Genomic DNA, 144179 nt, shown 5'->3' on the forward strand with positions numbered 1-144179 from the left:
GGTTAGCACACTGGACTCGCATTCTGGAGGACGACGGTTCAACCCTGCGTCCGGCCATCCTGATTTAGGTTTTCTGTGATTTCCCTAAATCGCTCCAGGAAAATTCCGGGATGGTTCCTTTGAAATGGCATTGCCGACTTTCTTCCCCATCCTTCCCTAATTCGATGAGCCCGATGATCTCACTGTTTGGTCTCTTCCCCCAAACAACCCAACCCAACATTCTTGCTAATTTGTGTGCTAAAAGCATTGGCTACCCTGACACTATAATATAATAGTAAATAATGTCAAGGAGATGCCAACGAACTGTAACTGTAATGGCCTATGAAACCGAAAAACATTAGATGATATAAAAGATTAAAAGGAGCTCCACCTATAAATATTAAAGGAAAGAAATGCATGGGAAGAAAACACTAGAATCATTCTGAGGTTAAGCAATGTAATAAATGCTAGGGTCGACGAGACTGAACTAGCTTTAGACACACAAAAAGAAGACCCCCTGCATTAACATATATGTTGTGCATTGTCTCAAAGTCAGTCCAGCACACAACAGCATGTTGACAAAACGCAAAGTCATTGAGGTGCAGAAGGCTAATAATCGGAAATTACGATTGCTAAAATAGGACAATTGGATCGAGATCATTCTATCTGAGAGACATTTAGGCCAGTAACTGAAACTCTCAAACAGATCTCATACACGAGGGATGGTGGTAGAAGGAAAGGTGGAGGGGCAGGAGGAGGAGGAGGAGAAGAAGAAGGAGAAGAAGAAGAAGAACTATATACCATTATCAATTCCTGAACTGGTTGACTTACCAGTTATCAGCTCTTTAGCTGGAAGGGGGGCAGTTTTAGCAAAATAGATAAGAAATACAGGGTCAGCAAGGACAACAGTATATGCTGGGATAGCATCCTACATGCTTAACCAAGCAAGTTATACAGGTTAGGAATAAGGAATCTGAACTAATGCCTAGTTTAGTCGACCTAATATTCTTAACCCTCGAATGGGTGTGTCTGTGTATAACGTGTGCCAATAACAAATAACATTGTTTTGTACCATTTCATTAAAGCTTTCCAATTGCAAGCCAGTACCTTCTTCACTATTGCTTCAGCTAACACAGTCATAAGTTGTTTTGTCATACATCCCAGTGAACTGCAGTAATATAAAACAAACAGAAAGCTAGATGAAAAGCTAGGTAAGAAGAAGATGGGTTAAAAGGTCTATGGTTCATGAGGTAGATTTATCCCATTTCTAATTCCAGCATTGGTCGGTTTTGGCAGCTGTCTCTTGAATAGTAAAGAATACACAAAGTGCAGAAGAGTGGTTTCAGGAGGCCAAAAGACATAATAGAATCATGAAATCTGACCTGCCTGTTGCCACACGACAGGGTAAATATAAATCTTATACATTTGAAAATTATGCTTTGATGTAGCAATAAGTATATCAACAATAACAGTTAATTCATCTTCAGTCGTTAAAGAGTGTGTGGTAGCTAACTTGAAGTCAGCATATAAATTATAATAATTAACGTGGTAAAACATAGTAGATGTTGCATCTAACTTACATTCAGTTAACAGTACGCTATGTAAGAACTGGTATGAATGCAATATTGCACTGCTTAAAACATCATTTGAACTATAGCCATTCTTAAATTAACAGCATCAAACGTAGTATCTGATAAACTGTCAGTAATTCTTAACAACAAGTTAGTAGAGAGTGAGAACTACTAGGAAATTCGGCTCTCCTTACAGTCCTTACACCTATGAGCAGGCTTCCTGCATCTGTAACATTCTGCATTTGTGTTGAATACCCAACGCTCTTCTTTTCGCATGTCATTCAGCTGTTTTAATGCTTCCATGAAGCCAACAGCTGCTTTGGTGCTACCTTAAAAGTCATACATCGCACCAGTATGACTGCTTTGCATACTTCCTTTCCATATAAGCCGTGAATAAACGTGTCCAAAGCTCTCTGATCGGTTTTGAACAGGTGAACACGATTCTCACTCTCTGCTTCAACAGCCTAGGAAACTTGAGCATTAATATTCCGAATTCTGTTGGCATACTGCTAAATAGATTCGTCCTGAGGTATCTGCAAACCATGAAGTTGCTCTCTGTAGATTCTGATAGCATTTTTTGATTTTAATCTCTGGACAATTGTCCCTTTGACTTCATTGTAATTTTCTGATTTCATGCAAGTGGGCTCTGCGCTAATGAAAACTTGTTTGGTCCCCTGAATTGTTAATTTAACAACTGCTAATCTGTCTGAATCAGTCCGCGAATGCAACAATACTTGTACGTTTTCCTTGGGTTTCCTGCTAAACACTGGTACTGATGGCAATAATGAGAAATTCTTTATCGGGTCAGCTCTGCAATAGCTATCATTTGGCAAGTAATGAGGAAGTCTGCACTCAATTCTGTTTGTTTTTAATCGCTGAATCTTTTTTATAACCGTTTGGAAATCGACTGTATTACTTAGATTAAATTCTGCTCCATTGATTAATTCAGGTCAACACGATCACTATAATACAGAAAATGTCTCACAAATCCATTACTGCCTTTAGTATTGTAGCCAAATTTGAGTAGACTAACCTGAATTCCAGAGTTGGAAGTCCCCAAGTTGTCGGATGATGTACGCACTGCTGCTGCTGCTGATTCACCATGGAGAGATAGCAGGAACTTCCAGTATTCTGGGAAGTTGACACATCACTAGACCTCATCAGGACTGTCGGATTCTCATAATTGATCCCCATGCTGACCCCACTGTTATAATGGGTTATGGATTTGTGTCATTGGCTGCACTATAAAGTCAAAGTGCTCCCACATTGGTCCTGGTACATAGCACGAAATATGCCTCTATGTAGGCTACTTATTTTTTGTATAACCGCAATCTGATGATTTCCATTATTCGTTATGGACGGTGGTATTATATCATCGCCATCAATGGGGAGCTACTCGCTTGATTTCTGAATCTCTGTCAGGAGGAGGAAGGGGGCAGGGGCAACTGGTTTGGATTTGTAGAACCATCACCATTAATGGAAGAACATTGCACTCGTAAGACCATATCTTTATATGTCTGTGTGTATGTGTGTGTGTGTGTGTGTGTGTGTGGATGAATACTACATTCATCTGATGTAGTTCTTCTTCTTCTTTCTTAGAGAATTTTCCAATAATGTTGTGGAGATGAGTGTGAACACAGCTGAGCCCAGTCCTCATCTGGTTGGGCACTCCCAGTATATGGCCACACTGCAAGTTGAAGCCTGGTCTGTAGCCAGTCTGCTGACTGAGCACCATAGAGAGTGCTAATATTATCTTTCTTCTATATATGCAGTATTTGTTTGCCATATTTATACCATATGATCTCTCTTCTATACAGAAATACCGAGGACTGAGCAAGTATCCTACAGGATGCCTAACCCTCATGTAGGTTATGTTACGAAAGCCATGAGGCTGTTTTGAGCCCTGAGCTCGCAGTGCTGGACTGAAATTGTAGATGATTGCATATGTATGCACTGATATGTATTTCGTCTACTGCAGTTCTTATTACTACTTACATCTGCAAGCATTGCTTAGGAGTTGTTCTTGTTTCTAGATGCTATTGACACTGAGAATGGGCCACCCAGGCCATAACGCCTTTTTCATCCATTTAATCACAGGGTCACAGGTCACAAAAGTCATAGGATACCTCCTAATATTGTCAGACATCCTTTTCTAGATCTACATAGATTTTCCAACAGTAGAACAAACTATGTGTCACCGCACTCTGCATTGTAGCCAAATGTATTCAAGATGGCAGATCCAGGATGGCGGCCATAGATATGGCAACGTCGAAATGATATCATGGCAGGAAGTTCAAATTTTGGCGGGCAAAGAGGTCAATTGGGCTACCTCCACTAACCCAACACCCTCCCCCCTTCCCTCCCCTCCACTAGAAAATGGAGGGAAGTTCTAATTCCATCAGAACAATGCAATACACCACGTCTACCTCCACTAACCTAAGAAAATGGCGGGAAAATAGGTCACTTGGGCTACCTACACTAACCTAAGTCATCCAACTGCCACCTCTTCCTGGGAATTGGCAGGGAAAGGAGTCAGCCCGTGCTGGATAAGATAGACGTAAGTCTTTATTTTCAGTCTCTATTTACACAATTTGAGGCAGTAGCTCTATCCAGTGTGTAGACCATAAGGTCTGGAGTCCAACTGACGTAGTGCACAGTACTGCCACCAGAGACGCGCTGTCGTCCAATGGCGGTCTGAGTGGGGAAATACGTGTGAAAAGGACAGTCTGTGGTTGATAGGATGGGCATAAGTCTTCATTTTGCAGGTAGTTTTTATTTAAACAATTTGAGGCAATACCTACATCCAGTGTATTCCCCACAATGTCCTGAGTCAAACTGACCTACTGCACAGTACCGCCACCAGAGGGCACCATCATCCCTCCTGTGACGTAATCCAAGATAACGGTCTGGGGGGGGGGGGGGGGGGGGGAATGGCGGTAACAAGACTCAGCCTGAACTGGGCTGTTAGAGAGAGGAAGGAGTATACTTCATTTATTTTTGGAACAATTTATTTAGGCACATATTTAACATAGTTTATTTATTACACTGATACAAAACACTCGCCCTGACATACTTGGGGTCACAGTAAACAGTCTGCAGACCTGCAAACTACTCGTAAATAATGCAGTACACTGATGTGCAGAGACGCAAACAACTTGTGAATTACCGACATAATACATTACACAGCATACAGATACGCAAACTACTCGTAAATCTCCGAAATAATGCGATACACTGATGTACGGACAAGCAAATAGCTCGTAAAGTGTCGAAATAATGCAATGTACAGCCTAGAGACATGCAAGCAACTAGTAAATCGTCAAAATAATACATGTAAAACGCTCACAACACTTAAACAACCGAAAATAATGCAGTACACAAACACTCAGTGCATGTAAAAAAAATCTTTCGAACTATCGTCAAACGTGAACTGTTCCAACATGCGCACTTGTCGACGCTGCTGCGAGCCACCGCCGGACGCAAGCCAGCGCCGGAGCGTGAGCCATTGCTGAATGCCTCTGCCACCTACACCAAGCAGGTGAAAGTTGCGCCTACAGTTAGAGTTCTTCGAGTGTTATAATGATGTTACATGTCTATGTAAATGAGAGCCAAGTCACCCTCTGGGCCATGCGCACATGTTTGCTGTTGCTGGTGCGTTCCCTCTCCACCTGTGGATACTGGCGTCACAGGTCGTGTTATAGAAATCTGTTCCAATGCTTCCAAGAACAGCACAGCCTGCACTGTTCCTAGCGATCCTAACAGGGCATGCGAGCTGCGTCTAGACGTGCAGGCCGGCCGCGGTGGTCTAGCGGTTCTGGCGCTGCAGTCTGGAACCGCGGGACTGCTACGGTCGCAGGTTCGAATCCTGCCTCGGGCATGGATGTGTGTGATGTCCTTAGGTTAGTTAGGTTTAAGTAGTTCTGAGTTCTAGGGGACTTATGACCTAAGATGTTGAGTCCCATAGTGCTCAGAGCCATTTTTTTCTAGACGTGCACATGTGCTTACTTGCCCAGTCTGGCTGACACATCGCCGCGAAATGCTCACGTGGCGACTCAACATCTAAAAGGTTCTCATTGTTATACAGACGTCACAGGGCTATGTAAAATAAGAGCCAAGTCGACCTCTCGGAAGTCGTAAAGTGCTGCAGAAATAGTTCACGATGTCGTGACAGAATCTGTTTACGAAAATAGCGCAGAATAGCGCCGAATGCATTCTTCCTGATGGTTCTAACGAGGCATCCCATCCATCACGTGTCACCCTTCCTGGAAATTGTTAAATTCTGCTTTCAACAAACATCTCTGAAACAAATGGTTCAAATGGCTCTGAGCACTATGGGACTTAACATCTGAGGTCATCAGTCCCCTAGACTTAGAACTACTTAAACCTAACTGGCCTAAAGATATCACACACATCCATGCCTGAGGAAGGATTCGAACCTGCGACCGCAGCAGTCGCGCTGTTCCGGACTGAAGCACCTAGAACCGCTCGGCCACTTCGCCAGAGACAGAAATACACATAAAGTAAATATAAGAGTGTGTAGAATAATTTTTGACCAAGTTATTTGTTGTTGTGTAGACCGGTAAAGTAAACCAAATGGGTGATGTTATGTTGTGCGTCCTCATTGAGTGTGAATGAAATGTAACTGATTTCCTTTTCATTCACAACAAACAACGCATTGCTGTTGTGGGGGAGTGGGCAGGGAGCAATACCATCCATCCGAGACTCGAGGTATGCGAGAAGTTCCTTATGTGTGTCGAATCTTAGCCGATTTTGTCACATGGGTGCGGCGGAAAACTGCTAGCCTTATTTTTCGTTGGAATATGGATACGTCGCTGGTTGCTTTGCACCATTTTTTGGAGGAGTTTTTCGTTGGAGTATGAGCACGCCACTGACTACGTTGCACCACTGTTCGATGGAGTTTCGCTGGAGTATGATGATAAGGTGGCCACCGACCCTGCTCACACCACTGTAGTGTTGGGTACATCATCGTGGGAGTAGCGAGTTCCTCGGAATAATGCCATGACGGTGGACTCGACATGAAGCAGTGGACAGCCAGTGCAAGGGTCGTAAGCAGCATCTCCTCGACCAACTCTTGTCGATTAGTAGATGAACACTAACATAATGCATATACAGCCCGCAATAGAAGGTGAAGGAGAATAAGTGGGGTATGATACAAGACAAAGAATTCTTGTCTTACGTTAGAGAGCATCACTCAATTACAGAGAACAACTTGTGGGGGCGGTAGAGAAAAGAGTCAGGGTGGCAACTCGACACCCAGCTGATCACAACAATGTAGCTTGCCTCTTCAGGACGCACCAGTCTGGGAGGAATGGAGTCATGGTAGTGGTAACTGTATCAGTCTGCAAATTGTATAGATATTTTTCAAAACTTTTTTCTTTGTTAGTACTTCAAATTCTACAATATGATCACAAGGATCTTTATCATCCAAGGATGATTACTTATGTTCATTTTGTGGTGTGTATTATGTTCTGACTTCACATGTCGTCTTCAGACGTGACAGGAGTCGTTGTCGAGGATGGTGTCGCTAGCAAGGCATAGTGCTGTGGTTAGTCATGCTGTAGTTAGTATAATAGACAATTAGTCATATGATAATAGGTAGAAAATACGTGGATTTCATTGTGTTATTAGAATAATGCATACTGGGAATAGGGTTAATTATGACATTAGTATTTTTTTTCTGTGTCTTGAGCTTGCATCTATTTATTGTTTTGGATGAATGTTTCGTAGGCCATAAGAGATCTCGTGTCTTGTACCATTACTTTAGATTGGTAATAACATTAATGTTATTACGTAAGAAGGCCAAAGTCTTGTAAATAAGTATAGTTTACTGTAAGCTATTCAGTCACTAAAGTTTTCAGACATGGTAGTGGCAAAATTATAAATTCAATTGAAGACTATTGATTAACATTGTTAGTATGTAATGTATTCGTAAAATTGTATTGTGAAAGTAATGGCGATGATGACCGACATGCAACCCATCGGTATTGTACAGGTGAAGGGAGGCAGGCTGCACGACATAACCTGAACCCAACTCCGGAGTCGTCAGGCCTGGAGGAAAAGCCTGGGACTGTGCCAACGTGCTAACAGGCATCCTGCCGAGCGAACATTGGGGCCCTTCCAAATTCCAAAGCAGCTAACTGGCACATGGTTGAACGAAGCCAGAGACTGGCCCAGGTGCAGTGCTGTTCTTGGGCACGTGCAAGGTGTCAGCCACAGCAGACTGCGTAGTGCCTGACCAGAAGAGGACTTCCCCGCAGCTCCCCTTCACAGCAAGAGAAAACGACTAGAAGCAGATGCACCTGCATGGCGACAATGGTATCGACCAATGAAATCAGTATCTCCAGTGCATAATGATGACTTGCACTTTCGACATTATACTCTTTTCATGCTTCAATCTCCCACGCAATTGGCCAAACAGCAGGTTCAATGCAGTTCGTTCTAAGAAGTGTGGACACTTATATCCTAATCCAATTTCTCCTCCACTAGAGAGACTGAAACATGAGCGATCAATGATGAATGATTCGATCTGAAAACCAGCTTTCAAATCCTTGTCGCTGATTAACAAATCACTGGTAGCACCCTATCCAGGCCATCCTATTCCTTGCTCAGCCCTGAACTAATCATTTTCTTTCCTCTCATCAGACAGCTGTCTCATAATCATGTCAATATCCCATATGAGGTGAGAACCACAGAGGGAATGAGGCACATGCCATGTTTCAGTCACGACTGAGAGACCTATGGAGACTTCCTGCGATGGCTGACGTAATCTCCCATAGAGATGTCTACCTGTGATGAGCTGATGAGCTACCTTGTCATGGTGTGAGCAACCTCTATCGAAGTGGCAGGATGTCTGGTGGTGCTAAATCAGTGGGTAGCTTCCTTCAGATAATTTCATACAATGCTCGCTGTCAATTACTTTTTTACTGCAAACTCAAATCTTTTTTTGTGTTTTATTCTGAGGGTGTAAATTTCTTGTGTATATTTGATGCCACTGGAGCAACATATTTAATTCTGTTGATTTTTTTTATTGTGATGTTGTTTGGATCTTTTGAATTGTCTCATGTAATGTGATATATAAATATGATTGTTTATCACCATCTACTTAATTTCACACCCTATAGATGCCACACAAATACCGATAATGTTCCATCGTGCTGTCAGATGTATGAGTGCTGAATATTTGTTACAAATTTCTTGTATCAAGTACTGAATGTCAGCTGAAAGGACCATCAGTCACCTGCATTCAGCGTACAATCCTCTTTAGGTACAGGATACTGTATGTGTGAGAATCAACAGAACAACTGTGAAAGTTAAACTGTTGTAATAAGAACATTTGCTTTCTTGGAGGATGACTAATGCGTTTGTGTTGGGTAGACAAAAAATAGATTTTTAATTGTTTCAGAGTGTCTATGAAGCTGCTATAATTAACAGCAACTTCCAGCACAGCCTTCTGCCAAGTGTCCAACTTTCATTTGTATGGATGATTTGCTCATTGAGTGTGTGTGGTGTCCAAGAGTATAAGTCAGTGTTGGGTGAAGTGTTGTAGTTAATTGGAAAGAGAGGTTGGCTGCATCGTTAACGCTTCCACCAACTTTGTATCCATGTTGATTTTTTCTGATTTGAGTAAGACGCAATGTAAGTTCCAATTTCTCAGGCTTTTTTTTATATGAATGACACACTGTCCTAATATTAAGTGAGCCAATCACTATAAGACAAAATATTTTGTGAGTGAGGGGCTGTGAAAGACGCCAAGTTCTCATAGCATGTCCCATTCCCTTTTTTTTTTTTTTTTTTTTTTTTGCTTTGATTCAACTTTTTCTTGTTAAGTTCCCAAGTGGTGATGGCCAATTAAGGTCACTGGAGTAATGAAATTTAGAATGAGAGCTTTGATTTTCCTTAGATAGTAACTGGGTGACGGTGCTGGTGCACTTTATTAGGTGTGGGATAACGAGTGATGGCACAGTTACCTGAACGACAAGAGCAGAGTATGGCCCCGCTCATCGCTCTACAGGAGGCTGCCTAGCGTTTTCGCCTTTTGTAGTGAGACGAGCAGGATGGCTGCGAGATGGGCAGCAACGTGGCCGGCGCCTTGCAAATCGTTTTAGTGCACTGGCGCCCACAGCTCGCCTACCAGATGACGCTGGACGGCTGCCTTGTCTGTGTCGGTTCGAAGGACTTAATGTTCGCGTCCATATGGGGGTCGACAGTACGGCGCCCACGTATACGACGGCCATCCAACGGGCAGAGGCAGTTTCAGGCCTACACTTTCCTGAGCGTAGACTGAGAAAGACCATCTGATTGGTGGACCAGCGAGACATGCGCTGACACAAAAGAAAGCGCTCCAAATTTTCCGGGCGACCCATGATAGGAGGAAAATTTGCTGTAATAGTGTGGAGGGGCGGGAGCAGCAGAATCTAGGTGTATGACTGGCAGCTGTTTCTGTGTCCTCTCACGATTGGAGATTTCCTTGTGTGGTGGGAACAAGGCGCCAATCTTTTGGTGTGAAGGCGAAGTGAGGAGTTCAGTGGATTCGTTTCTGGACGGCCAGAGAGATCGGTCATGTTTCGCTTCTCGACCGCCAGAGCTAACGTTAGAATTCTTCACTTGTGGTCGGCCAGAGGTAATCGTAAGAGCCAGAAGTATTATTGTTACGGTAGTCTGGGCAGAGCCTGTCTGTTACCTCTTGGTGACAACGGTTGGTTTTGTCTGTCGTTTCGCGTTCGTACTATTTCGGTCAGGTCTTTATCCACGGGCGCAGACTGCCACTTACAAGGGAACCTCCCCATCGCACCCCCCTCAGATTTAGTTATAAGTTGGCACAGTGGATAGGCCTTGAAAAACTGAACACAGATCAATCGAGAAAACAGGAGGAAGTTGCGTGGAACTATGAAAAAAAATAAGCAAAATATACAAACTGAGTAGTGCATGCGCAGTTTAGGCAACATCTAGGGGAATCCGAGGCCCAGAGCGTGGTGGTCCCGCGGTTAGTGTGAGGAACTGCAGAACAAAAGGTCCTTGGTTCAAGTCTCCCCTCGAGTGAAAAGTTTAATTTCTTATTTTCAGACAATTATTATCTGTGCGTCCGATGCGAGGTAACTGCGCCGTAGTATGGGGACGTTGTATGAAAAACATATGTTTTGACAGAGCACAGGGAAAACTGTGCGACTGTGAAACTGTTGCATTCATTTGTTGCAGTTTATGTGACAAACTCTTATGTTTTCATCACTTTTTTGTGAGTGATTATTACATCCACAAGAAAATCTAAATCGGGCAAGGTAGAAGAATTGTTTTACCCATTCGCCAAGTGTACAAGTTAGGTGGGTCAACAACATATTCCTGTCATGTGACGCACATGCCATCACCAGTGTCGTATAGAATATATCAGACGTGTTTTCCTGTGGAGGAATCGGTTGACTTATGACCTTGCGATCAGATGTTTTCGGTTCCCATTGGAGAGGCACGTCCTTTCGTCTACTAGTCGCACGGTTTTGCGGTGCGGTCGCAAAACACAGACACTAAACTTATTACAGTGAACAGAGACGTCAATGAACGAACGGACAGATCATAACTTTACGAAAACAAAAAAAGTAAATTTTTCAATCGAGGAAGGACTTGAACCCAGGACCTCTCGTTCGCCAGTTCCTCTCGCTAACCACGGGACCACGGCGCTCGTGAGGTCACATTGTCCTTGATGTTGCATATCTTGCGCGTGGACTACTCAGTTTGTATATTTTGCTTATTTTTTTCTAGTTCCACACAACTTCTTCCTGTTTTCTCGATTGATCTGTGTACAGTTTTTCAAGGCCTATCCACTGGGCCAACTTATAACTAAATCTGAGGGGGGTGCGATGGGGAGGTTCCCTTGTTAGAGCAGCTGCAACATCATCCCGTCTGAAAGGGACCAGGTAAAACATAGTGAGGTAGTTGTAGAAACGATGGCTATTGTAGTTGTAAATTGTTGTAGCTGTGTTGGGAAAGAACCACAGTTCCAAGCCCTAATAGAAAGCACTGAAGTTAAAATAGTTATAGGTATGGAAAGCTGGCTAAAGGCGGAAATAGGTTCAGCCGAAATTTTTTCAAATGACCTAACATTATTCAGAAAGGATAGTTTAAATATAGTTGGTGGTGAAGTATTTATTGCAGTCAAAAGTAGTTTACCTTGTAATGAAATCGAATTAGATAGTTCCTGCAAAACACACACTTAAAAAACCTTTGCGTCACCTCGGTTCCGGAACATGTACAGAAAATTTTAATAGAGATCAACATAAACATCACTTCTGCTCTTTTTATTGCTCATGAAAACTATGGTATCGACGTTCGATACCACACTTGTTAGGGGTTGCAGTTACCGACCGCGGTCCGTACTGGTATAGCTGTACCCGCGAGTCGAGACTAGCGCCACTGGCGCACGCTCTAAGCCCCTCGGCAAGCCACTCTAGCTCGGGACGTGAAGTAGGTAAGTAGTATAGCCTACAGCTGATAGGAAGCAACCTCTAACAATGCGCTTAGTTAAAGTAATGCCTCTATAGCTCTCTGTTTGTAATTATATTCCTCCTGACTATGAAGACTCCTGTACCACCAGTTAAGTCCAATATATTATTTTTTACCAACGACTTCTAATTATTTTAGTCGTTGTAGACCCAGACCATGCAGCCAGCTCCTTATCGACTTCTCCTGACAAACCTGCTGTATATGCAAAAAAGAGATTTGTATGTTTCTATTTAGCATTGGCCACCAGTCATTCACATTGGTGACGATTCGTTCGTCGTCATCATAACAAAAACCACACATTGCGTGTTGTACCATACAGCGAGACCTTCAGTGGTCCAGAATGCTGTACACATCGTTACCTCTAATACCCAGCAGCACGTCCTCTTGCATTGATGCATGCCTGTATTTGTCGTGGCATAATATCTGCAAGTTCATCCAGATTGTCCCACGCCTCAACGGTGATTCGACGTAGATCCCTTAGAGTGGTTGGTGGGTTACGTCGTCCAGAAACAGCCCTTTTCAATCTATCTCAGGCATGTTCGATAGGGTTCATCTCTGGAGAATATAATGGCCACTCTAGTTGAGCGATATCATTATCCTGAAGGAAGTCATTCACAAGATGTGCACGATGGAGGCGCGAATTGTATTCCATGAAGACGAATGCCTCGCCAATACGCTGCCAATATGGTTGCACTATTGGTCGGAGGATGGCATTCACGTATTGTACAGCCGTTACAGTGCATTCCATGACTACCAGCAGCATACGTCGGCCCCACATAATGCCACCCCAAAACAGTAGGGAACATCCACCTTGTTGCACTCGCTGGACAGTGTGTCTAAGGCATTCAGCCTGACTGGGTTGCCTCCAAACACGTCTCCGACGATTGTCTGGTTGAAGGCATATGCGACACTCATCGGTGAAGAGAACGTGATGCCAATCCCGAGCGGTCCATTCGGGTTCCTCCGAGCCATAATCTGTAGGTAGCGGTCATGCACTGCAGTAGCAGCCCTTGGGCGGCCTGAGCAAGGCATGTCATCGACATTTCCTGCCTCTCTGTATTTCCTTGATGTCCGAACAACATTGTTTTCGTACACTCCGAGACGCCTGGACACTTCCCTAGTTGAGTGTCCTTCCGCGCACAAAGTAACAATGCGGACGCGATCGAACCGCGGTATTAACAGTCTAGGCATGGCTGAACCACAGACAACACGAGCCATGTACTTCCTTCCTGGTGGAGCGACTGGAACTGATCAGCTGTCGGACCCCATCCGTCTAATAGGCGCTCCTCATGCATGCCCCACATCTTTGGGCGGGTTTAGTGACATCTCTGAACAGTATAAAGGACTGTGTCAGTGATACAGTATCCTCAGTTAACATCTACCTTCAGGAGTCCTGGGAACCGGGGGATGCAAAAACTTATTTTGATGTGTGCAGTATGGGCAGAGGTTATATTTGACAATCGGACTAAACTATTAATTGGACCGAGCGAGGTGGCGCAGTGGTTAGCACACTGGACTCGCATTCGGGAGGACGACGGTTCAATCCCGTCTCCGGCCATCGTGATTTAGGTTTTCCGTGATTTCCCTAAATCATTTCAGGCAAATGCCGGGATGGTTCCTCGGAAAGGGCACGGCCGATTTCCTTCCCAATCCTTCCCTAACCCGAGCTTGCGCTCCGTCTCTGATGACCTAGTTGTCGACGGGACGTTAAACACTAACCACCACCACCTATTAATTGGATCGTTTTACCGACACCCCGACTCAGAAGATATAGTTGCTGAACAGTTCAAAGAAAACTTGAGTCTCATTTCAAATAGGTACCCCACTCATACAACTATAGTCGGCGGCGGCTTCAATCTACCCTCGATATGCTGGAAAAATTCTACGTTTAAAGCCGGCGGCAAGCATAAAACGTCATCCGAAATTGTACTGAATGCTTGCTCAGAAAATTATTTTGAATAACTAGTTCATGAGGTCACACGAAGCATTAATGGTTGCGAAATCACAGTTGACCTCTTAGTAACAAATAATCCTAGACAAATAGGGAGTATCATGACGGATACAGGGATTAGCGACCACAAGGCAGTTGCTGCTAGGCAGAATACCGTAACACCCACAACCATAAAAAAGAATCGCAGAGTACATCAATTTAAAAAAGCTGATAAAAATGCTCTTAACGCCTTTTTAAGAGACAGTCTTCATTCTCTCTACTCCTTCCGATTTGATCACGTAAGTGTAGAAAAGATATGGAATGATTTCAAAGAGATAGTATCGACGGCAATTGAGAGATATGTACCACATAAATTAGTAAGTTATGGTACTGATCACGCGAAATTCCCAAGATTGGCAAAGCTTTGCAGATGTTCGAAATATAGCGCGTACTTCAATTCAAGATGCTTTTAACAAATTCCGCAACGAAACTCTGTCTTGGAATCTGGCAGAAAACCCAAAGAGATTCTTGTCATACATAAAGCATACCAGTGGCAAGACGCAATCAATACGTTCATTGCGCGATAACGGTGAAGTCACTGATGACAGTGCCAATGAAGCAGAGTTATTAAATACGGTTTTCCGAAACTCCTTCACCAAAGAAAACGAAGTAAATATTCCTGAATTCCAATCAAGAACAGCTGCCGAGATGAGGAACATAGAAATAGATATCCTCGGTGTAGCAAAGCAGCTTAAATCACTTAATAAATGCAAGGCCTCCGGTCAATATTATATATCAGTCAGGTTCCTTTCAGATTACGCTGATGCAATAACTCCATATTTAGCAATTATATACAACCGCTCGTTCACAGAAGGTTCTGTACCTAAAGACTGGAAAATTGCTCAAGTCACACCAATACCCAAAAAGGGAAATAGGAGTAATCCGCTGAATTACAGGCCCATATAACTAACGTCGATTTGCAGTAGGGTTTTGGAACATATGCTGTATTCGAACATTCAAATTACCTCGAAGAAAAATGTTCAAATGTGTGTGAAATCTTATGGGACTTAACTGCTAAGGTCATGAGTCCCTAAGCTTACACTACTTAACCTAAATTATCCTAAGGACAAACACACACACCCATGCCCGAGGGAGGGAGGGAGAACTCGAACCTCCGCCGAGAACCGCCGCACAGTCCTGATAAACAAAGTAAGAGCCTACGGAATATCAGACCAGCTGTGTGGCTGGATTGAAAAGTTCTTAGCAAACAGAACACAGCATGTTGTTATCAATGGAGAGACATCTACAGACGTTAAAGTAACCTCTAGCGTGCCACAGGGGAGTGTTATGGGACAATTGCTTTTCACAATATATATAAATGACCTAGTAGATAGTGTCGGAAGTTCCATGCGGCTTTTCGCGGATGATGCTGTAGTATACAGAGAAGTTGCAGCATTAGAAAATTGTAGCGAAATGCAGGAAGATCTGCAGCGGATAGGCACTTGGTGCAGGGAGTGGCAACTGTCCCTTAACATAGACAAATGTAATGTATTGCGAATACATAGAAAGAAGGATCCTTTATTGTATGATTATATGATAGCGGAACAAACACTGGTAGCAGTTAGTTCTGTAAAATATCTGGGAGTATGCGTGCGGAACGATTTGAAGTGGAATGATCATATAAAATTAATTGTTGGTAAGGTGGGTGCCAGGTTGAGATTCATTGGGAGAGTGCTTAGAAAATGTAGTCCATCAACAAAGGAGGTGGCTTACAAAACACTCGTTCGACCTATACTTGAGTATTGCTCATCAGTGTGGGATCCGTACCAGATCGGGTTGACGGAGGAGATAGAGAAGATCCAAAGAAGAGCGGCGCGTTTCGTCACAGGGTTATTTGGTAACCGTGATAGCGTTACGGAGATATTTAACAAACTCAAGTGGCAGACTCTGCAAGAGAGGCGCTCTGCATCGCGGTGTAGCTTGCTCGCCAGGTTTCGAGAGGGTGCGTTTCTGGATGAGGTATCGAGTATATTGCTTCCCCCTACTTATACCTCCCGAGGAGATCACGAATGTAAAATTAGAGAGATTAGAGCGCGCACGGAGGCTTTCAGACAGTCGTTCTTCCCGCGAACCATACGCGACTGGAACAGGAAAGGGAGGTAATGACAGCGGCACGTAAAGTGCCCTCCGCCACACACCGTTGGGTGGCTTGCGGAGTATGAATGTAGATGTAGATGTAGATGTAGACTGCAGCGCCCCAGACCGCTCGGCTAATCCCGCGCGGCTACCTCGAAGAAAACGATTTATTTACACACAGTCAGCATGGATTCAGGAAACATTGTTCTTGAGAAACACAACTAGCTCTTTATACTCAAATAATGAGTGCTATCGACAAGGGATGTCAAATTGGTTCAATATTTTTAGATTTCCAGAAGGGTTTTCACACTATTACTCACAAGCATCTTCTAACCAAACTGCGTTCCTATGGAATATCGCCGCAGTTGTGCGGCTGGGTTTGTGATTTCCTGTCAGAAAGGCCTCCGTTGGTAGTAATACACGGAAAGTCTTCGAGTAAAACAGAAGTAATATCCAGCGTTCCCCAAGGAAGTGTTATAGGCCCTCTATTGTCCCTGATATATTTTAACGACATAGGAGACAATCTGAGTAGCCGTCTTAGATTGTTTGCACATGATGCTGCCATTTACCGTCTTTTAAGGTCATCATATGACCAAAACGAATTGCAGTATGACTTAGATAAGATATCTGTGTGGTGCGAAAAGTGGCAGTTGACCCGGAATAAAGAAAAGTGTGAGGTTATTCACAAGAGTAGTAAAAGAAATCCGCTAAATTTCGATTACGCGATAAGTCACACAAATCTGAAGGCTGTGAATTCAACTAAATACTTAGGGATTAGAGTAACAAAAAACCTAAATTGGGACGATCACATAATGTTGTGGGTTGAGCAAATCAAAGACTGCAATCATTGGCAGAACACTTAGAAGGTGCAACAGACCTACTCAAGAGACTGCTTACACCACACTTGTCCGTCCTATTCTGGAGTATTGCTGTACGGTGTGGGATCCAAATCAGGTGGGACTGACGGGTGACATCGAAAAAGTTCAAAGAAGGGCAGCTCGTTTTGTATTATCTCGAAATAGGGGAGATAGTGCCACAGCATGATACGTGAATTGGAGTGGCAAGTATTAAAACAACGGCGTTTTTCGTTGCGACGGGATCTTCTAGTGAAATTTCAATCACCAGTTTTCTCCACCGATTGCGAAGATATTCTGTTGGCACCCACCTTCATGGGGAGAAATGATCATCAAGATAAAATAAGAGAAATCAGGGCTCGTACAGAAAAATTTAAGTGGGATTCTCGTTCGCTATAGATTTTGTTCGCAATAGTCGGGGGTAACATGTTAAGCCATACTTTCACTCATAAAGTTGGTATGGCTCTGTAACGCGATAGTTAATACCACTCCTGTATGCGGATTCAGCCAACATCTCAGTATCCAAGTCACATTATTCTTATTTATATTCCAGTCAATATTTGTCTCTTTTAATACTTTAGGAATTCTCTCAATAAATCACTTTATGATAGCAAAATTTTTACATCATTTAGCAGTTGAATTTCACCTTTATTATCAGTGCCCTTTGCCAAATACGTGTGATCACCTATTAAATTACAAAATCTTTCTATTATTTAGTAGGAGAATTTCACCTTTGTTATCAGCGCTCTTTGCCAGGTACGAGTGATCAGCTATTAAATTATCATAAATAGAATTATGTGGAAGACACAACTCTTAAACTGACCACAGACAGGGCCATATCACAATTTCCTCCATAAATTGTCTGCTGAATGATAGGAAGTGTGGTAGTTAAAGGGGGGAGGCGGTTGAGTGTAATAGCCTAACTAATACGGATTTGTCTAATGAATTTAGGTGACATGACCATCTCTAAACTCCACAACCTCTGAAAATTCCATCATTGTTTGGGAACATGAAGTCCATGAATGACTACAAATGGTATCCAAGTAGCCAAACATAATGATTTCCAGTCAATGATCGGTTCAGTTGAACCAGAGGACCCAGTCCATCCCATGTAAACACAGCCCACACCATTACAGAGCCACCCCCAGCTTGCACAGTGTCCTGTTGTTAACTTGGGTCCACGGCTTCGTGGGGTCTGCGCTCCACTTGGACCCTACCATCAGCTCTTAAAAACTGAAATCAAGAATCGTCTGATCAGGCTACGGTTTTCCAGTCTTCAAGGGTCCATCTGGTATGGTCACGAGACCAGGAGAAGCGCTGCAGCCAATGTCGTGCTCTTAGCAAAGGCACTCGCATCGGTCGTCTGCTGCCCTAGCCCATTAACGCCAAACCGCGCTTCACTATCCTAATGGATATGTTTGTTGTGCGTCCCTCAACGATTTCTGCGGTTATTTCACGCAGTGTTGTTTGCCTGTTAGCACTGACAACTCTACGCAAACGCTGCTGCTCTCAGTCACTATGTGAGTGCTGTTGGCAACTGTGTTGGGTGTGGTGAGAGGTAATGCCCGAAATTTGGCATTCTCGGTACACACTTGACACTTTGGATCTTGGAATATTCAATTTTCTAGCGAGTTCCGAAATTGAACTTCCCATGCACGCAACTCCAACAACTATTCCGTATTCAAAGTCTGCTAATTCCCGTCATGCGGCCATAATTACGTCGGATACCTTTTCACACCAATCACCTGAGTACAAATGACAGCTCAGCTAATGCACTACTCTTTTATACCCTATGTAAGCGATGCTACCGCCAGGACCGGCAATGGCGTGTTTAACCCTTCCTGACCTTTCAACGACGTCTTTACCTCGTGTGGAACCGTCAGCGGCTAATTTATAGTCACCAGTCGGCTATCAGCAGCTTAGGATTGCACCAGGTCAGTCACATCCCAGCATTTAACTAATCTGTTGTTGCAGGCGCATTTCGGGATCGGATCTTGTATGATCACATAAATAACTCTGCTGGGGGCTACCAAGAACCTACTCATTTCCGCAACCCTGTAAGTCCCAAAAACACTTTTTTTTATTTTCACAAAATTTACCTTTATCATCACAGTAAACAACGAATACAAGAAGAAGTCGGCAAAAATGAAACAATCAGTTGTTTCAAGGAAGGAGTTTCACTTTGCAATCACTGGGACATACATTTTTCAACCAATCATCTTTTCATGACATATATTTGAAGGCTATTTCACATTTTGCCTTGACACAATCCAACATCTCGAAGCTTCCATGAACTCATGATGCTTAAAACAAATTATAGTCCTAAATAACAAGCAAAAATTAGCCTCAAATTTTACAAACTTAAATCAGAAGTACAGACTGCTCCATCAGTAGTACAAAATTCACAATTATGTTGCAGTATCTTTAGATATGATTACTTTCACTGTCAACAATCTCCTCAATATGATCACTATAAAAGAACCACGTCACAATCTCCTACAAACACGTAGCACTATCTCTGCAGTGACTGTTGGTTTGAACACTATGAGCGACTGCTGCGATGCACTACATTCACGGGAGTACCTCAGTGTACCACCAGATGTCGCTGTCTTGCAACAGCGTCAGTGGTTAAATGGGAAAGACGCTGTGGTTTAAAAAAAATTAATAAAAATTGTGGATTTATTCAGAAACAACTGGTATTCAAAGGGTTAACATGTGTCAACTCGTTTTGGAAAGCGAGCTCTTCATAACTGTATATAATACACAGTATCCCAACATTAAGTGTTATACACTATTATACTGTGAACCACTATACCCCTGAGACAAGACAGTAATGGCTTGGAGGAGAAAACTGTGGGAGAAGGGGGGGGGGGCGGGTGGAAGAACTAATGTGACACTGTGGGGTGGCTCAGTTGCAGACTGTTCAGTGACTTCATTTCGAGTGTCTGACCTACTGGGTGAATTTTCCAGTATGCAGTAAAGAGAGTCTAGTAGGGCACTCATCCCTTTTGACATGCACTCGTTAATCATCCATTAAGAAGAGGTACTCCTATATCCCACTTACAGAGGATATAGCTGCTAGATAGGGCTGTATTAGTGTCAAAAATATAGATGGTGAATTCTGTTTTGCATGGTCAGTGCTGGCTTGTGAGAGAAATTACAAGACACATCCTGAGTATCTGAAAAAAATATGGAATTGATGATGTTTGTGTATTTTATAACTACTTTGATGGCATTCATTTAGTTGACTGCACCATCAGGTGTCTGCCACACTGTGAGACAAAAATAATAATAATTGTATATATATATATATATATATATATATATATATATATATATATATATATGTATGTATGTATGTATATATACTCAATGACAACAACAAAGTGACGTGTCATGAAGAAATTATCTGAATGGGACAGAAATTGGTAGATGTGAAGCATATGTACAGACTGGTCGTTGGGGCTCACTTTGAAGTGGGACTCATCACTGAGGACAATTCCACTCCAGTCAATGAGATTCCATGCCAAAGATGCATTTGGAGACCTCACAGACAACAGTGGGATACAAACTAAGCTGTCGCCTGCCATGCAGTGTGACAACTGGAGTGATGATCTGGGGTGAGGTGCCATTTCGTTTCATAGCAGGAACCCTCTGGTCTGCATCCATGTCAAACTTACAGTACAGTGGTATGTCGACGATATTCTATGCCCCATTTTGTTGCCCTTCATGGCAAGCCATCCTGGGCTTACATTCCTGCAAGGTAATGCCTGTCCAAACACAGCGAGAGTTTCTACTGCTTGTCTTCATGTTGGCCAGAAATGTCACCTGATCTCTTCCCAATTGAGACCATTTAGAGGATTATGGGCAGGACCCTCAAATGAGATTGGGATTTTGATTATCTAACACACCAATCGGGCCGAAATTGGCACCATGATCCTCTGGAGAACAGCCAACAACTATTTTTTTACCAAGAAAAATTGCGAAATAGCCCTATGTTTTCAGAAGTTAATTTATTTAGACAACCATTTTCGGTATCTCAATGATGCCATCATCAGGCCCCTATGCACTCCATATACAGATAGCTGGATACATCAGTAGTTGTGTGCTAGTGCCATCAATATCTCGATAACGTGAATTTGTCTTTGGAGAGTTTACTTCGAAGGCTTGACAATAACTTCGAAGTAAACACTACAAAGAGGAATTCATGGTATCCAGGTATTGATGGCTCCAGAATGCAAGTATCGATATATCTGATTGTACATGGCATGCATAGGGAGCCAATGGACAGATAATAAATAATAAAATAAATTTATTTATAAATTTATTGGCGCATGTAAAAACCACATACGTTTGTGGAAAGTTGAAAGTACAGAACGCAGAGGCCGGGATAAGAAGACAGCTGCTTATAATTCCTTGGTCTTTTTAAAAAAGGACCCAACAGCAGAAAGATTAATGGTAATAAAAAATTGGGGTCTGTTTACCACAAAGTCAAGCAAATGAAAGAGATCTCTATTCGATCTGAGATATTTTATTTGCCATCGCGAAATATGTTTTTCAGAACAGTGTGCATAGCTTTGTAACATCATCTCTTGAATAATGCAGTCGAGAAATTCAAATCCTTATTATTTATACCTGTTGTTGTGAATCGTAACGTCTCTGTAAACCTCGTGTCGTATTACGTTAGGAGCTGTGAGCTTCGATGAATAATTATGTGTTATTATCTCCATTCTCAAATAATTCTAGCCGTCTTCCCTTTCGCCGTGCAACTAGCTTAATAAATGAAAGGGGGAAAAGCTGCTATCGTTTAACGTGCTGATGTCTTCACCTTTAAGACCTTTCTTTGCGCCTCTGATTTTTTTTTTTTTTTTTGCAAAGACACGTTGCGAACACTGACCACAGAAGAATTTCGTACACTTAGAATTAGCCTCCAAAACTGAAAATAAAATATTATTTGAAAGAGCTTAGCCACGTAGTTATTTGCTAGGCTGGCAGACAGTAGTTTGATAATTGCACAGTTTTCTGTGCGGATATTTCTTCAAGTAGTTTTATTGACATTTTAACTGTGCGGATATGAGCACAGACAACTTGTAGCTTGTTTGCTGGTCGTATATCTTTGCTATAAGCTCTCATGTGGTAGGGGCGTGATCTTATTGAATTGGGGTGGGTGGTGGTGAAGTGAGGGGGAGGGAGTCGAGGATACATAGGCTACTGACTTTTTTAAGTAGTTGTGTCTTACGCCCTTGGTTTAACCTGAAGTTGTAGGTTAGGTTGCAGACGTTGAGTAATAATGTCAACCAAGATGTTGCTGGTAATTTTTATTTAAGATTTTTTTTGTATCAATGTGTATATCATAAAAGTAAGTATAATATTTCTTATTGCAGCCAGCAGCAAGAATTGCAACGAGAAGGCTATTGTCAACGTCTGCAGCCGCAAGTGCTCAACAAGTAAGTTTCTGCGTTAAAAGTAACATTACATTTATTAGTTAAGGTCTTGCGTGTATAAAATTAATGAAATTTGTGGACCACAAATGTTTAAAGTTATGTTCAAGTTTTGCCACTGGAATAGTACTTCAGGTCACATAATGTAAGGGCCGGGCCCCACGATTTTTTATTATAATTGTCGGAGGGCGCGGTAAGATCCATTGTTAATGACAAGCCTTCAGGTATCACGTTATTACACTGTCTGTAAAATGTTAATGAAGTTACACTTGGATGGAAGGTACCTGTGAGCAGTAAAATGTTTGGTTTTTGATGTCGTCGTCAGTATTCTCTCACGAAAGATGTGTTAAAACAATAAAAACTTTTTATCCCGGAGGCGAACAGGCGTTGAATACAGATGTTCTTGGTGTACAGCGAACGTGTGTTGGGAATGAGATTTTCCCCACAAAGTGTTGTGGTGTTGGCCTACAGTTGTAAATAGAAGAAATGTTAACACTTGGGTAATTGTTGACGTATCAGTTTTTGCAACTATTACTAATTTGCAGATGTTTTCAGTGTTCTCTACGGACTATTAGAAACGTAGTCTAGATTCGGTGATATGTGAACATTGGAGAATGATACTTGCCACCATTGTTGGTCTTGGCAACACCTATATATGGAAAATACAGTGAAGTCAGTTATGTACACCACAGGAAAAGTCTGACGAAAAGTAAGCAAATGCTACTGTCACAGGGATAGATCACGTTAAAATTGTAGTTAAACTAATTTCATTTGCGCGATAAAACAATGAGCATTAGTTATTTGCATAGTGTCTTGTGCATATATTCATTCAATCATTAGGTATGGTACTATTACCCTGGAGTCAAAACCTTAGAAAAATTTTGGTAAAAGTTACTTATTGGATACCCCTTGCTTTCTCAATATGACATGGACGTAAACATTAGGCTGTGTTACCAATGAGTTAGTTACTGCTACATTTATGTGGCTTACACATTTCTTTGCTTCACCAACTCACAACCTTATTGCCACCTTTCAACCTAACTGAAACAGTGGGCTGCACTACAGCTCAGTCTGTCACCACAACCAAAATATCGGGAGGCTCCAATGCCAAACTTTAACCAAAATTTTAGTGTTATGATAGGACACTTAAAGTAATAATTAAACGTCTATCTTTAATTATTCAAAAAACTATTAATCTTAACTACCCCCCTCCCCTCTCTCAAACTAAATTCCGCACCATCAAGACGTCACACACCACAACAGCCTTACATTACGGGTCAAAGCTGACAGGTGGAATCGGACCCTTCAATTGGCCTGTATACACAAGCTAAACATGACAAGACCCAGTAAGTTCTTACACCTGGAAAGTAAACATAAATTACAAACTCAAATTATAGATACCAGGGATTAAAACTGAAAAATAAATTGTCTGAAGTGATTTGAGAAATATTTCAAATGGACACCTTTTCTCACATATTAGAAAATATTATTGCGTGGCTAGGGAATATTGAACTGAAATACAGCAATGTAATAAAAATAACATATATTGCAGGTGCAAAAGTACTGTTGTATAAACAGTAATAGCCATATGTATACTCTGCAAACCACTATGAAGTGCATGGCAGAGGGGTACATCCCATTGTGTCAGTCATTAGGCTTTTTTCCACTCCATTCACCCAGAATGACTGAATGCCTGTGTGCACACTGTACTTAATCTAATCTTGTCTTCATAATCCCTATTTTAGCGATAAGTAGGGGATTGAGATATAGAGGAAAGTTCCATATGAATTGTCGGCTTTGACCAGTGACAGAAAATGTGCGACGAATGCCATAAAGAATAAGGTGACTATAATGTGGTGTTATTGGCAGTTTTATTTCAAACCGACTAAGCTACAGATCAGTCTGTCATTACTACCAGATTTCTTTAGTATTACGTTTGTTAACTTCGTCAGCTCACAACCACGTTGCGCTAAGCTATAGATCAATATGTCATTACACTCAGTTTTTTTCATATAGGCCTATGTTGACTTTGCCATCTAACAACAAAACTTTGAATATATGCATGAGGAGGTGATGTGGCAGCAGCCTTTAACCCCTTAATGTTGGGCATCACAAATTTGCATCATACCAGTGTTGCTCTTATAAGTGTAAGGCTAACTGTTTTTGTGTGGCAGTATTGGTAGGTGCAGATTCTATGCGAAGCTACCAACATCTCTGAAATGTGCTGCCATGTCCTGGGTGTTTCTGGTACCTCTTCCTTGAAGAAATTTTTTCAGGCATTAAGGGATTGACATTATGCCAGTGGCCAAAGCCGAAGACTTGTATTGAACATTCCTTTTGACCCGGGGCTTGTAGTATATTCCTAGAGTCATCATTTAGAGCTAGTTCATGAAATTTTGTAAGTAGGCTTTCTTGGGATAGTTTACATCTATTTTCAAAAGTCTCAGAGTTCAGCTCTTACAACATCTCTGTGTGGGTGAAACAACCTGTGACCATTTGTGCTGCCCCTCTCTGTATACATTCAGTATCACCTATTAGTCCTGTTTGGTACAGGTCCCACACACATGAGCAATATTCTTGAATGGATCACATGAGTTCTTTGTAAGAAATCTTCTTTGTAGACTGATTGCATTTTCCTAGTATTTTACCAATAAAGTGAAGTCGTGCTCTCAGTTGAACCGATGTGATTGTTCCTTTTTATATCCCCACAGATTGGTACACCCAATTATTTGTATGAACTGACATATTCCAGCTGTTATTTGTTGATATTATAATTACAGGATACTATGTTTTTTCGTTTTGTGAGATGCACAGTTTTACTTTTCTGAACACTTAAAGCAAGGTGCCAGTATTTGCACCACTTTGAAATCTTATCAAGATCTGATTGAACATTTATACATCTTTTTCAGACAGTGCTTCATTATAGATGGTTGCATAATCTGCAAAAAGTCTGGGGTTACTATTAATTTTGTCCTTAAGATCATTAATAAATGACGTGAACGGCGAGGTTCCAACAGACTTCCCGGGTGCACTGCTGAAGTTACTTTTACATTTTGTGATGACTCTCCATCCAAGATAACATGTTGTGCCCTCCCTGCCAAAAAATTATCAATCCAGTCACAGATTTCACTTGAGAAGCCATATGACCACACATTTGATAATAAGTTGTTGATGGATAAATGTGAATACATAGTTCCATTTCGTGGTGTTATATTAACAAGGGAAATTAACTATTGATAGAACTTTAGAGAATTGTGTGTGTATGTGTGTGTGTGTGTGTGTGTGTGTGTGTGTGTGTGTGTAGCTAATTTTCATTGTATTAAGATGACAAATCCTGTATTGTTGAAAGATTACGACTGGACTGGTAAATAATTTACTTTTAGTACACTTTGATGTCATAGTTATGATACACCAGTGCAGTGTAACTTGCTGGTATCTACTGAAGTCATGGTAAGTGCTTTGCAAACCTAGTCAAAATTAATCGGGATATTAGTGCACAGTTTTTGAACCAGTAGAATACCTCAAAGTGAGGCAAATCTATAATAATTACTGTGCCCTTACCTCATGTACAGTTGTTGAGGACAGCGATACCCTGCCACATTGTGATGCAGACTGTTGAAAAGTGATTTCCAGACATTTCAAGTTAGATTCAATTCAACAGGACATACTTAGCTGTGGCATGGAGTGATATTCTGGATGTGCAGAACCTCATTTTCCAAAAACTGAGCTGTGTGTAAACAAACAGTGTTTTTCATGTATTGCTGTACAAATATTTAAAGGGGGGAAGCGGAAATAATTTCCCAGTTGCATAACTGTAAATGTCAGAACAAAGTGTTTGAGGTCTTAAATCTGTATATTTGAGCTGTTGACAGATTACGTGGAAATCATACATACAACAGTGCCATCTTGATCATACGTCACCTTGCCAGCACAATGTGCAGGTGTCTGTTTCATATTCATTGTTCTTACCTGGTCTGTATTCTGATTATCCACATTACCAAAACAGTGCACCCCATTTATGTGTATTGAAGTGAACATTATTTAGGAGCCAATTTTAAAAACTGAACAAAAGAAGCTGGTGCATCACAGCCATCTTAGATTGCACAAAAGTGCGAAAATATCGTTTATCTGCATTCTTTGTAAACTTGGATGTGTTTGGTACAAAAGACCGTCCTATTTCCCTTGTTCATAGCACCTACATCACACAGGTAGATCTTACCCCCTTCAGCGCCCAACTACCCTTTCAGTATAGTCGGTGTTTGATTCTTTCCTTCCTCAGAACACTGACCTGATAAAGGGTAAAGAAAAGGTAAGTAGAGTTTAGAAATTGGTACAGAGAAACAATTTAGATTTCTCCCTTGTGAGGTTAAGGAAGGTCATGAATGCATTGTTTCAATGTAGATTACAGTTACAAAAGATCATAGATCGTCTTAGAACGTTAGCCATTAAGTGTGAGTTTTTTTTTTCCTAGACCATTGTTTACCAAGAATGCTGCTTCTTTATGAAAACTGAAAAAATAGGAGTATGTAACCTTGAGGAGGACCCCATTTAACTGCCCCAGGGAGTGCCTGTTTCATGATAGAGTTTTGCTTCCTGATTCATTGAACATGATGGAAACCAACCATATTATTTCCACCCCATTAAAAAATTCTTCACAGTGGTGCCTTATTGCTTAACTTTGGTTGCGGATTTAGTTGTTGCATTTTATTCATCCACTGACTCTTGCTAAATTAATTTACTTTCACAGATGACTGTTCGTGATGCATTGAATTCTGCACTTGACGAAGAGATGGCGAGAGATGAAAGAGTATTTATTCTTGGTGAAGAAGTTGCACTTTATGATGGAGCATACAAAGTGTCTAGAGGTCTTTGGAAAAAGTATGGTGACAAGAGAGTTATTGACACACCAATCACAGAAATGGGCTTTGCTGGACTTGCCGTGGGAGCAGCAATGGTGTGTTTCTGTGCATAGTCTTCGTGATAGATCTATTGGATAATTAGTTTAGAAAACTGCTATATTTACTCCATGTTTCAGGCGGGTTTGCGGCCTATATGTGAATTCATGACATTTAATTTCTCCATGCAAGCAATTGACCAGGTTATAAACTCTGCTGCCAAGACATTTTATATGTCTGCTGGTTCGGTAAGTGTACGCTAACTATTATCTTATGCTTTTCAGTCACCAGTTCATTTTCTATGCTCTGACTGAAAAGTTTCCATTTGATGTAGCAGATGTTTGTGATTAGTAATTCAGTTTTTGAAACTTGCATGTGCACATTTATAACAATCGTAATTTTTCAGGATGTCTTTCAGGAAGCATAATAAAGTTATCTGCAATATTCTATCTAGGCTAATGGTAGGTGGTGCACCTATTAACCTCACAAAAAAGGGAAAAATGTCTGAATGTCTGGTGTAAATAATAGCATTAATAATGAAGATTCATTTGCTAATAGCTGAATTTTTGAGAGATTATGTTGTGATGTTTACTATTCGTACATTAGAAATAAAGAAATGATTTAATTTTTATTGGATTATCCAAGAGGCCAGAGTAGAATTTGTGGCATCTCAAAATGCCATACTTAAAGCTTTAAGGTTCACATTAATCAGCATTAAGAAAGAAAATGAAATGCCTGTTGATCAGCAATAAAATTTCGTGTATTTATCACAGGACGGTGAGTCAGGGTCAAATGAACATATAGATACCAGATGTTAGCTTTGTCCTGTAACAGAATGTGCCATGTGACATTGTACTAGTATAAACAGAAAGGCAGCAAAACAGTGACAATATTTATTTGGCATTAGTATTAGTTTTTGAAATGTAGGCTGCGGTGACACAATTCTGTATCGTAGCCCAAGGTGTAGGTTAGATTGAAAGGTGACTGTTTAGTTGTGGGTTTGTGAAGCAGTCAAGTGCTTCAGTTAATCTGTGAAACATGTGCTTAGTTATGGGGCTCAAACTATAGAAACGTCTACTGCGTTCAGCAGATTTGGTGCCTTCTGCGTTTATAAATATACTTCACAGGCCACTTTGAAGAGCACAGTGGAGGGTATGTGATACCAGTATTAACCACTTTTCACTATTCCATTTTCACCTAGAACAAGTAGAAAAATGACTGTCTTTGGTATGCAACTTACTTTGTCATATATTTTCAGGGTTACTATATGAGTAATACTATGAGGCAGCAAATCTGTTACACAGTCTTCCTCGAATACCAGTTCTTTAAATTTATGAATAATGTTTTGCAAAATAGATGCTGCCTTTCTTCGGACGATTTCCACTTAAGTTTATCATTAATCTAAAAACACTTTTGTATGAGCTATACTGACCTGTTGTGATCTTAGTCCTAAAATTCTGTGTGTTTCCTCATACAAAGTAATTTGTGGCTGGATGTGATCCGTATTGTAATAGAGAGATTGATAGACTTGCATATAGATATTTAGCAGAACTCCTGGAACCTCATTTCAGTGATGCTGTTTACATTGACTCAAAAGGGAACTAAACTAAATAATATTACTGCAAAGCTGGTAAAATTGATCTTTGCTGTTTTGTAGATACATTGCATTGAAATAAAATAGTTATCAATGTGCAACTGCTGAGGTACCTGTGATACAACAGTTCTATTATGCACAGATCGGCATGCAGCTGGTATTAGGATGGACCCTCTAACTTGGGGGGTTTATCCATCTCATTTCCAATTGGCAAGCTTACAGTTCCAAAGCATTGAATAGCCGTATTCACTCAGTCTGCAGGATCATCTTGGCAGTATTAGTATTTTGTGGGTATAAAGTAAATGTAAAACAAAGAAACTGGATACAACAAATAAGTTACAATGTGTTTGTAATTGCTGAAAGAGAAGTAGCAACATTTTGGTTGCTATGAGCCATACATAGCTTCACCATTATTGCTCCACTAGCTGTGTCTCAGCTAACTATTCCTATCCTTTCTTTTTATTCCAAACTTGGACATACACTGAGATGGTTAGAAGTATTTATTTACATTCATAATAATGTGGGTGGTAGTTGCATACATACTCATGTAGCTTAAAACTAGTTTGAGACAGGTAAATGAGACAGATCCATATCACAATAGGTCACATTAATGACCATTGGTCTGGTACACTGGCCAGCTGAGTGTAGTTTTTATGTGGGTTTTTACTCTTGTTTAGGCAAATGCTGGACTGGTTCCTAGTATATGCCTCAGAAAATACGATGCAATTAAAATATAAAACACAGAATCAAGTTCTCACAATTCACAGCGAAGTGATGCACTAGACTTCAATCACTTAGACGAACTTATCACTGTGGCAACAAGCAGTGCTACTGTGTACAAAGTTCAGATAAAAATGAATTTGCTAAATCACAAAAAAAGTCCCCCCCCCCCCCCCCCCCCCCAAAGTGGCAACACAGTGTGAAGAGCGTCCACGAGAAGTTCTTCAGTCAATACAGATGTGCAGCTGAGCTATAATGTGTGAATCTCACCTTCTACAATGATTGAGTGGCATATTGAGACTGAAACTGTCTATCACAGACAAGTAGCTTACCTTTTGTAATTTGACTCTATACTTTTATGAATAAAGGATTTAAGTATGCCAGCATAATCAAATCTGAAAAAAATCCAGAATGTAACTCTTCTTCTAAATAAGAACTTTATCCAACCAGTCTCTAAAGAAAACAACATGGCAGCTATTCAGCAACAGTTGAACTGCACACAACCTTGAGACTAGTAATGGTGCTATAACAGAGAGAGAGATGATGTATACTGCTGACTCAGGAGTTCAGAATTCATGTGACGTGGAAATTGAAGTACATAAGTGATGAGTTGGCATCTACCACCTTTTGTCTGTTTAAAATTCTGTTTTCAGTAGACTATGTAGATCGGTGTTGAATAGACCTCAGAGTTCACCTTAAATATCTGGTGGTGACAATTATTACTAACAAATGAGGACACCATTATACCACAGGTGCTGAGTGAGATGGTGAAGTGGTTAAGGTATTGAATTTGTTCTCAAGGCAAGTTGGGTCCATACTCATTTCTAGCTATCCCAATTTCTGTTTTCTCCAATTTCCCTGTATTGGTTAAGGCAAATTTTAGCCTAGTTTCTTAAACAGGCCACTGCGACTTTCTTCTTCCATCCTCCTCCAACTGAAATGGTGCTCTGTCATTGAGGAAAGACTAATTTTGGTTTACTCTCTGCAGGCTTGATACTTTCTTCATCGGGAACCTTCTAGTTTGGAATCGGTTTCTGATATTACACAAAGGAAAAAAAGAGGTTAAAGCTGAAAATGTGGGTGCCTCCCCACTTAAAACTTGGTTGTGAGCACGTACTCTCAAAACAAATGCTCCTGTCAAAATAAGTTTATTTCATATACATTCTTCATTGTCACCATTGAGCAAGAGGTTCTGTCAGATATTGTGACATTAACACCATTTTCCCTCACTAATTGGAGTACAGTCTGTAATGTTCCTGGGCCTCATCTATGAGGTGAACAGTGCCCTAGCTACAGCACCAGAAGGATGTAGAAATAAGCTCTGAAGCTTCTCAGCATTCTTAAATTTATGAGATAGGTAGATCACCTGTGTTTTCATCCCTGGCTATATTTTCTACACGCTAGAGATGGGCACAATTTTTGTTCATGGCGATCTTAGATGCAGTGCACTTTTTGTGTATTTGGCTTGCTTGTAGAGCATACACAAAAGCTCTAACCTGATGAACTTTCAGTGAGTCTTGAAACTGTAGCTGCTGCTTATAGTGTGGCATGCATAGAAATTACAGTCAGTCTCACAGTGAACATAGACACAAGTGTAGTTGTCTATCAGCCTAAAAAGTGCTCCTATCAAATTATCCTAAAAGTGTCCAGTTCATCTGGGATTTGTATGAAGAGTTAAGAGGGAGACAAGTATGAAATAGTTTTTGGGGTTGGATTGAATTGGTGTGACTTTCAAAGGCTTAGAATATCTTAAGAATTGATTAATCAAATACAGCAGAATTAGAGCCTCCATATTATGTGTTTCAGAACATTACTTCAAATGTGCACAGCATTTTTCAGTTTATATATACTGATATTGTCATGGAGGATAAGTTGCTATATTTTTAGTTTGTTTTTCTGGGACACATCTTCAGGATTTTTCTTCATAATAATTACAATTTTTTATTATGAGCTTCATGCAAGCCTGGAGTTTTCTGTGTAAACGAGACATAAGCAGAATGTGAAAGTCATCTGTCAAGATTTCTATTCTTCCATAAAATACCATACATATGATAATCGTAAAAACTGTTCTGGACACTCGGAGAACCTGTATAGAACTGCAAAGACAAGGGAAGGTGTAAGTATGAAGGTGTAAGGCACCTAAAAATATTGAAATTTGGGAGGAAATAAGATTATGCTTGTTTTTGACCAAGGGAGTATGTAGGCCTAGTGGAAAGAGTGTGCTATCGTTGAAGTAAAAACTATGCATCAGGGGGGTATAGCTCTGAGATGGAGTAGTAACTGTATAGAACCAATTGAGCTAACAGTCACTTATGTTGTTTAGTTTTACTGATATCTCTATTAGGTTAGGAGAACAATGCGTTGCTTTGAACTGGGAGTGCAGAGATTTATATGCCTTGTGGATTTCCAAGTCTGCTTTTCGATTTGTGGGTCACTTATTTCCATTATTAAAAAATAATTTTCATGAAACAGTGAAATTTTAAAGTCTTACAGATTTATTTTTATATAAGAAATTCTGATTATTAGCAAAATTCAAATTTAGGTTTTAAATAACTGTAAAATATTATCAACATGAATTAACAGAACTATAGTATTGTGCAACATTAGCTTATACATTGGGTTTCTTGAGCATTCCAGTGCAACCACCTGTAAAAATAGTAGAAATACTAGGATTTTTTGCACAGAGTTCAGAAATACTGATCTTGTTTTTTAGGAAAAATATATTTCACATTTTGGAAAAGGATATATATAAAATTTGGAAAGCTTGAACCTAAGTGTGTTAACCAGAGCATAACTCACTTAAAATTCTCTTACCAGTCCAACTTGCCAACTGTTTTTTCTGAGTGATGAAGATCGATGTGAGATTTAGTCCAGATTAGTGACCCACAATACCCACGTTCAGTATATCAAATTTTCAGAAAATTAATATTATCTGTTGACACATTGTTGCTCATGGCCTATCTTGCAATATAGGACTGAAGTATTTCAGAAAATCCTCATTGTGTAAAATATTCTTGATGTCCTTGCTGTGTTCTGTATGAATAACATAGTATAAGCCATCTACATCATACTGTTATCATAATGGGAAAACTGCATGTTGTAACTGCTCCTCTAAGCTGATATAACGTGTAGTGAGTTGAAATATCATTTTGATGTCACACAGATGCAGAGGAATGAATATATTTGTAATCAAAGATTAAGTTATGCAAACATCTGTGCATATTTCTCTTTAACCTCCAGGAATCGTGTAGTAATTTGTGGTAACTACTAAGGTCCTGGTTAAATTTGTTTCTGAAATTTATCATTTTTTCTTGACAGTGAGCAGATGCATAGGAGATCAACATCACAATTTTATTTGTATGTGCAAGGCTGTGCTCTCTCCCAGATTGCTACATTGTTCTGCATTTTTGAATTAGTATTTAAAAGTCGTGCATAATTAAGGAAATGAATAAACAGGAAGAGAGAATGTCACCAATCACTAGAAACTGCTGTCAAGGTTTCTCAGCAAACAAAAATGGTTGACTTTTGCGTAGTGTACCATATGTAGTCTGTTGATGAAATTTACAGTGGAATGTCCCAAATTCAACATTTAGACATTGTTTTAAAGGGTAGAATCCCCAGGTACCACAAAACAGCTCCAGACACAAGAGCAACAGCTCAAAGACTTGAGAAATGTTGGTCATCAGATAAAAGTAACCACTCACATCCAGTATTGTATTGATGCACTCCAATGCATATACAATTTTTCATAGGAGCATTTGATCGAATACTTCTCTATACTCATTGTTATATCGCTGAGATGGGTCTCTCTCTCTCTCTCTCTCTCTCTCTCTCTCTCTCTCTCTCTCTCTCTCTCTCTCTCTGTGTGTGTGTGTGTGTGTGTGTGTGTGTGTGTGTGTGTGTGTGTGTGTGTGTGTGTGTGTGTGTGTGTGTCAGACCACACACTAGCACTTGGACATCTGCAGTTACCAAACACTTTCGGTTCACTGTTGTTCATGATCCTCCATATAGACTCAACTTTTCCCAATCCTATTTTCATCTATTTCCAAAACTTAAGGAACAGCTTCGAGAACTTCACTTTGATGGTGATGAAACTGTGCAAGTGGACATGCGGTTGTGGCTTTATTGACAAAGTCAAAAATTCTACAATGACAGTATCAACAAACTGGTCTCTCGGTGGGAGAAGTGGGTTTGTTGCCAGAGTGTATACATTGAGAAATAAATGTGTAAGCATGAAGAGTAAAGAAGTAGAATGTAAATAAAGTTTTAACCCTGCAGTAGTTGCACCATGTTTTGTATTGTTAGTAGTCACTGCAGGCAGTCAACATGGAGAAAAATCAATGAAGTAATTGTGAATATGTAATTTGTTATGTTTAAATTGTAGTGGGAGCTTGGATTTGGTCTGAAACAAGCTGATAAAACAACAGGTATGGAAAATCTCTTTAGGCCATTAGCAGTATGAATTAGTAAAGAATTGATACCTTCAACATTCAGTAGGAATAAAATGTGACCATAGGCCATCTGCGAGTGTTTCGTGAAATTGTAGACAGCACAAAACTTGTCACGCGTCTGCACCGTTCGTCTTGTTGTACATAACTATCATTTCTGATTTGTCCGTCTTATTATCTACACTGTCAGGTTACCTTCCATTCGGAAAGCGGTTGCTCTCAGCGACTGTTATATTGACTTGTAAATTATAGGTTGCAGCAATCAGTCGTCCTTTTAAAATTTTATTATGCACATCTAGATTTCAGCCAGAAGCTAGCCATTTTCACTGCTAAGAATACAGAAGTACACAGTCAGATGATGTCATAAAAAGTTACAAGTAATGGCTTAGCTCATATGGTTTGTATATTACGTACCATTATTATTTTTGCTCAAAGCATGTAAGTCCCTGTTGATCGGGCTTCACCCAAAGTTCATTGAATACTACTGTTTGCAGAAGGCAGGCTGTATGGAGAACACAACTTAGGGTGTATTTTGCAACACTCTGTAGACGTAAAAAACATATTTCATGCTTCTAGAGTTCATAAAATTGATTGCTAAGACTGTAGGGCCTGTTACGTTGGCCAAACAGGAAGGAGGCTGGAAATCAGGTTTGGGGAACACGTCGCGTTGAGGAGAAAAGATACCATGGAGAAATAGAGTATGGCTGCACATTTACTTACAACAAAACATAAGGTGCTGACTTTGACATACAGTGTGAGGTTTCTGTACAAGTGCAAGAAGGGCAGGTTCCTCGATCTCCTAGAAGATGTTGAGATCTTCTGCCATCACAAAAATATCGACAGCAACCTGATTAATGAATAGGTTGTTATGAAAAATGCACGGTTCTGGCAATTGTTCGAAGATTTGTTGCTGGGAATCAGTTTATGGTTTGACCCAGGGGAATGAGGTAACACCTGCTGTCTTGCCAATATGTAGCAGCCATTTGCATAATACTGTAAGAGTACGATGATTATAATTCTGAACCAACAGAACTTCTTCCATGATACGTTAGCTCAGATTCATATACAGTATTATTAACAGCAATTCAGTATATATTGGTTGTTTTGCATTTACAAGGAAAATCGGTTTTAAGGGATGATGTGGTTAAATAGCCAAATTGCACCAACCATGCATCTGACTGACATTTGGTGCCATCTATGAACTATTTAGTAAATATGATGAACAATATACGTATTATGTTTTAATAAAGGGAGGTATAATATAAAGATAAAAATATTTAAGCCATATCAACTAATAGCTGTATACAGCACTCTTGTGTCTTATAAATTTTTAAAAAATTTTACCCATTGATGTAATTTAGATGTTTTAATAATAATAACGGACTTACAAGGAGTGAATATGGAAATTTTATTACTTACAGGCAAATATGAAATAAGTTGGACTACGGTGTAAAGAATTTCACTTATGTTTCATCTTATGTAATTCTCATGCAAATTTGAAGTGGTTTACTTCCCTTGAATTTTATATACGTAGTTCATGTAGATGGCGCCATGTAACCAACCGATGTGTTCTCTATACAGCCTGCCTTCTGCAAACAGTTGTATTCAATGAACTGTGGGTGAAGCGCGATCAACAGGGACTTACATGCTTCGAGTGAAAATAATAGTGGTATGTAATATACAAACCATATGAGTTAAGCCATTACTTTTAACTTTTTATGACATCATCTGACTATGTACTTCTTGTATTCTTAGCATTGAGAATGGCTAGCTTCTGGCCGACGTCTAGATCTGCATAATAAAATTTTAAAAGGACGACTGATTGCTGCAATCTATAATTTACTGATCTGCACTGTCATTATGGTGGAGACTGGATACAAGTAAAACATTTTTGCCTCTGTACAAGAGTACAAGATTTCCTGAAGGCCAATGTATTTGAACCCTCTGGATGCATATGTGGCTCCATGAACTGAAATGGAAATTCCATTCTGCAAACATATATAGCTAAAATGATGAACAAACCTATAACTAACAAAATGATGCAACTAATAGAAAGTAACACTCCAGTCATAAGAAAACATTTGAGAATAAAGTATAAAATGGCTTCTGTTTCACTATTTCTCCTAAAGAAAACAAAACAAATTATACCCATTGCTGCTACTCATGTGGGACTGTCAGTCTGTAGCTGTTAACCATTCCACAACTCCTGCTGTAGTCCAGATGAAACAAAGGAGCACCACTGATTGCAGGAAGGTACTCAGATCATTTGATTCATGGCTCCAAAGTGTTTATAGAACAGAAAAATACATTCGCATGGTCTGTCAGTCTATGTGCGACTTCTGCAGGTTTAGAAAGCTTTCAGAGTTTTCACATAAAAAAATTGAAGGCATTACTTTTTGACACTGCCTCATATGCATTTATTTTCTGATAATGTTTGACTTCTGGGCACTACTGTTTATGTAATGTGATAAGAGTTGTCTGTGCAATGAGTGCACATGGTACACACAGACAGTGCAGTATAGCTTCTGCAGCATTTACAAGGAATATTATAAAGTCCAGACTTTCTGCGACATTTTTTTATTCTTCCTGAACGGTTAGCTAAGATGTACACTCTCAAGTGCACATAGAATTGAATCTGTTTTGTTAATTTAAGTGTGGAGAAGGGAAGTGAGTATAGTCTCTGGTGTTAGTGTAATTCTACAATTTTTTTTACCTGTTTCAACATTTACCATAGACAATTGTATGATAATAGTGGAGGGCTGGATATTGATAATTTTTAGGTTAATTTAATTTTGAATTATTAGAGATTGACAGAATAGGTGAAGCTCTCAATTATGACCAGCATGTGATGTCCACTTGTTGCTTGGCGTGCTGGAAGGTGTCTTCAGCATCCTGGTTGCAAAGGATCAGACACAGAAAAATCTCTATCACCGTAACTGACTCCTACGTTATTGGTGATAGCTTATTATAGAGACTGATGACCAGTACAACAAGTAAAGATAATCCTGTAATAGCAATTTAATTTTCCCTTGAATGCACTCCCATTGAATGTTCAGCATATTTAATGAAGTATTTCCTTCAATCGAAACAGTTACTACCTATACATAGAGAGAACAATGCAAGTTGTCTTAAACTTGATAATCACTATACTTGAGAGTACTATTTAAGAACAGGTCTGAAAACTACTAATGCAACAGGCACATCATAACTCAACAATGAATCTAATAAAAAAAACTAGTCGTTCAATTTAAAACTGAAATAATTACTTTACCAACCAAATTTTGAAAAGAATAACTTAACTGCTAGTGATGATTAGATAACCTTAAAAATAACCGAACCTGTCTTGGCAAACTGGTAGTGAAATTTCGAGGAAAGCCCCAGAGAAGCCAGTAAATTAAGCTGCTGTACTAAAATACTATTCCAATATGGGTGCTAGGTCTGTTTAAAATATAATAAAACGTCAATATGATAATGACAACTTAAGAAGCTGATGACCTTAAAACTGGACGGCACAGGATTACTCAGTTTACACTACACACCGTCAGTGGAATGCGGCAGCACAACAGACCCACAGGCTGGTTTGTTTAACAGTTTGGCCTTGCTGTATAGATTAAATACATTGTGCAGCAATAAGTTTTCATGTGTATGGCAAAACTTACTCAAATAATCAATTGCAGAAAATGATGAGATAAAGGAAGTCAAACACGTAAAGCCATAATAGCTTTTAGGTGTTCACAAATGCAGTAACACTTGGCTCCAATGCTAAACAACATGAACTAAGTGATAATTGGCAATCTGCCCCAAGCAAAACCAGTCTGACACCAACGACCCTGTTGTTACAGCCAGTCATTACTGTAATACACAGCAGCAACATAAGGCAAAGTTATCCTTCGTGGTGGTGTACCATCTGGTGCTTATCTTTGTGTAAATGGATGTGCAAAGTGATGGAGTTATAACTCGGTAAATTAAAACATCACTAACAACTTCAGACAACAGTGTAATTATCTGCAACCGCACCAGCAAACACTCGGGACCAACAGCACCATTCAACAACTGATTACACTGCTCTGCACCTCCACTGTACTATGAACTACGGAATCAAACCAAATACCAGGACTATAGCAATTGCCACCATAGAGTCCCTTGTCAATTCTGTTATCATAATCACTGACAGCATGCCACTGAGAGCCTCCCAGAAAGCACTCCATGCCTCATGACCAGTCTGGACATCAGCAGCGCCACTCTGTAGCAGCACGCAGATCACCGCTGATGAATGGTCAGGAAAACAGGCTGAGGAACTATTCAATTGGTGACTTGGAGTGAATTCGAAAGTGCCAGAGAGAAAACAAACCGGCACCAGGGTTCTGGATGGTCCTTCTCAGAAATTGCTTCCACTCTGTGTATCAGAGCATTTAGAATGACTTTTTTTTGGAGTCAGGTGATAGATCTGCATGATGAATTTAAAGTACGAATGTGTAACTTGCAACATACAAAATGACCCAGACATGCATCTGATTTGCATAAAACCAAAACATTTGCAAATGTAATTTTTCTCTACTATCAACAAACCTAATCTTGTACCTATTTTCAATGAACTGCCAAAGAGACAAACTGATGGATAAATTTGTGATGCTTCCATAATGGAATCACATTGTATCTTGATTGATTATAAACTTACTGCTTTCTATAAACAGCAGTTATCCTGTCAATTGCTACAGATGATGATTGTGATTGTTAAATGCTCGAGATAATTACTCAAATTTTACATGACAAGAATGCTGAGAAAATCTCCCAAACTTACCTCGATTTTAGCTGCCAATATCTGCACCTATTCCCAAACTGATGAAAGATGGTTTACAGGCCACATAAATCTGGTGAGTAGATTCCAGATTTTGGCAACCTGCTGTCCCAGTCTACATCTGTACCCTGCAATCAAGTGTGAAGTGCATGGCAGAAGGTACTTCCATTGTACCACATATCTCACACAAATGTGATATTTTGATCAGTGATATTTGAAAATGAAATGGAATGATATGATGGTTGGGGGGGGGGGGGGGAGGTGATACGTTGCAGAAGAGGCTCAGTGCATAGATGTGAAGCGTAAAGAAGTGAACTATTTTCAGTTGAAATTCATTTGAGAGAGACAAAATGTTAATGAGCCCTAGTTTGATTCACATGTGGAGTGTGACACTTAAGACTGCTTTAGTCTGGTTGGAGTGCAGGCAGCAAGTACATATAAAAACATGGCTCTGAGGATGATAAGCAGGTTGGTTGTTAAAATATTGTGCATAAAATGGAATAGACAACTCAGCTGTACCCCGAAAGGAATATCATCCATTAATGATTGAAATGTGGGAACAGGAAGATCAGAAGATTCTAAAAAAATGTTGCATTTCCAGTGGGAGATTTGATTCTTCTGCGACATTATAATAAATGTTGTACTTATGTCCTGTAGAAGATGATGATTTAATAGATGCTAGTAACCTATGTATTCTCTACTGATACTGCAAAAATTGGCAAATATTTAACAGACGTTAACTCGTAGGGGTCAATAATAATTAGATGCAGCTATTAAGATATCAGTCCAGGATTGTGGCAGGAGGCTGAGAGAGGGAGCAGTAAGAGAGAGTGAGTGAGTGACATTTTTAGAGAAAATATTTGGCTATGGTGTAGAATTATTTGGTAAAAAAGTTAGGGCATACTGCTTCTAAACTACTTTGTAAGATATAGGGCATTCACTGCCATAATACAGTTAGTAATAGTAGCAGCAGCAGTTGTGTGTTGCAGAAAATAAAAAAAGTGTTAATTGCAGACTAAATAAATATCAAGGTATCTTCATATATTCAGTGTTCAAGGATGAATGGTCTCAGCAGTATGAGCATGTCATCTTCAATACTGTGAAACAAATCTCTTCTACAGCAAGCTCTTTGCTTTCCGTGTTTTGAGACGTGGTAGTACGGACCAAAACACGAAACAAGTCCAGTAAATGTGGGCTCTAAACGGCATACCTTAAGAGCTATGAGCACTTGTTCATCTTCGCTACTTTTGAAGACATATCTTTTAATGCACAAGCGCTCATAGCTCTTAAGGTGTGCATGTTAGAGCTCGTGTTTGCTAGGCGTTTTTGCTTTGAATGACCTTTCCTGTCACATCATGAAATATTGACCATTTCTACTGGGACACACTGAATAATTGCATTTTTAACTGTAGTTAGATAAACAATGTTACTTTTGGCTGTACAAATTGGTACATTATTGATGTGACCTGTGTTTGGGTGTATTTATGTGGAAACAATTTCTGTGCAGGTGAACGTACCAATAGTTTTCCGAGGACCTAATGGTGCTGCAGCTGGAGTAGCAGCTCAACATTCCCAATGTTTTGGTGCGTGGTACAGCCACTGTCCAGGACTGAAGGTATTTCTCGAAATTATAATTTACACTGATTTTCTCAAGTAATGTAATGAATAAACAAGATAGGAAAGAAGTGATACTACACCGTGTGGTTGAGTTCGGTAGTTTATTGTCTAGTGCGTGTGAAATGTTTTTCACATTTATATGAGAAGATGCCTGCGTGAGCTCACTTTGCTTCAACTATTTACTAGTAAGTATCTCTGAACACAAGCTCAGACATGTCACACTGCACTACTCCCGTGTGTATATTAAGTTATGTTATGCCAAAGGGTAACATTGAGCATTTTTTGTGCCCTTAATGCCACTTGTTTATGTGACTACTTATGTGTTCAAAATGGTTCAAATGGCTCTGAGCACTATGGGACTCAACTGCTGTGGTCATCAGTCCCCCAGAACTTAGAACTACTTAAACCTAACTAACCTTAGGACATCACACACATCCATGCCCGAGGCAGGATTCGAACCTGCGACCGTAGCAGTCGCACGGTTCCGGACTGCGCACCTAGAACCGCGAGACCACCGCGGGCGGCACTTGTGTGTTCAGCCCAGTATTACATGTATATAGTTTAGTATTCATATATTAGGTAAAAGCAATTTGTAAATAATTTAAGAGGAAAGGTAACCAGTGTTCTCCCCCCCCCCCCCCCCCACACACACACACAGTCTCTCTCTCTCTCTCTCTCTCTCTCTCTCTCTCTCTCTCTCTCTCTCTCTCTCTCTGTGTGTGTGTGTGTGTGTGTGTGTGTGTGTGTGTGTGTGTGTGTGTGTGTGTGTGTGTGTGGACCAAAAAATGTTGACTAGGGGAAAAATTTGTGTAGTTGCAAATTTTTGTACAGTTGCGGGATGTTTCACAACAACATACTAAAAATTCTGACTGGTGGGGTGTTAGTGCATGGGGCATGTAAAGGTCACTTTTTCTTGAATATTTTGAAAACTGCACCTTATCACAAAAATGTTTCCCAATATAAAACTAAATTAAGTTATATTTCGTACAAAAAAGATCCTATTCATTTTTTCTCTAGGGCAGTGGTTCTCAACCTTTCTGAGACCATTACCCCTGAGTGTAACCAGAAATTAGCTGGTAATTAGCCTGTACCACCTCCCCTCTCTCCCCCTGCACCATCAACAACATCAGTGCCTAACTACAAATTGGAGTCAAAAACAATATTCTTTAAGCACTTTCACTCCTAAAATTCAAGATAAATTTTGTATATTTGTTGTAGATTATTAACCCACAAACAAATAAGTCAATGAGACAATTAGTACTGCGTGTTTCTAACAACCTTGCTACAAAACATGCTTCCTCTGCAATACTCCTCTCCCTAATGACACCTGCTTCACCCATAATCTGCACCCACATTTAAAAATCAACCAAGTTAAGATATATGCACTATACATATTACTTGCAATTTAGTTGATGGCTGGACTCCTTACCTCTTAAATGACAGAAACGGAAAGACTGCCACTGTGAATGCATAATCAGGGTGTATACGACACGAGACAACCGGGAGATCAGGGAAAAACCCGGGAATTTTTACATCCGGGAGAAAACCGGGATAAACCCGGGAAGTTTTTAGAATTCCAGGAATTTTTCATTGTTTTAGTTTTCAGGTATATTTTTGTAACTTTGACTGGTAAGAACCAATACTCTAACAAAGAATATTACTGTATCTTGCTACTGCAGAATAATGCTACAACAATAAAACACGAATGAAAGGAAAAAATGAAAATAAAACTGAAGTTACAAAGGAAATGCACCATATACAACAACAAAACACAGTGGTCATAAAAGCGTCTGCCAACAGCAAAATGTGTCAAACGCTTTAGGAAGACTATGCAATGTTTCATAACAATAAATTGCCTCCAATGAGCTTGACGTCACAACTGTTTATATTAGATTTGTTTGAGCGGTTGCGAGTAAGCTCATGCGCAGTTGAGTCGCGTATGAGTAGTACCTTATCTCGCTTCTGGCTACAGAAGTGTGGCAGTTAGCTGTATACAACAGCAAGTAGCCAGATGCTATCCGGAAAAATTTTATTGGTGCTACTAGTCTGCCAGATTCACATATGTGCAACAAGCTCGGAGCTATGATTTTGAACGCATCCCTGTTGATTTTTGAACATTTTTGAACAAATTCTAAGTTGATTTCTGAATTTATCATAAGTTGATTTTTGAATGTGTACATAGTGTATGTGATATCCCTGCCAGGGGAATCCCCATCGCATCCAGAAATAAACTTTCCTGCAGACAAAAGGGGACAGGGCTATATGAGCTGATCGGAATAAAGCTGAACGGGTGAATGCCAATCGCTGTTTATGTGGTTGACTGGGTTTTCAAATGATCAGCATTATAATTACTAGCGAAATCCATAGATTCAGACTACCAGAGTGGAAATAAAGGAATAACAGGCAACAAAGATTATGTATTGTCTTCTCCGTGTATCCAAGAAAAAGAAATTTTGACAGAAAATTTTTTGGCCAGACCGCTGCACTATTAAGGACCAGTTATACAGTCCCTGGCTAACGGCCGCTAAAGTCCTATTCTGGGAGTAGCATGGAAAACGCGTTGTACGAACACGTAATAATGCCTAACTGGGGAATAAATGCGATAACTAAACCGGTGATTGTGGCAGGGTTAGTGAAGTTAACCAGAGGATAAGTTTTGACACTGTCAGGAATAGTTACAGAATTAGTGACAACAAGATTGTTTGTTAGAACGAAGAAGGAGAATAAACGGGGCCTCACACAAATTACAGAAGAATATGACAATTCCAAATTTATATAAAAATTTTGTACTACTGCTTTTCGATATCTTGCTTCAGAAACTAGAGTGTATGAATGAAATGTGAAACTATTTCCTAACATAAAACTTTTTGTTTGTAGTTGGCCTAATAGGCATTTGATATTGGTACTTCGTGAATTATATTCTATTGTGTTATGAGAATGACCATTTGTGCCAAAACAGTCTCATTTATTTGGTGTGTGTAGCAATTGCTGCAATATTAGGCAGGCCTATTTTGTTTTATCTAGCAGACGGTGACAAAATACATGTAATCAGATCGAGAAACCACACTAGTCTTGGGTACTATTTTAATAACAGCTTTTCTAGTATTGGACAATGACATTTCGTTTTCCCGTGTAGCAAAATCTTTATGAACTTTGGTGAGGTAATAGATTCTTTGCCAGAAAGGAAAGTATGCCATATAAAGCTGTGGCAAGATTAGAGAGGGAAAAAAGTTAGGGATTAAGGATTGAAGAAATGTGTACTGTCCTGCTTGTCTCTTGTCTTTACTCATTTTATGTATCCTGTGTTTAATTTTATGTCACACAAAACAGCAAGTTATTTGCTAATAGGCAGTAAAGACTACAAATTTTCTGAAGAGTTCTTGTTCTGTCAGTTACAAATAATCCCATCCAGTATTAATGGCGAGGTTTTTTTTTTAAAAAGAGGGGCAGGGTGTCAAACTGGCAGACTGCGAGCAGGAGAGGCACCACAGGACATTTTAATTTCCACTGGCCTGAATATAATTTGATGGCACCCATTACAAAATATTACACGTTTGAATTCCACGGAGCGAAATACAGCGACGTGCGATGGAAGAATGCTGTGTGAAGAGGTGTGGCACTGCACTTTGTCACACTTAAGACCAAATAACATGTCTTACGTTCCCTCGAACATATATGTTTTATGTAGCAGACTCTTCAGTAAGATGTGCGCTGCAAAATGAAGATATTTTTGAAAAGTCGATTTTTTAAATTTTTGGCGTCCTACCTTAAACGCTCGAGGGAGGGGGAGTGCCGCTATCTAATATTGCACAGGTTTGGAAATATCGTAGATCCGGAACATGCACAGAGCAGTCTGAGGTGGTAGTCTCGATGTGACCCGTGTTGCCAGTAAGTGTTTTTGCTGTTTCCTCTTCGTTTATTGCTCTCACGTCAAATGAAAACAAAAAAGATTTGTGTGCTCGGAAGCTATCAAGTGAATTAAAATACATTCACATAATTATAGAATTCTAAAATATGTTATTAATTTCAGATTTTATTTTGATTCCACCTTTCTGTAAGTCGAGCGTTAATCACCTTGCAGAACAATGAAGTTATTTTTGTCGGTTTGCTAAAGAAATTTTGCTTTTATTAATCTTTTCTGCTGAGGCAGTCGATTTATTTGAAATGAAGTGTTTAATTCCACACTATTGGCTAGTTTCAACTGTTCACTTCATTTGAAGTTCATGTTTTCATATTCTAGCACATATGACATTATGCCATAATAAAGAACCAAACATGAGATAATACAGTACTGGTACTGCAAGAAAATTTACATCTGAATCTGGACATACGAATGTGCACTTTAAGCCGAATTATGCATTTTAGTATGGTTCACAAAATTCCCATGCTGTTGGAATATCCTCTAATGTCTTGTTCCTTTTATGACATAATGTAAGATCTTGTATTGTTTTACACGTACGAATGTACCAGATTCCTGCGTCATCGTAGCTGCGTAAGCAAGGCGACACCTGTTATCTGGCAACTGCTGAAACGAATCTATTTCTAAGAGGTCGCAGGAAAATATTCCGAATGGTTGTTTGAAAAGTGTTACTTTCAAAGTAAATTTCCTTTTAAGCAAAAAGAACTCTGTTCACAAATGTCTGATGAATTTCTTAAATCACAGAGCGGTTTGAGGATGACCATTTACAATATTTTCGAGCCCAGAAGACAGACATTTACGTCGTTGTTAAAAAATTTTAGAGGCACATTTGTGTGATGTGTCTTAAAGTGTAACATGTGCAAAAAGATAAACATTATGTGTGAAAGCTTAGCTTCTCTTGCAGCCTATTAACCTTAAAGACAAATATTATACGTGAAAGCTTTTATTTTCTTGCAGCAACACTGTGTATATTAATTTAAACCATTACCTTTACCTATTTGTGTGTTCACACTTTTTAACAGTGATGTTGGTATTGGCTGATTGTCACATGTCCTATGCTGTGAATATCCGCAGTCATCGGCTGGCGCGATCGCTTGACATGAGCTATGACTGGCTTACAAAACCGCATCGCAAACTCGATAAGTTTTATGGTTCTGAGGAAGTATACTGTTACTTAACATGGAAAAAGTGTATTTTCATCCAGGAGAAAGCATATTTCTAAGCGGGAAATCAGGGAATTTTTTTTCCTCGTCTACGTATACACCCTGATAATGTCTGACGACAGCCAGTAGTAGTAGCAATAATAATAATAATAATAATAATAATAATAATAATAATGGAGTAACACGGACCTGGAAGCACTCAATACACTTACACAATCACAATGTCACAAATATAGAATACATCACATACATTCAGCAACAGAAAGATTCACATTAAGCAGAAAGGAAGGAGGAAGGGGATTTATCGACATAAAAAACCTACAGTATGGACAGGTAGACAATTTAAGAAAATTCTTTATAGAACGAGCAGAAACTAGCAAAAATACACTAAGCAATTACTCATATAAATACGTTGGCTACACCACTGCAATTTCATAACCACTTCTACAACTCTATAGATCACATAACATCAACAGATACAAAGAAAGTAAATTGGAAAAAGAAAACACTACATGGCAAGCACCCGTATCATCTAACACAGCCACACATCGATCAAGACGCATCCAACACATGGCTAAGAAAAGGCAATATATTCAGTGAGATGGAAGGATTCATGATTGCAATACAGGATCAAACAATAAACACCAGATATTACAGCAAGCATATTATTAAAGATCCCAATACCACAACAGATAAATGCAGACTATGCAAACAACAAATAGAAACAGTAGATCACATCACAAGCGGATGTACAATACTAACAAATACAGAATACACCAGAAGACATGACAATGTAGCAAAAATAATACATCAACAACTTGCCATACAACATAAACTAATAAAACAACATGTTTCCACATACAAGTATGCACCACAAAATGTACTGGAGAATGATGAATACAAATTACACTGGAACAGAACCAATATAACAGATAAAACACCACCACATAACAAACCTTACATCATACTCACCAGTAAAAAGAAGAAATTAACACAACTAATAGAAATATCCATACCCAATACGACAAATATACAGAAGATAACAGGAGAAAAAATTGAAAAATACATCCAACTGGCTGAGGAAGTCGAGGACATGTGGCATCAGGATAAAGTTGACATTATACCAATTATACTGTCAACTACGGGAGTCATACAACACAATATCCACCAGTACATCAACACAATACAGCTACATCCAAACGTATATATAAAACTACAGAAATCTGTAATTGTTGATACATGTTCAATTACCTGAAAGTTCCTAAATGCAATGTAACATATACCGTACAGTTAAAAGGAAGTCACGCTTGATCAAGGTCCGTGTCACTTTCAATTTTTAACCAGACATAACGTCTGAGGAAGGAAAGAAATAATAATAATAATAATAATAATAATAATAATAATATATCCCGTGGAGGCCCGGGAAAAGAATAGGCCTCCGGTATGTTCTGCCAGTCGTAAAAGGCGACGAAAAGAACAAACCACTAATAGGGCTAACCCCCCTTTTAGTGTGATTACTTGGTTCAGGACAGAACTAAAGAAGCCTCGGACAAGCGCCGTCATGGTCGGGGACGGCGCTTGAACCCTATGCCCGCCCACAATGGTAATGACACTGCTAGCCAACTGGAAAATGATTTAAATCCAAATAGAGGTGTTTTGCAGGATATGCTTCCTGCAACCACCCTAGAAGGAAAACAAAGACAGAGGATGAGATGGTCAGATGAAGTTAATCGACACCTCATGTTCTGTTATTACCAAGCAACAAACCTAGGAACCAACACAACTGGATACAGATCACAAGTATACACAACATTTATTACCAGATACCCAGAATTAAAATTTTTAACAGAACAACGTCTAGCTGATCAGATTCGTGTAATAATAAAAAATAACAGGATACCCCAGTCAGAATTAGAAAACATCAAACAACAAGTACAACAAATGCTGGAACAAAATAATGTGCAATTAGAAGAAGAAGAAAATACAGTAATGGACTCAAACATCTCAGAGCAAACAAACAAAGAACAACACGCATCAATTAAACAATCAGAGGAAAATGAAATTTTAAGACAGCCACCAGCACAAGCACAAATAGAACACGAAGTGACACACATGTTAGATATAGAAGAAAAATTTCAGTTGACATATATAGAATACAAAGACACAAATACAGACATTAGACCATTCTTGCATAGACCACCAAATAGCCCACAAGTCGAAACAACAATAAAAACTATCAACACAATCATACACAACAAAATAAATGAATACACAACTATGGAAGAGTTACAACTACTGGTTTATGTAGGAGCACTCACTACACTAAATATACACACTAGGCAGATATCAGAACCAACCAACACACAGAAGAAACCCACAAAACCAGCATGGCAACACAGGCTACAGATCAGAATAGAAAAACTGAGAAAAGACATCGGACAGTTAACACAATTTATAAGAAATGAAATATCAGACAAAAAACGAAAAAGGTTAGGTAAAATCTCACAACAAGAAGCAATAGAGCAATTAGATGAAAAGAAGCAAAAATTACAAGCTTTGGCGAAACGACTTAGAAGATACAAAAAAAGTGAAAATAGAAGGAAACAAAACCAAACATTCAACACAAACCAAAAGAAATTTTACCAGACAATAGATAACACACACATAAAAATAGACAATCCACCAAACATAAGAGACATGGAACACTTCTGGAGCAGCATATGGTCAAACCCGGTACAACATAACAGGCATGCACGGTGGATACAAGCAGAAACAGATACATACAAGATGATACCACAAATGCCTGAAGTGATAATTTTGCAACATGAAGTCACCCGAGCAATTAATTCTACGCACAATTGGAAAGCCCCTGGAAATGATAAAATAGCAAATTTCTGGCTAAAGAAGTTCACCTCAACACATTCACATCTAACTAAATTATTTAACAGTTACATTGCAGACCCATACATATTCCCTGATACACTTACACATGGAATAACTTATCTGAAACCTAAAGATCAAGCAGACACAGCAAACCCAGCTAAATATCGCCCCATAACATGCCTACCAACAATCTACAAAATATTAACTTCAGTCATTACACAGAAATTAATGACACATACAACACAGAACAAAATTATAAATGAAGAACAAAAAGGCTGCTGCAAAGGAGCGCGAGGATGTAAAGAGCAACTGATAATAGATGCAGAGGTGACATATCAAGCTAAAACTAAACAAAGGTCTCTACACTACGCATACATTGATTACCAAAAAGCTTTTGATAGTGTACCCCACTCATGGTTACTACAAATATTGGAAATATACAAAGTAGATCCTAAATTGATACAGTTCCTAAACATAGTAATGAAAAACTGGAAAACCACACTTAATATCCAAACAAATTCAGATAATATCACATCACAGCCAATACAGATTAAGCGTGGAATATACCAAGGAGACTCATTAAGTCCTTTCTGGTTCTGCCTTGCTCTGAACCCACTATCCAACATGCTAAATAATACAAATTATGGATACAATATTACTGGAACATACCCACACAAAATCACACATTTGCTATACATGGATGATCTAAAACTACTGGCAGCAACAAATCAACAACTCAACCAATTACTAAAGATAACAGAAGTATTCAGCAATGATATAAGTATGGCGTTTGGAACAGACAAATGTAAGAAAAATAGCATAGTCAAGGGAAAACACACTAAACAAGAAGATTACATATTGGATAACCACAGCGACTGCATAGAAGCGATGGAAAAAACGGATGCCTATAAATATCTAGGATACAGACAAAAAATAGGAATAGATAATACAAATATTAAAGAAGAACTAAAAGAAAAATATAGACAAAGACTAACAAAAATACTGAAAACAGAATTGACAGCAAGAAACAAGACAAAAGCTATAAATACTTATGCCATACCAATATTGACCTACTCATTTGGAGTAGTGAAATGGAGTAACACAGACCTAGAAGCACTCAATACACTTACACGATCACAATGCCATAAATATAGAATACATCACATACATTCAGCAACAGAAAGATTCACATTAAGCAGAAAGGAAGGAGGAAGGGGATTTATCGATATAAAAAACCTACATTATGGACAGGTAGACAATTTAAGAAAATTCTTTATAGAACGAGCAGAAACTAGCAAAATACACAAAGCAATCACTCATATAAATACATCGGCTACACCACTACAATTTCATAACCACCTCTACAACCCGTTAGACCACATAACATCAACAGATACGAAGAAAGTAAATTGGAAAAAGAAAACACTTCATGGCAAGCACCCGTATCATCTAACACAGCCACACATCGATCAAGATGCATCCAACACATGGCTAAGAAAAGGCAATATATACAGTGAGACGGAAGGATTCATGATTGCAATACAGGATCAAACAATAAACACCAGGTATTACAGCAAGCATATTATTAAAGATCCCAATACCACAACAGATAAATGCAGACTTTGTAAACAACAAATAGAAACAGTAGATCACATCACAAGCGGATGTACAATACTAGCAAATACAGAATACCCAAGAAGACATGACAATGTCGCAAAAATAATACATCAACAGCTTGCCTTACAACATAAACTTTTAAAACAACAAGTTCCTACATACAAGTATGCACCACAAAACGTACTGGAGAATGATGAATACAAATTATACTGGAACAGAACCATTATAACAGATAAAACAACGCCACATAACAAACCTGACATCATACTCACCAATAAAAAGAAGAAATTAACACAACTAATCGAAATATCCATACCCAATACAACAAATATACAAAAGAAAACAGGAGAAAAAATTGAAAAATACATCCAACTGGCTGAGGAAGTCAAAGACATGTGGCATCAGGATAAAGTTGACATCATACCAATTATACTATCAACTACAGGAGTCATACCACACAATATCCACCAGTACATCAATGCAATAGAGCTACATCCAAACGTATATATACAACTACAGAAATCAGTAATTATTGATACATGTTCAATTACCCGAAAGTTCCTAAATGCAATATAACACATACCATACAGTTAAAAGGAAGTGACGCCTGATCAAGGTCCGCGTCACTTTTCATTTTTAACCAGACTTAACGTCTGAGAAAGTAAAGAATAATAATAATATTATGTAGGCCCTACCATACTACAGTAACCATTACACAGTTACAGTTGTGTTGTGCTATCAATTAGTTCGTTTATCTGTTGCAGAGTGAATAATGAAGCAATTTCTTGCCCATTGTGGGAACTACCTAAAATTTGGAGAAGGCATTTGCAAGAGATATGTAAGCATATGTGATCAACAAGCCTCAATTTTACCGTTGTTGGTGCGTGGTACAAAGTTCAAAATATGCTTACAGTGGGTGGATTATGCGAGGAAGATGTCCGTATCTTTGTTTCATAATCTGTAATCGCCACCTCATAGTGACACATGCTAATGGTAGTATTTGAGAAAATACAGTTACCGGTAAGTTGTTGTAATCAGTATTACAATATACAGAAGATAACAGGAGAAAAAATTGAAAAATACATCCAACTGGCTGAGGAAGTCTGGGACATGAGGCATCAGGATAAAGTTGACATTATACCAATTATACTACCAACTACAGTAATGATGATAACTTTTTAAAAATAATTTACTTTCATGACCAAAACACAGTAGAACCTTTTTATGTTTACCCCTCAGAAAATTTCGTTGTACTCTTCAGAGGTTAATTACCCCAGGTTGGGAACCACTGCTGTAGGGCTAATACTTTCCACATTGCACATTTGCATTCTTAAAAATATTGTTATGGTGGTATAAAATTTATGTTTATTGTTAAATCAAGTGGGTTAAGAATAAACATTAAATTTATGCACCACATCTAAGCACAGTAGAACTGCATTACAGAAAAATTGTGTTCTGGGGGTGTAACAGGGTAGAAGCGTGGGGTGGAGGGTAGAAGCACGAGGGAAGGTGTGTCTCCAGATTGTGGTTATGTGGGGAATTGCCTGCTCACTCTTAATTTTGCTGGTCAGTGAAGGAGGGAAATGCATGACCACAATCCAGTGACCTATCTCCCGTCATGCTTCTAACCTACCCCCTGGCCCTCCACTGTATTACACCCCCAAAACAAAGTTTATTCCTTGATATGCTTCTACTGCACCTAGATGTGATACAAACATTTAATATTTGTCCATAACCCACATTATTTAACAATATGCATTGATTTTTATTCCATTGAAACTCTGTTTCTAGTAATCTGGGAGTTTTCTCTCCCCTGCATTGTGGAAACTATTACTCCCAGAGAAAACATGAATAGGATGTTTTTTGTAAGAAATTTGATGTAGTTTATTGTTGTTTCTTGTTAGATTGTGCAGTTTTCGACATATTCAATAAAAAGCTAAAAAAGTAACTTATACATGCCCCATACACTCAAACCCTACCAGGTGGAATTTTTAGCATGCTGTTTGTGACACACACCCCTACCAATGTACAAAAATTTATGGCTACATTAATTTTACCCCTAATTTTTCTTCAGTCACTAGACTATAATGTAGCCATACAGAGGTGACGGGGAGGGGGGGGGGGTCACCAGCAGGTGGGTGCACACACAAATGCTAGCTCGAAAAAGGATTCGTCTGCAAACTGGTGAATTGTGTGCTCGTAGACAACTTGATGCGTCCACTATCTGGTGAATTGTTACCTGTACTCTTAAATTATTTATACTCTGCCAAGACTTTCCACACCATTTTAACAGTTCATTATTTTGTGTATGTGTCTTTAAAAGGGTAAATTTAGTTAAGCTGTTAAACTTTCCTGTCATTGCTAACAGAACTCCCTTAGCATGTTTTTGTGTTGTAGACCCATAGTGTTCATGTTTCCTGACTGTTTTCCTAACTAAAGTCACTGGATTTATTGATATTTTATAGACCAAGCCTCCTGAGTATTTTGTAATATTTAATGTGTGGAATGGTCGGTACATAGTCGATGAAGTAAGGATATTTTAATGTGTGTTCATTGTGTAATTACAGAATAGTTAATACACATTTTAATAAAGTGTTTTGGATTCTTAAATGGGTCAAAACACTTTAGGATTCTTGTAAATAAAATGCCATATTTGCAGATACTCAGACTTATTTACTGCTAAACGTAGCTGAACAGGAGAGTTTGTCTGTAAGACTTTGGTGGTTATATTTCACACGTAATAACTGACAGCAAAATTGGAACCTGTTAGTTTCATAATGAACTGAGAGTTCTCACATGCAGTGCTTTAGAAGATACAGTCAACATGAACTGAAATTAGTCAGTGACTAACAGGAAAAGCCAGCAGTAATATGAAGTTGTACTGCTGAACTGAAAATAGTCTGTTTTACAGTTCTGGTTGACTAATGAGAGATTCTCTTTACTATGTATACAATGCTGAAATACTTACCTGAAAGTGGTAATCTTAATTTTATATTTGAGTTTGAAGCAATTACCTAAAACACCATTTTAATTGAATTACAAATAAACTACACTGCTAAACATGTAAGGTATGTAGTAGTGTTCTGTGAATTTGTAGTTTCTCAGTGTAATGAGGTTTTGTGCTTGTTTCATGTCAATTATTTGGTGGCTTGGGGAAGAAGTAGATTAATAATCCAACAAAACAATGACATGTGTAGTCATTTTTTGGTCCAGTAATGTCAGTCAATGCGCTAAAAGTTGATTTTTGCCACAGCATGGACTGGCATATGTGGAAACTTATTATAATAAGTCCTAAATGTTGAATGCCATAGTAATTTGGAAACAGGTACAGAAAAGTTTAATGTTGTGACTGTACCTGAAAGGTTTATCTAATACAAAATTTGCCAGTCATGTTATGTGAAAATTATTTTTGTAGTAGTGCTTAGGTATTTAAGTACTGATCCCCTAGGTTTTCAGGCATGGCTTGAGAATCTTGCAAACAAAATAAGACTGCCATAAAGAAGTTAGTTTCATTCTAACATAGCTTCATTTTAATTTAATTTTTCTCCCCTTTTCCTCGGAAAGGAGAGGAGTGTCTCGTGTATTTTGACTTCATATTGCATTAAAATGATGTCTACATTCACTTTTACAACAAACTACAGAAAGAACTGTCCTCATTTAGAAAGAAGTTAGTCAGAATTATTTCTTTCCTTATGGTACTGAATTTTAGAATTAAATTAAACACACAGTCACTAAATTGTATAGAAATAAACGGTATAACCCCCAACACTCCAGTGACTGCATTGCACAATTCATTTCTAGCTGGGGGGGGGGGGGGTATTGCTATTGGGAGCCTAAAATAAAACAAGTAATTACTTTGAACTATTAAAAATTTTTCACTGATATTTTTAATCATAGTTCTGACATCACTTTAACATCAGCTTTGAAATGGCAACATATATGGAAAAATCATAAGATATTACCATCATTTACACCTGTATCAAAAAGCAGTGATCTGATTTTTGATACATGTGTAAATGAGGGTAATATCTCATGATTTTTCCACATATGTTGCCATTTCAAATTGCTGATGGTCTTCCAGTGAAACATTGATAGTGGTAGGTGGAGCATTATGGTTGAGGATTACCTTGGTGGAGACACCTGTTGAGGACTGTAATGCAGTTCACTGTGAACTTCACACTCTAAACATAGCATAAACTGTAGGTTTTGAAGCTGGACTCTCAGGGCCAAAATGGTTTTAAAAACTAAATTTGCTACTGAGAAAGTCAAATATTGAATAGTTCATAATGTGTTTTCTCTTCAAAAATGGAAACCACCTTCCTTATCACAGCAAATGTTGCAGCCACTTTGTATGCTTAACATCCCTCTTCTTCCCCCTCCTCCAAAATTTTCAGACTGTGGAATTTTTATTCTGGTATGTGATATTTTAGGTAAAATACTGACACTTTCTGGATAGATATTCAAAGTGACTCATTTAAATTATATAAACACAAATCTATATGTCACAGTGTAATGTGTTGCAGTTGGTGCAGTGTTATCAATTTTAAAAATTATTTTTATGCTTTTGGTAGGTTAATGGAATTTATCTTACAATATTGACAGTGTGAAGTGCTGTTCCCAAAACAAATACAGTATATAATAGTCAGTTATTAGAAGAATTAATGGCAAATGAAAATACCTCCTACTGATTAATGCACAGTTTTACTTCAAGCCCAAAAGCATCTTATTAGTAAAATTGCCTGACTAATGTGGTTGCCCATTTCTTAAATATTTTCTTTTGAACATGATTCAGCAGTTACATGATTTTCATGTTGAGTTAAATAAATTCTTCCTCATAAACTACATTTTTATCTTGTTCAATGTTCACTATTTATTTACATCCATGTGGAAGGTGAGTATTGATTGTAGGGCCTGGTTTCTGCTTTTCTGGCACCTGTCACTTTTTCAGTCATACTGTTGAAAGAATATGTGGTTCGTTGAAGCCGAAAGAATACAAACTGCCATATATTGTGTGTGTGTGTGTGTGTGTGTGTGTGTGTGTGTGTGTGTGTGTGTGTTTTGGGGGGTGGGGTGGGCAGAAAGTGCAGCAGAATTTGTTGACTACATCTTCTCATCTTCTTGTGCTATTTCTCATGGAGAACCTAGTTCAGCTAATAAATGTCGTAGACAGGTGGAGGTATGTTAACTCGAAAAATACTAATTGGCGACTGATGGAGCTCCTTAGGGAAACAGCGAGCAAGGAAGGGAAGTCAGTGCCCACCTATCTACTTGCCAGGGATCATGTCAGATACGTGGCAGTAACTGAGTGCACTGGGTGCACATGGTTGCAGATTGTCTCTCATGTCAGCACATATGATGCCTGTTGCATGGGTTCAGAGGCAATCCTCAGTTCCTACAGGCAGTTGGCTGCTTAGGTGAAGACAGTTCGCTTCAGGCATGAGGTGGAAGCAGAGCAAACATTTTGTAGCATCATTCCCTAAACTGATCATGGTTCCCTGGTTTGAAGCAGAGTGTGGAAGGCTGGAACAAGAGGTTCAGACAATTCTGTGATCATCTTGGATGTCTATTTCTCAGCCTCCGCTATTGGGTAGATAATTGTGGCAAACCTTCAATACGTTAGGTATGGGTTAGGTGTGAAACACACACACACACACACACACACACACACACACACACACACACACACACCTGCACATGCTACTAGGGTAGTGGAGTGTGTGAACATTTGGATGTTTTAGGATAGAGAAATCATGTTGTGTCCCAAGCGTGGATTTTGCAAGGGATTGAGTGACATGGTTCATGAAAGGGGTTTAGCCGGTTGACCTTAGTGAGAGGGAGACTTTGATCTGGCCAAGATGTTGCAATCCCTGGTGTGAAAGTACAAGGCTAGGAAGTGGGTGGAATTAAACTCTTGCGATCGTTACACAAGTTCTAGTTTATTAAGAAAGAAATACAGATCACCGTAAATGCTTAGTGATTGTACCTGCGGAATGGCCAAGTCTATTACAGAGACGGTGACTAACTTCACCGTTCAGACTGCCTGACAGACGCTCTGCAGTAACTGCTGCCCACACTAGCACCCTTTGTCAGAGTACCACGGCTACTGCCTAAACACTCATCGGAAACTATCTCCGGCTGCCTGCCTACAGCCCGCTCCTCAGCTCAAGTCGGCTGTTGCTATCCACACTGACTACTGTCGCTACCGGGAGCCTAACCTCTAGAGCGTGAAAAGACCGCGGAGTGGCATACTCCTGAGTTTTGTTACCATTCCCCTTCGACCCCACCAGCGCTTGACATGACGTAGTGTCGAAGGCAACTTGTCCTTATTTGGTATTGGTAAGTATTAATTTCATTATTTTTCTTAAGAAGCTGGGTGGAGGGACAGAGGTGCCTCTCCCTATATGGTCACGCACTGTGTCCTGAGCCCTTCATTGGCTCCTCATGACGTAGTGCTGTCCCCACCAAGAGCCCTCTTTCTTTCTCCGCTCCCAGACTTCTCTCTCTAACCAGAAGTGCTTTCTGTTGATACTCTTAATTGGCTGCTTATCACGGGTCCCTGCACAGAGCTTCTTTTGTATCTTTAGAACTTGGTGGCTGTTTGCTTTCTTATCAAGCGCAGCTGCCCGACAGTTTGAACTTCCGCCCTGACTGACCCCTCTGCCACGCCTGGCGTCCAGCGCTACAATTTTAACTCTTTCGTACGTACTATTCTTGGTGTACTGCTTGAAAATGATTGTAATTAGTTTTGGATTTTCCTGCAGTTACAACAATCCCTCCACATATCTGATAAGATAAATTCTGATTTAGGACAAGGAAGAATACTGTACCAGTAAAGAGTAATATTACTCAATTGCAGGAGTGTCTATGGAAAGGTATCAGAACTGGTGTCACTTATAAATGGTAACAATGCCCACTTAGTATAAGGGCAGAAATCTTGCAGAAATTTAATGTTAATAGCAGTTAATTTCTAAATTCCAATTTGAATTTACAGTGCAAAGATAGATTGAATGTTGGCAGTGGATGTGTGTTTATAGCTGAAAAAGAAGAAAGAAATCTAGTGAGGTTAGTGCAGATTCCAAAAGTGAAATATTTGGATGAAGATAAAGTGTTAAAAGATGGATTCCTCCCTGCGGGTCCAGGGGTTAGAACAGGTCAGAGGTATTCCTGCCTGTTGTACGAGGCGGCTAAAAGGAGTCGCACACATTTTGGCTTTCATGTAATGGTCCCCTGTAGGCTTTGACCTCCGTATTTCCAAATTTTCCTGAGGAGTGAGCCAGTTGGGGAAGAGTGCCTTACATTGTGCATCGTGTCCATAGTGCGTCGAGATCTCTAGCCCCCTTTCTTGTTGTCCCATTGCAGTCCCGCTCATTCTCTATCTCTTGGGTGAGGATACATTCCTGGGTGCGGTTTCCCCCATGCACTTTGCAGAGTCGCTTTCTGTGCTGACAGCGACCATGGACTTATTTGCACCTGATATCCAGCACAGTAGCCAGTCCATTGTGGTGGGGCCGCCTTGTACCCTGTTGGTTGTAGCCCCCTGACAACACAGGGATCGCTCAGCTGATGCCTGTGCCATTAACTGCCCACGTATGCCAAGGGGTAAATACCTATCTCTCTGGGGCATCAGGACTACCGGCAATCGCCATCCTGCCAGGTGGCCCTTGCTGCGGCTGGGTGGCACCCGTGGGGAGGGCCCTGGGTCAGAGTGGGTGGCATCAGGGCGGATGACTTGCAATGAAGCATGGTACATAATCTCTTGCTGGTGGCCAGCCACCAGCAGTCTCTAAGCATTCCAGGACTCAATTCAACACACAGAATTATGACCCCAAGTCGTTCCCCTCCCTGGCCACATCATGGGAGGAGTGCAAGGCTAAGGATGGGAGCAGATCTTATTCTCCCTGGTACCTAGTTTGTACGTGAGCTGATAGGGAATCCTTTGTGGCCATGAAGCCTCAGTTCTTTTTAGCGCATTTAGAGGACAAGTTTGGGGAGGTGGAGGGCTTGTCCAAAATGCGATCTGGGTCAGTCTTGATCAAAACAGCATCCTCTGCCCAGTCACGGGCATTACTCACTTGTGACAAGCTGGGGAATGTTTTTGTTACTATCATGCCCCATAAGACCTTAAATATGGTCCAGGGTATTATCTTCCACAGGGATCTTCTTTTACAGTCCGATGACGAGCTGTGCACCAATTAGAGCGACGACATGTCCATTTCGTCCAGCATGTCCGCCTGTGTTAGAGGGATTATCAGGTTGCCACCAGTGCCTTCATCTTGGCCTTGCGGGTGTTACATTACCTGAGAAGGTCAAGGTGATGGTCTACTGCTGTGATGTCAGGCCGTATATCCCTCCCCCGATGCAGTGCTTTAAGTGCTGGAAGTTCGGCCATATGTCTTCCCGCTGTACTTCCAGCCTCATATGTCAAGATTGTGGTCGTCCATCCCATCCCAATAGCCCATGTGCCCCACCTCCCATGTGTTTCAACTGCGGGGAGCACCATTCTCCTTGCTCGCCGGATTGTAGGATTCTACAGAAGGAGAGGAAAATAATGGAATACAAGACCCTGGACAGACTGACCTACACTGAGGCAAAAAGAAACTTTGAAAGGCCCCATCCAATGCGCATGATAACCTCTTACGCTGCCGCTATAACTGCAGTTCCAGCCCCATCCGTTTCACCAATTCCAGTCAGCCCTCAGAGCCGTAAGGCTACACCTGCCCCCTTGATGGGAGGGGGGGGTGGGGGGGGGCGTTTCCCTCCTTGTTGCTCCTGCATCACCTCATTCGGGAGCAACACCCCCCCCCCCCAAACCATTGGGGACGTCCATCCCCACTTCTGAGCTGGAGAAACGTACCACTTCTTAAGCTCCTCTCAATCGGAAGGGGTCCCTTGGGTCCCTTCCTCCCCAGGTTTCTCCTGGTGGGAAGGATGACTCCTGCCAGTGACTGAAGTGTTCAGAAACAGCTGGTCATAGGGCTTCACTATCCTCCTCAGTTTTGGAGACTGAATCCGTGAAGCCCTCTCAGCCAGAGAAACCAAAGGAGCAGTGAGACAAGTCAAAAATGAAGGCCCCTAAGACCAGGAAAATGTGGTGGCATCCCCACCGTCACCGCTACCTACCATCTCTGTAACTGAGGATGAGGTGGAGATTCTGGCATCCCCCGACGAACTCGATCACGCCTCTACCTGAGATGCAATGGTTCTAGATCCTGGCTCTTCTTCGGTGGTGGTAGATGACCCAGAAGTGTAATCTGCCTCCTAAGTCCCTTCACACCTTTTTCGGCTGCGGACAATGTCATTCTCCAGTGGAATTGCTGCGGTTTTTTTCCGCCACCTTGCTGAGCTCAAACAACTTCTCAGCCTTCACCTTTTATTCTGCATTGCTCTCTAGGAAACTTGGGTTTCCAGGGATGCAAACCCCCACCCTCCGTGGCTATCGGGGTTGTTATAAGAATTGAGCAGCTTATGAGAGGGTATCTGGTGGAGTCTGCGTCTAAGTCCTTAACTCTCTTTACAGCGAGTTTGTCCCTCTTCAAACATCTTTAGAGGCTGTCGCTGTGTGGGTGTGTACGCCTCAGGCTGTTACTGTGTGCAGTATCTATCTTGCACCGGATGGTGATGTCCCACAGCATGTATTGACTGCGCTGATAGCCCAAATGCTGCCACCTTTCCTTTCACTGGGCGACTTTAATGTCTATAACCCTTTGTGGGGTGGATTAGTGGCAACAGGCCGAGGCACTGTCGTTGAGCAAGTGTTGCCAGAGCTCGACCTTTCTCCCTTAAATAATGGTGCCTCCACACATTTCAGTGTGGCACATGGCACATACTCGCCCATTGACCTTTCGTTGGTCTGCAGCCGTGGCCTTCTACCATCCATTCTCTGGCATGTGCGTGACGACTTGTGCGGTAATGACCACTTTCTGATCTTTCTGTCACTGTCACAGCGTCACTCTTCTAGGTGTCTCCCCAGATGGGCTTTGAATAAGGCTGATTGAGACTCGTTCACCTCCATTGCCACTATTGAGCCTCTTTCTCATGACACCATTGATGTGATGGTTCATACGATCGCCATATGCATTATTTCTGCAGTGGAATCTGCAATTCCGTGTTCTTCTGGGTCCCCTCGGTGGAGGACTGTGCTTTGGTGATCACCAGAGATCACTGAGGCAATTTGCGATCGCAGGCGGGCCCTCCAACGTCATAAGTGGCACCCGTCACTGGACCACCTTATTGCCTTTAAGTGGCTCCATGCCTGAACTCGATGCCTTATTCACTGCTGGAAGCAGGGTGCTGGGAAAGGTATGTCTCCACCATTGGCATTCATACCTCTCCATCGCAGGTTTGGGCCAATATTAGGCGCCTATGGATATCGGACCCCTGTCAGCATACCTGGGCGTTCCCTGAATGGATGCGTCTGTACTGACTCAGATGTGATTGCAGAACTCTTAGCAGAGCATTATGCTCTCAGTTCCACTTCTACGAATTACCCACTGGCCTTCTGCTCCTTAAAAGAGTGGTTGGAACATCGGAGCCTTTCATTCCGTACGCGCCACCCCAAATCGTACAATGCTCCATTCAGTGAGTGGGAATTCCAAAGTGCCCTTGCCGCTTGCCCTGATATGGCTCCTGGGCCGGATCACATCCACTATCAGATGCTCAAACGCCTCTCAGTGAACTGCCAGCAATGCCTCCTAGACCTTTTCAACCATCTGGGTTGAGGGTGAGTTCCCATCACAGTGGCAGGAAAGCATTGTCATCCCAGTGTTGAAACCTGGCAAGAACCCACTGGAGGTGGACAGCTATCGCCCCATTAGCCTCACCAACATTGCGTGCATTGATGGTGATGGAGTTGCTCGAACGTGTGGTGAGCTGGAGGGTGAGTTGGCTACTTGAGTCTTGGGGCCTTCTCGTTCTGTCCCAGGGTGGGTTCCGTAATCCATTAATCTGGTCTGCCTGGAGTCTGCCATCCGCATGGCATTTGCCCACCATCAGCATTTGGTTGCTGTCTTTTTTTGACATGCGGAAGGCTTATGATACAACATGGCTACATCACATCCTCACCACGCTTCGTGGGTGGGGTCTCAGCGGCCCGTTCCTGATTTTTATTCAAAATTTTCTGCCACTTCGTTCCTTCCACGTGCAAGTTGGTCCCTCCTGTAGTTCCTCCCTAGTCCAGGAGAATGGGGTCCCGCAAGGCTCTGTCTTGAATGTCTGCCTCTTTTTAGTTGCTATCAGTGGGCTAGCTGCAGCTGTGGGAACGTCTGTAACGGCTTCTTTGTATGCTGATGACTTTTGCCTGTACTATAGCTCCACTGGCATTGTGGTTGCTGAACAGCAGCTACAGGGTGCTATCCACAGGGCGCAGTCTTGGGCTGTCATGCACAGCTTCCAGTTCTCGGCCACCAAGACCTACGTCATGCATTTCTGCCAGCATCGCACTGTTCATCCTGAGCCACGGCTTTATGTTGACGGCGAACCACTGGCTGTGGTGGTGATGCATTGGTTTTTGGGCTTGCTTTTTGATGCCCTGTTGACTTTTCTTCCCCATATTCGGCAGCTTAAACAAATGTGCTGGCACCATCTTAACGCTCTTCGTTGCTTGAGTCACACCTGCTGGGATGCCATTGGTCTACCCTTCTCCGACTGTATCACGCATAAATTGAGTCTCGTCTCGATTATGGGAGCCTGGTTTATGGTTCGGCATTGCCTTCAGCCTTGCGGTTGCTTGACCTCATCCTTCACTGCGGGATCCGGCTCGCAACTGGAGCTTACCGCACGAGCCCTGTCGACAACCTACTTGTGGAGGCTGGTGTCCCTCTGTTGCGGATCCGGCGCCAATGACTGCTGGCCACTTATGCTATGCATGTTTTTAGCTTGCCCGGGCATCCCAATTACCGTCTCCTGTTCCCCAACTCGGTCGTCCATCTTCCCGAACGGCGGTCCCGGTCAGGGTGTCCGATAGCGGTTTGCATCTGGTCTCTTCTCTCTGGGCTTGAGTTTTTCCCTCTCCCACCTCTTTTCCAGGCCCATATGCATATACCCCTGTGGTGTGCGCCCTACTCATGCTTTCAGTTGGATTTAGCTCAAGGCCCGAAAGACTCAGTCTCTCCTGAGGCCCTCTGCTGGCGCTTTCTTTCCATCCTCGCCGCATTTCCCAGCTCTGCCATAGTCTATACCGATGGTTCGATGGATGCTGGTCAAGTTGGTTATGCCTTTACACTTGGGGAACAATCTGAGCAATGCTCATTGCTGGATGGCTGCAGTGTTTTCACTGCAGAGCTTGTAGCCATCTCTCATGCCCTAGAGTATATCTGGTCCTGCTCAGGTGAGGCCTTCGTTATCTGTAGTGACTCCGTGAGCGACTTAAGAACTATCGACCAGTGTTTTCCTCGCTCTTGTCTGGTAATGGCTATCCAAGAGTCCATCCACACTGTTGCCCATTGCGACCGCTCCGTGGTTTTTGTGTGGACCTCGGTTCATGTCGGCATCCCGGGTAACAAACGTTTTGACAGGGTGGCCAAACGGGATACCAGTGAACCAGCCCTGGAGATTGGCCTTTCGGAATGTGATCTCCAGTCTGTGTTGTGGCAGAAAGTCCTTGGTACCTAGAGTGATGAATGGTACACCCTGCCTTCACCCAACAAACTTCGGGTCATCAAGGAGACCACAGGTGTGTGTGGAACTCCTTCATGCGAACCTCCCGCAAGGACTCTGTTGTTCTCTGCCAGCCACGCATTGGCAACACCTGGCTGACACACGGTCATTTATTGCGCCGTGAGAACCCACCTCTATGTCGCTGCTGGTCAGTATTGACAGTGGTCCACATCTTGTTGGACTGTCCGCTTTTAACTGCGCTCAGACATACATTTGCGCTGTCTGATACGCTCCCTGCTCTTTTAACGGATGACGCTGCAACGGCAGGCTTAGTTTCGAGTTTTATTCGAGCAGGGGGCTTTTATCACTCAATCTGAGGGTTTGTCCCTTTTGTGTGTTGCGTCTGGTCTTTGGCCTGCAGTTTTAGATTGGGGTTTTTAGTGTGTCTCTTGGTGGTTGGCTTTTCCTCCTTTGTTTACATGCTTGGCCAACCACTGTACAACTCTGTGCGCTTTTAATTCCTTGTTTTCTGGTCTTTGTGTCTTTCTTGTTCTGTGTCGTCCCTTGTTACCTCCGTTGCTTGTTTCTATTCCGTGTGGGTTTTCATGGTTGTGGAAAAAGGGACAGGTGGCCTTTGTAGTCTGGTCCCTTCAACTCCCATAAACCAACAAACCAAAAGTTGGATTAAACATGATCATTTGTTGCTTTTACAGATCTTCTGCCTCGGGAGTAGTAGAGCCAGAACATTAGAGGTGAAACTTAGAAAAGATTGCACATGTATTTCCTTGCTGTGTTATTATATTAAATGGAGATTTCAACTTACCACCTATAGACTTGAAGACTCAAGTGATTAAGCCAGGTAGTAGAGATGGGGAATCACATGAAATTGTCCTAAATGCCTTATCAGAAAATTATATCGCATAGCTAATCAAAGAACAGACTCATGAAAATAATGTATTAGATCTCCTGGCCAACAAGAAGCCAAAAATGTTTGACTCTGTGTCGAACAGGAAATTGGCAATCATGAGGGTGTTTCAGAATAATAGGGTAAGGCTTAGTGAGAGTGATAAGAAATAGATTTCAGATTACCTGAGCAGTTAACATGAAAAATTCATCCTAAGGACCAAAAATGTTGAGCATCAATTAACATAGTATTGTACAATATGCCTCATACAGGTATTTGCTGAGCAAAGTTGTGAGGGGTGGAACAGATCTGATGTGGCTAGACAACTGTGATAGCAAGCTGCTTCAAAAGCAAATAGAGCTTCACTGCAAATTTAAATGTAGCCCAAGCCTCACAAACAAAAACTGAAGTGAAAATTAGTGTAAGGGTAGCCATGGGTGAAGGGTCAATGGATTTAAAGTAAAATTCTGTCTACGAACTTGACAGAAAATCCAAAGAAACTTTAGTGTTACATTAAATCAGTAGATAGATCGAAGCCCTCTATCCAGACACTGTGACCCCAATAGCATCAAAGCCGAAGATGACGGAGAGAAGGCCGAAAAACTAAACGTCTTTTACCGAAACTGGTTCATTCTAAATGATGACTGGATTCACAAGGAATTGAAATCACTTAACAGAGGAAAGGTCACTGGACACAACAGGATACCTGCACAGTTCTACACAGAGTATGTAAAAGAACTTGCTCCTCTTCTAGCGGTAGTGTACCATAGGTTTTTGGAGGAGTGAAGCATTAGATACAGATACTATTGCAGCATTAGATACAGATACTATTGCAGCATTAGATACAGATACTATTGCAGCATTAGATACAGATACTATTGCAGCATTAGATACAGATACTATTGCAGCATTAGATACAGATACTATTGCAGCATTAGATACAGATACTATTGCAGCATTCGATACAGATATTATTATTTACATTGAATAGTTGCAGTGGTGATTGGGCTTGTCTACCTTAATTCCACAGTGTCTTTAAGTAGTGGGAATAAGTCTACAAAAGTACTTCAAAGTGTCGCTCATTGTTTACATTCAGATTTAATTAAGAGGAAGCTCTTCTGTATGTAATTTTAATCAGAGATAGGAGTCAGTGACGACCCTGACAACTAACAAGTGGGACTGGTCAAGGACTCTCAGATTAAGTTTAAAGACGAAGAGACCCAACTGAAAGAGGAAGGAAGAAACAATTTGAGACATGACAAGAGTGTGCACGTTTTATTACAGTGTTGATGTCGCTGGGTGGGGGAGGATAGGTGGGTGAGGTATCGTTGGAACGTTTAACTTGGTTATTTGAGATTAGCTTTAGCCCTTCTGTCACAAACAAAGTTATAAAACCATTAAACAGAATACATTAAATAAGTTGACTGACTTCTCATTAATGTTTGTAAATTTACCTTTCAACTGTCAAATTCTTCCAGCTCTTAGCTAAAGGTTGTGACTTCTATTGGTATAATAATTTGGCACTCGTGAACAACTTGAAGGCCACACAGAACACTGAATGACCAAAGCTATAGTCATCCCACAGGAAGAAACTGAAAGAACCGATCACTTTCCCAAGACAATTAGTTGCAAAACAGTGGCAGGTAACGTGATACTGCACAAGTAGTTTGGGTATGTCATTCAAACCCCAACACCATGAAAGTTTCTAGTAGGGAACCTATTATTGAGCATATGCCTCTCTTCTCCATTTTTTTACCATTTAAATGTTTTCCCATGTTCCATTTTTTGTTATAATAATTTCTATTATTCTAGTTTGGAGCACCTCTTGTCTTTTATTACACTCTCAGCTTTTCACAACATGTTTATACCTCTTTTTCTGATGAGGACCTTAGGGACAATCTAGGATGGCGGGGTGTTCACTTTGTTCGACGTGTTCAGAAGGGCCTGAAGGACAATTGCATTGATACTGGTGCCTTTATCCTGGCTTCTGAAGGGGGATACCCTCCATGAGAAGGTCAAGATTATGGTTTATCAATGTGACGTGAAGCCGTACATCCCACCACCTATGAGATGTTTTAAGTGGTCGCGTTTTGGACGCATCTTCCCACTGTTCGCAGACCCCTCTCTGTGGTGGCTGTGGACATCCACCCCTTGAGGGGAGTTCCTGTGTTCCCCCTCCTGTGTGTGTTAATTGTTATGGTAATCATTCTTCACGGTCACTGGAATGCCTGGCTTACAAGAAGGAAAAGAAGATAGAGAAGTATAACTCCCTTGATCGTCTAACCTACGCTGAGGCTTGTAAGAAGTATGCACGTCTTCATCCTGTGTCAATGACGTCTAGCTATGCTTCAGTTACATCTTCACCCCTTCCTCCCGAACACCTCTCCTCCCCCCCTCCCCTGCGGTTCCCACCCCCTCCGGGTGCTGTTCCCAACTCCCAGGTGGAGAAGTGTCCCACTTCTTCGGTGTCTGCCGGTCAAGGGCACCCCTCCCGGGACCCCCCCTTCTCGGCACCTTACAGGCCAAAGGTCTGCTGCCACACCACGACCACAAGAACCACGGTCTGTGGGCCCCCGGGTTGCCCGCTTTCTTTCTGATCCAGATCTTGCTGCAGCTGGCTCCCTTTTGCAGCACAGCCCTCCTCGATCTCAAACAGAAAAGAAGAAGAAACATAAGTCCCAGGACAAGGAGCCTCTGGTGTCGCCAGAGGTCCCGTCCCCACCTTCACAACCTGACTCTGACCTGTTGTTCATGAACGTTGCCCCCTCCTTGTCAGTGATGGATGGTGACCCAGCGGCATGACTGGCTTTAGCCTGTTCACCCCCCATTTGAATCATCGTTCTGTGATTATCCAATGGAATTGTAATGGATATTACCGTCACCTTCTGGAGTTGAAATCCCTTATTTAGTTTTACTGTGCAGCTTGTGTGTTTCTACAGGAATCTCATTTTACTGATGATCACTCACCGACCCTCCATGGGTTCCGTGCTTTCTGCCAAAATCGAGTCGGCCCCTGGTAGTGTTTGTACGTTGGTCCGTACAGACGTTACTAGCGTGTGGATTCCTCTTCAAACTACATTGGAAGTGGTTGCTGTTAGGGTCCACCTGGACTCTGGGGTCACAGTTTGCAATCTTTATCTCCCTCCTGACAGGACTCTTACACCTGCTGCCTTAACTGCCATTCTTCAGCAACTTCCTCCTCCCTTCCTCTTTCTCGGGGATTTTAATTCTCATTCTCCCTTGTGGGGCAGTGCATTTCTATCTAGTCGGGGTCTTCTCATAGACCAGTTTCTTGCAGACCACAATTTGTGCCTTCTTAATGATGGCTTCCCTACCTATTTCAGTGCCAGTCATGGTACCTTTTCTGCCATTGATCTTTCTCTTTCTCCTCCCTCCCTCCCTCCTCCCTTCATTACATTGGTTGCCACATGATGACCTTTGCGATAGTGGCCATTTCCTGTTGATTGTCTTGCTACCTTCCCACTCCCCGATGGACAGGATACCTTGTTGGTCTTTCCAAAACACCGATTGGCCTCTATATACTTCATAGGTCTTTTTTTTCTCCCTCTTTGTTGGGTTGTATTGATGTCGTCCTGTGTGACGTGTCTGATGCAATTGTTCATGCTGCTAGCCTAGCTATCCCAGGCTCATCTGGACCATTTCACCGCCAGTAAGTCCCGTGGTGGAGTACAGCCATTGCCATTGCTATTGTAGCAAATGGGTGTGTTGGGAATGCTTTGTTTCTTCCCTCGGTTCTACTGTCCCTCTGTCACGGGTATGGGCTACACTTCTCTCTCTCCAAGGTTGCCATCGGCAGTCTACCCTCCTGGGCCTTGCCCTCCCAGATGGCCTTGGCATGGATCTTCTGATTCTCGCAGAACATCTTGTGACTCATTTTGCAACAGCATCTGCATCGACCTCCTATACGACTGATTTCCTTCACCAGAAACAGCAGGCCTTAGTTTCCACCTTATGTTTTACCCCTTGTCAGTGAGAATCTTACAACAAACCTTTTACTGACTGGGAACTTCCTTCCACACTTCTCATGATACAGCCACTGGCCCAGACTCCATTCATAACTAATTGCTTCAACATCTCAGTGCTCCACAACGACAACAACTTCTCCGGGCGTTTAACTGTATTTGACTCCAGGATGACTTCCCGTCACAATGGAGGGATAGCATCATGGTTCCCGTCCTTAAGCCTGGTAAGAACCCCCTGTTTGTCGAAAGCTATTGGCCAATTAGTCTGACAAATGTTGGTTGCAAGTTACTTGAGATGGTAGCCCGTTGGCTCAATTGGGTCCTCGAATCTCGGGATCTATTGTCCCCTTATCAATGTGGCTGCCGAGAGGGACGATCTCCAATCGATCATTTACTTTCTGATTTTTATCTGCCAGGTTTCTAATACTCCACAGACCCAAGTGAATGCCATCCCACAGGGTTCTGTACTGAGTGTACTTCTTTTCCTCATTGCTATAGATGGACTTGTGACCTCTGTCAGTCATTTGGTCACCCCTGCTTTGTATGTGGATGATTTCTGCATTTGGGTTAGTTTCTCTTCAATGGCCTCTGCAGAGCGGTAGCTCGAGGGTTCTATATGACGTGACTCTACATGGACCCTCTCACATGGGTTTCAGTCCTCTCCTTTAAAATCGCGGATGGTCCACTTCTGTTGCCGTACTACAGTCCACCCCAATCCGGAGCTCTACCATGATGCACAAAGATTACCTGTGGCCCCACAGTTTCATTTCCTGGGTCTTCTTTTTGACAAAAAGCTCACTTGGCTGCCTCATATCAGACTTCTGAAGATAGGATGTTTCCATAAATTCAGTGTCCTTCCCTTTCTTGCCCACACCTCTTGGGGTGTGGATCATTCCACTTTTCTTCACCTTTATTGGGCTTTAGTGCTGTCTCACTTGGACTACGGTTGTCAAGTTTATGGTTCGGCTGTTCCTTCCACACCGCACCTCCTGGATCTGATCCACCATTGTGGTATCCGTTTGGCCACCGGTGCCTTCCCTGTTGATAGTCTCCTGATTGAAGCTGGGATCCCCCCACCCCCTTCTGTTGGGCAGTCCCAGCTTCTGGTTTCTTATGCAATTGCTGTCCGTTCCTCTCCCACTCATCCTTCCTATTCTATCTTGTTCCCAGTCCAAGGACGTCGCCCGAGGGCGGGTTTACCAGTTGGGCTCCACCTTGTGTCTCTTTGCCGTGATTTTCAGCTCCCTTGTTTGTCCTGTCTCCCACATTCCCTCCCCAATAACCTCCCCTTGGCTAGTTCCTCGGCCCCAGATTCGGATGTATCTCCGCCGAGGTCCAAAAGATTTTGTTCCCCCAATGGTGTTCCATTGTTTTTGTTTTTGTTTTTTTCCCTGCCAATTTTATGAGAGTTTCGGGATGCTGTTGTTTTTTACACCAATGGCTCTAAATCTGCTGATCATGTGGGGTATGCCTTCACATCCTCTGTTGGTATTGAAAATCATCTCCTGCCAACTGCTTCTGGGATGTTTATAGCGGAATTGATGGCAACTTCCCAGGCCCTTACATTTATTAAGCAGTCCCAACTCAACCGTGTTTTGTTATGTATGGACTCAATGAGTGGCCTTTAGACTATTGATGGGTGTTTTTCCCACCATCTCATGGTCTTGGCCATCCATGACTGCCTCGCTGATCTTCACCATGCTGCTTGTTCCGTTGACTTCCTTTGGGTCCGTGGCCATGTGGATATCCCAGGTAATGAGCTTGCTGATCGTTTAGCTGGGGGAGCAGTCACTTATCCCCCCCTTCTCTGTAACCCCTCCTGTGGTGGATTTATGGCTTCATGTCAAATCCCACTTCGCACAATCATGGGCCAACTCGTGGGAGGCTACCTCCCTGTCTAATAAACTTCGTGCAATTAAGGTGACACCTGTCCCGTGGCGTTCTTCTTCCCGCCTCTCCCGGAAGGGCTCTGCCACACTGTGTCATCTCCGCATCGGCCATACCAGGCTGACCCATGGTTTTCTTTTGCGTGATGAGCCACTCCCACTTTGTGGTTGTGGAGGCTTCCAGTCGGTAGCCCACGTTTTGGTGGAATGCCCCCTTCTTTTGGCTCTGCGTACTAAGTACAGACTTCCCCGCACTGTACCTTTAATATTAGCCGACGTTTCCTAGGTGGTTGAACTGGTTCTCCGTTTCCTCTGTGAAAGTGGTTATTATTTTCAGTTCTAAGGTTTTTAATCTCCCTCTGGAGTAGGGTCAGGGAAGTGAGGGTTGGGGTGTCTCCCACTGTATGATGTGTTTGGAGATTCTTGACTCCCCTCCTGGCCAAGATCCTCTTCTCTCTCCCTGTTACTCTGTTTCTATCGCTTTTTAGATTTGGTTAGTCTCCTTATACAATACGCACTTTTACATTCTGGCGGTTGAATGCTTTTGAATAGCAGGTGGTCTTACGTGTACTACATCAGAGGTGGGATATTTCCTGCCTCTAGCATAGCCTTGCTGACTTCCGTCCTTTTGTTTTTACCATTGACAACATGATTGCACTTTTGTTTTTTTAGCCTTTTACCTTTTATCATTATGACTCTTCTGAGATGTACATCCATCCGAATGGACCACCTTTGAAACAAGGGACTGATGACCTTACTATTTGGTCTCTTCAACCCCAATCAACCAACAAACCCTTTTTTCTGTAGTTATTCATTTTTGCATTACATATTTTGAGCCTGTCCTTCACTTATCTTTCTTCCTATCATACCGCCCCTTCCCTAGTCATTTTAATGTACTCTTAACAAACATGATTGCTCACACAATACTTATCATTGAGTGAAATAATGAAAATAAGGTTTCCATATTACATTAGGAAGTTATATCTTACCTGTATAACTTCTAGATGTAAAATGAGATTTTATCTCCCCCCATTTCCCCTTGGCTTTAACATTTCTATCATTCATTCAGCCATCCATTTCATGTCTTACATACAGTTGAAATAGTGGCACTGTAAATTTGTGTTCTACCTAGATGCAATTTTAAAAAATAGTTAAAATAATTATTTCTTCCACCATATAACAGCATAAGTTGTTGTTTTTTTTTTCTTTTACTCCATCAGTAAAACCTCAGTCTAAGGCTCTCTCTACTATAATATGAATTTTATATTTTGCTTTTGATAGTTGTCTTTTATGTAGTCTTCTCTTGTGACATGGGACTGGAAAATACTTTATAGCAAACAAATTCCTTCTTGCAAAATAGTTAGCTGTAGTGAAATAAAGTGCACTTCATTTATGGATACCTCATATTTCCACTCCCTAATATGCCTGTGTCTTCATACAGATTTTATTCACTTGATTATTGTTCTCTAATGGTAATGTCCTTCCCAAACACAAAGAGAATATGTAATTCTAAATTTTCATTGTTGGCCATATATTAGAGCTGTTTTGTGATTCATACTACTGTTAATATAGTTTCATCTGATCCTTTCACTTGAACAAACAGAAAAGGAATGGGCTGTATTGTTGAAAAGCGGAAAATGAACAACTATGGTCTTATAAAATATTGCACCAGTGGGATGAAAAATAAAAAAGTGTATCATATTTACCAAACTATGAGGTTTTCTCCTCAAATTTGCCATTCAAAGAATACTTAGTTAACTTACATTCGCAAGTTAAATTATTGCTGTTGTGGTAAACAGTTTTACATTGTGTAATAGATTAATATAGGGCCATCTCTTATTTACAGATGATGCTTTGGCAATTAAGGTCACATCCAAATATAATTTGAAGAATTGTGAGAAGTTAGAGGAAGAACAGTGACAGCAGTTTGCTTGAGCCAACTAGTACAAATTTTGGGAGGAAGTGGAAAGTAGGCAGCAAATTTAACTGCGTTGCCAACCGGAGGCACGTCTTATGCACTTCGGCTTTTTATGAACATTTGCCACATTTAAACTGCAGTTCACATGAATCCACTATTGGCTGGAATTGAATTGACTTCAAAATTGGACAAATATTTTACAATAGTATATATTTCTACAGTAGACAAATTAACGATACCCAAAAGCTTCAACAATGCTGTACTGCTCTGCATAACTGTTGATTTTTGGGGTTGGCTAATAACTGTTGATTTTTGGGGTTGGCTACAGTTAATCTGAAGTGGTAAAATTTCTGCTGATTCAACTGTAGGGGCCAAGAGGACAAAGTTTGTTGTTATTCAGTTTGCTTATATTGACAGTAAGAACTGTATCCTGTAGCAATTGGTAATGGATGCAGAGTAAAGCCATGACTATGTTGACAAAAATGGATCTAGGAGAGTGCAGTTCACCATTGGTTCTTGCAGACATTATAGTGCTAATTTTAAGTTAATTTGTGATTCATGAAGCAGAGGCTACAAACAAAGGAGCAGCAGGAATAAAATTTTGTCACACACAAGCACATGTTCTTAAGTGGCAGTAGACAAAGAGTAAATTTAAAAATGTGAATTCTAGATGCCGAACTATCAGGGGAATGAAGCAGAATTGTTGCAGCAGGTTGTTCAGTATGTGCAGGACAAATACAGTGAAGACATCTCAATTACTCAAGAAATTATCCAAATTAAGACACTGGAGGTAGAGGAATTTTCCAGTTGCACACATCACAGATTTCAAAGCAAGTATTGGCTGTCGCATGATAAGAGGATGGAGCTTACAATGTGGAACAGTGTTAGCTCAGTGAATTCCTGCAATGTTTGATAAAAAAATTCTTGCATGTCAGCATCATATAACCAAGAAAATATTTCTAGACCATATGCGCAACATCGGTCTGACATCTGTTTACTTTGATATGCTGTGGTGGTGGTCGTGGTGGTACTGCCACCACAGATGGCTGCTTTGATAGTAAGCAGAGAAAGTTAGTGAAGATAAAAATTAATGTAAACCATTTCTTTTGTTTGTTTTATTTCTCCTTGTATTATGAAAATGTAGACAATAAATGTCATAAGTCTTCTATAACATTAACTCTTTAGGCAGATACTTTATATCAATAAAACAATTGATAATATGATTAGTCAAAATATGTTAAATGATAAAAATCTCTCAAAGAGCCTGTTAAGAAATGGGTGAGGAGGGGGGAGTGGTGGTTGTCTGATATTCAGAGTTGTCTTATAGTCTGGTAAATATGATATTTTACTGCTTTTGTGGAGTTGATACACAACTCTTTGAAATTAATGCACCAAATCTAAAAAAAAGTTGTATCACTTGTAACAAACAAATATTTTAGTATTTTAAGTATCCTCACCAGCTGTTGGAGGCAGATGAGCTGGCCTGGATAGCACTGTGAAATAATGTGGAAACCTGCCATAGAGAGCTTACATGGTGCATAGTATGGGCATACCCGCCGACAGAGATGTGGCTGCAGGGCGAGCAGGCTGGTGCTTGTGCTAGGTTCTACTACCACAGATCTCACCTTGCACATTCTGCCAAGTATTGTTGCCTAGTGCTAAGTCAGCAGACGCCTGCACCAGCCACGGGCAGAGCTATCCCCGTGCACATATCTATGAGGGCACAGACTTTCTACTTCTCCTAGATTGGGTCGGATGGCGAGTATTTGTTTACTCTTGTGGGGTTCTGTTCCCCAGTCATTATTGAGCCACTGTCTGCCCCTGAAGTGCCTGCACAGACAGTGTAGTTTAGCCGTATTGTTATGCCATTGCAGGTACTAAAGTGGCAATGAAGGACATTCTTACATGTGCAACACCCCTGTTTTTGTGTCCCGTTCCCTTGGGGTAATTTTGTGCCACTGTGGACCTGACATTTCTACAGTGTTGGCAAGAAGAATTGGGTCTACAAAAGGAACAGCAGTAGCAGGAGCAGATGCCGGCGCAGATGGCCAGAATGCTGAGTTACTTTGCACCCTTGCCCTGCTGGCAATGGATCAGATGCCCATTGTGCTGTTTCTTTCTCCACTCCTGATGCTGTTTGGTGGTTTCAGTGACTCACCTGTTCTAGTTTTTGCTGCTCTGCCGGTAAGGTGTGTCGTCAATCCCATTGATAGTGGTGCCGTATTGTTGTTCGGCAGTGTGGCTTTATACCCAGTTGCCAAAAACTGTAAGTCCTCCACTGAACTCCGTCTTGGCACACAATATGGATATTGAATAGCAACTTATATTTTCATGGTCAAATTTTTGGGCTAGGTGCCCTTTCTGCATTCAGCTTCCAGATAGTTGATGAATTACATTTGGTGTCTCAATCTGTTCTTTTTCATGTGGGCTCCTTTCTCTGGTCATATAGCTCGCTGTTTGAGAATACATAGGGCCGGGCTGCAAATTTCGAGGCATATGTCTCTCTTAAGCCGTTGGAGGTAACTAAATTTGTCCCCCCCCCCCCCCCCCCCCAACTTTCACCATGTGCATCTGTCATCCTCTAAACTGACTCCACCAGAAGAGTGATAAGTTTGTGTAGTCTTTGGATTGTCAGTGGGCTTTCCAATCCCTCAAGCTCTGTTTGTGGTCTGCTCCCTGACTAGTTTCTTTTATGCTGGGTAAACCTTAAAACTCTGGCCTGTGGCACATCCCAATATGGTGTTGGCGAATTCGTGTCCTATATGAACTCAGATGGCACTGGAAAGCCCTTCACCTACACGACGAAGACACTTTTGCCGTGCTTCTATCCAGCTGATAAAGTAATCCAGGATATCTAAGATGCTCTCCTCCGGCTACAAAGGCTCAGGAAGGTGGTGTCCTCCTGCTGGGTGCCAGGGCACATGGGTATTGCAGGGAATAAAGGCCAAGTGTAATAGCCAAGGAGACGTGTCATGTTCTTCAGTTAGTTCAGTATGCCATCCCCATGTGTGCTATCATCTTATGTTCGATGTAGTACGGGCAGACGCACAGACAGAGATGTTTATCTGCAGGTGGCTGTAAGCCAAGCAGATCAGTGCTTACACAGAGTTCAACTACCGTGGACCTCACCTTGCACATCAAGCCAAGTGGTGTTGCCTAGTGCTCAGTTGAAAGCCGCCCGTACCGGCCACGTGCTGACTTATACCCATGCTCTTCTCTATGAGGATTCAGACTTTTGGTACCATAGGTTGACTCGTACGACGAGTATTAGTTTCCTCTGATGGTGTTCTGTTTCTCAGTTATTATTGAGCTACTGTCGGCAAGTGAAGAGCCCACACTGAAAGTTTAGTGTAGCGGTGTTACCCAGTGCAGATGCTTAAATATTAATTTGTGAAGTGGTGAGTAAGGAAATTATCTGCATGTGTACATATACCAGAAAGATAGATCAGACTCTCCAGGAGGAGGAGCAGCAGCCTCCTAATTATTTGCGGGTGTCAACAGTGAGAGGGGGATTAGTGACCATGATGCTGATACAGGAACAAGGATCACTAAAGGGAAAATGTCATCAAGAAATAAGTGAGAATATTTGTGCTTGGACAAACTGATAATCATTAACTCATTTATGGGGCCAAATGAGAACATTTAGTTAAGATCTGACAAACACAACAGTTAGTTATAACTAAAAGACATTATAAACTGTGGACTGGAGAAATATGCTTCAAGTAAAGCAATAAAATACAGCAAAGACTCATACTGTTTAATAATGTGACTCAAAAAATTTTGCAAGAAAGACTGTTGCACTCTGTCTACAAAATGACACTTTGGGGAATCAGACAGAATAAAGTTCATAGCAGCTGTACATACATAAAAAGTGCTATGTGTAAAGTCAACACTAAATTTCACATTCAGATACTGGCTATCAGAAAATCTTAAGTTCTGGTAATGTGTATAAAGTCAATGAGTGAGTGGATTTAAACCTTTCATATAATCTCTCATGGATCTGCCCGATGTTGAAACTGAATACAGAAGATGGAAAACATATATTTTAAATTCCACATTTAAAACTGTATTCACACAAGAGGGGATACTATCTTACCATTATTAGACTGCTGCACAGACTCACAAATGAGATGTATTAATAATAGCACACATTATATTGAGGAAGAGTGAAGACTACGTAAATCAGGGACTGATTTTATAGTGAATACACCGTGGAATTAGTTCATTTCCTACCTCATATTTTTTTAGGATCAACTGTTACATGTAGCTGAAAATCTGTAGAAAATTGGATGCACTGAATTAAAGATCAATATTGTTAATTTCTGTCTGTCTGCAGGATCCTAGAGCATATTCAAAGCTCAGACATTAATACATTCTGGGAGAGAAAGAAGCTTCTTTCAAAGAATTGGGATAGATTAAGGAAAAACCACTCGTGCTGAAACATATTACTTTATTCAGCACAAATTCCTAGCCAAGATATCCTGTGCAGTCTCTTTGCAAATATGTGTTTAGCTCGAGTAGTATTTTTCTAATTGAGCCTAGCATATAACACTGGATGGTGAGTGTTACACACACACACACACACACACACACACAGTGTGCTCAAAGGAATCATAACAGACCTCTAATGTATTCAATATACATACACTGTGTGTCAGATCAGATAAACAGTACTTTAAGATTGTTTGCTGATGATACATTTTTATACAGGAAAGTATTGCTGTTGGACCATTGTAAGGAACTGCAGAATGACTTGGACCAAATTTCCACTTGACAGCAGTCTTTAATGTGGATAAATGTAAGAAAATGTGTGTAACAAAGAGAAAGAACCCAATAGTATCTGATTACAAGATTAGTGGTGAACATGTCGAGCACATATCACATAACCATTTAGGGGTAATACTAAGAAGCAATATGAAATCGGACAATAATGTGTTATGGGCATTAGGGAAGGTGAATCGAAGAAGTAGATTTGTTGAAAGGGTTCTGAGAAAATGCAATTTACTTGTAAAGAAACACTAGTGTGACTAATTTTAGTATATTGTTCCATACTTTAAAGTTCTTATCAAGTAGGCACAACACACATCCAATAAAATCAGACTGCTAGGACCATAACATGTCAGTATAGCCCACACAAAAATGTAACAGAAGTGCTCTGAGAAAGTAGTGGTAATCCTTGGAAGAAAGATAAAATAGTTTTCGTGAAATCCTATTGGGTAAATATAAAGAAACTGTATTCAAAGAAGGCTGTGCTAGCTTTATGCTGCCACCATTGTATATCTCACATAGAACTAGTGAGAATAAGAGAGATTGGGGCAAGTATAAAGGCATATAAAAAGTCATTTTTCTCTTGCTCAGTGAATAGAATAGAAAAGGCTATTCATAATATTGGTAAGATGTACCCTCCACCATGCACTGTACAGTGCATTGTGGGGAAAGTATATGTAGATGGAAACACATTAAAAATTTTTATACCTGAGTGGCCAGTTATTTAAATGTTTTAAATTAAATTTTTATTTTTAGTTGCCTTAAGGAATATCTAAAATTTAGGTGATAAAATCAGTATTTTAACATAGCTGTGTAATTTGCAGTGCTGTTTTTCTGGGGGAACGCTGGGGGATGCGTACCCCTAAACTTTTTTGTCAACAAAGTAATTTTTTTATGATGTTGAGAACTTGAAAGAGTGCCAAAGATTTATTTCATGGACGTAAATTTTTTATTTCATTTTTTCGTGTTGGTAATTGCAATACGAAATGTACCAGTGCAGTTTTTGGTGGGAAAAGCGATGTCATTGACACTTTCAAGCATATCGAAGCTGCGGTAACTATTCTCGACAACTGAATCGCTGGCAGCCAGTTAGACAAACATGTAGTGCTCTAGCCTGGGCCGATGGTAGTGTTAAACCGGGCCGATGGTAGTGCTAAACGATGTGTGTACGCTCAAACGCCAAGCTATCGATAGATGTCTGTACGGTCCCGTTACCATCACCCTTCGCAATTCATTGCCATCTTTGTTTTGTTATTCTTTATTCATTTGCGTTTGCTGTTCCATTCTTGTCGGTTGTGCAAAGTTTTAGAGTGTGTCCTGTCTTGCAACTTGTAAGTTAAGTTGGAGGTGAGAGATGAGCAGAAAACTAGGGGTTGATGGGAATCACATGCTTCATTTGAGGTGATGTAAACTAAAGTGTTCGATACCACATTCTCTTGTATGCTTGGGTGTTTCTTGGTATAATCTGCTTCATTTGAGCAGCATTTCAACTGAAGAGTCCGATACCTTTTTTACATGTTGATGACGTTATGGCTAAAAGCAGACAGATGGTATCCCATGCTTCAGTTGTAAGTAATTTTCGCTGCATTATATCCAGTGTCAGAGTACCCTCAAACTGCTTTTTTTTTTTTTTTAGAAAAAAAGCACTGGTTATTTGTAAATTTTCCTTCATTTTGTGTAATTGCTTTTGGCACTGACTGTCTTTGATATAATGATTTTCACCCTCACCCCACGTTTCCACTCTCTCCTTAAAAAATCTTTTTCCTTTAAAAGTGATATTGTCATAGTAGTAATGCAAAAATTATGTCCTCCATGTGCAGAGAAGGATCACAAAGAGTGAATGATGAGAGAGCTTGAAGAGGACTGCCACAGAAATGAAACATATACTGTATTCAATATTCAAAAAAGAAATGCAAGACAATGCACCCCAAACTTTAGACTTTTGAAATTAACTTTTGCTTTTAATATTTTGTTTTGTAACTAGTCAATACACGCCAACTGTAAGTCAAGTGTTTGTTTAGGTATTCAGGGATTTATTTTATTTTTATTTCTTTTTTTCCATCCTGAAATACTTCCTTTATGCTCCTACCAAGTTTCTGCAGATTATGTTGGGTGCAATTGCTATAGACACAATCGACAGTGTGATAGCCAGTGCTTGGAGAGTACCTTACAAAGGTCAGTCAACCTATGACACAGTCAATAACTAAGAATATTTATTGTAAGCAGGACATTGGTATGTGGTCTCCTTTTAAATTATATGTGAAGTGAGTCATGGAATGTGGGAAAATCAGAAAAGAATGGAATTAAAGCATTTCAGAGGTAGTGTCACAGGAGAATGCTGAAAATTAAGTGGACTGACAAGAAATCAGGAAATCCTCTGCAGAATTGACAATACAAGGAATATGTGGAAAAGACTGACTAGAAGAGGGACTGAGTGATAGAACATGTATTAAAACATCAAGGAATAACTTCTATGATACTATAGGGAACTGCAGAAAGCAAAAACTGTAGAGATTGGAATATATGCAATAAACAAGAGATTGTTGGGTGTAGGTGTTGCAGTGATATGAAGTGATTGAGTCAGGACAGCATGTTATGGATGGGCTGTGTAAGACCAGTCAGAAGGCTGATGAGCTTTCACAACCCCACCCTAAAAAAAAAGAGTGTGTGTGTGTGTGTGTGTGTGTGTGTGTGTGTGTGTGTGTGTGTGTGTGTGAGAGAGAGAGAAAGAGAGAGAGAGAGAGAGAGAGAGAGAGAGAGAGAGAGAGAGAGAGAGTGTGTGTTTTGATTCATCAGGGTCAAGGAATTTAAAGTTGTTGTGACAGCCACTAAGCCACTGTAGCCGGCTGCATAGCAGACAGTTATTTTATTGAACTGAACAAAAAACTTAATCTACAACAGTCATGTCCCGCTGTATACCTGGCTTTTATCTGCTTTTTGTACTTTCCATTTCTCCCTCCCCCCCCCCCCCCACTCCCCTCATTCTTTGTGTATGCTATTCCTCGATCTCCCCCTACCCTTCTTCTTTTCACTGCCTATATGCATCTCAACTGTACTGTTTAATCCCCAGGCTCTTTTTCACTTCCCTGACTTGTCAACTGCACTAAATCATTTTTAATTTTTTTCAAAGCTGATCTCCTGCTGCCTTTCACTGATGATTTCTGTCTAAAGCTGCCCTGCTGTCGTCAGTATTGTAGTTTCCTTACCAGTGAATTTTTTATTTTGTCTCCTATAATTTCCTCTGTCTTAGCAGAAAAACTCCTGGTTCCAGAAACTAATTTTATTAACTTTGCTTGTGTTACTTTGCCTGTGCTTCAGAAGTTTTTAATTCTGTGCAGTGTAATTGTGGAGATTATTTTCTCTGTAGATGTTGTTCCAGTGATAGCATAACATAATTTGTATCTGTTGCAACAGGTGCTCTCGCCCTACTCGTCAGAAGATGCAAAAGGACTCCTTAAGGCTGCTATCAGGGATCCAGATCCTGTAGTTTGTTTAGAAAATGAAATATTATATGGTGTTCAGTTTCCTATGAGTGATGAAGCTCTTTCAAATGACTTCCTTATTCCAATTGGCAAAGCAAAAATAGAGCGACAAGGTGAGCAATTTTTGTGTTTAAAAAATTAAAATTGTCAATGCACACTTTTGTTACCTGTTCTATGACAATATTTATTATACATGCAACATGAAACAAATGTGGGGTACCAGATCCCTCCCCTCTTGAATCGGCACATGGGGCTGAACTGTCCAGGCAGGGTGACAAGGTGGCAGTGGACTGTTACTTATGGAAGTCCTTGCAGTCAGTACAGGGTTGACACTGTGATCCCTGTACAGTAGTGTTGGAATCAAAGTTAAAGGCTCCAGTGGTGTGGGAATTTCAGAAGCAGGTTGTACTGGTGCTGGTAGCTGCAGCCCTGGCAGTTCTGCAATTGCAGTAGCACTCCAGACAGTGGAGACGTCTGGCTGGGGTGCTGTAAATGAAGCTGGTTGTGATTTCCGTACAGCTGCAGGTGGTTGTTTCCTATGAACATGAAATTCTTCAAAGCTTTTACAAGTTGGATAAAAAGGCAAGGTCATTAAATGCTTCATGCCATAGCAAGTGCAGAATTACTAGAACTCTGATGATGCTGTGAACTGAAGTCAATTGTCCATAAAGAAGGTGCAGAGAAGATGCCAAAAAATTTTGAGTACCCTCACTATCACAAATGTTGTCTGCTGCAACCTGAGAACATAAGGAAAATGAGAAAAGGACTTCAGTACAAGATAAACTGCATCTTTCCAAGGGGCCAGCAAAAACAGGATCGACATGGTTGCTTGGGTGTGTTGATCTTGGCCATGGAGAATAAGATTTGGGAGGGGGGGGGGGGGAGAGAGACTTATGTGCTTGGCGGGCTGTATAGCGATGGACTACCTGTGTGTTGCTATCCCGTTATCCATCCGTGGCCAGCAGCTTCATCTGGGGGTAGTTCCCAATGTGATTGGCCGAGTAGCTGCAACACTTATTGCTGCAACACTTATTGCTGCAGGTGTGTTGCCACCCCAAAACACCATTTGTCAGTTATCGTTTACTTGTGTTAGTAGCAATAAGCTTCTGTAAGATCAATTTTTGAAAAATGTTGACCCCACAATTTAGAAAAGAGCTGCTTGGTGGCATGGTTAGAGGTATATACAACTGCTTTTGCATTGCACATAAGTTTAGAATCACCACACAGTTGGAGGGAACCCCCTGGCTTTCGTACTACCACCAGAGGGGAGGCCCATTGGCTAAGAGAAATGGTGGAAAAGCACATGTTACTGTTCCAAACAGTCCAGTTAAAGGTTAACTTCATCTTGGAGTGCTAGCTGAATTTGATATGCCTTAAAGAACTGCGGCCCCATTGTACTCGTCCATAGTATGTGGGCATGAAAATTCAAAGACTAAGCTAAACCTAGCTCAAATAACTACAAAGTAGATAGTCTCTCTGGGTTCATATGGCACTGAAGGTTGAATAAAAGGCACAGAATGTTGAATAGAAAACTGGTATGGTAGGAGCTATGAAGGAGTGGTAAGGGGCTGGGCTAAGATTAATTCAGACATCCTTTAAAACAAATTTCATAACACACAGTTATTAAAAAAACATATCGTCCTACCTCTTTTAATTTTTTCCTTATTTAAAGAGTAACCATTTCAAGGCTTATTCTTAATTGATGATACTGACACTGATTCAATATCAGGAGTAAAATACTGGCAATACAGTAGTGTCAAATTTGAGCCCACAGCAATTGTAACATTAATTAAAAGTTTCAACTCAAGCTTGATAACTACTTGCGATAAAAAATTAAAAATCCCCAATGGTATCATAAAAATGCATGTAGTAACCCTTAAACAAATTTATAACAACAAACTGACAGCAATTCTTACCTAAAAACAAAATTCACATAAATCCAATTTAGCAAAAGCACTTGAAATACACAACAAAAAATTACAGTGGGACCACCTTATCACAAGTTTTGCACACACTAGTTTTTCTCATGCCACAATATAAAATTTGCTCATTTGATGTACAGGTTTAGGTTCAAAACTCCTTCAGATGAGCGCCAAATTGAGACACATGAACTATTCAATTACAAAAGGTAATTACTTAACTCAGGAACAGATTTGGCATTATAATTCATCCACTGCTACCACAGTGAGTTTACAGAGCTGTAATCTTATTTTATTTCACATGTCAGTATTGGGCACACTTCCTGGCAATACATTACACACATTATTAAATTGGCATAGTAAGACCTGAAAAATAAATCAGTTGCCACACATGTATACAAAATAATGGCCCCCACCAGGGCACACTTAATGAGAACCTTGTAACATGAACAGTTAACACAAACAAATGACCAGTCACAAAATATTGGAACTAATGGCACCCCACAAGAAGAGACTCAATTACAAATTTGCAAGATGAGCAACTAAAACACACAGATGGGCAAGAACTCAATAATAAAGTTACTCAGATTCATGTGGAGTTATCCAGTACTCATGTGGAAATGCGACCAGGGCACAGTGTGACAGTATAGTGACTGCCATGCAGACCTCCAACCATGGCTTTAACTGCCCATCTCCTTCAGGCAACACCAGTATTGTACGACAGAAGCACTCTTGCATGTAAAAGGGAGTTCCTTTCCAAATTACAATTTTCCAAACAACGGCTCTCAACAACAAATAGGCCACACTATCACTCCAGGTGTGGCCACATCGTTTTCCAGCACACACGTGGGCTGCTCCCAGCACAGAGGCCTGCTCGCCACCTGCTAACTCAAGACTCCCACCGCTGCCAATCGCACACCACCTTGCAGATCACATTCGCACCACAAGCCTCTCTGGCAGAGAGATTCCACCAAAGAGGCACAAGTTGAAAAATACCAAAACTTTACGGAAGGTTTCGACGTGCAGCACAAATATGAAAATAACCGACTTGTTGCCAGTTTTGTAACGTGTGCTTCTGTGGCAACAGTTATTTATTACTCATGCATAAGTCCACTGCAATGTGAAACAAAAGTCACTAAGTTCAAAAGAAAAGAAAATAATAGTCCTCAGCCACAAGAAAATTAAAGAACTTGCACAAATAATTATTGTGCACACAGAACATAGGCCAGATGCATTATAGTAACACAGATGTGGCAATACTGATAGTGGTGGGAACCACCATAATGGTTAATTAGTTCCCTAGACTGGATAATTATACCAGACCATAGGTGCTGAAGTGTAACTTCACTCTAGTAATACAGCAGACAGGTGTAGTACAGTTCTAAAAGTGTAGAATAGCCCACTTCACAGCCCAGTAGTGTGTGTTAACATTGCATTGGTTCAGTTGGAACAGCGTCAGCTGACTCGCAGAGAATGAAGGCGAGCTTGTGACCACTCGGGCTGAAATCACCTGGCTTGCTGCTCATCGGCTAGTAAGCCAGAGGTGATGTTTTCTTGTCAGCAGCATCATCACCAAACATAGAAGTAATGACACTTGTCAATAATTCCATGTCTTACATCAATACATGTAGTGGGGTTCCAAGACGTGCAATTTGCAAATTTAATTTTTCATTAATAAAGTATACAAATAAAGTAAGGAAGTAAACAAACAAACAAACAAACTTGCATTATAAAGAGCAGCTTTTACTTATGAACTCAATTATTTGTCAACTCATAGCAAAAAGCTCTCGTCTAAATTTAAGCACTTAAAATTTAGACCGCTGAAACCGATGATATACACTTTTCGGTATTTTATACATTTTGCTTGTTTATGAATATAAGTCAAACAACAATGGTTTTACTCATTAAGAGGAGCAGTGTTCGTGGTAATAGAAAAGTCCTGAAAGTGTCTGGAATACTTACCAACATTATGTACTGCTGTCATTAGGATGAAACTTCCAGTAAAAGAAAATGGGTATAGACAGAAGAGATTATGTGTTAGTAACAAACTGTAAATTTTCAAGGCATCTGGCAAAACGTGCTGTCATCTTTTTACCTTAACAATTGTTGTTAGGTTTCTGCACATTTTGCAGCTGTGAACTCTTTGTTAGTCCACGATTTTACACTATTGTCAGCTTCCCTTTACCATTTCCTGTGCCTGCTATATCAGTTGATCTGCTCATTTCCATTTTACATATTTTGCCACCATCTTTCTCTTTCTTCCCCTTTCTTGTTCACCTTTTACTGATGATAATATCTGAACTGTTTACACTGGCTCATATCCAGGAGAAACGGGTTTCAAATTCAGATTGGTCCATCCTTATTCAGGGTTTTTTTTATGATTCCCATAATTTATGCTGAGGTGATCCTTCCATGAGACATCACCAGATTCATAATTTGAAACAATGGTCAATCTGTAATGAATTCTTCCATTTATCGGCTTCTCGTATTTTATTCTTTGTTTCATCTCCCCAGAGTCACTGAGTACAGCGACACATCACTCTCAACGAGGAAAGTGATAATTGAAATGCTGGTAGTCATATCGAAAGAATAGCCAAATAGTTTCTGTTGAAACTGTGGTCGATGTGCCATTACAGTTTAACAAATTTAATAACTCAGTTTGTTGTACCAGGTTTACTGTGTTGCCACAGTCTGTTTTTTAGAGGTTTATATTTTATGTTATTTTTCATCTGTCTTACTTGGGAAAGCTAATTTTTGGTGAATCTAACTGTATTTTCTATTTCAGGAAAGCATGTGACTATAGTTGCACACTCTAGGGCAGTAGAGTTGTGCCTGCATGCAGCATCGCAACTTGCTGGTGAAGGAATAGAAGCAGAAGTAATAAATCTGCGGTCATTGCGCCCTCTCGATGAAGAAACCATTGTCAAATCGGTAGTTAAAACTAACCATCTTATTAGTGTTGAACAAGGATGGCCCCAATGTGGAATTGGTTCTGAAATCTCTGCCAGGATTATGGAAAGTAAGTTTTACTCCCTTCACTTTCTGATTCTCAAACCTGCCTCACTTACACAATTTATATAAATACAAAAAGGTAGCAAAGCAAGTTTTAGAGCAAAGTGGTGTGTACAAGTTTCTAAAGGAAAGACCCATTAAGCCCTTATTACACTATGCGCATAAACCGTATGCCTGCGCACCAGTGCCCTAAGCATGCACATCTGTAACTACAAGGTGGTTCATGTAGGCCTATTACACCATCCACGCAGGATATACCTGGTCCACATGCGCAGTAGACGATAATAAAGTGCAAAACTCAAATAGAACTGTCTGATCTCTTGTAAAGTCGTTCATTCTACCATGCGAAATACAAGGGCGACCGTATGGCTTAATGGAACGTCATTCATTCAAATTATTTATGTGAGATCAAGGTTCTTATGTAATAAGAAATTGTTTTTATCATTATTTATTAAGTAATTGTTATTCTATTATCTAGGCTACAACTGTTCTGAATTGCAGACTCAACAGTTAGTTCCATATTATGACACTTGGTTGCAAAGGTATATGTATATCTAAATTTACATTTTACACATGGAGGACCCACTTGTTTTTGGAGCTATTGCCCTAACAGTGACAGTAAATCTTCGGATTAGGGCAGAACGACGACAAAAACGAAAAGCCAGATGTTGTTGAGTTCGACCCTGGCTGAAAAGAAGGAACGAAGGCAGGGGATTATATTGCTTTTGAAAGAACTGAGGCCCGAAGACCTGCCACAATTTCGGAACTTTGTGAGGATGGATATGACCTTTTTCGAGAAGCTGCTGTCTATGGTACAGGATGGAAGTAGCAAGTGTGACAGTCATGAGGGAGGCTATCTCACCTTCTCGAAAGTAAGAATGAAATCATATAAATACATGTTTTGTTATCTTACCGACCTAGATCACTGATAATATACCAGTACATGTCCTGTTATGTTTCGGGCTGGTTGTAACATTCCGTTTCCTGGGGACTAAGAAATCTTTTGAAGAGTCCGGCTTTTAGCCACAGAGTAGCACAGCCCACCATTTCAAAACTTGTTGTGGATCTATGTACTGTGCAATTTGCAACACTTTAAAGGTCCAGTACTTAAAGGTGCGCGTGTATTATTTTTCCAAGTTTGGAAAATGGAATGCTACTCAGAGTTTTGCAGTCCTCGTCTGTTGCACTGGGCGAAACTACATGGACTTTCTCACTGTCACTGCCAGTTTTTCCTTTCTGGCATGCTGAAATAAAGCAAGAGATGCAATCAGATCAAACGTGAACTTTCGTAAGCTGAGGCATTACGATAAGAATCGAAAATCGCCCTGTAATGTTGTACGCATATTACTCAGAAAGAAACTATTGCCAACATACCGTAATATGGTACAGTGGGTCATAAAGACACCTTTCCTTACTGTATGCCTGAATTAGACGCTTAACGCCTCTTTGCTCCATTTCACCTCTATAATACGAAGTAATCAAACGCCAAATAATAAGCAAATAACAAGCAGAAATCACTGAGGTACCCCCTTCTGTACATGTGCGAATTATCACTACCTAGTGCGCATGCGTGGATAGACGGCAGTTTAGAACTGCTGTCTGTTCTGGCGCGCGGATAATTTGTCTGCTAATTTTCATAGTTTCACCCATTCTACTGTTAGCTGGCTGTCACACTAGACCAGTACCGTTCGTGGTGGATTGTCGTGTAATACCCGCTTTAGAGGCTGCAACATCTCATTTCTGCTGGGTTGCAAGTTGAATTTCTCACTATTTTTCACTATGACAAAATTTAGTTTCAGCATAATTGCCATAGAAGACATATTGTATGAGCAGTCTGTAGAATTCTTGTATGTTTATAAACCTTATATGTTTATAGTATAGAGGTCTCATCAATATACAGTGGTGTACCATAAATTATGTTTTGAAAGTCAATTATTAAATATAATAATAGCAAATAAGATCTAAAACCACATTCTCAGAAGGAAAATCCAAAATTTTGTTTGACAGTGTGGGATATTATGTGACAGGATTAAAATAAGTAGGGAGCTAGAGGGTTGGAAGGAGTGGCTAATGGCCTCTGAGATACGAAGTCCACTTGAATGCAGTTTTGGGGGAAGGAACCTTGTGGCTCTAGTGAAAAGGTACCTGCTGTGAATGCTGATTGAATGCTGTGGTTTCACACATAGTTAAGTAATATGCCTTCGCTGAATAAATACAATTTTTGAAGTCAGAATATGCAACTCTGAGTATCGCATCACATCCTGTGATTTGTCCCTTCATAAAGCATCTGTCCACATGCTCCGATGTGCCTACCAGAGCAGAGTACTGATTAGGCTGATGTGATTTGACGTTTGTATAAAGTGCAATTGATACCACTGTGTCGAACAGTTTTTCGACTGCCTATCAAGTGTTGGGTCATGCCTTCGAGAAGAGGAAGCAGCTTTAGTCTGAACAAAGTACTAACTCATCAGTCTAGGTATAACAAATAAAATGTCTTCCATTAACAAGACTGAGAGGAGTCTTGAATAGTTTTTTCCTCTGTTGTAAGTGATAACTGTGAGTTTAATACACTGACAAGTCTAAAAATGGAATGTGTCTTCTGGATATTCACTCATTTTTCTCAGTAGAGCCTTTGAGTTGTGTTGCTTAACTGAATTTACAGTTCTTGATGGTGACATGTGATCTTTAGGGCACTGAAACCAATTAGGATGAATTGTGGAACTAAGTACCTTGTCCTCTCAGGTTTCCTGAATGGCTTACGTAAATGTGAACCAGCCAGAAAAATTTATCTACAGCATTTGGGACACCCTTCTCCATTTAGAATTACTTGCGAAGGCAGGCTCATTCTGCTGAATACCAGGGCACCATGAAGCTGACACAGTGACCAAAGAGGCATGTGAAGGATTCACTGGTCAAAAAAATGGCACATTTTGCACACACTGTCACAGAAGGAAGGTCATCTATATCCACAAACATACTCTACAAGCCACCATATGGTGTGTGGCGGAGGGTACTCTGTACCACTAGTCAAGTCCTTTCTTGTTCCAGTTGCAAATAGAACAAGGGAAAAATGACTGTCTGTCTGCCTCTGTATGAGTCCTAATTCCCCTTATCTTTGCAGTCCTTATGTGAAATGTACATTGACAGCAGTGGAATCATTCTGCTGTCAGCTCAAGATGCCAGCACGTTAAATTTTCTCAGTGGTAATCCCCCTCATCTGCAAAAAAAAATCACCTTCCCTCTAGGTTTTCCCATTTGAGTTCTCGAAGCATCTCTGTAATTGAACGTACTGGTAACAAATCTAGCAGCCTGCATCAAAATTGCTTCAATGTCTTCCTTCAATCCAGTCTCGTGTGAATTCCACACACTCTAGCAGTACTCAAGGATGGGTCCCACTAGTGTCCTTAATGATGAACCACACTTTCCTAAAATTCTCCCAATAAAACGAATTTCACCATTCGACATCCCTACTACTATCGTTACATGCTCATTCCATTTCATATTGCTTTGCAATGACATGCCTAGACATTTAATTGATGTGACTGTGTCAAGCAGCACGTTACTAATTTACTAATGCTGTATTCACAGATTATGGGTTTGTTTTTTCTACTCATCTGCATTAACTTAGTTTTTTTTCTACAGTTAGGGCTAGTTGCCATTCATCACATCAATTAGAAATTTTGTCTATCAATCGTGTATCATCTTACAGTCACTCAATAACTGAATGACTGACACCTTTCTGTACACCACAGCATCATCAGCAAACAGCCACAGATCATTGCCCACCCTGTCCGCCAGATCATTTATGTGTATATAGAATAACAGCGGTCCTATCAAACTTCTCTGGGGGACTCCCGATGATATCCTTGCTTCTGATGAATACTCCCCTTCAAGGACAACATACTGGGTTCTATTACTTCAGAAGCCTTCGAGCCACTCATATATCTCGGAACCTATCCTGTAAGCTCATACCATTTTTAAGTCTGCAATGGGGCACAGAGTCAAATGCTTTTTGGAAATCTAGGAATATGGACTCTACCTGTTGCTCTCCATCCATGTTTTTCAGGATGTCATGTCAGAAAAGGGCAACCTGAGTTTAGCATGTAGGATGCTTTCTAAATCTGTGCTGATATGTGGACAGAAGCTTTTCCGTCTCAAGGAAATTTATTGCATTCAGGCTGAGAATATGTTCAGCAGTTCTGCAGCAAACTAATGTTAAGGATATTGGTCTGTAATTTTGCGGGTCCATTCTTTTACCCTTCTTATATACAGGATTCACAGGCACTTTTTCCGAGTCACTTGGAACTTTGCGCTGGGCAAGAAAATTGCGATAAATGTAAGCTAAGCAAGGGGCCAGTCTTCTACAGCCACACCAGACTGGTCAGTGAGTGACTGGATAGAAGTCTTAGACCTGCTTAGCGATTTTGTGTAGAACCAAAATTTTCTCAAGTTCTTGGTTAGATGCAACTACCATAGTTGTACCTTAGAAAAATGCTAAGGTGTGACTGTGGTAGTTGTATGCTTTGTGCAGCTATCTTTTTACACTTGCACGAATTTCTGCTAAATTTTTCCTGTCTTCATTTGCGCGATCTGTTTTGAACTGAGTGTGCAACAGCCTTTGCTTCCTCAGAATTTTCTGAATTTCATTGTTAAACCACAGTGGGTATTTTCCATCTGTAGTCCACTTACTCAGCACATACTTCTCCAGAGCATGATTTACGATCCATTTAAACTTTGCCCATAATCCCTCTGTGTCCTTTGTACTGTAACTAATTGATGTCAATTTATTTTATAAGTGGAATGCTAAAAACTGCTAATGTGCTCTTTCTAGCAGAAATACTCTCCTAGCCTTCTTGATTGATGTATTAACTTTCATAACCATAGTTTCTGTGATAACCTCTGTCTCTGTACTGGTGCTGTCTATAAGGTTAGGCCTGTTTGTAGCTACGAGGCTGCTGAACTAGATGCTCAGTAAAGTTTTCAGAAATTGTGTTCAAAAGTACCATGCAAGGCTGGCTGTCTGTACCCTTGCAAGGAATCCAGAGCTGTCCCAATCTGTACTCGGTAAGTGAGTCACCTCCAACTAATATTGCATGAGCTGGGTATTTCTGTGCTGCTGTCAACAGACTTTCTTTGAATGACTCTTAAAACTGTCACAGTGTAATCAATCATGTGGATGGTAAAAAAATTCGCAATTAACTTTATTTCGCCTAGGTCTGTTATAGGCAACCAGATAACTTCTGTCTCTCTCGAAATTTAACCTCAGTAGGGGCGATATTTTTGCCAGCAGCAACATGCCCTCTCTTCAATATACATTCCATGAATCACTAAATATCTGGGAGCTTTCTACTTCGGGCTTCAACCAGCTCTTGGTTTTGAGAATAGTTTTTGAGTGCGAGAAATATCGTAGAGGGCAGTACGTTCAGGAACTTTGTTATGAACACTTCGACAATTGACTGATAAAATTTTGACAGTCAAAGTGTCATTATTCTGAACGTAGACTACGTGTCATACAGGGAGTGTTCGTCAGAGTATGTCATACTACCACCTAGCTAAAAAATGCCCATGTGTAGTGCACATCTGACCTGTCAAGGGAAGCCCTATAATTCCCCAATCAATAATGCAGGTACAGAAACCTGCAGCCAATAGGGCCACAGAGTTGATAAAGCCTTTGGTTGAGATCCTTCACTTGGCTTGAAACAAAAAGGACCCCAATCAACTCTGGGAACTGTATTGCAAATTACTGCTCTGCTTGCACCCTGCACATTGGCCAGCAGCCTTTGCCACTTCTGCCAGCCATCTATACGAATTGAGGATGGCTTCGGAACCCAAGTGACAGGAATCGTTCGTTGTCAATGTGAGCCACAACTTGCAGATGACTGCATAGAGCAGGCTCTATAACAGTAGGCAAGGACTTCTCCACATTTCGTATGAGGTCCCCCAGAAGACACACTGACTTCATATTGACTTTCTATCTGGCTGTGAATGCTATTTCTCTAAAGGTCTTCATAACATGTGAACATAGGAGTTCCCAAGTAGCAAACCCCTGCCCTGGTGCACCTGCTCACACCCTTCTGAAGAAATGGCTACCTGTCCACTCATATGGCAAACATATGACTCCAGACTGCCAGTATCCACATTGGCCCTTCGCGTCGAGTGACATGATCTCTTTAACCCGCCACACGTCTGGTTATGAGGGCAGATCATCTGTATCGGGTACGCTAGGAGATGACTCGGCAGCTAAGCTCATGAGCAAAACAAGTGACGCCTGGGAGGTGCTCCAAGTGACGTGCCAAGATGCTTGCTTTGCCAGTGGTACATCTAAGGCAGCAGCCTGAAGACACCTGACCATAGCCAAAAGCCCATTCAGTTGTTCATGAACTGTGGCCACCTCCTCCTACGTCTGCACACAGTATGCACACATTCTACCAATTCTAGTAACACTAACTTAAAAATTGACTATAAAAGCACAGTCAGTAACCTAGATATACAACTTGCTACCTTGCTGACATGTAACCAGTGGATGCTGATGCCTTATAAGCTGTGTAGCTGGCCGTTCAGAAAAAATGGCAACTGTGCTACTGATTGCTTGAGTCTACACTTTAAAGTTGCAAAAATACAAGGTTACACCTCTAAACAAGAAAATGCACATAGAATTTAAGAAATACAGTACTAAGAAAATACAGTAAAGGCTAAGTACGTAACTTGCCACTCTCCAGGTGTGTGCTAGGTGATATTTTGGACCTGACTGGGGAAAGACTGGCACTGCAGGCGCAAAATAACAAATTAAGGATCATAGAACCAACTATCTTGTCCTGAAGATGATCATTCTAGCCACTCGGGTGGAAAGAACTCAACAGAGGAAAGTCCACTGGACCTGACAGGATACCAATTCGATTCTACACAGAGTACGCGAAAGAACTTGCCCCCCTTCTAACAGCCGTGTACCGCAAGTCTCTAGAGGAACGGAAGGTTCCAAATGATTGGAAAAGAGCACAGGTAGTCCCAGTCTTCAAGAAGGGTCGTCGAGCAGATGCGCAAAACTAGAGACCTATATCTCTGACGTCGGATCTGTTGTAGAATTTTAGAACATGTTTTTTGCTAGAGTATCAAGTCGTTTTTGGAAACCCAGAATCTACTATGTAGGAATCAACATGGATTCCGGAAACAGCGATCGTGTGAGACCCAACTCTCTTTATTTGTTCATGAGACCCAGAAAATATTAGATACAGGCTCCCAGGTAGATGCTATTTTTCTTGACTTCCGGAAGGCGTTCGATACAGTTCCGCACTGTCGCCTGATAAACAAAGTAAGAGCCTACGGAATATCAGACCAGCTGTGTGGCTGGATTGAAGAGTTTTTAGCAAACAGAACACAGCATGTTGTTATCAATGGAGAGACGTCTACAGACGTTAAAGTAACCTCTGGCGTGCCACAGGGGAGTGTTATGGGACCATTGCTTTTCACAATATATATAAATGACCTAGTAGATAGTGTCGGAAGTTCCATGCGGCTTTTCGCGGATGATGCTGTAGTATACAGAGAAGTTGCAGCATTAGAAAATTGTAGCGAAATGCAGGAAGATCTGCAGCGGATAGGCACTTGGTGCAGGGAGTGGCAACTGACCCTTAACATAGACAAATGTAATGTATTGCGAATACATAGAAAGAAGGATCCTTTATTGTATGATTATATGATAGCGGAACAAACACTGGTAGCAGTTACTTCTGTAAAATATCTGGGAGTATGCGTGCGGAACGATTTGAAGTGGAATGATCATATAAAATTAATTATTGGTAAGGTGGGTACCAGGTTGAGATTCATTGGGAGAGTGCTTAGAAAATGTAGTCCATCAACAAAGGAGGTGGCTTACAAAACACTCGTTCGACCTATACTTGAGTATTGCTCATCAGTGTGGGATCCGTACCAGATCGGGTTGACGGAGGAGATAGAGAAGATCCAAAGAAGAGCGGCGCGTTTCGTCACAGGGTTATTTGGTAACCGTGATAGCGTTACGGAGATGTTTAATAAACTCAAGTGGCAGACTCTGCAAGAGAGGCGCTCTGCATCGCGGTGTAGCTTGCTCGCCAGGTTTCGAGAGGGTGCGTTTCTGGATGAGGTATCGAGTATATTGCTTCCCCCTACTTACACCTCCCAAGGAGATCACGAATGTAAAATTAGAGAGATTAGAGCGCGCACGGGGGCTTTCAGACAGTCGTTCTTCCCGCGAACCATACGCGACTGGAACAGGAAAGGGAGGTAATGACAGTGGCACGTAAAGTGCCCTCCGCCACACACCGTTGGGTGGCTTGCGGAGTATAAATGTAGTTGTAGATGTAGAGTGGGAATAGAAAAATTCTGGCCTATAGTGGATGGCCATTTTCTGCAGCCAGAGCGTGCACTTATTTGTGGTCCTTTTTGTTTTCCTGTTTCACTTTGCCACATTTTGAACAACTCCATGTTGTAGACTGATATGAGGGCATACATAGGTTTGACCAAGGCTATTCTGTAAAGGTTGGGCCTGAAGTGAAACAGATTGCTGTTGGAATTACATCAGCAGGGAAGCGGAATTGCAAGGGAAGGGCATAAAGCTGTACTGCGCTTGTCACAAACAAGGCTACTTCACACACAAAATTTACCATATGTGCATCGTTTATGGTGGTTACCTCGTTAGATTGCTCTGACTGCTGAACAGTTCTACTGACGAGGTTTCCATCTCTTTAATACTACTGCTTCCTCTGTCTTCAGTTTCATATTGAGGTAGTGTGCTCTTAATAAAAATTAGGATCCATAAGACTGTTTTAATTACCTCCTGCACCACATGAGTATATTTCTGCGAAATCATGTTGGCTAATCTCTTAGACTTTCTTTTACTACATGTCAATTCCATTGGCCTCGTAGAACGTGACCTCAAATTCTGAGATTGGTCACAGCCACTTGTCAGGCAGCACTAGTAAACCACCTCATGATAGAAATTCTATCCGTACGCATTCTGAGAGGAACTTTGGAGGGCAACAAAGTAATTCTTTTGATGATGATGTTCACAGTGTATTGTGCAGCATGATGTGCTATGTAACTTGCTAGATATCTGAATCCTTCTGCAGAGCATCCAAGATATGTCACTGCAGACAGTGCAGCAGGCTGACAACTGAAATTTATATCGTGTATCTCTGCTTCCTCATCTAGAATGGCCATTGCTTCAGACATACCAGGCAATATTCCACGAAGCAAACTCAGTAAGAGGAACTGTTGTTGGTCATCTTCCAGTCCCACAGAGAAAGTCCTCAACAATGGAATGTCATGGGCGTTCTTTCTCATGAGGCAAAACATATAGGTGATTTTTCACTTCTTTTGGAGGATGATGTTGATAAAAAAAACCAATGCTTCTGATATGTGAGAACACATTTTGGAGGCAATCTTGATTCAGCTGTCCTGTGAAAATATACTTAATGCCAAGAGACAGGAGGCCAGAATGAAGGCCAAATAAAGAATTAATTGCTGTTAACTGTACTTTCTGGAATTACAATAGTTGCTTTCTGTTATGAACCTGCAATTTTTTTTCAAGGATCCTTTCTTGGAGTTGCTCATTATTTCCATAAGCGCTCATTAATACCTTTTTGTCGACCATTGTATGAGAATTTAGGATGTCAAATGAGTCACTAACAAACTGAAAGAATATATATATATATATATATATATATATATATATATATATATATATATATATATATATATAACAGAGGGAAACATTCCACGTGGAAAAAATATATCTAAAAAGAAAGATGATGAGACTTACCAAACAAAAGCGCTGGCAGGTCGATAGACACACAAAAAAACACAAACACACACACAAAATTCTAGCTTTCGCAACCAACGGTTGCTTCGTCAGGAAAGAGGGAAGGAGAGGGAAAGATGAAAGGATGTGGGTTTTAAGGGAGAGGGTAAGGAGTCATTCCAATCCCGGGAGCGGAAAGACTTACCTTAGGGGGAAAAAAGGACAGGTATACACTCGCACACACACACATATCCATCCACACATACAGACACAAGCAGTCAGTGGTCTGCTTGTGTCTGTATGTGTGGATGGATATGTGTGTGTGTGCGCGAGTGTATACCTGTCCTTTTTTCCCCCTAAGGTAAGTCTTTCCGCTCCCGGGATTGGAATGACTCCTTACCCTCTCCCTTAAAACCCACATCCTTTCATCTTTCCCTCTCCTTCCCTCTTTCCTGACGAAGCAACCGTTGGTTGCGAAAGCTAGAATTTTGTGTGTGTGTTTGTGTTTTTTTGTGTGTCTATCGACATGCCAGCGCTTTTGTTTGGTGTATATATATATATATATATATATATATATATATATATATATATATATATATATATATTTTTTTTTTTTGCTGCAGATATTGAATTACCTGAGTAGTTGTACTTGAAAAAAGTTGCAAGGCTAGATATACTCTTTGGCGGTCCTTACCTTTAACACTGACATGAAATAGTGACAGTTTTGGGTACATTTTAATTTCTTTGTTATCTAATGATTGCAATTCATTGATTGGTGCTTCGGTAATTACTTTCCCATCAGAAAGCTTTATGCTTTTGTCAAGGAAGTGGTTGTGGAGTACTTTGTTAAAATGTGAAGGCGAAAGGCCTTCAATTTCTCTCAAAAGTGTCATTCTTTCTTTTACATCACTGCTCACAGTTCAGAGATCTTTTTAAATGCTCCATTTCTTTCACGCAATTCCTGACACAATTCTTCATTTTCTAGGTTGGTTACATCAGTGAATGTGGACTGATGGACCTTCAGTTTCCATGTACAGCATCTGGTTTCAGAACTTTTCTGGCAGGTATATTCAGCATCTTGGCTCACAAATCCCAGATGTAATGGTCTGATTTAAAATGCCATGAACAAAAACTAGCATTTGAGACATAAATATGGCCTTCTTGGTAACACTTTCCTGCCCACACTCATTGAAGCTGTATGTCCCTGGGGAACTGAAGGTAATTCCAGTTTGTTTTTTCTTCCTGTTGTAAGACAGGCAACTAGTGACAGCACGCACATGAAGAAATGAAACAGAACTCCTACCCCCCTCACCCCCCCCCCCCCAAACGTGCTCTCTCTCTCTCTCTCTCTCTCTCTCTCTCTCTCACACACACACACACACACACACACACACACGCACGCATGCACACCTCACACACAATAACAGTAGCTTCCTTGCTGCTACAGCCACATGCTTCATTGGTGATGTCATGTGCAGAACACTAATTTTCAAACTTTCTGGCAGATTAAAACTGTGTGCCGGACCGAGACTTGAACTCGTAGTTGTGCCACTCCAGTTCTACTCCTGGAGAATTTCATTAGGCAGACTTGTATTCTAATTTTATCCCTTTCTGGGCACTGCCAGTGTTTCTGCACCATAAATTAAAATTGGAACATGGTCTTGTACACATTTCTCTCTCATTTTGGTACAATTTTTTGTTTTAAATTAGGCTTCTTGTGTCCTGAAAAGTTCTTCCTATCTATGTACTTCAAGCACTCTGCTTTTCGCAGCATCTCCTTCTCTGAACAAAAATTGTTACTCAAGTCTGTTCTTGCTTTACACTATTTCCACTTAAATCTGTTTTCCCAAGAATCTCATTCTATAATGGGCAACTATTTATTATTATGCAACTAGCTGTTCTTGGATCTGTCTCACTGTTTCATCATGTCTCACTGTTTCATCATGAATGTTATTGCAAATTACAGTGTCTTATTTTTTTATTTTTTACCAACTTTTATGTCGCACTCTGAGCTACACTATGCATGGCTACAATAAGGAGCAGTGAGATGGCACATTATTGTCTCGGATCAGTTTTCAGTTCAAACCATGTAGTTATGACCGTTCTTACTTTCACCCAGCTAAGGCAGCTTTGTACATAATTCTAACTTTGCAAATTGTTTTCATACTCTCTCTTCTTGCTCCCAGATTTTGCACGTGCATATGCTGTTGCACGCTTTCTTTGTGTCTGAGGAAGCCTTTGATCTGAATCACTTTCACATTCATAATGGCATCACTATAATTTCCTAACTGCAAATTTTAGATCCACAGTTGATCTTCTTAACCTTAAACAGTATTGGTCTCCTCTCAAGTCAGGCTTACTATTTGGAACAGACTGTGGAAGAACCAACAAAAAGAAGAAGCCACAGGAGATAAAACTTTAGATGCAAAGAAGCAGTTAGTCAATTAAATGAATAGTGACATTTTCATTACATTCTTAAAAACTGGATAAAAGTTGACTCTTTCCTATGCTTTTCTCATATTGCAAAAATCTACATTACAGGGAAACCAAAAATTGGCACAGGAATGAATATTTAATTATAACAAAACAATACATCAGTTATAGGAAGTAATTGCCAAACAGTAAATTCACAGATGATTAAGCTCTGAACATAATGTAAAAAAAATCTTTATATACCATTGAGTATGAAATCTTTGATATTGTCTGCAACATACTTTTATTGTTCCAGGTCATCTTTATATAGTGAGTAGCACTGCCTGTAGTATAAACAGTCCCTTTCTTTAGCTGATTGTTTCCAAGCTTTCTCTCGCTTGAAGAAAAATAAATTGTAAGTTTGTAGACATTCCAGAAATTACTTTGTATGAATATGTTGATTGAATAAAAAAGGACGTGTAATTCCAGAATAAAATATTCACCCTTTAAATTACAATATTATTTGCTGAACCATTAAGAGTGTTACTTAAGTGAAATCTGTAAGTTTGTTGGTTGTTCATATAAGTGGCAACAAAGTGTACAGCCACAATGAGATCTCTGTGCTGATTATGATACCTCTTCGAGAGTAACAACCCTGCATTGCTGTATTTTTTGATGGTACAGTAGTGTATTTGAGGCAGCAGCCAAGCCTGCCATTAGTTTTACACTAATTGCTGTAACCATTGTTCTGTGCAGTATTGCTGCCAGCATTGTGTTCCATGAGATTACATTTCATGTACTGCTCATTCCACAGATTCATTGTGAGGAGACCCTTGATGTTGTTCAACAAGTCAGAAAACATGAATATGCAGTACATATTTACACAAAAACTGTTGTTAAAGTAGTTGTATGGGACACCTCAGTGTTGAGGAAGTGGTCTGTACCCTATCAGGGCTTACTCCTATGTACTTTGCAGAATTACCATACTGACTTCATTATATAGCTTACAGAGTTTGTGGTTACATCAGTCTTGGCGTGAACCTGATCATGTGAATCATGATGTATAGGATGTGGTGTAATAAGGCACTCAAATTACTCATTGTATCTCAGATTCACAATAGTGTAATACAACAGTTTAATGATTTTTGCTCCAGGTGAAGCCTTTTATCATCTGGATTCTCCAGTAATCCGTGTAACTGGAGTTGATACACCTATGCCATACTGTAAGACGTTAGAAGAACATGCTCTACCACAGTCGAAAGATGTTGTCGATGCAGTAAAAAAAGTTTTGGGTGTAAAGTAACTGGTAAGTTAAAAATGTATACTTAATTTTGTTAGCATGATGGTACACTCATTACCTTGCCCTAAAGCTGAAGGGTTAAAACTGTCATTCAGTTTAACATTAAATTGGAGATACTGTAAAATTTGAAATATAATTTGAGCTATTAAGTTTAGGGACACTTTCTTCAACTGCAACTACTCCGGAGATCTTTCCTAGATAGAAACATTAAAATTTTGATGTGAGTTTATAAATTGACATATATTTAATGTGCATATTTTAAATTAATAAACTATATACTGTGCTTAATAGAAATGACAGATTTTAATCAGCTACCATGTAATTTTTTAAATATGATATCTGGAAATAACCACAGGAAAAATATGCAACAAATAAGTGTAGCTCTTGTGATTACACATCCTAAATGTTAGAAACTGAGATCAAAAAAGCATTCACAGGACATGTGGATAGCATAACAAAATTAAGTAGTTAGTGGCCCTTTTCATAAACTTTGTGACTAATTGGTCATATTTGACACCAAAAGGACTAAGTGTTAATAAGTAAGCTTGTTATTTGGCATATTTCACATAAATAGCCCCCAGTATCCTATTTCTGTGTCTGCTTTAGAGGTAATTCACAAAATTAGTCCCTGCAATTCCTTATGTGCTGTATTTGTGTATCCAGAAGGTGAAATTGAACACCTTAAAGCAGACCAGTAGCGGCTGCTATGTTAATGATAAGTGGATGCTTCCTGTGTCACCTGAGAGTGCCCTTCGACTGTTATTACATATCTTTACTGAGATTGTTGCATCTTCTGTAATGCTTTGTTGAGTGAAATTCTCAACCAGAATATTAGAAGACACACACACACACACACACACACACACACACATTGTCAGAAAAAAACTGAGCAAATCATGATAAAACTGCTCTTCTTAAAGAGGCTAGAGGCAGAAATTAAGTTCATTTCATTTGTGCATGAAGGCAAGGAAAGTCTGTAATAATACAATCATTGGTAAACAAAATTAATACTATAATGTGGAAACATAGTCAGAATATACACTATTTAATGTTGTTCATACCCTTAATAAATGGTTGATATTTCATCACATCTTCACTGGCTTACATGAGGAACATAAATGAACATCATTGAATGTAAACCCAGACTAGGAACTGAAAACTTGTGCTCACAGGCATACCAACAAAAGCAAACTACCAAAAATCAGCACATTATGATTGTAGTGATAGCAGTGAAACAGTTAATTTAAATTCACTGACTTGCAGTGAATTTGCTGAAAGAGAGGCTGGAATGACTGAATTGATAAGAGTGAAATACAATGAATATGCTGTGCTAGGTTTTTCATATATGCCCTCAGGTCACTTAAACAACTGCCACTATTTCACTGGGTGAACTTATCATTTTTTATGCACAGATGAAATTAGAGTATGCTGTTCATTGTTGTTTAATCCTTCAAACCAGTAACTAAAGACAGATAACTGGAAGACACATTTGAATAAATAATGTTAGTGATTTTAATAGAGGGAAACATTCCACGTGGGAAAAATATATCTAAAAACAAAGATGATGTGACTTACCAAACGAAAGCGCTGGCAGGTTGATAGACACACAAACAAACACACAAAATTCAAGCTTTCACAACCAATGGTTGCTTCATCAGGAAAGAGGGAAGGAGAGGGAAAGACGAAAGGATGTGGGTTTTAAGGGAGAGGGTAAGGAGTCATTCCAATCCCGGGAGCTGAAAGACTTACCTTGGGGGGGGGGGGGGGGGGGGGGGGAAGAAAGGATGTGCACACACACACACACACACACACACACATACATATCCATCCGCACATAGACACAAGCAGACATTTGTAAAGGCCAAAATGTGTGTGTGTGTGTGTGTGTGTGTGTGTGTGTGTGTGTGTGTGTGTGTGCGGCGCGCGCGCGTATACCTGTCCTTTTTTTCCTCCTAAGGTAAGTCTTTCCGCTCCCGGGATTGGAATGATTCCTTACCCTCTCCCTTAAAACCCACATCCTTTCATCTTTCGCTCTCCTTCCCTCTTTCCTGATGAAGCAACCGTTGGTTGCGAAAGCTCGAATTTTGTGTGTTTGTTTGTGTGTCTATCAACCTGCCCGCGCTTTCGTTTAGTAAGTCACATCATTTTTGTTTTTAGATATAATGTTAGTGATTTGTTAGAAGTGCATTTCATATTCTATGCATCACTACTATGATTTCTATTGAATTTATGTGGAATGAGCTAATTTTCAGGATACACAAATAGAATTGGTTTTTGTGTATGGCTACATGCTTTCTTATTTTCATAGAACAAATCTCATTTTACTGGCTGTAAGACACACCTTAATTTTTAAGCAATTTTTTAAAAATGTAACTTTATCATTTTTATTATTAGATTGTAAAGCCAGCCTAAAAAAATTTTCAGTTTATAAAATTGAACTGACCTTCAAAATCCTTGGAAATCATCGCCTGAATTTTCTCCTTCTCGTTCTTCGTCACCCTCTTCATTGTCATCTTCATATATAAGGTGGTCTTCACTGCCATTGAGAGCATTACGTATGTTGCACTTCTTGAAAGATTTAACAATAATATTTCCTCTCACTCTAGACCACTGTTGTTTTATCCACTGACACACTTGTTTGATTGTAGATCATTTTAAATTTCCCTTAGACGTGAATTCGTGCTGGATTTCATCAGTTTGTTCCATTCCTCTCTCATATACACCTTAAATGGTTTATTAATCGTGACATCGAGAGGTTGAAATTGTGAACTAAGTCCTCCTGGGATAACAGCAAGATCTGTGTTTACCTGTCTCAATTTTTCTTTCACAGAATTTTCAAATGACTACTAAACTGATCCAGCAAAAGATGATTTCTTCTTCAATAAAGCACTTTTCCTTTTCTCCCACACTCTCTTAATCCATAATTTCATACCAGCCTCATCTGTCCAACCCTTGGCATTTACATGAATGACAACAGTTGGCAGTATTTAAGAAGGTTTTGGCATGTTTTGCACTTGATAATGATCATTGGATTAAGTTTAGTACTGCCAGTACAACATGAAATGACAACAGTGTAGTGCATTTTTTCGTGTCCACTTGGTTTTATAGTTGTTCTTTTCGCATCTTTCGTGGCAAAATTTCTGTTACTCGGCACATCAAATGTCAGGGGAGTTTTGTCCTTACTCGCTGTTTGGCTCAGTACCACACAGGTTTTCTTTCGGTGTTAAATAATAAAACGATTGACAGATAATATTTCCTGTTCGTACTCTTGTAGCATTTTCAGAGATGTTTTGGGTTTGGTTTTGACACTTCATAAACCAACAAACTCCACCCTTAAAATCTGTTAAGTTCCACTGTAGCACTAGCTTACAAGCACGTATTCGAATCATTTTTGTATTCAAGTGCAATTTTGACGGTGTCCTTGAATCCCTTTCAGTACTTCATCTTCTAGTTTTGGCCATTTTGTATTCAGTCCTGTATTTGCACATTTAGTCTTCATTTTTTTCAGTTCTTCTTTACTAGTCCTTCAATCATGAATGGCTTTTTCTGTTGGTTGAGGGCCAAAATGCTACTCAGCTACTCTGTTTCCATGTTCTTCTGCACATGCTATTACTTTCAATTTATCGTCCGCATCATATGAATACCTTTTATTTATTAAATTACAAAACTAGGTAGTAACAAAAATATTGTACTGTTACCAACACAAATCGCGTTCAAGTCCAGTTCATTGGCACTATAGACCGTAATGATGTGTTATAGGCTAGTGTGTGTTCTGGGTTTGTGATGGCAGGGTGGGAGGGAGAAAATGTTAGCAAGTTTGTGAATCCCTGCAACTCATGTTTGTCGTATCGGTGCATTGCTGCTGCCAGTTGACTCCAGTATTGTCAGATAAGGATAGGTTTTCTGTGTCATAAAATATAAGGCCATTCTTAAGACTGGAGCGAATTTTAAATCAAACACTGGACATTTTTATATTAATTAAGAGTATAAGATGCACCTGAATTTTGGAGGCAATTATTCGAAGGAAAAAAAGTGTGTCATATAGTCCGTAAAATATGGTACATGACAAAGAATGTAGATGTGGCTCAGTCCAGATTTAAGTGATTTGTTTTGAATGTAGAAAACGTAAAATTAGGCTGGCTCAGACAGTTTCTCACTAATAACATAAATATTGCAACTATCCATCTACACCCTCTGAGAAGTACTGGTAACACTCTGATTTTCATATACCTGTAGACAATATCAATACTACTATTTTGCCAATAATGATGTTCTCTAATAACTTAGTTTTCAAGTATGTTCATTTTTATATTATTTCATTGTTTTTCAGTTTGATGTTTGCAAAGTTATTGTCAAGACCCTAGTGAATGAGACGGGAACAGAAATTGAGGGTTTAAAGTAGAAGCCAGTGCTTGACTCTATATTCAAATATTCCTTTAAAAAGAAAAAAACCCAGCAGAATTGCGTCAATTTAATGCTTGTCCCACTGAAAAGATGAGTGAAATCAGTATTAGTGATGTTGAGAAACAGCTGAAATTATTAAAATTGAACGAAGCTCCAGAGCCCAATTGAATCCCTATCAAACTCTGTACTGAGTTGGCCTCTCTTCTAACTATAATCTGTCATAGATCCCTCGAACAAAAAAATGTGCCCAGTAGTGGGAAGAAAGCACAGGTTACACCCGTCTACAAGAAAGGTATTAGATGTGATACACAAAACTACTGTTCAATATTATTTACATTGTCAAATCTGAACAGAATGACCTGCTCCATGCCAACCAGCATTAATTCTGAAAACATCAATAATGTGAACCCCAAATCTCAGTTTTTGCACATGACATACTGAAAGCTTTGGATCAAGGCAGTCAGGTAGATGCAGTATTTCTTGATTTCCAAAAGGCATTTGACTCAGTATCCACCTACGCCTGTTATCAAAAGTTCAGTGATATGGTGTGTCAAGTGAAATTTGTGACTGGGTTGAGGACATCTTGTTAGGGAGGATACAGCATGTTATCTTGGATGGTGTGTCATCATCAGATGTAGAAGTGACTTCGAGCGTGCTTTAGGAAGTGTGTTGGGACCCTTGCAGTTTATGTTGTATAATAATGACCTTGCTTGTCCCAGGGGGCTCCCCGCACTTTGGCGGGTTCGTTCTTGGCTACCATGGGGCCCCAGCCTTTGCAGTGTCTTTCCCCTTCCATGCTGCATGTATATATCATCTTGCTGATCGTTTTCCCCTCCCTTGGGGAACATATCAGGAATGTTTTTTAGAAATGTGTTCTACATATTCAGTAGCCAACATCAGAACACTCTCTCCACTGCTTTTCGTTCCTTTTTCCTTTCTTTGTTCCCCTTCTCCTATCCTTCCTCCACTTCAGCATTTGAGGTTCCTATTCTTCTTCTTCTTCTCCTTCTCCCCCCCCTTCCCCCCCCCCCTCCCCGTGTGCTTCTGAAGGTGACAGGGTAATGCTTAATTCCCAGCCCTGGGTCAACAGGTAAGGTTTGCATGTATCCCCTGGTCCCCTGGTACAGGCCAGGTGCAGGGAGGTGTGATCCCCTGAGCTGTTGGCTTCCCAGACTGCCAATTGATCCTCAGTCAGGTGTTCGGGAGATGTGACCTGAGATGTGAGAAATCATGTAACGCGCGTGCAGCCCCCTCCGAGTGGGGACCCCCAGTTGGAAGGAGTGCTCATTGGAGGCACTTTCAATCATGGGGGTTTTCTCGCAATGAGCAATCATGATGTAATTGCCAACCCTGTGAAATGCTGCTCTTATTTCTGCAATGGCAGTTTGATTTTGAGACTACTTCTGATTCAAGCCAAACTGCTTGCAGTTTTGCTGAGGCCCATCCAATGCTGAATTCATCATCTGGTTGTATTTACACTAGGCTGCTCGATGGTCTGACCGAGGCAGAAATCCAAGCATACCGCTCTGATTAGGGTATCATTACAGTCCATCGGGTCTCTCTCTCTCTCTCTCTCTCTCTCTCTCTCTCTCTCTCTCTCTCTCTCTCCCCCCCCCTCTCCCTCCCCCCCCCTCGTCTCACTTTTGATAGAGTGGTGCTTCTGTCCAAGATCAAAATAGGTAATGAAGTTATCACAGTCCAAATGTACATTCCAAACCCTATGTGCTGTTACCAGTTTCAGCGTTACAACCACACTCGAATGTCCTGTTGACACCCGGCCAGATGTATAACATCTGGTACGGATGCTCACAAGGGCATTGTCCACCTCCTCGTCCCCACCGTATCAGTTGGCAATGGTGACCATGCAGCCTCCTTGTCCATTGTATCTCGATGAGCGGGCCTTCCAGGAGATCCGGGTGAAGAAAAAGTGCCTTACCCTGTCACTTGCAAGTTGTTGGCTAGTCAGAAACACTGTGTTCTACCATTTGGCACTTACAGTACTGTCTTGCTACATCTCACTCCACAAAGGACATGGCCACGGAGACGTGTGACCTCAAATACAGCAGCACAGTTTAAAAATCGTCCGGTGTCACGGTAACATCCCCGTCTCCTCCTCCTCCTCCTCCTCCTCCTCCTGTGCAACAAGCCATCAAACATCTGCCTCACAATGTAAAGTCACCTGCTACACAACCGGCAGGCCAGAAGGAATACGCCCATGGAGACTTTATACGTCCCTCCAGCCAACAGACATCTGACTATTGCCCTGCCAACCAGAAAGGCTCCAAGAAGTCAATCAAAGGCAAACAGTCTTCTTATTCACTAACTCGGAGATCCTGTTCAATGGTGTCACCACGTGATACCCTCACCCGGCTGACCTCCATGTCGCCAGTGTGCACAGCCAGCCGTTTTTCTGCCCTGGACTCCACAGACTGGCAGAGAGAGAATCCTGATGCCTCTGTAGATCTCATGGAGCAGGATCCTCGAACCTCTGCAGCCTGTGGAAGTGAGTCTTTGAAGGCTGTTACTTGGCAGCTGCCGAGTGACACCACCTTGATTTTTTTCCCTCCTCCACTTTCCTCGTCATGGCTCTCCTTGAATGGAATGTCCATGGTCTTCAATCCAACAAGGAGGAATTACAGCTGCTCTTGGAATCGCAGCGTCCATTTGTTTTCTGCCTCCAGGAAACAAAATTGCATCCTTACGACCGCTTCGACCTTTTGCATTTCTTCCCGGTCTCCTTTGATCCTTTGACCTTCTACATCTACATCTACATACATACTCTGCAATCCACCATACAGTGCGTGGCGGAGGGTACCTCGTACCACAACTCGCATCTTCTTTCCCTGTTCCACCCCCAAACAGAACGAGGGAAAAATGACTGCCTACATGCCTCTGTACGAGCCCTAATCTCTCTTATCTTATCTTTGTGGTCTTTCTGCAAAATGTAAGTTGGCTGCAGTAAAATTGTACTGCAGTCAGCCTAAAATGCTGGTTCTCTAAATTTCCTCAGTAGCGATTCACGAAAAGAATGCCTCCTTTTCTCTAGAGACTGAAGCATTTCCGTAACACTCGTGTGATGATCAAACCTACCAGTAACAAATCTAACAGCCCGCCTCTGAATTGCTTCTAAGTCCTCCCTCAATCTGACCTGATAAGGATCCCAAACGCTCGAGCAGTACTCAATAATAGGTCGTATTAGTGTTTAATAAGCAGCCTCCTTTACAGATGAACCACATCTTCCCAAAATTCTGCCAATGAACTGAAGACGACTATCAGCCTTCCCCACAACTGCCATTACATGCTTGTCCCACTTCATATCGCTCTGCAATGTTACACCCAAATATTTAATCTACGTGACTGTGTCAAGCGCTACACTACTAATGCAGTATTCAAACATTACGGGATTCTTTTTCCTATTCATCTGCATTAATTTACAGTTATCTATATTTAGAGTTAGCTGCCATTCTTTACACAAATCCTGTCCAAGTCATCTTGTATCCTCCTACAGTCACTCAATGACGACACCTTCCCGTACGCCACAGCATCATCAGCAAACAGCCGCACAGGGCTATCCACCCTATCCAAAAGATCATTTATGTAGATAGAAAACAACAGCGGACCTACCACACTTCCCTGGAGCACTCCAGATGATACCCTCATCTCCGATGAACACTCACCATCGAGGACAACATACTGGGTTCTATTACTTAAGAAGTCTTCAAGCCACTCACATATTTGGGAACCACATATGCTCGTACCTTAGTTAGAAGTCTGCAGTGGAGCACTGAGTCAAATGCTTTCCGGAAGTCAAGGAATATGGAATCCGTCTGATACCCTTCATCCATGGTTCGCAAGATATCATGTGGAAAAGGGTGAGTTGCGTTTCACAGGAGCGATGCTTTCTAAAGCTGTGCTGATGCATGGACAGCAACTTCTCTGTCTCAAGGAAATTCATTATATTCGAACTGAGAATATGTTCGAGAATCCTGCAACAAACCGATGTTAAGGATATTGGTCTGTAATTTTGAGGATCCGTCCTTCTACCCTTCTTATATACATGTGTCACCTGCACTTTTTTCCAGTCGCTCGGGACTTTACGTTTGGCAAGAGATTCGCGATAAATGCTTGCTAAGTAAGGAGCCAATGCAGTAGAGTACTCTCTGTAATACCGAATTGGAATCCCATGAGACCTGGCGATTTATTTATTTTCTACCCATTCAGCTGCTTCACAACCACGGGGATCTCTATCACTATGTCCTCCATACGGGAATCTGTAAGAGACTCAAACGGCGGTATGTTTGTACGATCCTCCTGCGTGAAAGATTTCTCAAATGCTAAATTTAAAATTTCAGCTTTCGTTTTGCTGTCTTCCGTTGCCACGCCAGACTGATCAGTGAGTGACTGGATGGAAGCCTTCAACCCGCTTACCGATTTTACGTAAGACCAGAATTTCCTTGGGTTTTCAGCAAGATCTTTTTACAGCAGCACGAATCTCTACTAACTTTTGCCTGTCCTCATTCTCCCAATCTTTCTTGTACCATGAGTGCAACTGTCTTTGCTTCCTGAGCATTCTCCGAATTGTGCTGTTAACTCACGGTGGGTCTTTTCCATCCGTAACCCACTTTTTCGGCACATACTTCTCCAATGCGTGATTTACAATGTGTTTAAAATTTGCCCATAATTCTTCCACATCCTTCGTACCAGAAGTAAATTCATTTACTAAGTGGGATGCTAACAACTGCTTATGTGCTCTTTCGAGTAAGAATACTCTCCTAGCCTTCTTGACTGACTTTTTAACTTTTATAACCATAGTCGTAATGACAACATCATGATCACTAATCCCGGTCTCAACACTGACACCGTCGATGAGGTCTGGTCTGTTCGTGGCTACCAGATCTAAAATATTTCCATTACACATTGGCTGTCAATTTAGCTGCTCAAGACAGTTTTCAGATAATGTGTTCAAAAGTAATTCACACGATGGCTTGTCTGTACCACCTGTAATGAATCCATAGACATCCCAGCCTATACTAGGTAGGTTGAAGTTGCCTCCGACTAATATAGCATGATCCGGGTACTTCTGCGATACAGAGTGTAGACTACCTTTGAATGATTCTAGAACTGTCACGGTGGAACCTGGTGGTTGGTAATAACACACAACTATTAACTTTATTTCTCCTAGCCCTGTTAAACGTGTCCAGATAACTTCACAATCACACTCTACTTCGACCTCAGTAGACACAATATTTTTGTCAACTGCAATGAAGACACCACCTCCTACGGTGTCTAATCTGTCTTTCCGATACACGTTCCAACCCTCACTAAATATTTCAGAACTTTCTATCTCAGGGTTCCCCCCCCCCCACCCCCCCCCCCCACCCCACCCCCAATACACACCACCTTTACATCTTGGTCCTGTTTCTCTTCTGTTCGTTGAAACTATGAATTTCCTGAGGCTCATGATTGATAGGAAACTTTCTTGGTCCTCCCAAGTGTCTTACTTGGCTGCCCACTGTACTCAGTCCCTCAGTATCCTACGTGTCCTCAGCGGTACTTCCTCCATTTGTACCAGTCCCTTGTCTGTTAGAAACCAGACAATGGGTGCTTTGTTTATGCATCTGCATGTCCATCCGTCTTACGCTGTCACAATACTGTCCACCATCGAGTATCTGTTTGGCCACTGGTGCCTTTTATAGTAGCCTGGTTGAGTGTATGTAGAATCTGTCAAACTACTGCTGCCATACCGCCGTGATTTTCTCCTCAAGAGTTATGCGTGCCATTTGTCATCCCTGGCCACACATCCTATGCCGCCTCCTTCAGTGACTCCTTTGATCACCTGTATGGGGCATGCCCCTCTTCTCTGTTACCTCCTGGAGTTCTTTTGGCTATTGCTCGGGTAGCTTAAATTCACGCTACCTGCCACTTTCCCAGTGGGTGTGAACTCTTCGTCACCTTGGCTTCGTGCGGTGGCCTGTGTTTGCCCTGGCCTTCATTTGCTTCCTAAGGACACTACTCCATACTTGTCCTATCGCCTTCGGTTACACGACTATTTTGTGTACACTGATGACTTCAGACTGACCATGGTATCGGGTGTGCCTTTGTCATTGGTACTGACAATTTTCTCTTCGGCTTCCGAAACACTGCTCAGTATTTACAGTGGAGCTCTTCGCACTGTATCAGGCCACACAGTACGTCCGGCGACACAGGCTTTTCAATTGTCATCTGCTCTGACTCTCTATGCTCTTCAGAGCCTGTGTGTGCTGACACTGTCCATCCTTTAGTGCAATGGATCCAGGAAAGATTTCACTTGCTCACTCTTGATGGAGCCATTGTGATCTTTATGTGGCTCCCTGGTTATGTCGGTCTGACGGGAAACAAAGATGCTGATGCTGCAGTCCTCGTACCTCGGCCCACTAGTTCTTCCATTCCCTCAAATGAGCCCTCTTGTCATGAGATCATTTTAGCTAGGTTGCATACTGGGCACTGTCTTTTTAGCCATTGCCATTTGTTAAGTGGTGATCCCCCACCACTTTGTGCTCATTGTCCTCCATCTTTGATGGTTTGTCATTTCCTGACAGAGTGCCCTTTTTTTAACCACTTACCTGCTGTTTTATGTTTGTCGTCTGAGTTACCAGCCATTTTAGTGAATGATGCGCAGGCTGTCTGGACCTTTCTCCAAGTCCTTGCTGTTAGCTGTCTTTCCTTCTATTGATTGGGCTTAACATGTAATCGCCTTTAACTCCTTTGTTGCCTTTGTGTTCTATGTTCCTGACATGGGCGTGTATGACCCCAGTTGTTTATGCATGCTGCAACAAAACAAAAACAATAATGACCATGACATTATTAATACTAACCTCAGTCTTTTTTCGGATGATGCAGTTACCTATAATGTGTAGTAGTCTGAAAGAAGTTGCTAAATATTCAATCAGATCTTGATAAGATTTCAAAGTGGTGCAAAGATTGGTAACTTGCTTCAAATGTCCATAAATGTAAAGTTGTTCCCTTCACACAATGAAAGAAACGTAGTATCCTATGACAATAATATCAATGAGTCTCAGTTAGAAAAGGCCAAGTCATACTACACTTTGTAGGGATATGAAATTGAACGACGAAATAGGCTCAGTTGTGGGTAAAGCAGGTGGTAGACTTCGGTTTATTGGTAGAATACTGGGGAAGAGGAGATTGCTTCCCAATTACTCGTCCAACCCATTCTTGATTATTCCTCAAGTGTGTGGGACCTGGGGACTAGATTAGAATAATTACAGCATGCACAGTGGCATTTAAACACTCATTCTTGCCTCACTGTTTATATGAATGGAACAAGAAGAAACCCTAATAACTTGTACAATGGGATGCACCCTCTACCATGCACTTTGCAGTGGTTTACATAGTATGGACATGGATGTAGACAGTGTTAGCTTGTATTTATTGATATCACACGTCATATTTATTGGTATCACATGATATTTATTGACATCACACATCATGCTTACTTAACTTATTTGAAAAAAAAAAGTTAAATTTAATAAATTAAAGAACAATAACTGTGCAGCCAAACACTGAAAGTTTCTCGAAAGAAATCATTGTCATAACTGTAGAGCTTTCTACTGAGAGATTATGCCACTTATAAACCCTCCCCTATCTATTTCTTATTGTAGTGTTCACTATAGTTTACAGCAATCAGACGAGTGAATGGGGTTCATTACATCAGTTGCACAGGCAGTTATTAAATCGAACTGTGGGCCTAAACCAGTGGTCAGCAATGTCATTTGTCAAAAAGAGCATAATTCCAGTAGTAAGTGATTAAAAAAATTTTCTTAGAGCCACACTTATTTTCTAAAACTGTGCTTTTAGGAGTCCGCTAATAGTACTAACAGCAAATAAATATAGAGATCACAATTAATGATGATGCTATTTATTGTCAAATAAAATGCAATAGACAATATATGACAATGCATATTTCACGCAAACAGTGGCCTTTCATTTCTGTGGAAATTTTAACTTGGTCCGCTTTGTTTGTTAACTTCAGGAAGGATTCTAGGGTCTTGTCAATAAGGCTTTCTCAGTTTACTTTTTATGAGGTTCGTGCTTGAAAAAGGTTGTTAACATGTATATGTGGAACCGAAAAATGAGAGAACAGCAAATGCTAGTTGCTTCTAACTGATGCAATGAGTCTGGAATAGGTGTTAGAAATTACCATGTCTGCCTTCTCTGGGTCTTTCAAACCAGACCGTTTGTGCTGTGAACTAAGGTCACAATTTTTTTTTCTCTCTAATTGTTCCAAAACAGCATTAAGCAGCTCAGATTTGGAGCTCCATAATTCCTCGTTTTTTTGCTGTAGCAATTGCATTTCAAAAGTGCCAGTTTCAATATAAACGGGGGGAATTTTGTTTTGTTGTTTTAGCACTGAGTGGCTAATGACACTTTGCTATTCCTGAACTCCTGAAACCTCTGCAGGAAAGCTTTTCTCGTGTTTAAAATTGTTCTTGTGTAAAAGGAAATGTCAGTTAGCAAGTTATTTTCCTGCCAATATTTCAGCAGATTTGGGAAATGAATCAACATTCCTCTTTCCAAATCTTGTGCCAAAAGAAACAATATATTTTCAAATAAAGTTATGTCTTCTAACATTGAAAAGACTGTTTTTCCATTCCCTTGTAGTTTACAATTCAGCTCATGTAGATGGGCTGTAACATCTACCATAAAACAGAGTTTTTGGATCCAATGACCTTATATTAATTCAGGATATTCATTTCCCTTTTGTAGGAGAAATGCTTTAATTTCTGATAAGAAGGAAGTGAAAAGCTTTAGAATGTATCCTCTTGTAAGCCAATGTAACTCGTTATAAAGCAGAAGATCCGCCTATTCACTCTCCATTTTAATCAAACATTCCTTAAATTGCCGATGATAGAGTTTTAGCCATTATTGTGTAGACCATCTTAATGACTAGGTCCATCACACTTTCAGTTTCTTCTGGGAATGTGCGGGCACAGAGTGCTTCTTGATGACTGATGCAACAATAAACAAGTACATTTTGGCTATTTTTTTTCCATGAAAAGAGAAGCAAATCCCTTTCTCAGTCCTGTCATACTTTTTGCCCAGTCTGTTGCAGCTGAAAAAATTTTATCAATTGGAATATGGTGTGTGTTCAAGCATTCAGTGACACTATTTGGTCCCTTGCTTACTGGTACTTGGCACGTGAATATAAAATGTGGAGTGCTGACCACTGAACTCCCTACCACGTAGTAACTGACTCACCGCAATCTTACACTAGTTGCACACGACAGGTAGAGTGTCATTATAATTTTGTTTTGCTTGTCAAGATATATTATCCAGCTTGCAAACACATGCATTGTTAATGCGCAGCTGGAGAGTTTATCATGCTCTGTAGTAGGGAAGACAGTGGCTGCATGAATCTTTGACAAAAAGTTGTTACATGGGAGACTGTCATCTTTTGTGTTTATTACAGTATGAGAGATTTTTATGAAAAAAGTGGTCATTGTGCTTGGATAAATTTGAATATCGTAAAAGAGAGCTAGCTTTCTGGAACATCTTAGAAGCCTTTCCTCAATTAAAAACATTAAATAATTTAATGTATCCAAAAGTCACAAAATGACCCCAGAGCAGTCAATGTCAAGAGATAAGAAGTAAATTTTATGTACTACTACTGAGGATGCATATCTTTGATACTGCAGTAGTTAAAAATAAATAAAAAAACAAATAAAAAAATAAAAACAGGGTCCAGTGGGTAATTCTAATTCGAATCACGTGAGATTTTACCTACACGTAGCACCTAAAATATGAGTCGTATTCAAAAACAAAAATAAAAACTCACAAAGTTATATAGCTTACTAAATTGATAGCAGATATACCTTTTAGATTCATAGCTAGTTGGAAGATACAAGAAGTTTAATACACTGTGTAGATATTTTCGTCAATCACACTCTTTTTCTCTGACCCGTCTGGCTCCTACCACTACACTCTTTGATAATCTTCTGTCAAATAGACACTTAAAATGACTGCAGTGCAAAAGTAACCAACACTCTGCATAAGCACATCTATAACATCAGTTTGAACCTCATCATGGTCATAAAGTTTGGCAGGAGCTGTAGTCGGAGATGATTCGTCAAAGAACCACATTGAAGTCGCCAAAGAGCTGCGTGTGGCTCATGAGCCATGGTTTGCCAACTACTGGCCTCAACCAACCTTTGCACTGCATTTTTTTGTGTATAGGGAAACTATACTTAATGAAAAAGTGTTTTGAAATAACTCACTCAAATACAATTTTGTTTCCCACTTGCAACAAGTTTGTGTTCACTCATCAGTCTCAATCCAACACTCAATCTGCTTAGTCATGGAAGTCACCTCCTGCACTCCCCCCCCCCCCCCGCCCCACCTCCGCTTTACCCAACTATTTCACAGTACACATTTTTCAGCAGTTTAGTTATTTCACCCAAAATTGTTCAAGAATTCTTCCAAATTTCAACACAACTGCCATGTACTTCTAATGGCTCCATGATCTTCAGACAGCTCAGAACTTGCAATTATACACATTTGCTTCACAAAATTTCTTTCCATGAATATTCAGTCATAAACACTACTTAGATACTTCCCTTTACCACACTGCCCCTTGTATTTCAAAATTAACTTTTGTCCACATTTCTGGGCTGCAGCCTGACTGTCATCCTCAACCACTAACCACCGACTGACTCACTACGATGCCTCAGAAGCACGTGCAGCCCATCTAGGATTTCCTGACCATTGGCATGTAACTAGCTTCCAGAACCTTCTAGATAATTAGCGATATCACAGCCATTGTAAATGAGCTGCTAATATCGACCTTTAGTAATGGTGTAGACAACATTTACACAATGGTTCGTTTGCCCGTGTCAACTGTTACGCTGACACCACTGTTGTTGGATGGCCACTTCTGCCCCTAGAATTGTGTATGCAGGAGGCTGTGGGGTTGATACTTCCAGTACCAAATCCAGTCAAGAACACTGACTCAACAAAACATTATTTATTATTCACTGTTTCACTGTGACATTGGAATGAAGTTAGAGTGCGTGCAAAATAATGTGGGTGGCAGATGTGCAATTGGCAGGGCACACATGGAGAGAGCAATACTGCTGGGTTGCAGGCAGGCAGGCAGGCAGGCAGGCAGGCAGGCAGGCAGGCAGGCAGGTGGTGCTGTAGGGGAAATAGCAAGCACTGGAGGGGAAGTGTCCTTCTAAACCTTATGCTATTTTTTTTAATTTATTTATATTTTTTATTTTATATTTTATTTATTTATTGGAAATATTAAAAAGAATGCCACTGAAAATGCAGCAAAATCAGCAATTTATTTTCACCTGGCTTTTGTCTTAAAATTTGCTTCTTTTGCCAAAACATAGTGGAGGTTATGCAATGTCAGCTCATTAAATGTTGTGGAGACACAGTTGCAAGATAATTCTGAAATAGCAGTTTATTAAGTGAGGAACTGAGGAAAAGTAAGATCAATAGCTTATCAAAAAGCACATCCTCAGTACAAAAATACACATGAAATATCTTAACTTATGTTGTTCCAAAACCCACAGCATTTTTTTTCACCAGTTATTGATGGTCCTTAAAAATTACATTCTTTCATCGAAAAAGTCTGTAGTTAGTGGAATAGCGCAGTAGATAATGAAGTGTTGCATAATGACCATATGGCAAAATACTCCCCTCTTTGTGTGCTATCATTTGCCAAAATCTCACTTCGATATCTCAAATCTTTAATGAAAAATGTGAAATGTCGTGGATATTTCATTCTGTCTTTATTGCTGGCGCACGTGATTGCAAATGAGCGTGCTACATCAAATAGATTTTCTTGAGATTCGTGGCAGATAGAGACCTCCACCCAAGTCAAAAGAAAACTTCAGTATGTTAGTTGAATTTTATATGCAGCAACATATTATGTAATATGCACCAAATGCAAAATCGTAAAGATCTGTATTTTCCATTGCAAACATTTTCAAAATTCTCGCAGTGTCTTACTTAAATGCAAAAACTCCACTAACCATGACCATTTATGAAGTGAAGAGCACATCATCATGAAGCTGACATATAATGCTATAAGTAATGCAAATTTTTTTACCCAGTAGTGTCTGTGAAGCTGTTCGAGAAAGATTCAGGGCAGGTGCCTTCATTCTTTCATCGCAGCACGTCGCCAACCAGTTGAAAGCAGGTATATGGTGTCAGCCTTCCCTTCTGAACAAACGAATGAATTGACTCAGTGCCTTGGATGAAAATTAGTCGCTGCACATCTGGCACCATACCCTGCTTGAACTTTACTGTTAGAATTGGCCAGTGGGTGGAGGGTGGTGGCAGCAGCATGTACGAGGTCTGTTCAAAAAAATTCCAGAGCTTTGTCCACAAAATTATTCTACATCTACCTTTTACTTATTATGAATGTTCTTCTTCAAAATGCTCTCCTCCACAATTGATACTCTGCTCCCAATGCCATTTCCACTTCTGGAAGCAGTCTTGGTATGCCTCTTTTTGGATCATGCAAAGTGCCGTCTGCAAATTTTCTTTTATCTTGTCTATTGTCGCAAATTTTCATCCTTTCAAGGGGGTTTTCAACTTTGGTAATAATAAAGTGTCTGCAGTGGCCAAGTCTGGAGAGTACAGAGGATGAGGCAGCACAGTGATAGCAATAGTCACACACCAACAGGAATGAATGTGTGGGTGCATTATTGTATGCAAGAGCCATGAATTGTCTGGCCACATTTCAAGCCGTTTCCTTCTCATATTTTCTCACAGGTGTCGCAACATGTCCCGGTAGTACCATTGAGTAACAGTTTGTCCCTGTGAGACAAATTCATAATCCTTCAAAGTCAAAGAAAACTATCAACATGACTTTGACATTTGATCTGACCTGACAAGCTTTCCTTGGTCTTGAAAACCTTTCATGACCCATTGTGAAAACTGAACCTTGGTCTCAACATCATAACCAAGGGTCCACGTCTTATCGCCTCTCATTCTCATTTACGTAATCCGAAAGCTCCTACAGATTGTGAAGTGAAGGTCTTTCTGGTCTTGACTCCTGAGCCATGGGACGAACTTGGCTGCAATGTGATGCATTTCAAGATGCTTTGTCAGGATTTCATGAAATGATCCAACTGAAATGTTACATTCTTCTACAATCTCTTGGACAGTCAGTCTTCAATTGGTGTGCACAGTTTCATTGATGTTCCTGACATCAATGTTGTTGGTAGATGTTGAAGGGCAGCATTGTCGGTAGATGTTGAAGGGCGCCCAGAACAAGGGTCATCTTTAACTTCCCATCAAGCCATTTGCAAAATGTGATGAACCATTCACAACACTAAGTATGGCTTAAGCACTCATCACTATAGGTTTCCTGCATCATTTTGTCTCTCTCTGTAAAGGTTCTCTTGAGTTTCAAGCAAAATTTAATGCAGACATGTTACTGCTCTAACTCCGCCATCTCGAAATTCGCAAACTGTGCAACACAATGTTCTATCCTACAGTACTGAACAATAAGTAACAGACATACAACAATGAAACTTTCAGCAGTTACACATTAAACACAGGTGTTTGCAGGGATGCAAACCACATTTCAGTCCAACACACCATTAACATGAAATTAGGGATGTTCCAGAATTTTTTTAACAGACCTCATATACTTGCCATGGCTGGGTGTCTGGGTGTGTTAGTAGGATCTTGTTTCCAGTCATGTAGCCAACAGTGTAAACTTGATTTATAATACAGCATGTAGCAACACAGCCCACCGGTATGGTAGACCATTGCATTGCAGAATGCTATACCATCATGCTGGCACTGTCTGACTGCAAAGTTACACAAGTGACTGCTGTGGTCTCCCTGAGACTGATACCACAACACTGTAGTGTGGAAATAGCTGTTCAGACTCTGTATTGTAACATGCGACCAAAACTGCCTTCAGTGCAAAGGCAGAAAATTGTTGGTTATCAGTTTTTGACGAAGCCCATTTTTCTTGCTGGCATGGAAAGTTGATTTTCTACCAAATTCGGAAAGGATTTATTTGTATCCCTTCAGAATATGCACACTGCAGAGATATGCCGTTTGAGGTTTACATACAATATTTTCACATGCCACCTTTGACAGAGACTGTCGTCATTGTCAGGTTGAAACAAGTACCTTGGCCTGTGAACATAGACTTGCAGTAATCTGTCGCCATAATAGTTGGCAGCATATTTCGAAGGTGCAAGTATCTGTCTTTTTAATTTTTCTCACCTTTGCTTGACAGATTTGCCTCATCACGTTTTTTTGGGTTTGCCATTTTAATCACTGAAAATTCTTTTTCCCCCTTACAATAAATGTCATCAAGCCCTTTTAAGTGGACATCACATTTCCCAACACTTTCGCACAACCATTTTTACCAAAAATGATCCAATGTGGGAGATCTCTGGTTTGGTGCACCAGTCAAACATCATATTTTTGTTGTACACAAATACAAATATGAAAACCTTCAAATACGACACTTTAGTGTTACGAACATGTAAATAACAATATATAATGCAATTGCAACACACGGTGTGTGATGCTACGCAAATCTATTTCTGGGAACATGACAGAACACTGAGACTGGTTATTTCCATATTTGTTAAATATTTGTATTCACTGTTATGTGAAAAGTGGTTTATGGCAACAGCTTTATCAGAAGCGTGGCCAGAGGTCTATGTTTGGTTGAGAGTTGGTGAAGCCACACAGTTTTATCTGCCCAAAAATTTGTAAAGCATGCTTAGTCAAAATATTAAGTAAATTTCCCTTCCTGTTGTTTTGCTTAACTGTCCCTACTTGTATATGTATGTCATGCTATTATTTACAGTGTAATTTATCTGTGCAGTCAGTTATCATTGATTTCTGTGTGAGGATCGGATTTCTTCAAACTGTTTCACTGTAGCTACTACTGTATTGGATCTATCTGCCATAGAAGATGTGAATTAATTGCTTATGAAACCATGATTTGTTGTGTTTTTTTAACAAGTACTTACAATTTTTTTTTCTTTCTTTTTTAGGTGAAGCTGGGGACATAAGCAGTGTGACGTGCATAAATTATTGAATTCCGTGTGAAATGATGAACATTTGTTATATAGTTTGTTAAAAATTTTATTGTTTGTTGTCTCGTTTGTTGTAAATGTGAAGTGATTCTCACAGTGTGGCTGCAATTACAGAGGAATTTGTTATGTCGCTTAAATTAAGTCTACCTCATAGGCAGCAAATGAACACTTGATATTATGTAGACCAATTTTTCACATGATTCCTGTGTAATTTTTTTTTTTTACTCGGATGAGCAAAACAGCTGCAGAACAAGAGTTACACGTGTTAGTGTACTGTCACTGCGATTTCAGGTGCGGCTTGAAAATTGTAATGTTCTGGATGGAAAGACATGCATAGTAGTTGGTGAGAATAGGTATCATTAGAGATAAATTTTATGATATTATTTTGAATCTTCACTGGCTACTGATGTGATTAAAAAGTGTTTTTTGCTCATCAATAAATACATAAAACTGGACTATATCATGGTGTAGTTGTGTGGGATTTAGGTTGTGTATTAAATGAAAACCTTACCAAACAAAAATACTATAGTGCTTACAATCTTAAAATAAATGCCATTCCGTTCTCAGTGCCAGCACAGATGACAAAGTTTAAAAAATTTTCATTTGAAGCATGCAAACCAGCTGCACTCATAACAACTTCATCCCTTTTAATACATGCTGGAGAGAATTTTATGCATTGGTTATTACTCAAAAGAGGAAGTTCCATTGTGTGAAAAAGAAATGTGCTACATTTCACCATTGATGAATAACTCAGTTTATTGTGACCCATCACTACTAGCATGTAGAGTGTAAGGAAAAAGGGAGCAGAAGTAGCGCATGCATGTAAAAGTAAATCAATATGCAAGTTTGTCCTGGCGCATATACTGTCTTATATAACTACATAAATATACAACTTGATGCAAACAAGCATAAGCTGTTCTGTTGCTTTAAGAAAAGTTTCCTCTGATGTGACAGATTCACAAATTGCTTCTTCAGTAGTCTGGCAAGGTGTGAGGCACCTTCAGACAGTAATAAATGAACACTAAGCAATACCCTTTTGTATTTAATTTATATACTATTGCTGTAACAGCACAAGATAAACGTTTCTCCCTTTGTGTAATATTGGATCTACATATTTGTAGTATGTATATTATAGTTTTGCTTTTTAGTATATTTATCCCATCAAAATTTGAGAATTTAAATCTCTCGTCATTTAGCAGCAGTCTCTCAACTGAGTGGAGCAGAAATCGTGAATTCTTATGTGTTGCATTCAGAAATATTCACTAAGCTGAAACGCACTTGTGTTTTGTAACATTTGTGGTGTAATAAAGGTTGGTCGGAAGGGGAGGGGGGGGGGGTAATCAATGGAGAGAAATGACCTGTAAAAGTGCAAGCAACAGTGACTTAGCTTATCATAAATTAATATTCTCTTGTACCAAACAATAGCACACAATAAAAGTAAGTTAAATCTCATAAATTGATAAAGTATGATTAGATTCAATCATATTGTGGCAAACTTAGTTTTAAGATCAGACAGTTTTCAAAATATCTTCTTTTAGCTGGTATTTCAGCTGCTCTTCCTTGCTTCGTGTGTTACAACTAGTACATAGCAGCACTTTGAAATTAGTGGGACCAACTGAACTTTTTGTGGAGACGGTCAGAGTTAACTGAGATGAATACACATGACATATTTTGTGGACATTCAGTGTTCAGTATTTGCTGGGCTGGGGCTGGGGCTGGCGGAAGCTACCTTGGGAGAGGGTAAGGAGGGTGGAGAGATGGAGACCGGGTGGGACGTGGGAATACAGGTGCGGCAGCGGGCGGGGGTGGGAGAGGATGGGCGAGATAAGCGGGTGAGGAGGATCGAGTTAGCGGGAGGTATACAGGATCCATATCCTTTCAAGGAAAAGGAGGAGGTGGGGGAACGGAATCAGATCGTACAGGAACCGCGTGGGGGAGGGGAGACGGATGCGATAGGCGAGGCGGAGAGCATGGCGTTCAAGGATTTGAAAGGATTTATAAAAGGTAGGGGGGCAGAGATCCAGGCCGGATGGGCGTAACAAAGGATAGGGCGGATGAGGGATTTATAGGTGTGGAGGATGGTGGAGGGGTCCAGACCCCACGTACGGCTGGAAAGGAGCTTGAGGAGATGGAGTTGGGAGCATGCCTTGGCTTGGATTGTCCGGAGATGGGGGGTCCAGGAGAGGCGACGTTCGAGGGTGATGCAAGGTACACTTGTGGAAATTGAAATAAGAACACCGTGAATTCATTGTCCCAGGAAGGGGAAACTTTATTGACACATTCCTGGGGTCAGATACATCACATGATCACACTGACAGAACCACAGGCACATAGACACATGCAACAGAGCATGCACAATGTCGGCACTAGTACAGTGTATATCCACCTTTCGCAGCAATGCAGGCTGCTATTCTCCCATGGAGACGATCGTAGAGATGCTGGATGTAGTCCTGCGGAACGGCTTGCCATGCCATTTCCACCTGGCGCCTCAGTTGGACCAGCGTTCGTGCTGGACGTGCAGACCGCGTGAGACGACGCTTCATCCAGTCCCAAACATGCTCAATGGGGGACAGATCCGGAGATCTTGCTGGCCAGGGTAGTTGACTTACACCTTCTAGAGCACGTTGGGTGGCACGGGATACATGCGGACGTGCATTGTCCTGTTGGAACAGCAAGTTCCCTTGCCGGTCTAGGAATGGTAGAACGATGGGTTCGATGACGGTTTGGATGTACCGTGCACTATTCAGTGTCCCCTCGACGATCACCAGTGGTGTACGGCCAGTGTAGGAGATCGCTCCCCACACCATGATGCCGGGTGTTGGCCCTGTGTGCCTCGGTCGTATGCAGTCCTGATTGTGGCGCTCACCCGCACGGCGCCAAACGTGCATACGACCATCATTGGCACCAAGGCAGAAGCGACTCTCATCGCTGAAGACAACACGTCTCCATTCGTCCCTCCATTCACGCCTGTCGCGACACCACTGGAGGCGGGCTGCACGATGTTGGAGCGTGAGCGGAAGACGGCGTAACGGTGTGCGGGACCGTAGCCCAGCTTCATGGAGACGGTTGCGAATGGTCCTCGCCGATACCCCAGGAGCAACAGTGTCCCTAATTTGCTGGGAAGTGGCGGTGCGGTCCCCTACGGCACTGCGTAGGATCCTACGGTCTTGGCGTGCATCCGTGCGTCGCTGTGGTCCGGTCCCAGGTCGACAGGCACGTGCACCTTCCGCCGACCACTGGCGACAACATCGATGTACTGTGGAGACCTCACTCCCCACGTGTTGAGCAATTCGGCGGTACGTCCACCCGGCCTCCCGCATGCCCACTATACGCCCTCGCTCAAAGTCCGTCAACTGCACATACGGTTCACGTCCACGCTGTCGCGGCATGCTACCAGTGTTAAAGACTGCGATGGAGCTCCGTATGCCACGGCAAACTGGCTGACACTGACGGCGGCGGTGCACAAATGCTGCGCAGCTAGCGCCATTCGACGGCCAACACCGCGGTTCCTGGTGTGTCCGCTGTGCCGTGCGTGTGATCATTGCTTGTACAGCCCTCTCGCAGTGTCCGGAGCAAGTATGGTGGGTCTGACACACCGGTGTCAATGTGTTCTTTTTTCCATTTCCAGGAGTGTACTTGAGGGTGGGGGTGATGGCGATAGGACGGCCATAGACGGTGAGATAGAAATCAAGGAGGCGGAAGGAAGGGGTGGTTTTGCCTACAGTGATCGCCTGGGATTTGGAGAGATTGACCTTGAGCAACCAGTGGTTGCACCAAGCGGTGAACCGGTCAAGATGGGATTGGAGGAGGTGTTGGGAGCGCTGCAGGGTGGGGACAAGGGCAAGGAAGGCGGTGTCTTCGCCAAACTGGAGAAGGTGAATGGGGGGTGACGGCGGCGGCATGTCCGCCGTATACAAAAGGTACAGAAGGGGGGAGAGGACGGAGCCTTGGGGCACACAGGCAGAGGGAAAAAAGGTGTAGGAATCCGTGTTATGGATGGTGACGTAGGAAGGATGGTGGGAGAGAAAGGAGCCGATCAGACGGACATAGTTAATGGGAAGGGCAAAGGTTTGGAGCTTGAAGAGGAGACCGGAATGCCATACACGGCCATAAGCACGTTCGAGGTCCAGGGAGAGGAAGATTGTGGGGCGACGGGAATTAAGCTGTTCGGAAAGGAGATGTGTGAGGTGAAGGAGAAGGTCGTCGGAAGAGAAGGACGGCCGACAGCCACACTGGGTAACGGGAAGGAGGCGGTGCTGGTGGAGATGCTGGTAGATGCGTCGGGTGAGGATAGATTCCAGGACCTTGCTGAAGACCGAGGTAAGGCTGATGGGACGGTAGGAGGAGATGGCAGACGGCGGTTTGCCAGGTTTAAGGAACATCAAGAAACGGGAGGTTTTCCACAGGTCGGGGTAGTAACCGGTGGACAGGACTACATTGTAGGGCATGGCCAGGGTGGAGAGGAAAGAGACAGGAGCTTCACGAAGGTGACACAATCGTGACCAGGAGCGGTGTTGCGTTTTGTGCGGAGTGTAGCAATGAGATCCTGTGTAGTGATAGGGGCATTGAGTTCTGTGTGTGCAATGTTGTCCAAGTACTGGAAACCAGGTGCGAGGGGTGGGACAGAGGTGTCAGTTCGATCGTGGACATCCGGGAAGAGGGAGTAATCGAACTGGTGATCATCGGGGATGGAAAACACATCGGAGAGGTAGGAGGCAAAGTGTTTGGCCTTACTAAGGGTGTCAGGGAAGGGGTGATCATCATGGAGAAGAGGATAGTAGGGGGAGGGTTTAGTTCCGGTAAGGCGATGGAAGGCTGACCAGAACTTGGACGAGTTTATAGGTAGGGTAGCATTTAAACAGGTGCATGTCTGTCGCCAGTCCCGGCGTTTCTTAGCCGCGAGCAAATTACGAATGTGTCGCTGTAGTTGCCGGTGGAGTCGTAGTGTGTCCGGGTCACACGTGTGGAGAAAAGCACGGTAGAGACGACGGGATTCACGGAGGAGGAGGACGGCCTGTGGGGGTAGGGTAGGACGGTGGGGGTGGATGGCGACACTAGGGACGTGGGCCTCGACGGCCTCAGACAAGGTCTGCTGGAGAAAGGAGGTGTCATGGGTTACATCGTCAGGGTGGTGGTAGGTGAAAGGGTGGCTATCGACCTGGGTGGAGAGGGTATCCCGGTAGGCATTCCAGTTGGCACGGGAATAGTCATGGACGTACTTTGGGGGAGGGTCAGTACGAGGGTCGGGGTGGGGGTGACGACCGTCTGAAACAGTGAGGAGGACAGGGAGATGGTCGCTACCAATAGGCTCCAGGACATCCACCGTTATGTGGCCAAGGAGGTTAGGGGAGGAAAGGATAACATCGGGAGTGGAGATGGATTCGGGACGGGTGTGCTGGGGGATGGGGATGAGGTCGCCTTGTAGGGAGGAGAGGAACTGATGCCACCGCCATAACTGGGTGGCGGAACGACTATGGATGTTGAGGTCGGCGGCGATCACGTAGGAGGAGAAGGTACGGTCAATGTGGGAGAGGAAGTCGAAGGGAATAGGGGCGTTAGGGTGGACATAGATGGTGGCGCAGGTGACGGTAAGGCCGGGGAAGCAGAGACTAAGGATCAGGTGTTCGGTGGGGTCGGGAAGGAGAGGTTGGAGCCGAACGGGGATCTGGCAGTGGTGACCAATGACAACTCCGCCACGCGAAATCGGGAGGGGATTATCGGAGCGGTGAAGGGGAGGTAGGGCGAAGTGTGGACGGTGTGGTGGGGTTGGAGGAAGGTTTCATTGAGGAGGAAGGCATCCACGCGGTGGGTGGCCAGGGTGTGCAGGAAGAGCACCTCAGGCAGCGGAGGGATTGAGGAGGGGAACGGGAAGGGTCAACTTGGTAGTGTTGGTGAAAAAGAAGGGCACCCTCCTTCAGGAGATGGTCTATGGAGGGGGCATGTTCGGAAAAGACCCGCATAAGGCGGGTAGGGCCGGCTAAGTTGTGGATGCGGCGAACCGCACGCACCTCCAGATGGGGCTGCGTCTAGAGCTCCGCCAACACCTCCTCCTTTGTGATCGTCAGACTAAGCCGAGTGATGACAGCGGTGAGGGTCGGCGGGCGACGCGGGGGTTGGGGCTGGCGGGAGGGAGGTGGGGAAGGGGCAGGGGTGAGGGAGACATGAGGGCCAAAGTGGGTGACAGGGATGCGGGAAAGGAGATCTGTGTGAAGGGTGGGGCTGGTGGAGGAGATGAGTACCGAATTACGGCGAGGAGTGGGGAGGGAGATGGAGGCACCGGGAAAATGTTGGCGAAGGAAAAATGTGAGGTTCTGGGCCTCAAGAAGGGAAGGATCAGGACGGGAGAGGATGTAGCGGTAGGAGGAGGGGGAGGATGAGGAGGAGCAGGAGGGGGCTGGGACAGGCGGCGAGACATCCATGGCACCTTGGACAGGTGAAGGGCGACAAGGCGGAGCCTTTTTGGATGCAGAAGAGGCATGGGTGGCGCTAGGGCGTTTGACGGCGGCGGAGGAGGTGTGGGGGACGGGAGCAACTGGAAGGTGGCGTGGAGGGGCAGGTCCCGGTGCTGGAGTCGGCGCCGGAGATGGTGAGGGCGATGGCGACGGTGACGATGATGAGGGCGAAGGGGAAAGTTGAGCGTGGGCCGTGGCCCTCCGGGCCACCACCCTAGCGGAGGCCGCGGAAATGGATGGAGCAGAGGGGGGGAGTGGAGGGAAGGGATCAGAGGAGGCGAGGAATGGGAGGAGCCGGGGATGGAGCAACAAAGAGTGAGGGAGATGGGAGAGAGGAGTGGGGGGATGGATTGAGGGGGGGGGGATTGGGCACACCACGTTATGGTGGTGGTGGCGGCGGCGGCGGCGGAGGGAGATGTATATACTATGGCAGTGGTGGTGGCTGTAGTGGTGGTGGTGGGGGTTGACATGGTGACAGGACAAAGAAGCTAACGAGGGACGGACAAGGCGACGAGAAACACAGAGTAAAACGGACAGAGAAACGATGAAGGAGACTGGGGCCGAAGCCCCACTCTGCTGCTGCTGGCGGGGGTGGGTGGCTGGCTGGCCGGCCGGTGGGGACGCCGCCGCTGCTGCTGCTGCTGCTGGCTGGGACCGCTGCTGGACGCTGGCTGGGACCGCTGCAAAGTGGCTGGAACCTGCAATATACCTAACGCTTCGATTAGAACTGAAAGGCCAATCGAAGGGCGGTATCATTCCGGATTACCGCCGGAGATTTGCGTTCTAGCCATGAAGTGTCCCTTATATTTTGTTGTTACTGTTCACTGTGCATGCCATTACATCATCATTTTAAAAAGATAGTTCGTTTCATTGGCCACTTAAGGAAGAAGGAGAGGGAACTTTATTTTAATAGGTTATTGTGGTGGAGGGAGAACGTAACCTCTGTTGTCTATTGGCTCTTGTGTTATGTCCCATGATTAGTGGTCTCCAACGAATGAGAAGTTGGCTGCTGTTTACCAAATGCTGGACGTCGGCCGCGCGGTGGCAGTTACTCGCCGGTAGTACTTGTGCCTTGTGTTGACAGTGCAGGCTGTTGGGCTCTGATTGCTGGCAGCCAAGATGGGGCAAGCCTGAGTCCATCCTCCATATTCGTGTTATTAGGGTGTTTAAGTACTTCGATGGCCTCTTTGATTTTGTCATAACCGGCTGCTTGGCTGACACACAGCCTTTGCTGAATTTTATTTATTTTCTGCAATTTTGCTGATGTCCTGTCACTACAGATTTGTTGTGCCCTAGACAAATATAGCGCTTGTGTTCCCGAATGCACGTTGCTATTGGCCTGCCATTCTCGCTGATGTATGCCTTTTCTTATTCGCATTCCACCTTGTACACACGTGCAGTGTGTAATGCGTCCACCTTGTCCTTAGTGGAGCCTAGCACGTCCTGGATCCTGCTACCACTATAGAAGACAGGCTGCACCCCAACCCAGCGAAGGTGTTTGCCTGTTCGGTCAGTAACATTATCCACATAAAGTAAGTGCACTGTTGGCTGCAGTTTGCCTGTTTCTTGCTTATCTTTCTTACTTGTGTTCGTCAAGGCTGTGTGGATCGACTTATGGCTGTAGCCATTGGCTAGAAACGTTGTGCGTAGCCTTTTAAGCTCAGGTGTTACGTTTTGAGCCTAACTTAGATGCTGCGAACAGATTGCCAAAGAACAGATGTGTAGGCTTGCGATATACTCTGTGGCCCAGTGTGCCCTCCAGTTGTCCTGTATACTTCGATGTCTAGAAATGGAATTGCACCATTCTTCTCCACTTCGAGCGTGAACTGTATCTTCCCTTGCACGTTGTTCAAATATTCGCGAAACTTGTGTAGCTCTGCTTCACCATGAGGCCACATAGCGAACGTGTTGTCCACGTATCTGAACCAACAACATGGGCATAAAGGAGCTGTACCAAGGCCCGTTGCTTCAAAGGCCTCCATGAATGTCTGCTGCCAGCAGAGATAGGGGAGACCCCATTGCTACGCCGTCTGTCTGCTCGTAGTATTTTCCTTGTCATTTGAAGTACGTTGAAGTCAGGTACAGCTCAACCAGGTCGCATATGTCTGGCGAGACATGCTCCTGAAGGATGCAGATAGTTCCATCTACTGGCACGTTCGTAAATAGTGATTTCACGTCAAAGCTGACCATGATGTCGGTAGGTAAAATTGTTTCTCCCTTTAGGCGTTCTATAAAGTGCTGAAAGTTCTTCACATAAGAGTCAGTCTTGTCTACTAGACGTCTTAATTTTCAGGCTAGATACTTTGCCAAATCCAGAAGCAGTAGTTTTATACATTACAACGTTGTACCATACCCACAAAACTTTTATGTCGATTGACTCTGGCCGCGGTAGCCTAGGCAATTATACACTCCTGGAAATTGAAATAAGAACACCGTGAATTCATTGTCCCAGGAAGGGGAAACTTTGACACATTCCTGGGGTCAGATACATCACATGATCACACTGACAGAACCACAGACACATAGACACAGGCAACAGAGCATGCACAATGTCGGCACTAGTACAGTGTATATCCACCTTTCGCAGCAATGCAGGCTGCTATTCTCCCATGGAGACGATCGTAGAGATGCTGGATGTAGTCCTGTGGAACGGCTTGCCATGCCATTTCCACCTGGCGCCTCAGTTGGACCAGCGTTCGTGCTGGACGTGCAGACCGCGTGAGACGACGCTTCATCCAGTCCCAAACATGCTCAATGGGGGACAGATCCGGAGATCTTGCTGGCCAGGGTAGTTGACTTACACCTTCTAGAGCACGTTGGGTGGCACGGGATACATGCGGACGTGCATTGTCCTGTTGGAACAGCAAGTTCCCTTGCCGGTCTAGGAATGGTAGAACGATGGGTTCGATGACGGTTTGGATGTACCGTGCACTATTCAGTGTCCCCTCGACGATCACCAGTGGTGTACGGCCAGTGTAGGAGATCGCTCCCCACACCATGATGCCGGGTGTTGGCCCTGTGTGCCTCGGTCGTATGCAGTCCTGATTGTGGCGCTCACCTGCACGGCGCCAAACAAGCATACGACCATCATTGGCACCAAGGCAGAAGCGACTCTCATCGCTGAAGACGACACGTCTCCATTCGTCCCTCCATTCACGCCTGTCGCGACACCACTGGAGGCGGGCTGCACGATGTTGGGGCGTGAGCGGAAGACGGCGTAACGGTGTGCGGGACCGTAGCCCAGCTTCATGGAGACGGTTGCGAATGGTCCTCGCCGATACCCCAGGAGCAACAGTGTCCCTAATTTGCTGGGAAGTGGCGGTGCGGTCCCCTACGGCACTGCGTAGGATCCTACGGTGTTGGCGTGCATCCGTGCGTCGCTGCGGTCCGGTCCCAGGTCGACGGGCACGTGCACCTTCCGCCGACCACTGGCGACAACATCGATGTACTGTGGAGACCTCACGCCCCACGTGTTGAGCAATTCGGCGGTACGTCCACCCGGCCTCCCGCATGCCCACTATACGCCCTCGCTCAAAGTCCGTCAACTGCACATACGGTTCACGTCCACGCTGTCGCGGCATGCTACCAGTGTTAAAGACTGCGATGGAGCTCCGTATGCCACGGCAAACTGGCTGACACTGACGGCGGCGGTGCACAAATGCTGCGCAGCTAGCGCCATTCGACGGCCAACACCGCGGTTCCTGGTGTGTCCGCTGTGCCGTGCGTGTGATCATTGCTTGTACAGCCCTCTCGCAGTGTCCGGAGCAAGTATGGTGGGTCTGACACACCGGTGTCAATGTGTTCTTTTTTCCATTTCCAGGAGTGTATTAGCAACCTGTATGGGCAGAAAAAACACAGAAACATTCGCAAACTGGAAACGTTCAGGAAGAAGAAAGGGAAACTTATCAACGATCTTATCTACTTGAAGAGGTGTTGGGATCATGACATTGTACCTAAATTTCTTCAGCTTAAATTTAACATCGACACTCACAAAACATGAAGCATCTACAGGTGAGCCAGTAAATCTCTTCTGAAGGAACGTATTCAGCAGATATGAAGAGAACTTGACTTCAACAACAAACAGTTGTTGCAAATACATCTTCTACTATCAGCTACGTTATCGCCTTCCTACTGGAGTAACGTCGACAGAATCACTCAACTGCATGCACATGCAACTAGTGAAACCACCGCCACTCACCAGAAGAAGAAATTTGAGCAGCTAGCAAAGATGAGTTAATAAAGAAGCATAATAATGTTCAAGATAAACTGGGTATCAAACTGTTACAGGGTGTATACGTGGACAAGGAAAAAATTCCCGGATTTGCCGGTTACAAATTCACTTTCTCCTTGATGAAAACACACTTTTTCCGTGTTATTAAGTGACACTATGTTTTCCCTCGGAACTGTAAAACTTATCAACCCTTTGAATGGTTATGTTTTCATACACGGAATAGAATTTCCCAGCACTTTAGAAAACGAAGCCCAGGGAAGAAAACCCCTTTTGGAAAGATTTTTGTTGTGCAACAACATGTACGCTGTATATTTTCGTATTTCGAAAGTATAAATACGAATTCCACGGAATACCACATGTTACTTCCCGAACCATGTAATCGAGATTGCGATGCGCTTTTGAAAGCCACTCATAGCTCATGTCATGTGATCCCGCCAGCCGATGACAGCGGATATTCAGACCACAGGACAGGTGATGTAGTCAGCTAATAGCAACATCATTATTAAGTAGCGGGGATACACAAACAGGAAAAGTTAATGTTTTAAATTAATATACATAGTGTTGCTACAAGAAAAGCAAAGCTTCACATATAATGTTGATATTTTTTGCGCGTGTTAAACTTTAAGGTATATCACACAAATGTTCCAGTAAAAATTTTAGACGAGTCGAGTGACTTGTCCTCAAAGTTTTCCACAAATAAATTAGCTACCGCAGAGGAGAGCGAGTTTCCCGTAGCACTACATCAATTTGCTCATAATGACGACATGAATGTCTGATCTTCTGGGCTGGAAATACTTTTAAATGGCTCTTCATCAAACGCTCTGTGATTCAAGAAATTCATCGTACATTCTCACACATAGTTCAACTTGCGAAAAAGGAAATTTACTTTGAAAGTAACGCTTTTCAAACCACCATTCGCAATATTTTCCCGCGACCTGTTAGAAATAGGTTCCTTTCAGTAGTCGTCAGAGAGCGCCAGGTAACTCGTCCCACCGCGCTTTGGCAGCTGCTACGACGCAGGAAGCCCGTATGTTAGTACGTGCAAAACATTAAAAGATCTTACTTCATAAAAGAAAAGAGACGTCAGAGGATACTCCAAGAGCATCGGAATTTCGTGAACCATACTAAAATGGGACATTTAAAGTGCATACTTAGGGAGCACATTCGTATATCAAGATTTCCAATGAAGTAGGCCTCGACCTGATATTAAGCTTTTCAGTGTGGGTTTCGGGATGTAAATTTTCATTTTTTGATTCTTTTGTGGCATAATGCCATACGTGCTAGAAGATGAAAATGTGCCCCTGAAATGCAGCGAACAGTTGAAATTTGCCAATAGTGAGGAACCAAGCATTTCGTTTCAAGTACATTGACTGCCTCAGCGTAAAAAGTTTATAAAAGTCAAATTTCTGTAGCAAACCAACAGAACTAACTTCATTGTTCTACAAGGCGATTAATGCTTGACCGCCAGAAAAGTGGAAATAAAATAAAATCTGAAACTAATAACATGTATTAGCCTTCTGTGATTACTGGACTGTATTTTAATTCACTTAATAGCTCCTGGCCACAGAAATCCATTTTGTTTTCATTTGACGTGAGAGCAGTAAACGAAGAGGAAACAGCAAAATCACTAAATGTAGACACGGGTCACGTGGAGACTACACACTTGCCCAATGTAACTGACTGCTCTGCGCATCAGCCTCGGATCTACGATATTTCCGAACCGGGGCAATACTTAGATAGTAGCCCCCCCCGCCCCCTCGCCCCTCGAGCGTTTGAGATACGACGTCAAAAATTTAAATACGTTCATTCTGTAGAGCACATCTTTCTGAAGAGTCTAATACATAAAACATATGTGTTCGAGGAAATGTGTAAGACATGTTATTTGGTCTTAAGTGTGCCAGACTGCAGTGCCACCCCTCTTCATACAGCATTCTTCTATCGCACGTCACTGTATTTCGCTCCGTGGAATAGAAACGTGTATATTTTGTACTGGATGCCATCAAACTATATTCAGAACAGTGAAAATTAAAATGTCCTGCCCACCTTTTTTTTAAATTTTATTTTAAGAAAAATAAACTCGCAATTGATACTGTATGGGATTATTTGTAACCGGGAGAACAAGAACTCTTCAGAAAATTTGCACTCTTTATTGCCTTTTAGCTAATAACTTTCTGTTTTGGATGACATAAAATTAAATATAGGACATAAAACCAGTAAAGACAACAGACAAGCAAGACAGTACACATTCCTTCAATCCTTAGCTCCTAGCATTGTTTTCTCTCTACTCTTGCTACAGCTTTACATGGCGTGCTTTCCTTTTTGAGAAAGAATCTGTTACCTCATCAAAGTTCGTCAAACGTTGTGCTATATGAAAAATCGAAATATCGTTGTCTAATACTGCGTAAGCTGTTAATATAAATAGTACCAAAGACTGGTGTGGTTTCTTGATCTGATTACGTCTATTTTGTCACTGTCTGCTAGATAAAACAAAATAGGCCTTTCTAACACTGCAGAAATTGTAACACATACCAAATAAACGACTGTTTTGGCACATATGGTCATTTTTATAACACGACAGAACATAATTTACCAAGACCAACATACAATGCCTATTAGGCCTACCACAAGCAAATAGCTTAATGTTAGGAAATAGTTCCACATTTCATTCATACGCTCCAGTTTCTCGAGCATGAGATCGAAAAGTAGTAGTCCATGATTTTTATATAAATTTGGAATCGTCATATTCTTCCCTAATTGGTGTGATGTCCCCGTTTCTTCTCCTTCTTCGTTCTAACAAACAATCTTTTCATGACTAATTCTGGAACTATTCCTGCCTTTGTCAAAATTTATTCGCCGGTTAACTTCACTAACCCTGCCAGAATCACCTATTTAGTTATCCCTGATTATTCTCCGGTTAGGCGTTGTTGTGTTCGTACAAATAACGACCTTCCGCACTACTTCCAGAACAGAAGTTAAGTGGGGACTGTACAACTGGCCCTTACTAGCCTAGCGGTCTGACAAAATTTCATATTCTTGGATACACTGAGAAGATAATAAGTAATCTATCTTGCCCGTTATTCTTGTCAGTCGTTTATTTCCACTCTGGTAGTCCGAAACTATGGATAACAGCGCTGATCATTTGCAAATCCAGTCAACCACATAATCAGAGAACGGTTCAGCTTTACTCCGATCACATCGTATAAACTGGTCCCCTTTTGCCTGCAGGAAAGTTTATTTCTAGTTGCGACGAGGATTCCCCTGACAGACATCACGTACACTATGCACGCATTCAAATATTAACTTATGAGTGTGTTCAAAAACCAACAGGGATGCGTTTCAAAATTATGAGTAATCTATAGACCAAAGTGCGCTGGTTGCTAGGAGCTTTGTGGAACAAGGTTTTTTATTCTCACGAATATGAATTTCCCCCCCCCCCCCCACCCCCACCCCCGCAAATGTCATCCGGGTCAGATACATCGGTTTGTCCTTCCCCACCCCCCCACCCACCCACCCACCACTGCGTATACGTGAATCTGACAGCTTGGGCGCGACAGTAAAAATTTTTTTTCCCGGTAGCATCTAGATGCTTGGTGCGACTGCTTACGCAGCCAATAGCAACATTTCTGTAGCCAGAAGGGAAAAGGTACAACTCATACGCTTCTCAAGTGCGCATGCGCATGAGCCCGCTCGTAACTGCTATAACGAATATAATGTAAACAGTTGTCACGTCACGCTCATCTGAGGCATTTTGTTGTTATGAAGCATTGCATAGCCTTCCTAACGTCTTTGACACATTTTTCTGTTGGCAAACGCTAGTATGAGCACTGTGTTTTGTTCGTGTATATGGCAATATATGCAATTTGTTTTATTTTCATATTTTTTTCTCGTTCACATTTTATTGTTGTATTATTCTGCAGTACCGGGATACAGTAATATCCTTTTTTAGAATATCGATTCTTACCAACCAAGATTACAAAAATTTAACTGAAAACTAAAACAACGAAAAATTCCCGGAATTCTAAAAAATTTCCATGTTTTCCCGGTTTTCTCCCAGATGAAAAAAATCCCGGGTTTTTCCCGGATCTCCCGGTTGTCCCGGGTCGTATACACCCTGTGTTAGGTTTATTGAAACTAATAATGATTTTGTACTCTTGATCAATCATCATTTTATTTTTGGAAAAAAACTATGTAGTTAAAGAATATTTTACTACATGAAAGCAGGAAGGAATAGATTCTTTTTATTTAGCACAAATTTAGACAAAGATTCCTAAACAACTTCCGACAAACAACCTTATTGTTTTGAACATTTGAATGGGAAGAAACAAACTTAAATAATATGTATCGTGAGCTTGTAGATAGAGATATAAAGTTTGATGAATTTAAATATCTAGTAAATATTGTGAATCATGAATTTGGATTTCTTATGACAGATTTAAACCAGGAACTAAATGTTGGAAAATTCCATAAGAATGCAGTTGTATAAATGTTAATCATAAATGTTAAGTGTTAATCACTATTTATCTCGAATAAACATTCGTGAAATATGATCAGACTGTTAAAACGGAAAAAAATAATTCAAAAGGAAGAAGCAGAGTAAAGAGAAGCTCTTCAGGCATTGGAAAAGGAAACCTAGAGCAGAATATGAGAAATATAGAAAAGGTTGATTTGTTATGAAGTTTAACAAACGATTGGCGGTGTAGGTAAAAACGTACTTAAAGCAATTGAAGAAAATGGTGAAGTAGAAATTCAGATGGTTCTTTGTCAAAATATAAAAGATTTTAGAGGGAAGGAGATTAAGGTTTAACTTCTCATCGACATCAAGCTCATTAGAGATGGGGCACATGCTTAAAATTATTCTAGGATAGAGAAGGAAATTGGCAATGCCCTTTCAAATGAACCATCATGGCATTTGCCTGAAACTATGCAGGGAAATCACAGAAAACCTAAATCTGGATGGCCGAATATGGATCTGAACTGTCATCCATATGAATGCGAGTCCAGTGTATTAACCAATGTGCTACCTCTCTTAGTAATATTTTAGAGATGTAGCAGTCAGTCATAATGAGCATAAATTAAATGACTCAGAAATATATGTTTTTAATAAATATGAGGAAGAGCTTAATATAGATATATGATATAGTATTCTTTTTAAATAAATGAAAAAAGAATGTTAAAAAATAAAGATATATTTACAGCAGTGAAGATAAAAGGCCTGAAGTAACTGAGAAGTATGCGAATAATCTACAATTAATATTCAACTCACAAGAGAGTGGTTGAATCTGACATCTAAACCCACCCTGAAATTTTTTTATGCAGGAAGAATACAATGAAGGAAATGCACTGTAGAAACTTCAGCTGCTACGACACACTGCAAGTAATTTTTGAAAATTATTGAAGTTACTCGTTTGTCTTATGAAGAACCACTTATGACAGTGGTTTGTACAGCTCTTCCTGCCCAACATGTAATCGGCCATGACAAGATAGTGTAGGGTTGCATAGCGCCAATATCCGGAGTGACACAAGCAGTTTTGAAGCACGTAAACCACACAAAAAATGTCATGTATCATTAATGTTTTGAGCAAGAGGCAGTTCGTATCAATAGTTAAACTGTTTCATATGTAATTCTTATAAAAGTGACCAGAAGAGGAAAATAAATCAAGGTGGTGTTTGACGTTACATTACAGACGACTTCCATCAGTTGTGACTTTAATCTATTGATGTGAACTATTTCTTACTCATACATAATTTTATAGTAATTCCTGTAGAGCAGTTTTTATGAAAATTTTAAATAATGTGTATTTTAGCAACAATGAAGCAGTTCCTTGTTTATTCTTTAAAATCATAATAATAATGTGAAGTGTCATTTGAATGACAAAAATAAAACATGCTCCTTACACCGGGCACACCTGTTGAAAGAAAAATTAATGCTTTCAGGCATGTCACACTAAGTACTATAGTGGCCGGCACAAAACTAGTCCTCAAGGTCACGGCCACTGCCTACCGCCAGCAGGGGCTGCGGGCTGTCATTTGCCTGCCTCTCGGATTTGTTGCCATGTAGATACCATTAACGGTGCGTTAGGTCAGAGCAGCTGATAGCAGTGTTACTGTGCTATATCGAGTGTTCACGTCTGATCTCTGAGTCTTACTGCCTTTAGAAAGGTGCTTTGACGTGTGTTCGGTGGTGAACAACAATGCAGGAGCAACGGCCAACCTGTAGTACTCCTCCGGTTGGTGTACGTAAAGGGTGGAAAGACATTTGTAAACAATCGAAAATTATCATATCGAATGTACTCAAGTTTTTTACTGATCTGGCCGACAATGAAGAATCGAGGAATAACTTAAATTCTGCGCAAATTTATAAACTAACTGCTAAAGCCTGTGGTGTCTCCGAGGCAACTGTAGGCCGTATTTAGCAAATCTGTGTCATTGGCAGAATCTCCAGACATGAGTGACTATTTCGATTCTCCAATAAAGGGATACGAACGTGAACGGAAATCAACCGAATTTGACGATTTTAACAAAGAGCTCGTGCGTAGAACTGTACTTCGATATTACAACAGAGGAGAGTACCCCACGGCTAAAAAAGTACAGGCTGACCGTGAAAAAATTAATTACTCGGGCTCAGAGACCTCCGTTCTTTGTCTTCTCCGCTCCCTTGGTTTCCGAGTCATGAAGTGTAATGACGGATCGAAATTCTTAATGGAACACAGAGACACTGCAGCAGCAAGAGCGAAGTTTTTGCGTACAATGCACTTCTTGCATGCTGAAGACACCAGGCCCGTAGTGTACTTGAATGAAACTTGGGTTTCACAGAGCGACACTAATAAATATATATGGCACGACTCTAAAGGAAATGGCAGTTTGAAAGTGCCTACTGGTAGATGTGGCCGATTAATCAAGCTGGTTCATTAACCACAGGCTTCATACCAGAGGCCAAACTTGTTTTTAGTGATGGGAAAAGTTCTTGCCAATCCGATTACCATTCAGAAATGAATGGAGAAGTTTTTAAGAATTGTTTTATTCGACTGTTGTCCGCGCTGGAAGAAGTCAATTATCGTGATTGATAACGCCAGCTACCACTCCATTCAGATCGAAAAGCTGCCACGTTCAAATTGGCGCAAGGCAGATATTACGCAGTGGTTAAAGAGAAAGAATGTTTCATTTCCAGTCAATGAAACGAAGGGTGAACTTCTGTCTAAGGAAGAAATCGTAGGTGCCAAAAAGACTTACGAATTAAATCAACCGGCAAACGAAAAGGGACACCAAGTGGTACATCTACCACAGTATCACTGCCAGTATAATCGCACTGAATTGATATGGACCCAAGTAAAGCGAGAAGTACCGAAAAGAAATACTACTTTCTAACTTGCTGATGTCGAGAAGCTAACACACGAAGCTCTTTACAATGTTACTCAGCAGGACTGGGAGAGATGCGTAAACCATGCATAAGCATTGCAAGAAACTGATTTCTTGAACCAGGGTTTAACAGACACCATAGTGGAATCTGTGATGATACACCTGGCTGAAACAAGCGACAGTGAGTCTGACGACACGCAGCCAGAAGATCCTTCAGTTTCAGTAAGTGCTGTCTATGTAAAAAGCTGACTTGATTTAAATGCTTGCCTATTCATTTCAGTAACAGAGGACATACTGCGAATGTTTTTCCCTTACAGTAGACGTCTGATAAATTTATCACAAGTGGTGGCGATTAGTTTACTCGACAGTAACTGTCAATTAAAATAAGATTGTCAATTCTACATTAATTAACAACAGTATTTCCTAAAAACCTGTATCGTTTGTCTTTATATTCGGATGTAATCTTACTACATTCGGTTTACTTGTACATTCGAAATTTAACTCCTTTTTTTAATAGACTGGCTGTTTCGTAGTAAGGGTAAAGCAGTTCATAAAATGACAAAACGTTCTGGTGCTTCTGTATCGACTGTATACATAAACAGTGCAGTAACATCAGAACAGTCCCAGCACCTATTCTGATTCTCCGAAAAGAGTATAGAAATCTATGATATTTGACGACTTTTACAAAAAGCTAGAACATAGAATTGTATTAGTTTAGTACGACAGAGGATAGTATTCGATGGCTAGAGAAATACAGGGTAATGGCCGTGATAAAATTGATTATTCTGGCCAGTCACTTCAATGTACTGACTTCTCCGCCAATTGGATTTAATTCAGAAACTGTAATGATGGACGAAATTTGTAACACAACATGGGCACATTGTAGTAGTAAGAATGAGGTTTTTGTGTACCAAGCACGTCTTGCGTGCTGAGAATTGCTTACAGCAAATTTAGATAAAACTTGGGTTTCACAAAACCTTTCGAACAAATATTTTGCTCGACTTCAATGAAAACATTGGCTTCAAAATAACTACAATTACTTTTGTGTAGCGTATATCGGCATTTTGAGTGATGGATGCAATGATGAAGGATATGTATTAGCAGCCAGTAAAATATTTTAGGGAAGCAGGGAATATTCTTGGTCATATTAAAGCGAGATGTCCGAACAAAACTCTTGGCGACGGCATACGACGACTCGCGCGGTGCTGCACACGGAATATCGCGGAAGTAATTTGCCTCTGTACATGATACGATACAATAATGTTGTCTGAAATGTTACCAAAAATAATTTTGTAGTTTTTTTAATAACTTTCTTGCGGGAAGTTTCTTCGCAGTCCTACAGAACGAAAATTCATCAGCGACTACATTTTTCGATACGCAGTCAGCACCTGATGTTATGGGGAAATTGCAAGATGGAGGTGCAAGAGCAGTTAGATGCATGGGAGGTAACGGCAGCACAATATGGAATGCATTTCTCTGCAAAGAAAAGTGAAATAATCGTCACAACAAGGAAGAAGAATAGGCCAAATGTGGATATAACTTGTGGAGGGGAAAAACTACAAGTGGTAGAGAACTTAAAGTACCTGGGAAGCGTGATTGAAAGTAAGGGGGGAAACGCAATGGAAATAAATGAAAGGTGCAGAAAAGCAGGGCAGTTCTACAAATGCATTAGGGGGCTTATTTGGAGCAAGGAGGTGCCACAGGAATCCAAGGGAATTATATACCGAACCTACTTTGTCCCCATATTGGCATACGGAAGTGAGACATGGGTAATGCACAAAAGCGACAAAAGTAGAATACAGGCTAGTGAAATGAAGTTCCAGAGGAGCAGGTTGGGTGTAACAAGACGTGACAGATTGCGAAATGTGTATGTGAGGGAAAGACTAAAGGAGGAACCAGTACAGGACAGGATAGAAAAATCAAGACTGCAGTGGTATGGACACATGAAGTGAATGGATGAGGGAAGAATTCCAAAGAGGATGTTTGATCTGCAACTGGAGGGGAAGAGGCCCAGAGGAAGACCAAGAGATAGATGGGTGAAGGGAGTGAAGGAATGTGTGATGAGAAGAGGAGAGAACTGGACGAAGGTGGAAGAGGGGGAATGGCGGAAAGACAGAACACGATGGAGAGGCTTGTGTTCCCGACAGACCCAGCCAGTGGCTGGAAACTGTCCAAGATGAAGAAGTAGTCAGCACAGTTTCACACCTCTTCTAATATTTTATTTTTAATCTAAGAATACTTTTATGTTTCCGAAATAAAAGCTGCAGCATATGTATCCGTAAACTTTGAGGATGTTCATATATTTTTCAGTCCAATTACATTAGTGATTCTGTTACTACCACAGGTTGAAGTAAATAATTATTTTCCTCCAAAATTTCTTGTAACGTATTTTTCATTTTTTTCTTTGCAGCTAGTGAGAATTTTCTTTTGGAAAGTACTCCATCATATTCTAGACTAAAAATAGAGTTGCCCAAGTATTTTAAATTTTTACGAACATTTGAAATTATCACTATAAAAAAACTGTCAATGCTGTAAGACGGGGAGATGAACTTGAAGCCTTATTTTCGTACTGCCCACTATAGTTTTATCTAGACAGAATTGCGGAGGAGTAATAAATGGTCCTGGCCGATGCTATCTGTGTTGTGCTGCGTATCACACATACTTAAACAATTCGTAAAACATCCTGATGGAAACGGCTAATGCACAAATAACTGAAACTTGAGAATACTGTTTTCCTGATGAAATGGAGCTACCTGAAATTATATTGTCTGACAGATTCCTTAAAAATGCTTTCCACTGTCGCAAAAATTCTATACCGAGAGTCACACTGGTTGTCCTGGTGGAATCTGAATTAATATTAACAATCTTTTGGTCGTCCTGAAAGACAGAGTTATCATTATGCCCAGACCAGGAGTCCCACAAAAGCAATGAATTAATTTCTGTAACTGATTAGAAAATGATTTAAAAGAAATGTTAAAAATTTCCTTTTATGTTTTTCCACATTTTAGGTTGATTAAAAGGTTTTTGCTAGTATAAAACCCCTTTTTTGGCCTAATATACCTTGAGAAAAGCATGAATCTACTCACACTTATGTCCATCGTTGTTGAATACCAATGTGTCATAGAATTAATCGATTGCATAACAGACTCGGTCTTTTGCCACAAAATGATAAAGAGCAGTTATTTCACAAAACCTGATTATCAGTCTTAGACCCAGCAGATGTGGGAAGAACAGCAAGTTATGTCTTTATATCAGCTACCATTTAATGGATCTCCACTACTGGTACACTTTTACTTGAAGTAAACTTCATTGTTCGTTGTTTTGTGACTTCCTATGCTGTACAATTTTTTTAATCTGCTTAACCATTTCAAGGCAGCTGTACTCCCTCAAGGAAGACTCTTAGCTGAATATGTCACTTGCAGATTTCGTTAGCTCTCTAATTGAAAGCAATAATTAATCTCATTGTTGCATTAGATTTTTAAAATCTTTATTATAGAATTCCATTCTATTATTTGTTTGCAGATGTTTAGGAAGAATTACTTTATCTTTGAATATTATTTTAAAAGCTTCAGCTACATTTTGTGTTTTAATTTTAACCAAATACTTTATGCCAACTTTGAAAATACATTAATTACAGTTAATTGGCATTAATATTCTTTATTTAGAGTTGAAATTCCTTTCAAGCTTCCAGAATCCATTTATACTTAATTTGCTTGCCATAAATCATATATTTTACGTGAAAAAAATTTCATCTATTAAAATTTATCTCTTTTGTTTATTTGATTGATTCATAATTTTGTCATGTTATTTACAATTTTTACTTTTGAGAAGTTGAGGAATTATTGCAACTATAGTCATTGTTTACACCAATTGCTTAAACCTTAGTGTGAAAATTTCCTTTATGAATTATTATTGCTTAAAATTAAGTTGCTCCATATTCTTATAAAACCTATAAAATCCTGCATTGGCAGATTACTATTACATTTTTTTTACCAAGTACTGTTATTCATCATAGCTTAAAGTTATAATCAGAAATATGCATCAACGTTTCATCCCTTGTATCTGAATTTTAGGACATGGTTATCATATGCTCTTTTCTGAAAGCTATCTATCTGTGTAATATGTCATTACATCTGCTATAGTACAGCTTCCTCAATCTCTTTCTTATAATAATTTTCGTTTCGCAAACCACATCAAATACTGACGAATCGATTCCACAGACCGAACGTGAGGAGAGGGGCTAGTGTAATTGTTTAATACAAACCATACAAAAATGCACGGAAGTATGTTTTTTAACACAAACCCACGTTTTTTAAATGGAACCCCGTTAGTTTTGTTAGCACATCTGAACACATAAACAAATACGTAATCAGTGCCGTTTGTTGCATTGTAAAATGTTAATTACATCCGACTTGCGCCATAGGGTGGTCGGGTTTCGGGTTCCGCTGGATAGGTCAGGAGTCCACTACACGCAGCAAGCGGCTGCACGGGTAGCAGGGGTTGTGTGGCGTGGACTGGGCGGTTTTTTAGGTTAGATGGCCTCTGGCAAGTACAGAAAGGACAACAGCCTCAAGGGGTGCGGGGCAAAGTCAGGACATGCGGGGACCAAGCAGCAATCGGTATTGTAATTGTAAACTGTCGAAGCTGCATTGGTAAAGTACCGGAACTTCAAGCGCTGATAGAAAGCACCGAATCTGAAATCGTTATAGGTACAGAAAGCTGGCTGAAGCCAGAGATAAATTCAGCCGAAATTTTTACAACGGCTCAGACGGTGTTTAGAAAGGATAGATTGCATGCAACCGGTGGTGGCGTGTGTCGCTGTTAGTAGTAGTTTATCCTGTAGTGTAGTAGAAGTGGATAGTTCCTATGAATTATTATGGGTGGAGGTTACACGCAACAATCGAGCTAGGTTAATAATTGGCTCCTTGTACCGACCTCCCGGCTCAGCAGCATTAGTGGCAGAACAACTGAGAGAAAATTTGGAATACATTTCACATACATTTTCTCAGCATGTTATAGTCTTAGGTGGAGATTTCAATTTACCAGATATAGACTGGGACATTCAGATGTTTAGGACGGGTGGTAGGGACAGAGCATTGAGTGACATTATACTGAGTGCACTATCCGAAAATTACCTCGAGCAATTAAACAGAGAATTGACTCGTGGAGATAACATCTTGGACCTACTGATAACAAACAGACCCGAACTTTTCGACTCTGTATGTGCAGAACAGGGAATCAGTGATCATAAGGCCGTTGCAGCATCCCTGAATATGGAAGTTAATAGGAATATAAAAAAAGGAAGGAAGGTTTATCTGTTTAGCAAGAGTAATAGAAGGCAGATTTCAGACTACCTAACAGATCAAAACGAAAATTTCTGTTCCGACACTGACAATGTTGAGTGTTTATGGAAAAAGGTTAAGGCAATTGTAAAATGCGTTTTAGACAGGTACGTGCCGAGTAAAACTGTGAGGGACTGGAAAAACCCACCGTGGTTCAACAACAATGTTAGGAAGCTACTGCGAAAGCAAAGAGAGCTTCACTCCAAGTTTAAACGCAGCCAAAACCTCTTAGACAAGCAGAACTTAAACGATGTCAAAGTTAGCGTAAGGAGGGCTATGCGTGAAGCGTTCAGTGAATTAGAAAGTAAAATTCTATGTACCGACGTAACAGAAAATCCCAGGAAGTTCTGGTCTTACGTTAAATCAGTAAGTGGCTTGAAACAGCATATCCAGACGCTCCGGGATGATGATGGCATTGAAACAGAGGATGACACGCGTAAAGCTGAAATACTAAACACCTTTTTCCAAAGCTGATTCACAGAGGAAGACCGCACTGCAGTTCCTTCTCTAAATCCTCGCACAAACGAAATAAGTGTCCAAGGAATAGAAAAGCAACTGGAATCACTCAAGAGAGGAAAGTCCAGTGGACCTGACGGGATACCAATTCGTTTCTACACAGAGTACGCGAAAGAACTTGCCCCCCTTCTGACAGCCGTGAACCGCAAGTCTCTAGAGGAACGGAAGGTTCCAAATGATTGGAAAAGAGCACAGGTAGTCCCAGACTTCAAGAAGGGTCGTCGAGCAGATGCGCAAAACTATAGACCTATATCTCTGACGTCGATCTGTTGTAGAATTTTAGAACATGTTTTTTGCTCGAGTATCATGTCGTTTTTAGAAACCCAGAATTTACTCTGTAGGAATCAACATGGATTCCGGAAACAGCGATCGTGTGAGACCCAACTCGCTTTATTTGTTCATGAGACCCAGAAAATATTAGATACAGGCTCCCAGGTAGATGTTATTTTCCTTGACTTCCGGAAGGCGTTCGATACAGTTCCGCACTGTCGCCTGATAAACAAAGTAAGAGCCTACGGAATATCAGACCAGCTGTGTGGCTGGATTGAAGAGTTTTTAGCAAACAGAACACAGCATGTTGTTATCAATGGAGAGACGTCTACAGACGTTAAAGTAACCTCTGGCGTGCCACAGGGGAGTGTTATGGGACCATTGCTTTTCACAATATATATAAATGACCTAGTAGATAGTGTCGGAAGTTCCATGCGGCTTTTCGCGGATGATGCTGTAGTATACAGAGAAGTTGCAGCATTAGAAAATTGTAGCGAAATGCAGGAAGATCTGCAGCGGATATGCACTTGGTGCAGGGAGTGGCAACTGACCCTTAACATAGACAAATGTAATGTATTGCGAATACATAGAAAGAAGGATCCTTTATTGTATGATTATATGATAGCGGAACAAACACTGGTAGCAGTTACTTCTGTAAAATATCTGGGAGTATGCGTGCGGAACGATTTGAAGTGGAATGATCATATAAAATTAATTATTGGTAAGGCGGGTACCAGGTTGAGATTCATTGGGAGAGTGCTTAGAAAATGTAGTCCATCAACAAAGGAGGTGGCTTACAAAACACTCGTTCGACCTATACTTGAGTATTGCTCATCAGTGTGGGATCCGTACCAGATCGGGTTGACGGAGGAGATAAAGAAGATCCAAAGAAGAGCGGCGCGTTTCGTCACAGGGTTATTTGGTAACCGTGATAGCGTTACGGAGATGTTTAGCAAACTCAAGTGGCAGACTCTGCAAGAGAGGCGCTCTGCATCGCGGTGTAGCTTGCTCACCAGGTTTCGAGAGGGTGCGTTTCTGGATGAGGTATCGAATATATTGCTTCCCCCTACTTACACCTCCCAAGGAGATCACGAATGTAAAATTAGAGAGATTAGAGCGCGCACGGGGGCTTTCAGACAGTCGTTCTTCCCGCGAACCATACGCGACTGGAACAGGAAAGGGAGGTAATGACAGTGGCACGTAAAGTGCCCTCCGCCACACACCGTTGGGTGGCTTGCGGAGTATAAATGTAGATGTAGAGATATTGTAACCTAAAGTTGACGCTTGAGTACCACTCTTCCGCTGTTCGATCGTGTGTATCGGAGAGCACCGAATTACGTAGGGATCCAAAGGGAACGGTGATGGACCTTAGGTATAGAAGAGACTGGAACAGCACATTACGTCCACATGCTAACACCTTTTTATTGGCCTTTTTCACTGACGCACATGTACATTACCACGGAGTGGAATAGAGTGAGTCCCGACATGTCAGGCCAATAGATGTTCAATGTGGTGGCCATCATTTGCTGCACACAATTGCAATCTCTGGCGTAATGAATGTCGTACACTCCGCAGTACATCTGGTGTAATGTCGCCGCAGGCTGCCACAATAAGTTGTTTCATATCCTCTGGGTTTGTAGACACATCATCGTACACATTCTCCTTTAACGTACCCCACAAAAAGAAGTCCAGAGGTGTAAGATCAGGAGAACGGGCTGGCCAATTTATGCGTCCTCCACGTCCTATGAAACGCCCGTTGAGCATCCTGTCAAGGGTCAGCCTAGTGTTAATTGCGGAATGTGCAGGTGCACCATCATGCTGATACCACATACGTCGATGCGTTTCCAGTGGGACATTTTCGAGCAACGTTGGCAGATCATTCTGTAGAAACGCGATGTATGTTGCAGCTGTTTGGGCCCCTGCAATGAAGTGAGGACCAATGAGGTGGTCGCCAATGATTCCGCACCATACATTTACAGTCCACGGTCGCTGTCGCTCTACCTGTCTGAGCCCGCGAGGATTGTCCACGGACCAGTAATGCATGTTCCGTAGATTCACTGCCCCGTAGTTCGTGAAACCCGCTTCATCGGTAAACGGGTAGAACTGCAACGCATTCTCTGTTAATGCCTATTGACAGAATTGCACTCGATGATTAGTCATCACCATGTAATTGCTGATGTAGCGACACATGAAACGGGTGAAATCGGTGACGATGCAGTATGCGCATGACACTACTTTGACTCAGTCCACCAGCTCTCGCAATGTCCCGTGTACTCATGTGTGGGTTCATGGCAACAGCAGCTAACACACCAACTGCACCCGCTCCTCCTGTGACGGGCCTGTTACGGACCAGTTTGCGTGCTACGACCATACCTGTTGCATACAGTTGCCGGTAGATCTTTTGCAATGTGCGGCACGTTGGATGCTCTCTGTCCGGGTACCGTTCTGCATACACCCTGCAGGCTTCAGCTGCATTTCGTCGACACTCGCCATGGATGA

At 41.3% G+C, this 144179-nt stretch overlaps 1 protein-coding gene across 2 annotated transcripts; it reads left to right on the top strand.

Moving 5' to 3' along the window:
• The first annotated feature begins 22155 nt into the window (after positions 1 to 22155).
• On the top strand, positions 22156 to 117973 carry LOC126248521 (pyruvate dehydrogenase E1 component subunit beta, mitochondrial). 2 transcript variants are annotated; one of them, XR_007545500.1, is made up of 10 exons: positions 22156 to 22293; positions 22367 to 22429; positions 27171 to 27377; positions 27459 to 27566; positions 40386 to 40493; positions 79544 to 79724; positions 84316 to 84549; positions 97884 to 98035; positions 106786 to 106870; positions 117472 to 117973. XR_007545500.1 is itself a non-coding variant. In XM_049949574.1 (9 exons), the coding sequence occupies exons 1-8, from the start codon at positions 22273 to 22275 to the stop codon at positions 98030 to 98032; spliced, it is 1071 nt and encodes a 356-aa protein (XP_049805531.1). In that variant the 5' UTR covers positions 22156 to 22272; the 3' UTR covers positions 98033 to 98035; positions 117472 to 117973. The 2 variants fall into 2 exon arrangements, 1 of the variants encoding a protein (XP_049805531.1); XM_049949574.1 differs by lacking the exon at positions 106786 to 106870.
• Positions 117974 to 144179: the final 26206 nt, after the last annotated feature.

This window comes from Schistocerca nitens, chromosome 3 (assembly GCF_023898315.1).
Source record: "Schistocerca nitens isolate TAMUIC-IGC-003100 chromosome 3, iqSchNite1.1, whole genome shotgun sequence".
Lineage (NCBI taxonomy): Eukaryota > Metazoa > Arthropoda > Insecta > Orthoptera > Acrididae > Schistocerca > Schistocerca nitens.

What these genes read in the sequence shown, in the direction of transcription:
- LOC126248521 (XM_049949574.1), top strand. Translation starts at nt 22,273, where the DNA reads ATGTCAACCAAGATGTTGCTG. An exon ending in TTGCCGTGGGAGCAGCAATG is followed by an intron (nt 27,378 to 27,458) that starts GTGTGTTTCTGT and finishes TCCATGTTTCAG; the next exon opens with GCGGGTTTGCGGCCTATATG. An exon ending in TTTATATGTCTGCTGGTTCG is followed by an intron (nt 27,567 to 40,385) that starts GTAAGTGTACGC and finishes ATTTCTGTGCAG; the next exon opens with GTGAACGTACCAATAGTTTT.